Source organism: Anomaloglossus baeobatrachus, chromosome 4 (genome assembly GCF_048569485.1).
Source record: "Anomaloglossus baeobatrachus isolate aAnoBae1 chromosome 4, aAnoBae1.hap1, whole genome shotgun sequence".
Taxonomy (NCBI): Eukaryota; Metazoa; Chordata; class Amphibia; order Anura; family Aromobatidae; genus Anomaloglossus; species Anomaloglossus baeobatrachus.
The window spans coordinates 21,521,787-21,665,965 of NC_134356.1; the positions used below are offsets into that span (position 1 = coordinate 21,521,787).

General features: G+C 49.2%; 4 protein-coding genes across 5 annotated transcripts; 1 reads left to right on the forward strand and 3 right to left on the reverse strand.

Annotated features, from left to right (window-relative positions):
• Positions 1-22,295: 22,295 nt before the first annotated feature.
• On the reverse strand, positions 22,296-24,922 carry CYREN (cell cycle regulator of NHEJ). The gene is made up of 4 exons (XM_075342089.1): positions 24,773-24,922; positions 23,961-24,080; positions 23,680-23,764; positions 22,296-22,530 (listed from the first exon to the last, which is right to left on the reverse strand). The coding sequence occupies exons 2-4, from the start codon at positions 24,074-24,076 to the stop codon at positions 22,327-22,329; spliced, it is 405 nt and encodes a 134-aa protein (XP_075198204.1). The 5' UTR covers positions 24,077-24,080; positions 24,773-24,922; the 3' UTR covers positions 22,296-22,326.
• A 2,463-nt stretch (positions 24,923-27,385) lies between these two features.
• Positions 27,386-37,758, reverse strand: WDR91 (WD repeat domain 91). Of its 2 annotated transcripts, none has more exons than XM_075343809.1 (16): positions 37,626-37,758; positions 36,535-36,666; positions 35,575-35,754; positions 35,159-35,366; positions 33,887-33,969; positions 33,543-33,646; positions 32,677-32,860; positions 32,425-32,574; positions 31,948-32,144; positions 31,634-31,784; positions 31,441-31,535; positions 30,810-30,972; positions 30,140-30,248; positions 29,789-29,901; positions 28,200-28,397; positions 27,386-28,094 (listed from the first exon to the last, which is right to left on the reverse strand). In XM_075343809.1, exons 2-16 carry the CDS (start codon positions 36,655-36,657, stop codon positions 27,933-27,935), a joined length of 2,220 nt encoding a protein of 739 aa, XP_075199924.1. In that variant the 5' UTR covers positions 36,658-36,666; positions 37,626-37,758; the 3' UTR covers positions 27,386-27,932. The 2 variants fall into 2 exon arrangements, with proteins under 2 accessions (XP_075199924.1, XP_075199923.1); XM_075343808.1 differs by having other exon boundaries at positions 33,543-33,661; positions 37,626-37,757.
• Positions 37,759-44,677: 6,919 nt separating this feature from the next.
• On the forward strand, positions 44,678-55,697 carry STRA8 (stimulated by retinoic acid 8). The gene is made up of 9 exons (XM_075342091.1): positions 44,678-44,718; positions 46,720-46,909; positions 47,005-47,080; positions 48,531-48,618; positions 48,892-49,041; positions 49,657-49,942; positions 50,021-50,097; positions 55,169-55,271; positions 55,388-55,697. Exons 2-9 carry the CDS (start codon positions 46,748-46,750, stop codon positions 55,463-55,465), a joined length of 1,020 nt encoding a protein of 339 aa, XP_075198206.1. The 5' UTR covers positions 44,678-44,718; positions 46,720-46,747; the 3' UTR covers positions 55,466-55,697.
• A 3,225-nt stretch (positions 55,698-58,922) lies between these two features.
• LOC142301073 (solute carrier family 23 member 1-like) lies at positions 58,923-94,802 on the reverse strand. The gene is made up of 12 exons (XM_075342092.1): positions 94,583-94,802; positions 79,456-79,617; positions 79,211-79,368; positions 75,709-75,868; positions 73,845-74,026; positions 73,591-73,714; positions 73,352-73,508; positions 71,750-72,003; positions 71,445-71,609; positions 67,784-67,892; positions 62,147-62,242; positions 58,923-60,068 (listed from the first exon to the last, which is right to left on the reverse strand). Exons 1-12 carry the CDS (start codon positions 94,628-94,630, stop codon positions 59,842-59,844), a joined length of 1,842 nt encoding a protein of 613 aa, XP_075198207.1. The 5' UTR covers positions 94,631-94,802; the 3' UTR covers positions 58,923-59,841.
• Positions 94,803-144,179: the final 49,377 nt, after the last annotated feature.

The window sequence follows — 144,179 nt, forward strand, 5'->3', positions numbered from 1 at the left end:
GTGTCTGTGCATGTGCCTGTATTTGCGTTCTGTGTGCATATTTGTACCTACGTGTGTCCACGTACACCCCACATACACTCCGCATACACACACACCACACACAGTGTATGCAGGCTTGTGTGTCTGCTTATGTGTGCGTGCATGTGCCTATTGCTAAATATGTGTGCATGTTTTTGCCTGTCTGCATGTCTACATACAGTTAGGTCCAGAAATATTTGGCCAGTGACACAATTTTGGCGAGTTGGGCTCTGCATGCCACCACATTGGATTTGAAATGAAACCTCTACAACAGAATTCAAGTGCAGATTGTAACGTTTAATTTGAAGGTTTGAACAAAAATATCTGATAGAAATTGTAGGAATTGTCACATTTCTTTACAAACACTCCACATTTTAGGAGGTCAAAAGTAATTGGACAAATAAACCAAACCCAAACAAAATATTTTTATTTTCAATATTTTGTTGCGAATCCTTTGGAGGCAATCACTGCCTTAAGTCTGGAACCCATGGACATCACCAAACGCTGGGTTTCCTCCTTCTTAATGCTTTGCCAGGCCTTTACAGCCGCAGCCTTCAGGTCTTGCTTGTTTGTGGGTCTTTCCGTCTTAAGTCTGGATTTGAGCAAGTGAAATGCATGCTCAATTGGGTTAAGATCTGGTGATTGACTTGGCCATTGCAGAATGTTCCACTTTTTTGCACTCATGAACTCCTGGGTAGCTTTGGCTGTATGCTTGGGGTCATTGTCCATCTGTACTATGAAGCGCCGTCCGATCAACTTTGCGGCATTTGGCTGAATCTGGGCTGAAAGTATATCCCGGTACACTTCAGAATTCATCCGGCTACTCTTGTCTGCTGTTATGTCATCAATAAACACAAGTGACCCAGTGCCATTGAAAGCCATGCATGCCCATGCCATCACGTTGCCTCCACCATGTGTTACAGAGGATGTGGTGTGCCTTGGATCATGTGCCGTTCCCTTTCTTCTCCAAACTTTTTTCTTCCCATCATTCTGGTACAGGTTGATCTTGGTCTCATCTGTCCATAGAATACTTTTCCAGAACTGAGCTGGCTTCATGAGGTGTTTTTCAGCAAATGTAACTCTGGCCTGTCTATTTTTGGAATTGATGAATGGTTTGCATCTAGATGTGAACCCTTTGTATTTACTTTCATGGAGTCTTCTCTTTACTGTTGACTTAGAGACAGATACACCTACTTCACTGAGAGTGTTCTGGACTTCAGTTGATGTTGTGAACGGTTCTTCTTCACCAAAGAAAGTATGCGGCGATCATCCACCACTGTTGTCATCCGTGGACGCCCAGGCCTTTTTGAGTTCCCAAGCTCACCAGTCAATTCCTTTTTTCTCAGAATGTACCCGACTGTTGATTTTGCTACTCCAAGCATGTCTGCTATCTCTCTGATGGATTTTTTCTTTTATTTCAGCCTCAGGATGTTCTGCTTCACCTCAATTGAGAGTTCCTTAGACCGCATATTGTCTGGTCACAGCAACAGCTTCCAAATGCAAAACCACACACCTGTAATCAACCCCAGACCTTTTATCTACTTCATTGATTACAGGTTAACGAGGGAGACGCCTTCAGAGTTAATTGCAGCTATGATTCCTAAACCCTTTCTCCGATTTGGATGTGAAAACTCTCATATTGCAGCTGGGAGTGTGCACTTTCAGCCCATATTATATATAGAATTGTATTTCTGAACATGTTTTTGTAAACAGCTAAAATAACAAAACTTGTTTCACTGTCCAAATATTTCTGGACCTAACTGTATGTGTGCGTGTGTCTGTGTGCATGTGTCGCGGGCGGAGGAGGGGACGCTGCGCTCACCCACTGCTCGGGTCCGGCTGCTGCTGCTCGGTGGTGGCTCAAGCGGTGGGCCGGATCCCGGGGACTCGAGCGGCGTTCCTTGCCCGTGAGTGAAAGGGGGTGGTTTGGGTTTAGGGATATTGTCTGTGACGCCACCCACGGTTGTGGTGAGGTTGTGACACCACCGCTGCTCTGGACGGGGATCCCGGGAGCGGTGACAGGGAGCAGCTTGGATGTTGTTTTCTTCCCTCCGTGGGTAGGGGGGTTGGTTGTCCTGGGGCCCGGTGATGGGGTAGGGATGGATGGCAGGCGGGTTACGGGGCCTGGTGAGGTGCAGGGTCGCGGGGGCAGCGCTGTGCCGCACGGCACGGTGGTACTCACTCAGCCAATGATGAACACAAGGTCTCCGGTAAAACAAACGGCTGGATGGACGGGTCCCACAGACGGCTGCGGTGTTTCTCCTCCCGGCAGGTTGATGGTGACTGCCTTTCCCTGCACCTGTGTAGTGTGTACGGTTCCAATGGGTTCCCACTGGTAACCCGCTCCCCAGCTTGGATGGGTGCTGAAGGAGCCCCTTTTGCCCGCAGGCTCTGGCCCTGGGAACTGTAGCCTTGGCGGTGACTGTGTTTCCCTCTATGGTTTGAGCTGTTGCCTTCAATCGGGACTTCGCTGCTGGGAAACCCCGGAGGTTCCCTTCACTAACGGATTTGACAATTTCCACGGCGACTGCTAGCCTTGTCGGGGTCCGTAAGCCCTGCCGGATGGTGCTGGCTTCTCTTTGCGCACCAGTCCGGTACCGCCGGGCCACCGCCCGTCCACGGTCCTTACGGCTTGCTCCAATAGGCCTCTCCTGCAGACGGTCACCACCGTCTGCCAACCTTGCTGTTCCGTCCGGGCCACACACCCGGACGCTGTCAGACTGCTCAGCTACCACTTCACTCCAAAACTCAACTGAACTGAACTGACTCCTTTTCCCGCCTCCAGGGCTGTGAACTCCTCGGTGGCCGGGACCAACTGCCTGGCCCACCCCCTGGTGTGGACATCAGCCCCTGGAGGGAGGCAACAAGGATTTGTGTTTGACTTCGGTGTGCCTAGCCGGGGTGTGGGGTGTGTTGGTGTAGTACCTGTGACGTCCTGGCTTGTCCAGGGCGCCACACATGCATGTGCCTGGCTGCATTCTTGTACGTGTCTATGTGTGCGTTCATCTGTCTGCGTGGTTATGTGTGTGCGTGTCTGCGTTCACATGCATGTCTGTGAAAATGTACATGTGTCTGTCTTGCACCTGTTTGTATGTGTGTGCATTTTTCTGCGTGTATGCATGTCTATGTGTCTGCCTATGTGTACGTGTGCTTGTCTGTGTGTGTCAGCAAGTCTGTACATTTGTCTCTCTGTCTACGTATGGAAGCGTATGTGTGCATTTCTGTGTCTACATATGTGTGCCTGTTCTCATGTCTGTATACATGTCTTCATGTGTGTTCATGCCTGTGTGCTTACATATGTATGTGTGTGCTTGTCTGCATGAGTGTTCATGATTTTGTGCATTTGTCTGCATTTGTCTGTGTGCATTTATTATGCATGTACCTGTGTGTGTATGTCTGTGTGCATATGTCTGTGTGTGTGTGCCTGTCTGCATGCATTTGTCTGACTGTCTTTGCATATCTCTGTGTCTACGTATGTAAGCATGTGTGCATGTATGTGTGTCTATGTATGTTTGCATGTCAGTGCATCTGCGTATGTATGTGTCTGGTCGTCTGCATGCATGTGTCAGTGTGTGCCTATCTGCATATGTATGTGTGACGCCCCTGACTATATCAGGGTGTCATAAGGTATTGCGTCCTCTCTTTCCTGGTGCAGGACCTACCCCCCATGGTTCCAGGTTCCTGAAAACTGGTATCACTTCCATCAGCACCACAAATCCCAACATGCACCTCACATCATGACCTGTCAGACACACTAGTGGGTTGGTCTAGCTGGAAAAGGGCCACCCTTCTAGGGGTCAGGCAGACTGATGGGAGGGACTTAGTTTAGTTCAGTGTCAGCTCTCAAAGTGAGAGGAGCTGGGGAGTTGTAGCTCCCGGGGAGCTGGACTAGTTGGGTCTCAGACGGTAGTCCAGGACCGGAGGAGTCGGGGACCCGGTCGCAGGGGTTTGGAAAGGGGTGTAGCGGACTTAGTCTTGGAGGACAGTCGACACCAAGAAGTCCAATAACCGGTTTGGTACCGAGCACAACGGGGTACAGTACCCTAGATCAGGAAACGGTTCAACGTCCTGGTAATTAACCTGGGAGGAAGAGTCTCTTTATGAACTACCCCAAGAGCTCAGAGATTGAAGGCGTCAGCACAACGCGGGGGATAGGGTTTTCCAGCTAATGCAACCCACGAGATCCCAAGTGCCAGCCATCAAGAGCAAAGCTCCGCTATACGTAGGGAGCGGGACCCTAACAGCTTCAGGCCAAGGGGTCACAAAGGAACAACTAAATTGTGCACGGAGGCAGGCTCTGGACTATTCAGTGATACCAGTGGGAGCGGGTACCTGGACGGGCTCCCCGCAGTGGCAGAGGTGCACAGAGACTTAGTTAAGCAATGTGTGCGTCGACTGTTATTCCGCCATATCGTGTAACGGACACCGCAGTGAGTAAACCTGCACCCTGCCTCCCATTCCATCCACTCCCATCCTACCTGCAGAGGGATCTGTCATCTAGCTGCTGCACACCATCTGCCCCGATCCTCCCTCCAGCAGCGGCGGTACTCCCTTTACCGCAACCCGCAGATGGCGTCACGAACTATCCCCTGTAAATACCCCCTTTATTGAGTGTCCGGTAAACCCTCTGGGTCCGGGGACCCTTGAGCCACAGTAATCCCGGATCTGAGCAGCTCGTCTGCTTAGGGGCGACACATATGCATGTATATGGGCCTACCTCACATCTTTTAACATCACTGCTCTGATGTCATTGTGCGGCCTCGGATGGGTGGGGTGGCCTTTTAACCCCCTGTTTATGAAGCCGCAAGAGGGTTCCGGGTGAGCGCAGGGAGGTGAGAGAATCTTTTTGTTCCTCCCTCTGTGAATGGACAGAGTAGTGGATATAGGAGCCCAGAATGGGGCAGTTTATGGGCCTGGGATGGAGGAACATAGGGGACCAGGATGGGGCAATTTATGGATCTGGGATGGAGGAACATAGGGGACCAGGATGGGGCAATTTATGGATCTGGGATGGAGGAACATAGGGGACCAGGATGGGGCAATTTATGGATCTGGGATGGAGGAACATAGGAGCCCAGGATGGGGCAGTTTATGGGCCTGGCATGGAGGAACATAGGGGACCAGGATGGGGCAGTTTATGGGCCTGGCATGGAGGAACATAGGGGACCAGGATGGGGCAGTTTATGGGCCTGGCATGGAGGAACATAGGGGACCAGGATGGGGCAATTTATGGATCTGGGATGGAGGAACATAGGGGACCAGGATGGGGCAGTTTATGGGCCTGGCATGGAGGAACATAGGGGACCAGGATGGGGCAGTTTATGTGCCTGGCATTGAGGAACATAGGGAACCAGGATGGGGCAGTTTATGGGCCTGGCATGGAGGAACATAGGGGACCAGGATGGGGCAGTTTATGGATCTGGCATGGAGGAACATAGGGGACCAGGATGGGGCAATTTATGGATCTGGGATGGAGGAACATAGGGGACCAGGATGGGGCAGTTTATGGGCCTGGCATGGAGGAACATAGGGGACCAGGATGGGGCAGTTTATGTGCCTGGCATTGAGGAACATAGGGAACCAGGATGGGGCAGTTTATGGGCCTGGCATGGAGGAACATAGGGGACCAGGATGGGGCAGTTTATGGATCTGGGATGGAGGAACATAGGGGACCAGGATGGGGCAGTTTATGGGCCTGGCATGGAGGAACATAGGGGACCAGGATGGGGCAGTTTATGGGCCTGGGATGGAGGAACATAGGGGCACAGGATGGGGGAACATAGGGGCCTGGGAAGGGAGACATTATTGAATACAGGGGCCTAGGATGGGAGACATTTTTAAATAAATGGGGCTAGGATGGGAGACATTATTAAATACAGGGGCCAGACATTATGGGTTTATGGTGGCAAATAGTGGACATAATTACTGTAGGGGCAAATTAGGGGACATTATTACTGCCGTAATATAATTTAATTTTGAGGATACTGTCTTCTATGGGGGGAATAAAAGTCTGATGTAGTGTAAAAATTGGTGAAAAAGTGTGTAATGTTCTCAGACAGTGATAGACTATAGGTGATTGTGTGTTATTTTCTGCAGTTAAGTCATGGCAGGAAGAAGTGATGGCGGTCAGTGCCGGATGAAGAAAAAAAGCGAAGATGAATAACCTCAGCTAGAGACGTCACTGGTAAGTCAGTGTATTACATGTACAACAACAACTCAAAAATATCTCCCGGATCCGTGCTTTCCTTAACCAAGAATCTGCAAAAACATTAGTGCATGCCCTCATCATCTCCTGCCTCGACTACTGCAACCTCCTGCTCTCTGGCCTCCCTTCCAACACTCTTGCACCCCTCCAATCTATCCTAAACTCTGCGGCCCGCTTAATCCACCTCTCCCCTCGCTACTCCCCAGCCTCGCCACTCTGCCAATCCCTTCACTGGCTTCCCATCGCCCAACGACTCCAGTTCAAAACATTAACCATGACATACAAAGCCATGCACAACCTGTCTCCTCCCTACATCTCTGACCTAGTCTCCCGGTACCTACCTGCACGCAACCTCAGATCCTCACAAGATCTACTTCTCTGCTCCTCTCTTATCTCCTCTTCCCACAATCGCGTACAAGATTTCTCCTGTGCCTCCCCCATACTCTGGAACGCTCTACCTCAGCACATCAGACTTTCCACTACCGTGGAAAGCTTCAAGAGGAACTTCAAGACCCACCTCTTCCAACAAGCCTACAACCTACAATAGCCCTCAGTCCAGTAGACCACTGCGCAACCAGCTCTGTCCTCACCTATTGTACCATCACCCATTCCCTGTAGACTGTGAGCCCTCTCGGGCAGGGTCCTCTCTCCTCCTATACCAGTCTGTCTTGTACTGTTAATGATTGTTGTACGTATACCCTCTTTCACTTGTAAAGCGCCATGGAATAAATGGCGCTATAATAATAAATAATAATAATAATAATAATTACATGTACACACACACTATACACTATATACAGAGCTCCTTTGTATAATGTCAGTGGTGATCCCTATATTTTCTATACACAGATCTCCTGTTTGTTAAATATCTGGTGATCACTGTATTACCTGTACACTATTCACTATTACAGAATCTCTGTCTATAATGTCACCGGTGATCACTGTATTACTACTACACTAACACTATATACTGAGAGCCTGTGTATAATATCATTGGTGATCACTGTATTACTTGTACACTATACACGTACACTATATACAGAGCTCCTGTGTATGTCGTCACTGGTAAGTCAGTGAATTACATGTACACACACACTGTACTTTATATACAGAGCTACTGTGTATAATGGCACTGATGGTAATATTAGTGTTATTAGAATTGTGGTTTTTATTCATAATCATTATTGTAGTATTATTCAGTCACTATATGGTCTGGTCATCGCGTGTTGGTATTTGACCGTTGTATGTGGTTGAATTCGGTCACTATGTCATCGTAATATGTGGTCTTGTGCCGCCCCCGTGCCAGCAGCCGCCGCTGCTTGGATCCGGACCTTCAGGGGTGGTGGCTCAAGAGTCTCCGGATCCGGTGGGTCTCGCGGACACGTCGAATAAAAAGGGGGACGTAGATGTATGGGCTAGGCCGTAATAGGTTTGTGACGCCACCCACGGTGTGTGGTGAGGTGGGACACCACCGCTGCTGTTACGGGGCTCCCGGGGGAGATGTTGTGCAGCAAGATGTTAACCCCTCCATGGGCAGGGCTGGTGGCCCCGGGACCGGGACCCGATGGCTTTGGTGCAGGGGGAATGATGATCGCAGGGCGTGTTGGTGTACCCACTCTGAAGGAAACACACAAGTCTCTGGCAAACCAAGATGGTGGTGGCCAGTGCCGCGGCCGGTTGCGTTCGGGATCCCCCATCCGGCTGGTGGTCTCTATCCTTGTCCTGCACCTTTTTAGTAGAAAAGACTTCCTTGTATGAAACGTAGGAGTCCGCTCCCGGCTGGATGTGGCCTAAGGAGCCGTGCCCGGAGACGCTGGCCCGTAGGATCTATAGGCCTTGGCGGTGACCTCTTATCCCTAATCGGTGGACTGTTGTCTTCTATGAGGGACTTTGGGTGGGACAGGACCTCTAGTCCTGGCCTCAATTGGTTAATTAACCAGTTCCAGTAGGTTCTGGTTCCTGGCTTCAGGGTCTGAGTACCCCCCTTTGTGCTACGGTTTCCGGGTCGGTTCCCCGTGTCGGTACTGGCGGGCTCTAACCCTGGCCTGGTCCACCTCGGTTTCACCGAGCCGTCTTCCCGTCTCCTGTCGATGTAGACCACCGTCTGCCTCCTAGCCAGTGGCACCAGGGCTCCTACCCTGGTACCTGTCAGTCTGCTTCAGGCCTGACACACAGGCCTGACCTCCACTACTGAACTCTCAAACTGAACTGACGCTTTTACCGCCCCGGGCAGTCTAAACCCCTGGATGGGTGTGAACCAACTGCCTGGCCACGCCCACTGGTGTGTCTAACTGTCCCTAAGGGGGGGTGACTAGGGTTTAATGGTTGGCTGTGTGTTTCCTAGTGTGGGAAAGGTGTAATGCGGGGGCCTATTTGTGACTACCTGGTTTTGCCAGGGCGTCACAGTCTGGTCATGGTATGGTGGTATTTCTCTCTTGTATGTGTAGCGCCCCACGGGGCAGGTGGTTAAACCTATTAGTCGCCGGGCCGTTTTGAGGCGGGTCAGGCATTGTCATGGGGTAGCTTTGCCCAGTTCCATTGCTCCGTGGCGTACAGTTAAATGGTGGGTGAAGCGGGATATTGGGAAAAGTTTGTCATGACGCCACCTGTGGTACGCAGCCAAGCAATAGTCGCCGCTGCCGGGTTCCTCTCCGGGGCAGGTGTTAGGGCAGCCGGAATGGTGTCGCTCCCCACAGGCGGAGCGGACCCCGGGTGGATGATGAGGGTAGTAGTGGCCATTGGTGCCTAGGCGCTGGGTGGTGGCGCCGATAAGGACGAGCCAACACAGTCTCTGCGGGTTCAGGGTGTAGTTTACTCCTAACTTCAGCTGCCAGCCCGGTCACACTGGTCACTGCCGTGATGGGCTCAGGTCAATCCCAGATCCGGTAAAGGGGTCACCACCAGTGTTTTGAAAGAGAAGGAGTAAGAGTCCTATTTCTAGGGCGTCCCCCTCCGCAGTTAGGTATCATGACTGAGCTCCCGCTCCAAGCTCCTGGGCCCTGTGAAGTCCAAGTTCTCCAGAAATGTGTCACCAGAACTATGGTCCTGACAGGTCTGACTGGCCATGAAGTGCGTGGGTAGTGCCTATTTATACCCCAAGTGGAACCCGCCCCCCTGGTGGCTGGATTCAGTGACCGGGAAGTCCATGGCTGTATGGCCGCCCTCCTGCCTACCCTGAGCCAACCCACTCTGAGTGAAGGTTCCTAAGCTGTATGTAGTGTGTGAATGTAGAACACCGGTGATTAACCCCCCTTACCTGAGATAGATATTGCTAATTGGGGTGCAGTACCCTGTGGTGACCAGAGCCTCAGGGGTGCCACATATGCGGTATTATTTGGTCGCTATGTGGCCTGATTACAGTATTGCAGTATTTCTCACCTGTTTGTGGTATTATTCGGTCATTATGTGGTCTGGTCATGGAGTTACAGTATTTCTCCCTTGTATGTGGTTGTATTTGGTCACTATGTGGTGGTAATACGTTTTCTGGTCATGGTGTGGCAGTTTTTCTCTCTTTGTAGCTGTAAGGTGGGTCCCTAGATTCAATAATGCCTGTGTGCCCCAAACACCCCAGTCTGACACTATGAGTATGTATTTATTCAGTACACGGTGGGGGCGCATAATGCTATGTGAGGGTGTATAATGCTATATGAGCTGTATAATGCTATGTGGGGGTGCATAATGCTATGTGGGGGTGCATAACGATATGTGCGGCAGCATAACGCTATGTGGGGGTGCATAGTGCTATGTGGGTGGCTGCATAATGCAATTTGGAGTGCATAACTCTATGTGGAGGAATATGGGGAGTGTATTATAGTACATGAAGGACTATGGGGTGCATTAGACAACATGGAGGACTAAGTGGGGCCCATTCTGTATGGAAGACTATGTGGGAGCATTATATTATATGGAGGACTATGTGAGGCCCATTACTATATGGAGGACTATGTGAGGCCCATTACTATATGGAGGACTATGTGAGGCCCATTACTATATGGAGGACTATGTGAGGCCCATTACTATATGGAGGACTATGTGAGGCCCATTACTATATGGAGGACTATGTGAGGCCCATTACTACATGGAGGACTATGTGAGGCCCATTACTATATGGAGAACTATGTGAGACCCATTATACTATATGGAGAACTATGTAAGACCCGTTATACTATATGGAGGACTATGTGAGACCCATTATTATATGGAGGACTATGTGAGACCCATTACTATATGGAGGACTATGTGAGGCCCATTACTATATGGAGGACTATGTGAGACCCATTATACTATATGGAGGACTATGTGAGGCCCATTATACTATATGGAGGACTATGTGAGGCCCATTACTATATGGAGGACTATGTGAGACCCATTATACTATATGGAGGACTATGTGAGGCCCATTACTATATGGAGGACTATGTGAGACCCATTATACTATATGGAGGACTATGTGAGGCCCATTATACTATATGGAGGACTATGTCAGGCCCATTACTATATGGAGGACTATGTGAGACCCATTATACTATATGGAGGACTATGTGAGACCCATTATACTATATGGAAGGCTTTATGGGGCCATTATAATATTTGTATGGTTATGAGTGAGCCTTTATATATTATCTAGAGTTATATGAGGACCATTATACTGTGTGAAAGCAATTACACAGTATGAAGGTTTGTGTGGGGTCCGTGATACTGTGCGGAGGGCGGTGTGGGGGCTATTATACTATATGGAGGATAGTAAGGGCCATTATACTGCATGGAGGGCTGTGTAGGGGGTCACAATTGGGGATCTTACTGTGTTGGGGTCACCATTCATTGCGTGGGTAGTTGAAGAGGGGCACAGCAGGGTCATCATACTGTGTGTGGAGGGTACTGTGGAGGAGTTTACAGTGGGGGATCATACAGTGTTGGGGCACTTTTGTTGCCATCATATTGTATGGCTGCAATAAAAGGGGAATCTAGGGGCTTCAATAGTAGGAAAATGACTTTGTATGTGGACGGAGAGCCAAACTGCCCAATTAGTGACTCCCAATGTACTCGTTACTCCAGTTGAGTCCGTCCGAGCGTCCGACCTGCTCGACTCACGTACCGAGCATTTCATCTCGCGCCCATCATTAACTACGATGCTTGAGTGCTCGTTACTCGAGCCGAGCTGGTCAGACGAAAAAAGGTTTCTCCACCTTCTCCATCATGTCAGCCGGTGATAATCGGTTCTCACTCAGATCTGATCCGAGTGCACTCAGATGTTTCCCACGGACCCATAGACTTGCATTGATAATTTTGATCCGACACTTGAATCAAAATCGGACGTCACCCATTGTTTCCTCAATCCGAGGAACAAAATCGGACTTGTACACAACCCCATAGGATAACATGAGTACACGTGCTCAGACCACGGATCGCACTCGTCCTCTATAATCGAGAATAAAATTAGAGACAAAAATACAGTAAATCACTGTCCTTTTATTTATGATAAAACATAACACATCAGACGCTGGATTCAGTATTACAAATGATTGCCGTGGTCAATTACAGACGTACGATTAAGACAATTAATTTTACAACTACAGTGAATATCTACGTATGATCTATAGAGGCCCCGACATCAGGATGTTGTATACATTGGACCTAGGAATGAAGAGGGAATGAGGATAGGTGAGGACTAGTGATGAGTGAGCATGCGCGGTACTGGTCCGGGTATCACGGGTGCTCGGGTGCGTCATTCATGACACCTCTGACACAAATAGTCACTGATGGGAACCGGCTTCTCAGTGAGAGCCACTTTCAGTCTCTGAATGGCTCTCACTGGGGGTAAAAACAAAGTTTTCCTATATAATGTGTCCAAAAAACCCCACCCCCGGAATTGCTCTGTTTATGGCTGTATGTGGGCCGAGGAGAGCAGAACTGCACAATCCCTGACTCCATGATACTTGTTACTCGAGTTGAGCCCGTCCGGGCGTCTGACCTGCTCAACTCGAGTAACGAGCACTAGAGCACTGTAGTGTTCACTCATCATTACGAGCACTGTAGTGTTCACTCATCATTACGAGCACGGAGCACTGTAGTGTTCACTCATCATTACGAGCACTGTAGTGTTCACTCATCATTACGAGCACTGTAGTGCTCACTCATCATTACGAGCATTGTAGTGTTCACTCATCATTACGAGCACTGTAGTGTTCACTCATCATTACGAGCACTGTAGTGTTCACTCATCATTACAAGCACTGTAGTGCTCACTCATCATTACGAGCACTGTAGTGTTCACTCATCATTACGAGCACTGTAGTGTTCACTCATCATTACGAGCACTGTAGTGCTCACTCATCATTACGAGCACTGTAGTGTTCACTCATCATTACAAGCACTGTAGTGCTCACTCATCATTACGAGCACCGAGCACTCGAGCATTGTACTGCTCGCCCATCACTAGTGAGGACCTGTACATCTGGTCTCTGCTCTGTATAAATGAGGGGCCTGGTCTGGGGTCTTCAATTGTTTAGTATAGATCCTCTAATCTCCACATAGTAGCTAAATTAGACGATGTGCTTGATATTTCTGGCTTTTGCATAATAGAAACCTGTGCCGCAGTGGCGTAACTAGAGTGTGATGGACCCCGTTGCAAAGTTTGGACCTGCCCCCCCCCTCCACTGACACTCGAGGTACAGGATAATGGCACTGACACTCAGGGTACAGGATAATGACGCTGACACTTTGCTCTTTCCCTCAGCACCAAGGTTTCCCATGATCTGAAATCCCTCTTTCTATCAGCATATAGATATCCATCTTGTCCTCAGAAACCAGCTTTCCCATGCTCTGCTACACATCTTTCCCTCAGCACCCAGTTTTCCTATATAAGAGCCTGGGAAAGCTGGGTGCTGAGAGAAGATGTATAGCAGAGCATGGGAAAGGTGGGTGCTGAGAGAAGATTATAGCAGAGCATGGGAAAGCTGGGTGCTGAGAGAAGATTATAGCAGATCATTGGAAAGCTGGGTGCTGAGAGAAGGTGTATAGCAGAGCATGGGAAAGCTGGGTGCTGAGAGAAGATGTATAGCAGAGCATGGGAAAGCTGGGTGCTGAGAGAAGGTGTATAGCAGATAATGGGAAAGCTGGGTGCTGAGAGAAGATGTATAGCAGATCATTGGAAAGCTGGGTGCTGAGAGAAGGTGTATAGCAGAGCATGGGAAAGCTGGGTGCTGAGAGAAGATGTATAGCAGAGCATGGGAAAGCTGGGTGCTGAGAGAAGGTGTATAGCAGATAATGGGAAAGCTGGGTGCTGAGAGAAGATGTATAGCAGATCATTGGAAAGCTGGGTGCTGAGAGAAGGTGTATAGCAGAGCATGGGAAAGCTGGGTGCTGAGAGAAGAGCCTTTTTCCCTCAGCACACAAAATTACCATCCCATGCTTGTGTCTTTGTCCCCCCTCATATATAATTTTCCAAATACAATAATAGCCCCCACATAGCCTTCCATATAGTATAAAGGGTCCAACATAACCCTTCTTATATTAGCATACACCCCCATAATCCTCAATGTATTATAATGTATTTCCCATAGTCCTCCATGTATAAAGTAGCCCTTATAACCCTCCAATTATTATAATGCAACTCTCATAGTCCTCCATGTATTATAATTCAACCCATAGAACTCCATATATTATACTGCACCCCCATAGTCCATGTATAAGGTAGCCCCCATAGTCCTCCATATATTATAATGCAGCCTCCATAGTCCTATATGTATTATAATGCAGCCCCATAGACCTTCATATTGCATTGTGCAGCCCCATAGACCTCCATGTATAATGCTGCCCCATAGGCAGCTGGCTACCCTGTACTCACTGATTAAAAAAACAAACAGTAAGCCTTCCCCCTCTCCTTGTCCCCCTGCAGCTCTGATCAGTGCCCCCCCGCCCTGCGCTCTGCAGTCTCAGCACAGGCTTCAGTGCAGTCGCACAGTGGTGACGTCACCGTCCCCGGCTGCACTGTGACGTCGAGCGCAGGCACAGGGGGAGAATGATGGAGCGGAGCGCTCCACTCCATGCTTTACCATTGGTGTGTGCAATGACTGGTGAGGGGAGGCGAGGGGGGTGATGCCGCCTTCGCGGACATCGGGGCCCCCCTGACTCATATAGAGGCTTCATGGTCTGCCACAGAACAGCACAGCTCCTCTCCCATAGAGAAGAGTTGGCTGCTGGTCGGCAGGCCCGTAAACTTGTGGGTCCTGTGGCGATGGTGACTTCTGCGAACGCGGACGTTACGCCCCTGCTCTGCCGGTTTCACATCATTCGCCTTTTTTTCGACAGCTGAAACCAAAGATAATTGGTCGAAACTTATACTATCATCATTAGTTCCCTTCACATAAAAATTTGACATTGATTCGGTCAAAATACTAAGCAATCCCATATGTAACATATTAGAGATCACAGCCACATCCAGGTCATCTCCATCATGTCCCCCTGTGTCCTCATCACCTCCCTCCTCCTCAGGATCACACAAGTCCCCGGTGTCTGGTTCCTGTAAGACGGTCAGTGGATCAGTCATGTTACACAGCTCCTCAATGTGCCTCATCTTCCTGGACAGCTCGTCCTTCTTTATCTCCAGATGATGGATCAGAGCAGACAGTGACCGTGACTCTTCCTTTTCCTGCCTGGAGATCTCACTCAGGACCTTCTTCTCCAGGTTGTCCAGTTGTCTCCTGATGTCTGTACACAGGGCAGTGACTCTCTCGGCTTCTCCGGCTGCTTTTTCTTGAGCTTTTCTCCAGCGTTCCTCCAGATTCTGGACTCTTTCCTCAGTCTTGTACGTCTTTGTGGTCAGTTTCTGGAGAACATTTCTCAGGTCCTTCTTCTTCTTCTCCGAGGCCTCATCCAGTAGCTCCACCCGATGTCCCCGATGTTCTCCGGCCAAACTGCAGGACACACAGATACAAGTAGCGTCCTCAGTGCAGTAATATTCCAGGATCTTCTTATGGACAGAACATTTCCTTTTCTTCAGAGAGGTTCTTGGAGGAGATAAGACGTGTTCTGGTGATTTGCTGTGAGCCCTCAGGTGTTTCTCACACAGAGAAGCCTCACAGTGTAGACAGGATCTAACAGCAGGTACCGGAGAGTCCACACAGTAAGTGCAGCAGATCCCGGTGATCTCCTGACATGGCTCCACGTGCAGAACATTCTTTATCATCTTGCAGAAAGCTATGCATCTCATCAGCTCCGGACGTACCCAAAACTGTTCTCTGCAGTCAGGACAGGAATAAACTCCAGACTTGTCCTGTGTAGCCAGCGCACGATCAATACAGACCCGGCAGAAGCTGTGTCCACATCTCAGCATTACAGGATCTGTATAAGAGCTCAGACAGATGGAGCAGTCCAGCTCATCTCTCACATCTGCGGACGCCATGGCTGCCTGTACAAAGTGGGATTAAAGAAGAAGTGTTTGTCCTTTGTGCCTCTGGGGGGTTGAGGGGGAGAGAATACGCCCATTAGTCTCCACCCTTGTGTGCCTAGGGTGATGGGCCACTTATCTGTGTTGCTACATTGAGAACTGTCCCATTCTGGTTACTCGGATTACAGCAGCAGTCAGGGGCTGGCAGGCAAATTTTAGCCTGAGGGGGCAAGCACAATGCACTGGCCCATCCCTCGGCTGGCCATACAGATTACATGGCTGTTGGCCGAACCATGCTTCAGCCAATTTGTCAACCATCCCATCTGACCCGTGCTCGCTCGGCCAAGTGCTCCCGTGTTCCCTACGAGAAAGCCACCGACTCACACGTCAGCCAATGCCTCATCTCTGGGAGAACATAGCGGTTGTCAGTATAAAATCGGACATGCACCATTCACATCTCTCCGTCGACCATTAGTCTTCCGGTCACCTCCATACACATTAGACTGTCAGTCAAACCCTTCATCTTTGGTGGGTTCATCTGACATTTGTCTAATGTGTATGGGGTCTCATGTAGCACTATCACTAGTGATGAGCGAACACTAAGATGCTCAAGTGCTCTTTACTCAAGCAGGTTGGACGCTGTGATGAGCACGACCCGAGTAATGATGGGGGAGCGTGCTCAGCACTGCTTGGTACTTGATCGAGCATCGGGGTGCTCGGGTATGCTCGGTCAAGTATTGTGGGTGCACAGATGTGTCTTTCATGAAACATCAAACACTTAGCACAGGCTCGCTTCATTGAATGATGGGAGACGGCACCTCAGTGAGAACCATTTGCAGTCTCTGAATGACTTTGGTGAATCCAGGGGAGCTCATACTAGCCACAAAGCTGGGGCTCCTGCGCTCACCCTAACCCTGTAGCTACTCTCGATGGTAGGGAGGTCCAGGTCACCACCCTAGGCCCTATCTCTTGTCGTCGTCCCTGATGTTATGAACCCCCCTCCACAACCCACCACCCGGGGGGAAAGGACAAGAACAGGAGTCAATACTCCACTAACAAATATGGACGGACAGGGGTAACAACAACAAAACCTACTCGTACACACTGCAACCACACACAAAGGAGCCACAAAAAGTGCACGAGGGGACACAATCTAAAAGGGGGGAATAAACAGACACTGGGGAACTTCCAAACCAGAACAAACACACCTGAAAATGCTGGAGCAAAAACCAATGCTGTAGCCAAAAGCTTAATTGAGAGAGAGTAAATAACAGCTTCTTCCACTTCCTGGTTAAGCTTCCTAATGATATAAAATAACCGGCATCCTCTGGAGGACGTAGAGGGTATTTATAGAACCTTGGCATGGTTCCCACCGGAAACACCTGACTGGCCCGTGGTGCAGTGGGTCGACACCCTCCAGCAGTTTGCTCAGGCCATGGACCCAACTGACTCCAGCTCCCCTACATTTCCAGCGTTGTACCAGAAGATAACACACCACTGGGAACAGTAGGATCAGATGCTAACCTATCTGCGGTCCGTGAACACCCGCTTAAACGCTTTGATGCCAGCTGCCCCAGCCATAAATGTTCAATCCAGAGTTTCGACACAGCCAGTTACTCCTGCACCTAGTGTTGAATCTCGTTTGTGTGCTCCATCTTGGTGTGATGATGACCCTTAGCATAGCCGTGGGTTCATCAACCAGTGATAGCTGTACTTTGAACTACTGGCTCATCAGTTTCTGTCAGACTGGGCTAAAGTGGTATTTATTATGCCCCTCCCGTGATAAGAGGCTCTTGCATGGCTCAACCCCTTATGGGAGAAAGGGGATCTTGTAGTCTCAAACCTGTAAACCTTCCTTGAGGTGTTCCGCAAGGTTTTCGAGGAACAAGGCCGAGTCACATCCGTAGCATCTTCTCTCCTCAGACTGCACCAGGGAAATCTTACAGTAGGGCAGTATGCCGTCCGTTTCTGCACCCTGTCCTCAGAATTTTTTTGGAATAACGAGGCACTGGTAACTGCAGTCTAGGAGGGTCTGTGTGGAAGAATAAAGGACAAATAAGCAGGCCAAGATCTTCCCAACTCCTTAGAGGACATGGTTTCCCTGGCTATCCGGATTGACCTCAGGTTTCAGGAACGCTCCAGGGAGGTGGTCCGTGAGAGCCGAGGTCAATGCGCCTGACCCCAACCTTACAGCAACCTACCATTCCGCAATGTTCTGCTTCCACCGCTCCTCAGGAACCCATGCAAACTGACTGAGTAAAGCTGGCTGAACGCCAACAGGAACGTCATCACACCGAAGTAAACTGCTTCTACTGCAGTAGTTTAGAAAATTTTATCCACTCCTGTCCCAAGAAGCTGGGAAACTATCAAGCCTAGGGTCTGTTGAAGAGGCTACTCCTCTCCACGTCTGACTCTGTCATTTTCCATTTCCTATGGTGACACATCAGTTCAACCAGTTAGCCCCTCTAGACTCCAGTCCTGCAGGAAACTTCATGCCCTATCTGAGGCCGTCCAATGCATTACGGTGGAGCTTCGGGTGGGAGATTGCCTTCTATGTGCTATCAGGTCTGGAACATCCACTGCTTCTGGGACTGCCGTGGCTACAAATTTATCAGCCTGTCTTGGACTGAAGATCTGGTGAGGTTCTTCGATGGGGTCAAGCCTGTCATGTGAAATGTCTTGTTCCTGTCCATCCTGCCGGACTATTGGTGACTCCGTTAAATCTACCAGGTCTGCCACCCACTTATTGGGCCTACATAGACATCTTCGATAAGAAAGAAACAGATGTTACCTCCACACAGGCCGTATTACTGTCCAATAGACCTACAACCGGGTTCCTTTCCTCAAGGCCAAATCTACTCTCTGTCCTAAGCCTCTTTCACACGTCCGTGTCTCCGGTATGTGTTTGGTCCATTTCCTCACGGAGCAGAGACACGGGCACATGTAGAACCATTAAAATCAATGGGTCTGCGCTCACTTGCGTGTTCTGCCATGGTCCGTGTGTCCATGTTTAGCATACGTGTGCCCGTGTGCTCCACACGTAGACATGTCCGTTTTTCTCCGGCATCACGGGTGTCACACGGAACGCAAACGGACCACATGGATGTGTCGCGGGCGGGGAGGACGCCACTGCGCTGCGCTCGCTAACGCTCGGGTCCGGCGCTGCTGCGATGGCTGCTCGGTGGCTCGAGCAGTAGGCCGGATCCGGGGACTCGAGCGGCGCTCCTCGCCCGTGAGTGAAAGGGGTGGTTGGTTTGGGGGATTTAGTCTGTGATGCCACCCACGGGTTGTGGTGAGGTTGGGCACCACCGCTGCTGGTGACGGGGATCCCGGGAGCGATGGTAGGGAGCAGCTGGGATGTTGTTTTCCCCCTCCGTGGGTAGGGGTTGGTGGTCCTGGGGCCCGGTGAGGTGACGGGGAGGCAGGGTTGGATGGGTGCAAGGTTGGCAAGGTGCAGGGTCGCCTGGACTGCGCAGCGCGGTGCCGACTGGCACGGTTGTACTCATTCAGCCACAAATGTCCGCAAAGTCTCTGGTAAACCAAACGGCTGGATGGACGGGTCCCGCAGCCGGCTGCTGTGGTTTCTCCCGGACGGTTGGTGGTGACTGCCTTTCCCTGCACCTTTGTGTATGTTCGGCTTCCCAACGGTAACCCGCTCCCCAGCGTGTATATGTGACGGAAGAGCCCTTTTGCCCGCAGGCTCTGGCCCTTGGAACTCTAGCTGTGGCGGTAGCTGTATTTCCTTCTACTGGTCGGACGGTTGCCTTCTATCGGGTCTTGGCTGTTAGGAAACCCCTTGGGTTCCGGTCACTGACGGATTTGACCTCTTAACGGCGACTCCAAGCCTGGTCGGGGTCCGCAGGACCTGCCGGTGTGTGCTGGCTTCACTTCGCTCCCCGTTCGGTACCGGCGGGCCACCGCCCGACCCCGGTCCTACGGTTCCGCGTTGATTCGCCTCTCCTGCAGACAGTCACCACCATCTGCCAACCTTGCTCTTAGTGCCCGGGCCACACACCCGGACACGGTCAGTTTACTCCTTCCCACTCCTTCACTCCTCTCACTTGCACTTCCCTAACTGAACTCTCTTCCTTTTCCCGCCTCCAGGACAGTGAACTCCTCAGTGGGTGGGGCCAACCGCCTGGCTCCACCCCACCTGGTGCGGACATCAGCCCTTGGAGGGAGGCAACAAGGATTTTGTGTCTGGCTGATGCGCCTGTCTCGGGGTGGGGGGGGTGTGTTGCAGTACCTGTGACGACCTGGCTAGTCCAGGGCGCCACAGATGTGTTCCGTGTGACATGCACCAGAGAAAACACACGTGTCTGAGGAAAAAAAAACAACTTTACTCACGTTCACCAGCCCTCCTGTCTCTGCCGTTGCTGTCACTTGCTTCCGACCCCCGCTCATTATGCTCATTGCATATTCACTTCACTGCGGGCCGGAAGCAGCAGTAGCGGGGAGTGGGCAGAACCGGAGACCGAAGATCAGCACCACGGCCAACACCCAGGGACAGATGAGCAGAAAGTTCCCGTTCTCCGTGTGTTATCACGGATAACACACGGGTGCCATAAACATGGCTCACGGAGGGCAATACACACCTTTAACACATCCGTGAAAAACACGCGTGATTTTCACGGACATGTGAAAGAGGCCCTAGGCAGAGACCCAGGCCTTGTCTAGGTACATCAAGGAGAACCTGGCAAGGGGATTTATCCAAAAATCCTCTTCTCTGGCTGGTGTTGGGTTCTTCTTTCTGAAAAACAAAGATGGCTCTCTACGGCCCTCAATCAAAGCATGATCAAAAACAAATATTCGTTGCCTCTCATTCCGGAATTGTTGGATCGCCTCAGAAAGTCCAAGATTTTCACGAAGCTAGATCTGCGTAGGGATTATAACCTGATCCGTATACGCCAAGGTGACGAGTGGAAGATCCCCTTTAACACTCAGAACGACCACTACGAGTATCGTGTAATGCCCTTTGGGCTTAGCAATGCCCCTGTGGTCTTCAAAGAATTCATAAATGACGTCTTCGGTGGCCTCCTCTACTCTTGCATGGTGGTGTACTTGGATGAATTCCCGGTGTTCCCGCCCGATCTGCCCACTCACAGGAGGAGCATTCGTCTGATCCTGCAGAGACTGAGGGAAAACCGCCTGTATGCCATGTTCAAGAAGTGCATTTGTGAGCAGACCTCTCTTCCTTTCCTGGGTTACATTATTTCGGGTGCAAGGCTGAGGAAGGATCCTGAGACAGTGTCTGCGATTCTGAAATGACCTCGTCCTGACGGTGTAAAAGCTATCCAACATTTTCATTATGGCCAAAATATTCTACATTTCTCGTCCCGAACCGCTCCAATGTCTGCCCTGATCCGCAAGGGGGCTCATCCGAAGAGTGTGACCCCTGAGGCTGAATGTGATGCTAGACACTACGAGCAGTATGAATAGAGGGATAGTCAGACAAGCCGGGATTATAAGCCAGGAGGTAATGTATAAGATTCAGGGAGCAGACAGAGACATGGTCAGGAAGAGGTCCGAGGTCAGAAGCCGGGAGATAATGAATAAGGTTCAGGGAGCAGAGACGTGGTCAGGAAGACAACCAAGGTCAGAAGCCGGGAGGTAACGTATAGGGTTCAGGGAGCAGAGACGTGGTCAGGAAGAGGTCCGAGGTCAGAAGCCGGGAGGTAACGTATAAGGTTCAGGGAGCAGACATGTGGTCAGGAAAAGATCTGAGGTCAGAAGCCAAGATCAGAACAATTACACCAAAAAGGAGCCAAGTGCACACTGAGCAAACAGGAAGTACAACTGGCGAAGTTCAGACAGAGCAAGCCCAGTAAAGAAAGAGCAATCACCAGGAACGAGGCGCATCTGTGAAGTCACCTCCCAAAACTAGCGTGGACCCTGGTGCTGAAAAACGTGTCAGCAAGTGCACAAGACACATCGCAGAGCATTTTCAAATGCAAAATGCTCCGCACAGCGGAGCCGTGACACTGAGAACGCTTTCACATCTCTGAAGCCTTTTCATCAGCTGCAGTGCTGCACAGACCAGAGGTCAATAAATAATGATGAGTGAGTGTGCTCATCAATCGATTGCGCATTGGGGTGCTTGGGTACGCTCGCCGCTCGGCCGACTATCTCAAGTGCTCGGATGAGTCATTCGTGAATGATCCAACACGAGGCCCCGGCTCACTTCAGTGACTGACGAGAGCCACTTGCAGTCTCTGAATGGCTCTCACTGGGGGTAAAAATAATATGTTCGGATGTAGTATGTAAAAAAAAACAAAAACAACCCAAAACCTCAGCTGTATCAGCACAGCTTCATTCCTGGACGGATTTCCCCTTTTACAGCTTTTCATACTGATGCTGAGAAGTGTGTGATTCCTCCATCCTCTCTGCTCCTGTCATGGATGCTTTTTTCTCTTCACCTGCATCATTTTCCCTCCCCTATGGCGCTTTCCTCCCTACCGCTGTGTTATCTGCCCTCTCTGAAGACTTAGATGCTTTCCCCTCACGGTATAAAGACGATCAGGCCCTCCCTGACACCATGCAGCGGTGACACAGATCTTAGGTGCGGTGTTTGGGAGCTTCAGCAATGCAGAGAATACAGGTTGTACCTGGGGGTGCGATGCACTAGGTGTGCACAGGGTCTTAGCAAGTGGAGATACGGAAGAATATCAAGAAGTCAGACAGCCATTCATTAAAACTATAAAAATTTATTTTGTTGTCAGCTGAAGAAAATCTCTCTGACGTATTTTAGGGGGTCGTTGTCGGGGTCGTGAGAGTCATTACATGATGGCGGGGGAGTCCGGGGTCTCTCAGATCCGGGGGAGGTCGGGGGCTTCTTCTCGCTGCCTGTATCGGGGGAGGGGGCCGCCTCTTTATAGTCTTCAGCCTTTGTTTTCTCCTTATCTTTTCTCTCTTCTTTACCCTGGAATAGAAGATAAATAGAAGCCTCCTCCATTACTGATAACGACCAGTTATGTTAAGTGACACTTCCCCCGCGCTATATTCTCCATTGTCTCGCAGGTGTCAGCCGCCCCTGAAATTCTCACATTCTACTAGTTATCCCATCACTTTTTAAGCCCTGCTCTAATGTCACCTCCACATAGCGGGGCGCTGCAGGGCGGGGAACGTAAAAGATGAAGAGAAATGCAAAAGAAACCATAAAGACCATTAGCAAGAAAAGGTGAGAATGGCGGACATGTAGAAGACTCGGGGAGAAGATCTTCAGCTGCAAGATATGTACAAAGGAGGAGCAGAAGACCCAACACAAGGGGGCACGGCGCAAAGGGGGCACGGCGGACCCAACACAAGGGAGCACGGCGGACCCAACACAAGGGAGCACGGCGGACCCAACACAAGGGGGCACGGCGCAAAGGGGGCACGGCGCAAAGGGGGCACGGCGGACCCGGTGCAAGGGGGCACGGTGGACCCAACACAAGAGGGCACGGTGGATCCAACACAAGGGGGCACGGCGCATAGGGGGCACGGCGCAAAGGGGCACGGCGGACCCGGTGCAAGGGGGCACGGTGGACCCAACACAAGGGGGCACGGCGGATCCAACACAAGGGGGCACGGCGGACCCAACACAAGGGGGCACGGCGGACCCAACACAAGGGAGCACGGTGGACCCCCAGCACAATGGGGCATGGCGGACCCCCAGCACAACAGGGCATGGCGGACCCCCAACACAAGGGGGCACGGCGGACCCCCAGCACAACGGGGCATGGCGGACCCCCGGCACAAGGGGACACTGCAGACTCGGCGCGGGGGAGTGGCGCGGCGGACCCAGGGCAAAGGGGGGGGGCGGCTGACCCAACGCAAAGGGGGGGGCAGGAGGGGGCGCGATGGACCCAGCGCAGGGGGGGGGGAACAATAGCTGGGTAATAGATGTGAGAAGTCGCTGGGAAAAAACCTTCATAAAAAGGTCTTGACCAAAGGCTGAGGACCACACTCAGAGGAGCGTAGCCTGTGCCGTGCAGGGGGTGGCGATCTGACCATTATGTGCCCCCTGCTGACAATCCTCGGGATAACCACCGAGCTATCCCGCTCTCCGGCTGCACGCGGCTATACGCACCCGGCTCAGCACCTCCAGCGCGCACTCCACCAGCTCCTTCTCATTCATACAATACACCGTCTTCTTCCTGGAGGAACCGGAAACACTAAAAAAGAAAAAGATAGAGATTAAAAAAAATAAAGCAATGTCTAAAATTGGAAGAAAAAAAAAAAAAAGCAAAATTAAAAGGGGAACTCCATCTCTATTTGTTCTAATGTGTAAGTGTCAGATTGGCTCATGCAGCGGGGGTAGAGGGTCCCTGTAAGTGATGAGACTATAGTCGGAGCCCCCCGATCTCTCACACTGGGGTCTTCCTCCTCCACGGTTCTGCGGTGTGCGGCTTCTTGGCAGCGGAGTGATCATCGGTCATCCAGGCCGGCAGCACGCGCCTCTTCACCGCGGAGTCAGCCACGTCCATGACACTAACAAACAAGTGTTACTGATGCATTAACCGCCCCACAACATGGCAGCCACAGCGCCCCCATAATAATGACAGCGCCCCCATAATAATGACAGTGCCCCCATAATAATGACAGTGCCCCCATAATAATGACAGCGCCCCCATAATAATGACAGTGCCCCCATAATAATGACAGTGCCCCCATAATAATGACAGTGCCCCCATAATAATGACAGCGCCCCATAATAATGACAGCGCCCCCATAATAATGACAGCACCCCCATAATAATGACAGCACCCCCATAATAATGACAGCACCCCCATAGTAATCAGTGCCCCATTACAATGACAGCGCCCCCATAACAATGACAGCGCCCCATAATGAGTGTCCCATAAATGCAGCACCCCCATAATAATGACAGTGTCCCATAACTGACAGCGCCCCATAATAATCAGTGCCTCCATAAAAGTGACAGCACCCCACAATAATTACAGTACCCCCATAATAATGACAGAGCCCCATAATAAATCACAGCGCCCCCATAACAATGAAAGCACCCCATAATTACAGTACCCGCATAACAATGACAGCGCCCCCATTACAATGACAGTGGCGCTTAATTACAGCACCCCCATAATAATTACAGCACCAATGACACTAGCACCCCACAAGTTCCCCATCTTGATCACAGTGCCCCCATTACACCCACGTACCTGCAATTTAACCAATTCCTTGCCACATGCTTATTTTTCCAGGGGTTTCTAGCAGCACAGAGTCAGTGCACGATCTGCACCTCACCGCCGAAGCCCCTCACATTCCCACCCGGCAGGGGTGACTTCCTCATTTTAGCAAAAACTACATTTCCCAAAATGCAGCGCGTCGTTCTTATACCCGCAGTAACGGTGTGTGAACACTGGATGGCGCTGTTTCAGTAGGGATTTATCTCCACAGCTCCTACGATTGCAATATTTCCATTCCCCACCAGGTGGCGCTGCTGCAGTAGAAAAGTACATAATGGCTGAGAACACTACTTGGGGGCAGCAACAGAATTTAGGGGACCAGTAACCAGTGTTTCTCCTGTGCAGCTGCTCAGCTGAGACCTTGGATTCTATTTTACAAAAGGTGGTCACTCTCAGCAGGAGCATAACTACAGCAGGTGCAGTCACACCAGGTCCAAGAGCCTAAAGGAGACTATATGAAAAGTCCCAAACAAACGCCCGAGAGCTGTGACCCTACTGGAGATTCGCATTGAGGTCCACCAGCTGCGCCATTGTAAGGCTATGGTCACACAGGGCATTTTTAGCACGGGTTTTGCTTTGATTTTATGCAAATCCATGCTAATAAAATGCTGCTTTCACAGTCCCAACAAACCCTATGAGATGCCATCAATCTCCTACACAACCTACACACACACACACACCCACACAACCTACACACACCCCTACACACACACACACACACCCACACAACCCTACACACACACACAACCCTACACACACACACAACCTACACACACCCCTACACACACACACACACACCCACACAACCTACACACACACCTACACACACACACACACACCCCTACCCACACACACCCCTACACACACACCCACACAACCTACACACACCTACCCACACACACCTACACACACACACACACACCCCTACCCACACACACCCCTACACACACACACACACCCCTACACACACACCCACACAACCTACACACACCTACCCACACACACCTACACACACACACACACACCCCTACCCACACACACCCCTACACACACACACACACCCCTACACACACACCCACACACCCCTACACACACACACCTGCCGCTTTTCCCTGTTTTGTGCTGTGCTTTAGAATGCGCACGTCTATTCTCTTCAGCGTTTTGCCGCGGTTTTTCACCCTACAAGTCATTGGGGAAATGCAAAAAACAAAAGCACCAGAAGACTTCCTGCCATAAGATAAGATTGCTGCAGAAAAAAACGCCCTCTGTGAACATAGCCTAAGGGAGATGTGGCTTCCCCTTAATAAGCTGCTCACTTTAACACTGGCTAGTCCCTATTTGTTTTTTTATTAGCCCCTCCTCCCAGCAGTGGGCAGCTCCTTTGATAAGCCCCTCCTCCTTACAATGGATAAACTCCTCCCTGCAGGGGGCCAGTCCCTTTAATAAGCCCCGCCTCACCATTGATAAGCTCCTCCCAGCAGGAGCCAATCCCTTTGATAAGCCCCTCCTGCTTACCATGAATAAACTCCAAGCAGGGGGCCAGTCCCTTTGATAAGCCCCTCCTCTTTTGCATTGGATAAACTCCTCCCAGCACCTTACCATGGATAAGCTCCTCCCAGCAGGAGCCAGTCCCTTTGACAAGCTCCTCCCAGCAGGAGGGCCAGTCCCTTTCACAAGCCCCTCCTCCTTACCATGGATAAACTACCAGCAGTGGGACCAGTCCCTTTGACAAGGTCCTCCCAGGAGGGGGCCAGTTCCTTTGATAAGCACCTCCCAGCAAGGGGGGGGGGGGGGAGAAGTCTCTGATAAGCCACACCCCCTTGCAGTAGTAAGCTAGCTCCTTCTTATATTTAGTCTATTTAGTTTGTTTGAAGGGTCCTTGTCCTTACCATGAATAAGCTCCTCCCTGCAGGGGGACAGTCCCTTTGATAAGCCCCTCCTCCTCACCATGGATAAGGTCCTTTCTGCGGGGGGGGGGGGGGGGGGGAAGTCCCTCTGTTAAGACCCTCCTCCTTACCAAGATAAGCTCCTCCCAGGGAGGGGGCAGTCCCATCGATAAGCCCCTCCCAGCAGTGGGCTAGTCCCTTTAATAAGCTCCTCCTCCTTACTATGGTTGAACTCCTCCCAGCAGGGGGCCAGTCCCTTTAATAAGCTCCTCCTCCTTACTATGGTTGAACTCCTCCCAGCAGGGGGCCCGTCCCTTTAATAAGCTCCTCCTCCTTACTATGGTTGAACTCCTCCCAGCAGGGGGCCCGTCCCTTTTCCTCACCAGTATAAGCTCCTCCAGGCAAGGCGGGGGGGGGGGGGGGGGGGGTGAGGGCAGTCCCATTAAGCCCCTCCTCTTCACTGTGGAAAAGCTCCTCCCTGCAGGGGGGCAGTCCCTCTGATAAGGCCCTCCTTCTCACCATTAATAGGCTCCTCCCTTACCTTCTTGTTACAGATATATTTCAGCACTGGTCGCCTGTTGTCGGTGCGTCCTGAACCCCCCCTTCCTGTTGTGATTTTCTATGAGGCGCCATCTTATGGACGTTGTGGCATTAACCCCGCCGCCACCATCCCTTTATAAATAAGAGGCGGAGTCAGGACTACTTTTTTCCCCTGCCGGGGGAGGGGAACGCTACGTTTGGTTTTATTGGAGTAATACAATGATACAGATAATACTGACGGTTTCTCTGGAATGTTCGGTGGTGGCGGCGGTGGCCATGATGGCGTCTGCTCCAGTCCTGAGATGAGTCACTGTCGGACGCTACAATTATGGAGCAGATCTTACGATTGGTCCCAAAAGTCCGTGATCTCCACTAATTAAATATATCTGATCCTGGGAAAGCTGGGTCACCACCGGGTCCACCATCACAGCTCACCCAGCTTTCCCAGTGCCCAGAATGGTAACAATGGCCCAGTATTGGCCCCTAAGAAATCAATAAACAGGACAGGATGGAGACTGCTACGTTATAATAAGTTCTGCAGCTTCCTCAGACGTCAGGTGTCACTTCCTCCGCTTGCGGTCAGTGAATGGGCAGAATAAGACAGAAGCTTCTCCCAGCTCAGGCAGCAAGAGCCGCGCTCCACTGCTGCGGGTTTGTTACAATGTGTCAGAGCAGACCGGAGGCTCGTCCCCTGTGGGGGGCGCCGCTCATTTCTGGGCCAGCAGGGTGGTCAGCCGGATTTTCCCGTCCATGGAGGCGGTCAGGCAGGTGCCACATTCCACGGCCGTGCTCCAGTCCACAGTGACCACGGGCGCCCGGTGCCCGCCCAGCGACAGGCAGGTCTCCAGCGTGCTGCCGTCACCGCTCAGCTGCGGAAACAAAGAGGGAGAAGGTAGAGCAGAAGGACACCGCCGGCTCTGCTACATCAGATGAGTCCGCACCGCCTGCAGCACAGCCGCAGTCACCAATGTCACCTTATATATGACGCCGCCATTACTGGAGCACGTCAGCATGTAGTTTCCCTCCGAGTCGAAGGCGAAAAGTCGTCCGCGAGGAAACTGGACCTGTTTGTACCCGCTGTACCCAGACAGCATGAAGGGGCCCGTGGCGTCAGGGGGCAGCGAGTACTCCGACACCTTCTGCCCGCTCTTGTGGATGTTCCACTGAATAAACTGGAAAGAAAAAAATACACTGACCTGTGAACTGGAAACTGTCAGGAAAAAAAGGTGGGGGGGACGGTCAGAAAGAAAGGTGGGGGGACGGTCAGAAAGAAAGGTGGGGGGGACGGACAGTCAGAAAGAAAGGTGGGGGGACGGACAGTCAGAAAGAAAGGTGGGGGGACGGACAGTCAGAAAGAAAGGTGGGGGGACGGACAGTCAGAAAGAAAGGTGGGGGGGACGGACAGTCAGAAAGAAAGGTGGGGGGGGGGACAGTCAGAAAGAAAGGTGGGGGGGGGGGGGACGGTCAAAAAGAAAGGTGGGGGGGGACAGTCAGAAAGAAAGGTGGGGGGGGACAGTCAGAAAGAAAGGTGGGGGGGGACAGTCAGAAAGAAAGGTGGGGGGGGGACAGTCAGAAAGAAAGGTGGGGGGGGACAGTCAGAAAGAAAGGTGGGGGGGGACAGTCAGAAAGAAAGGTGGGGGGGGACAGTCAGAAAGAAAGGTGGGGGGGGACAGTCAGAAAGAAAGGTGGGGGGGGGGGGACAGTCAGAAAGAAAGGTGGGGGGGGACAGTCAGAAAGAAAGGTGGGGGGGGACAGTCAGAAAGAAAGGTGGGGGGGGACAGTCAGAAAGAAAAGGTGGGGGGGGACAGTCAGAAAGAAAAGGTGGGGGGGGACAGTCAGAAAGAAAAGGTGGGGGGGACAGTCAGAAAGAAAAGGTGGGGGGGACAGTCAGAAAGAAAGGTGGGGGGGACAGTCAGAAAGAAAGGTGGGGGGGGGGACAGTCAGAAAGAAAGGTGGGGGGGACAGTCAGAAAGAAAGGTGGGGGGGACAGTCAGAAAGAAAGGTGGGGGGGACAGTCAGAAAGAAAGGTGGGGGGGGACAGTCAGAAAGAAAGGTGGGGGGGACAGTCAGAAAGAAAGGTGGGGGGGACAGTCAGAAAGAAAGGTGGGGGGGACAGTCAGAAAGAAAGGTGGGGGGGGGGGGACGGTCAGAAAGAAAGGGGGGTGGGAGGGACGGTCAGAAAGAAAGGGGGGGTGGGGGAAATGGTCAGCAAGGAAGGGGGAAGCTGATAATCTTCTGTCTGCTTTCCATATTATACGGTGTATTTAGTGATGTGAATGGACGATGGGCCGCAGACTTTGTGATGATAGCGTATCCTTAGCGTATGGCATCAATATGAGATGAGTGGGGATCAGACTGCCGGAAACCCCCAAACCAGCTGTGGACATTGTTGCAACACCTCGACCTGTAAAGTTGCAACTTTGCGAATGGTCTGCCATTAAAAATATCTACTTGTTTTGTGTATACAGCTTTATGTGTCTCCATGGTAACAGACTACAAACAAACCCTGTGTAGTCAGATCCTGCAGGAGGCGATGACTACGACCCCCGTGATCCGCTCTCACCTTCCCGTCCTCCCCGATGCTGTACACGGCGTTCTCATCGTAGCTGAAGTCCACAGAGTACACCTCGCCCCTGTGCGCCTCCCAGCTCATAGCGCACTGGTGCTGCTGCATGTCTGCGGAAAGGAGACACATTACACAGCCAGCGGGCACAAGGACACGTTATTTAAAGAGGCAGTACGCCAGGAAATATGCGTAAATAAACAGCAAGGGAAGTAAAGACAAAGACGCCGGATCTTGCATCATCTCCTCCAAACACCGTCCACTGCGGCTAAACTGACAAAAGGGCGGGGCTTATTTTAAAGGAAAAATAAACAGATGCCTTCTGGTATGTAAGTACATAGCAGCATTTACCAAAAAGTCTGATGACACCATCCGCGGCTCCGGTCACCAGTAAATTACCATTATGATTGAATGAGGTGCAGTTTACAGCGATGGGAACCGGCTGTAGAGAGAACTGCAGCTGTGGAGGGAGAGAACGCAGACAAGTACAGGAGGTAACTCAGGATCAGTAATGTAATGTATGTACACAGTGACTGCACCAGCAGAATAGTGAGTGCAGCTCTGGAGCATAATACAGGCGGTAACTCAGGATCAGTAATGTAATGTATGTACACAGTGACTGCACCAGCAGAATAGTGAGTGCAGCTCTGGAGTATAATACAGGATGTAACTCAGGATCAGTAATGTAATGTATATCCACAGTGACTGCACCAGCAGAATAGTGAGTGCAGCTCTGGAGTATAATACAGGAGGTAACTCAGGATCAGTAATGTAATGTATATCCACAGTGACTGCACCAGCAGAATAGTGAGTGCAGCTCTGGAGTATAATACTGGAGGTAACTCAGGATCAGTAATGTAATGTATGTACACAGTGACTGCACCAGCAGAATAGTGAGTGCAGCTCTGGAGTATAATACAGGATGTAACTCAGGAGCAGTAATGTAATGTATATACACAGTGAGTGCACCAGCAGAATAGAGAGTTCAGCTCTGGAGTAACACCCTATACACCGCCCTTACTTGTTGCTTCATGGTTTTAGTGTCCCACAGTAGTAGTCGTCCTGGCACTTGGTTGCCCCCATTCTCTCCTGCCCCGGGGTTGGGAGGATCTAGGGCGGATGATGGAGCCGCGGCTGAACACACAAATGAGGTCCCGCTGGGGTTACACGCCAGTGAGAGGATCCTATGAGCAGAGACATCTTTAGGGTCACACGTCGCTCGTCTCTATATCCTGCGCCCCTCGGGCAGCGCTCGCCTCTATACCCTGCGCCCCTCGGGCAGCGCTCGCCTCTATACCCTGCGCCCCTCGGGCAGCGCTCGCCTCTATACCCTGCGCCCCTCGGGCAGCGCTCGCCTCTATACCCTGCGCCCCTCGGGCAGCGCTCGCCTCTATACCCTGCGCCCCTCGGGCAGCGCTCGCCTCTATACCCTGCGCCCCTCGGGCAGCGCTCGCCTCTATACCCTGCGCCCCTCGGGCAGCGCTCGCCTCTATACCCTGCGCCCCTCGGGCAGCGCTCGCCTCTATACCCTGCGCCCCTCGGGCAGCGCTCGCCTCTATACCCTGCGCCCCTCGGGCAGCGCTCGCCTCTATACCCTGCGCCCCTCGGGCAGCGCTCGCCTCTACACCCTGCGCCCCTCGGGCAGTGCTCACCTGGGCATTTCGTCAGAGATCCCGATCTCACAGAGGTTTTTCTTGGCTTCGGTGTCATAAAGGCGAACGGTGCCAACCTCACTGCCCAGCAAGAGCTGCGCCCGGGAAGAACGAGAGCGTGGTCAGACAGGAGCCACGTGTGCCACTATGGAGACACAAGGCGCGCGGTGCCTCGGACCCCCACAGCACTCACCAGTCGGTCCCTCTTCGTCGCCCACTCCAGGGACAGGAGGGCAGATTTGGATATGGCCGACGCCTTGGTCTGCATTATACCGTCGATGGACCAAACCTTGATGACCCCGTCCACGTCCAGGCTGGCGACACGTCGGCCCGAGCAGTCCACCCTGAAAAGCCAAAAACAAGCCATACGTTTGTTACAATGTGTCAGTGCAGGTAAGGACGGATAAAAATACAGAATGTTTCCATTCACTGACAGCAAGCAGAAATATGGTAAACAACATGGAAAGCCATCTTTATGCTCCGGAGCAGGCAGAGGTCGGGGGTTACCGGCAGTGCATGATGGAGGAGTGGTGCTCCCCGTACTCGTCCTGGCTGAGCACGATGAACGGCTGCTCCGCTTTCTCCCCTCCGCCCGACGCGCTCCCCTTCACCCCCTTCATCAGAGCATCCACCGGGTCATGTGGCGTCTCGGGGCGAAGCTCGGACTCTGCGTCCCCCGTTTCCGGCTTCTTCTCCAGGCTTTGCTGTGAGGGACAGGACATCATATACATTAATACCGCCATCTCTTACCAAACGTGGCCCATTATCCTTCCTCCTCCATCTTCTCCTCACCCTACCGTCCACCTTTCCTCTAGTGCGGTCACATTTTCAGGTTTCCTCTCGTGCTGCCCCTATTCTCTCGATTGCTCTTCCTAGCCTCAGACTTGCCCAACTAACCCGACCCATCAATATTATGATTGGGAACATTTTAAGACCCCCCTCCCCCACTCTCTCTGTACACGTCTCCTGTATATGTCTTCTCACCTGTGACTGCGTCTTGGAGAACAGCTCCTTCCTCTCCTGGAGGCGCCGCTGCCTCTGCTGCACCACTCCGACGTCAGGCACGGCCGGGGCGCCGAGCACGCTGGTCACACTCTTCACCTCCTTCGTCACACTGAGGGTCTCTTTTGTTTTCTGAGCATGAAAACAGTAATATTTAATTAGTATTGATAAATCGCTTATGGTATTGTTCTCTGTTATCAGCCACGACACACATTACACTAGAAATATGTATACCTGACTGTTCCCCGGTTCTTTCTTCAGGGGGAGACCAGCGGCGCTCTGTGTGGGAGACGACATGGCGGCCTGAGGAGGTCGGGGGACGACTTTCTTACTCTGCGGCAGCAAAGAAGAGAGGAACCCGGAGGTCTTCTGAGACTGCACCGCGGACCCGGAGCTTCTCTGGCTGGAAATCATCGTACTGGGAATATGAGCAAAACATTACTGTGAGCGCAGTATTATAGCAGTTATATTCCTGTACATAGGGGCAGTATTATAGTAGTTATATTCTTGTACATAAGAGCAGTATTATAGTAGTTATATTCTTGTACATAAGAGCAGTATTATAGTAGTTATATTCTTGCACATAGGGGCAGTATTATAGTAGTTATATTCCTGTACATAGGGGACAGTATTATAGTAGTTATATTCTTGTACATAGGGGCAGTATTATAGTAGTTATATTCTTGTACATAAGAGCAGTATTATAGTAGTTATATTCTTGTACATAGGGGCAGTATTATAGTAGTTATATTCTTGTACATAGGGGACAGTATTATAGTAGTTATATTCTTGTACATAGGGGGCAGTATTATAGTAGTTATATTCTTGTACATAGGGGGCAGTATTATAGTAGTTATATTCTTGTACATAGGGGCAGTATTATAGTAGTTATATTCTTGTACATAGGAGCAGTATTATAGTAGTTATATTCTTGTACATAGGGGGCAGTATTATAGTAGTTATATTCTTGTACATAGGGGGCAGTATTATAGTAGTTATATTCTTGTACATAGGAGCAGTATTATAGTAGTTATATTCTTGTACATAGGGGGCAGTATTATAGTAGTCACATATAATCGTGTTGTCCTGATTTCACTCACAGCTCGGAGTCTCCCAGACGGTCCATGTTGGAGACATAGTGCGGCAGCTTATGGTGCACCATAGGGCCGTCGTCGCCTTCTTTTCTCAGTCGGTGTGCCTCCGCCTGCAGAGCAAAGAGCTAAGAAAACAACAGATGTAAAAGTTATGGTAAAAAGCAACACAATGAAATATATTAATCCCACTGATCCCTCTGAGCGGACGGCCGGGGTCCACTAGAACCTGGATTGTTAGTATCTTTCTGCTTTGGCGCATGGGGGGGTCCCCAATTGCACGTACAGAGAGCAGTTCTGCTGTGATGTAGATAGCGGCACGTCGCTCTCCGTCCTCGCCCGGCTGCACCCACCTTCTGTCTCAGGGCCTCGTTCTCCTCCTGAATATGGAAGATTCGCTGACACTCCGCATCAAAGCTGAGGATGGTTGGAATAGGTGCAGGGATCGTTAAAGAGAAAATCCGCCTCTGATCAATGCATATATTTAGATAATATTTCTAAGCTCAAATTAATGTCCTTTATAAAGACACAAAATATAATCAGTAAAAGCTTCACTTGTCTCGGTTTTAGATTTAGTATTTTTTTTTGTTTTTTTTCCTCTAGTCACCACCAAAGCTAAATTGTGGATTCAGACGGTTCCAGTGATCAAGGAACAAAAAGGCAAAATGGGAGATTATGAGATGAGTGATAACGAGCAGATCTGCTAATGGAGATCACCGCACATAATCATCCAACATCCGCTCACAATCTATATAAAAAAAGAAGTACTTTACCTGTAAACTTACTAAATAGGAGGATATTAAAAGGCACATAATTTCTGTACTGAGCCTGAGTTACCGCCTGTATTATACTCCAGAGCTGCACTCACTATTCTGCTAGTGCAGTCACTGTGTACATACATTACATTACTGATCCTGTTACCTCCTGTATTATACTCCAGAGCTGCACTCACTATTCTGCTGGTGCAGTCACTGTGTACATACATTACATTACTGATCCTGAGTTACCTCCTGTATTATCCTCCAGAGCTGCCCTCACTATTCTGCTGGTGCAGTCACTGTGTACATACATTACATTACTGATCCGGAGTTACCTCCTGTATTATACTCCAGAGCTGCACTCACTATTCTGCTGGTGCAGTCACTGTGTACATACATTACATTACTGATCCTGAGTTACCTCCTGTATTATACTCCAGAGCTGCACTCAATATTCTGCTGGTGCAGTCACTGTGTACATACATTACATTACTGATCCTGAGTTACCTCCTGTATTATACTCCAGAGCTGCACTCACTATTCTACTGGTGGAGTCACTGTGTATATACATTACATTACTGATCCTGAGTTACCTCCTGTATTATACTCCAGAGCTGCACTCAATATTCTGCTGGTGCAGTCATTGTGTACATACATTACATTACTGATCCTGAGTTACCTCCTGTATTATACTCCAGAGCTGCACTCACTATTCTGCTGGTGCAGTCACATTACAGAAGATAACATCCTGAACACACAGGGAATATTGGGAGATTAGCAGAATTGTATCTGCAGCACTAATATTTCGGGGTGAGTTCTCCAGGATTTATCGCCCCCCTGTCTTTTCACTTTTCCCATGAAGGATATGCATGCACTGGAAGAGGACGCTGAGGAAGTTGTGCAGAGACACAGTGAAGGTGTCTGCCCACTGCCGGGAGAAGTACGTGGAGAAGGTCGGGTTAACATCGGGCGCAGGGAGAAAAGGAAGCGCGAACCATTCCTTCCACTCCGCCTGGTTCTGCAGCTCCGGCGCCTGCTTCTGGAAGAAGTCGTGTGCTTTGTCCGTCCGGCTGCTCTGTAATATAATATAATATGTCAATCACCAAAGCAATGGGGAAAATAACAGTTACACGCTGCTGACACCTAGTGGTGAGACTGGCGTCACTACAGACAGGGGGAAAAAAAAATCTCGCTTTACAGTCTACAGCAAACTTTGATTAGGCGGATTAACAAAAGTGTAAAATGACATTAACCCTGCGTGTCTGAAATATACACACTTGTACCTGTATAGTGCAGACCAGATAATAGCGGAACAGGCTGGTCTTCAGCTTGTTAACCGTCGGGCGATAGACGTCCTCCAGTCGGCTGAAGAGGCGCCGCTCCAGGTAACTCCAGTAATCCAGCAGCCCGTTCAGGTCATAGCTCTGGATAAACTGCAGTAATTGATCCACAATCCGATCCACCTTACCAAAAACAATAGCTACAAATAGGAACGTGACCTGATACATTGGCCCTCCACCATGCTTTATACTGCAGCAATTCCACATTATTTTGCAGACTTAATTTAAGATTTTTGAACCTTTGAACCCAGGACTAGTAAGTATTGATTATAACCAGATACGGTAGATTTATGAGCCCAACCACATCAAGGTCCCTTGGCATTATAATCTATGTGGCCTCTTTTGTAGACCAGGTCCGGGTATATGTGGCATTTTTGGGGGAATGAGGACACAATAAAGTCAATATACCAACCTCTGCCTGGATCTTATAATGATCATTTGATTCTGAGGATCATTTTGACTTGATCTCCCCCTTAAAGGGGACCTGTCACTTCCCAAAAATATATATTTGTGTTTACCTGGTGTAAATGCCGCTGTTCTCCTGAATCCGGCGATGTTTTTCTTTAGTTCCTGTGACTTTCCCTTCTTGAGATATGGCCTCCTCTGCCCTGCATATAGATCTAGTCTTATTACCAATGTGGGTGTGGGCCACGGAATAGTCAAGAACCACGCCCACTTGGCTAATAATCCCAGATTTATAAGCAAGGAAACGAGGCCATATCTCAGCAACGGAGAGGAGCAGGAACAAAAGTAAAACATCGCCGGATTCAGGAGAACAGCGGCGTTTACACCAGGTAAACAAACTAACATTTTAAGGCAAAGTGACAGATCGTCTTTAAATAAGAGATTAAAAAGAAGCTGCAGAATGACAATAAGACAAGGAAAACCTGGATTGCGACTTACACGGAAACCCTTCTCCTTGTCCGCTTTAATATCCGCGTCAAAATACTTCAAGGTGTTGGTGAATCCCCTGAAGGTGAGATACTCCCTCACCAGATCATCGGTGCGCTCCACCGCCGACGTCATCCCCAACTTCTAGACATATAAGACAAAAAAAACATGAATTAAAGGATGATTATGGATCGGATGGCAGATCTATCACACCGGAGTCTAACTGCTGAAGTCAAAGTTAGCGCTTGATCGCAGCAGTTTAACCCATTAGATGCCACTGTCAATCACAACAGTGACATTTAAGGGGTTAAACTGCTGTGCTCTGTTTGTAGCTGTGAAGACACCAGTGCCAACCATAGCATACAGCGTCCCACTCCATAGATGCGGTGTGCACATGTAACTGTGAGGCCTGGGCAGAGCTGTCCCCACCACATTGCTGGCGGCCCAGATTACACTGCATGTGCACCGAAGAAGGGCTGCGGACCCTTATAAGAAGGCGACGACTCGCAGGACCCCCGTCCATCGGGCACAGAATACGGACATGACCCTTAAACTCGTGAACTCCTCTCTATATTACGATGCATGACAACCACAAGTACTCGAGCCTGGAGTAAAGGAAGATAGATCCTCCATCTCTTCTCATGGGGCCCCTTGGCAAAAATAACTGGGGGATCCAGGTTCTTGGACCCCCAAATGATCTTTCAAAACACTGTGCAAATGCTCAATGGAAAGCGTATGAGTCCATACATTGCTGTGTGCATGCTGATGCCGGAGCGATTGGTGGGGGGGTCGGGGGGAGCAAATTGACCCCTTCCATATTCTGTGTCCCCCACCATCGGCTGCCCCATATAAATAGGACATAGGGTCCCAGAAATGTTATATATGGGGTTACTCTGTTATATTACTATCTATTATGCCATGTACATTATATAACCCAGGTTCTATTAGAGTATATACGGTAAATTGCATGAACGTTCCATTAGAATGCTCAGGTCCCACCACGTTCCATTCCACCACGTGACCTCTCACAACCTTCCATCAGCAATTCCCCCACTTTCACTTCTGACCCGTCTGCAATGAGCATGCGCCCCCCGAGCTCTTACCTCCCGGGGACCCCCGCTCTGCCGCTGTCACCGTGGATAACGCAGGCGGCCGGGTCACATGACAAAGCAGGAAGCGCCGGTCACGAGGGGGATCTGAAAGTCCCCTATACATCAGCAGACCCTTGTTTGAGATAGAGCCTTCCCACATCCGCCATGTTGGAATGAAAGCGAGGCTCACATTTTCCCCAACCGCCGAGCAGATGTTATCTGTGGCCGTAAACCGCCGCCTGTCGTTAGGAAGTGTTAATAAACCTTGATTATACTGTGTGATGTGTTTATCCAGCAATTACAATAAAAAACTTTATTGAAAATGAAGTCAGACAGTATAATGTCAGATCCCATATATAGTTTTTATTTATTTGTTTTTAGTACTATAGTACTTTTTTTTTCTAGACTATTTTTGTAGATTTTAATTGCCTCATTTTATTTTATCATCCAAAGTACCGAGAAAATGATAAAAAAAATAATAAATATAAAAAAATGCCAGTGTTAGTGACTGGCAGTGGTATCTAAATGGTTAACCAGCAGTGATCTGAGCTAGGTCTGGTCGCTGCTGTTACATGCAACATATACGTAGGCCCCGCCAAACACGTAAAGGCTCCGCCATAGTCGTACAGATCCATCCATCGGATATGGTGACGCTGCGGCCTGTACTGTCATGTTGATACTCTGGCTGGTACTGTCATGGTGACACTGTGGCTGGTACTGTTATGGTGACACTGTGGCTGGTACTGTTATGGTGACACTCTGGCTGGTACTTTCATAGCACCACTCCAGCTGGTACTCTTCTGGTGACACTGTGGCTGGTACTGTCATGGCAACACTCTGGCTGGTACTGTCATGGCGACACTCTGGCTAGTACTGTCATGTTGATACTCTGGCTGGTACGGTCATGGCGACACTCTGCCTGGTACTGTCATGGCGACACTGGATGGTACTGTCATGGCGACACTCTGGCTGGTACTGTCATGGCGACACTCTGGCTGGTACTGTCATGGCGACACTCTGGCTGGTACTGTCATGGTCACACTCTGGCTGGTACTCTCATGGTCACGCTCTGGCTGGTACTGTCATGGTCACACTCTGGCTGGTACTCTCATGGTCACGCTCTGGCTGGTACTGTCATGGCGACATTCTGGCTGGTACTGTCATGGCGACATTCTGGCTGGTACTGTCATGGCGACACTCTGGCTGGTACTGTTATGACGACACTCTGGCTGGTACTGTCATGGTGACACTGTGGCTGGTACTGTCATGGTGACACTGTGGCTGGTACTGTTATGGTGACACTCTGGCTGGTACTGTCATGGTCACGTTCTGGCTGGTACTCTTCTGGTGACACTGTGGCTGGTACTGTCATGGCAACACTCTGGCTGGTACTGTCATGGCGACACTCTGGCTAGTACTGTCATGTTGATACTCTGGCTGGTACGGTCATGGCGACACTCTGCCTGGTACTGTCATGGCGACACTGGATGGTACTGTCATGGCGACACTCTGGCTGGTACTGTCATGGCGACACTCTGGCTGGTACTGTCATGGCGACACTCTGGCTGGTACTGTCATGGCGACACTCTGGCTGGTACTGTCATGGCGACACTCTGGCTGGTACTGTCATGGTCACACTCTGGCTGGTACTCTCATGGTCACGCTCTGGCTGGTACTGTCATGGCGACACTCTGGCTGGTACTGTCATGGCGACACTCTGGCTGGTACTGTCATGGCGACACTCTGGCTGGTACTGTCATGGTCACACTCTGGCTGGTACAGTCATGGTCACACTCTGGCTGGTACAGTCATGGTCACACTCTGGCTGGTACTGTTATGACGACACTCTGGCTGGTACTGTCATGGCAACACTCTGGCTGGTACTGTCATGGCGACACGCTATCTGGTACTGTCATGGTCACGTTCTGGCTGGTACTGTCATGGTCACACTCTGGCTGGTACTGTCATGTTGATACTCTGGCTGGTACGGTCATGGCGACACTCTGCCTGGTACTGTCATGGCGACACTATGGCTGGTACTGTCATGGCGACACTCTGGCTGGTACTGTCATGGTGACACGCTATCTGGTACTGTCATGGTCACGTTCTGGCTGGTACTGTCATGGTCACACTCTGGCTGGTACTGTCATGTTGATACTCTGGCTGGTACGGTCATGGCGACACTCTGGCTGGTACGGTCATGGCGACACTCTGGCTGGTACTGTCATGGCAACACTCTGGCTGGTACTGTCATGGCGACACTCTGGCTGGTACTGTCATGGCAACACTCTGGCTGGTACTCTCATGGTCACGCTCTGGCTGGTACTGTCATGGCGACATTCTGGCTGGTACTGTCATGGCGACACTCTGGCTGGTACTGTCATGGCGACACTCTGGCTGGTACTGTCATGGCGACACTCTGGCTGGTACTGTCATGGTCACACCCTGGCTGGTACAGTCATGGTCACACTCTGGCTGGTACAGTCATGGTCACACTCTGGCTGGTACTGCTATGACGACACTCTGGCTGGTACTGTTATGACGACACTCTGGCTGGTACTGTCATGGCAACACTCTGGCTGGTACTGTCATGGTGACACGCTATCTGGTACTGTCATGGTCACACTCTGGCTGGTACTGTCATGGCAACACTCTGGCTGGTACTGTCATGGCAACACTCTGGCTGGTACTGTCATGGCAACACTCTGGCTGGTACTGTCATGGTGACACCTCGTCTGGTACAGTCATGGTCACACTCTGGGTGGTACAGTCATGGTCACACTCTGGCTGGTACTGTTATAATGACACTCCGGTTGGGCTTATTATGGTTCCATTATAGCTTTCATGGTAATATCAGTATGACTGGCAGCATTACAGGACCCGAGATGTCGGCACTGTGGTTGTCACTGGCTTACTTTCTCACAGGATTGCCCCTGGTTGGGGAATATGGCGCACAACACACTACAGCGCCCCCCAGTGTCTCCTCGGGCCCGCCCAGTGCACTCATTCTGGGGGTTCAGGGCCTAATTCAGCCATTCTGCCCCTGTTCTTCTCTTAAGTGACGTTGTGCTCCTCCCCACAGGGCATTAGATATAAGGGGGTTGTGAATAGTGAGGTGGGTACTTTATTGGGGTCACTTATAGGACTTATTTGACCTCTTCTGGGACAATGGCTGCCGCTTCTGGGCCCTGTGTGGGGAGGTGACTGCACCCTCCTGTGTGTGGGGAGGTGACTGCGCTCTCCTGTGTGGGGAGGTGACTGCACTCTCCTGTGTGGGGGGAGGTGACTGCGCCCTCCTGTGTGTGGGGAGGTGACTGCGCCCTCCTGTGTGTGGGGAGGTGACTGCACTCTCCTGTATGTGGGGAGGTGACTGCGCTCTCCTGTGTGTGGGGAGGTGACTGCACTCTCCTGTGTGTGTGGGGAGGTGACTGCACTCTCCTGTGTGTGGGGAGGTGACTGCGCCCTCCTGTGTGTGTGGGGAGGTGACTGCGCCCTCCTGTGTGTGTGGGGAGGTGACTGCGCCCTCCTGTGTGTGTGGGGAGGTGACTGCGCCCTCCTGTGTGTGGGGAGGTGACTGCGCTCTCCTGTGTGTGGGGAGGTGACTGCGCTCTCCTGTGTGTGGGGAGGTGACTGCGCTCTCCTGTGTGTGGGGAGGTGACTGCGCCCTCCTGTGTGTGTGGGGAGGTGACTGCGCTCTCCTGTGTGTGGGGAGGTGACTGCGCTCTCCTGTGTGTGTGGGGAGGTGACTGCGCTCTCCTGTGTGTGGGGAGGTGACTGCGCTCTCCTGTGTGTGTGGGGAGGTGACTGCGCCCTCCTGTGTGTGGGGAAGTGACTGCGCCCTCCTGTGTGTGTGGGGAGGAGACTGCGCCCTCCTGTGTGTGGGGAGGTGACTGCACCCTCCTGTGTGTGGGGAGGTGACTGCACCCTCCTGTGTGTGGGGAGGTAACTGCGCCCTCCTGTGTGTGTGAGGAGGAGACTGCGCCCTCCTGTGTGTGTGGGGAGGTGACTGCGCCCTCCTGTGTGTGTGGGGAGGTGACTGCGCCCTCCTGTGTGTGTGGGGAGGTGACTGCGCCCTCCTGTGTGTGTGGGGAGGTGACTGCGCCCTCCTGTGTGTGGGGAGGTGACTGCGCTCTCCTGTGTGTGTGGGGAGGTGACTGCGCCCTCCTGTGTGTGGGGAGGTGACTGCGCCCTCCTGTGTGTGTGGGGAGGAGACTGCGCTCTCCTGTGTGTGGGGAGGTGACTGCGCCCTCCTGTGTGTGTGGGGAGGTGACTGCGCCCTCCTGTGTGTGGGGAGGTGACTGCGCTCTCCTGTGTGTGTGGGGAGGTGACTGCGCCCTCCTGTGTGTGGGGAGGTGACTGCGCTCTCCTGTGTGTGTGGGGAGGTGACTGCGCCCTCCTGTGTGTGGGGAGGTGACTGCGCTCTCCTGTGTGTGGGGAGGTGACTGCGCTCTCCTGTGTGTGTGGGGAGGTGACTGCGCCCTCCTGTGTGTGGGGAGGTGACTGCGCCCTCCTGTGTGTGGGGAAGTGACTGCGCCCTCCTGTGTGTGTGGGGAGGTGACTGCGCTCTCCTGTGTGTGTGGGGAGGTGACTGCGCTCTCCTGTGTGTGTGGGGAGGTGACTGCGCCCTCCTGTGTGTGGGGAGGTGACTGCGCCCTCCTGTGTGTGTGGGGAGGTGACTGCGCCCTCCTGTGTGTGTGGGGAGGTGACTGCGCCCTCCTGTGTGTGGGGAGGTGACTGCGCCCTCCTGTGTGTGGGGAGGTGACTGCGCCCTCCTGTGTGTGGGGAGGTGACTGCGCCCTCCTGTGTGTGGGGAGGTGACTGCGCCCTCCTGTGTGTGGGGAGGTGACTGCGCTCTCCTGTGTGTGGGGAGGTGACTGCGCCCTCCTGTGTGTGTGGGGAGGTGACTGCGCCCTCCTGTGTGTGTGGGGAGGTGACTGCGCCCTCCTGTGTGTGTGGGGAGGTGACTGCGCCCTCCTGTGTGTGTGGGGAGGTGACTGCGCCCTCCTGTGTGTGTGGGGAGGTGACTGCGCCCTCCTGTGTGTGTGGGGAGGTGACTGCGCCCTCCTGTGTGTGGGGAGGTGACTGCGCTCTCCTGTGTGTGGGGAGGTGACTGCGCTCTCCTGTGTGTGGGGAGGTGACTGCGCCCTCCTGTGTGTGTGGGGAGGTGACTGCGCCCTCCTGTGTGTGGGGAGGTGACTGCGCTCTCCTGTGTGTGGGGAGGTGACTGCGCTCTCCTGTGTGTGGGGAGGTGACTGCGCCCTCCTGTGTGTGTGGGGAGGTGACTGCGCCCTCCTGTGTGTGTGGGGAGGTGACTGCGCCCTCCTGTGTGTGTGGGGAGGTGACTGCGCCCTCCTGTGTGTGTGGGGAGGTGACTGCGCCCTCCTGTGTGTGTGGGGAGGTGACTGCGCCCTCCTGTGTGTGTGGGGAGGTGACTGCGCCCTCCTGTGTGTGTGGGGAGGTGACTGCGCCCTCCTGTGTGTGTGGGGAGGTGACTGCGCCCTCCTGTGTGTGTGGGGAGGTGACTGCGCCCTCCTGTGTGTGTGGGGAGGTGACTGCGCCCTCCTGTGTGTGGGGAGGTGACTGCGCTCTCCTGTGTGTGTGGGGAGGTGACTGCGCCCTCCTGTGTGTGGGGAGGTGACTGCGCTCTCCTGTGTGTGTGGGGAGGTGACTGCGCCCTCCTGTGTGTGGGGAGGTGACTGCGCTCTCCTGTGTGTGGGGAGGTGACTGCGCTCTCCTGTGTGTGTGGGGAGGTGACTGCGCCCTCCTGTGTGTGGGGAGGTGACTGCGCCCTCCTGTGTGTGGGGAAGTGACTGCGCCCTCCTGTGTGTGTGGGGAGGTGACTGCGCTCTCCTGTGTGTGTGGGGAGGTGACTGCGCTCTCCTATGTGTGGGGAGGTGACTGCGCTCTCCTGTGTGTGTGGGGAGGTGACTGCGCCCTCCTGTGTGTGGGGAGGTGACTGCGCCCTCCTGTGTGTGTGGGGAGGTGACTGCGCCCTCCTGTGTGTGTGGGGAGGTGACTGCGCCCTCCTGTGTGTGGGGAGGTGACTGCGCCCTCCTGTGTGTGGGGAGGTGACTGCGCCCTCCTGTGTGTGGGGAGGTGACTGCGCCCTCCTGTGTGTGGGGAGGTGACTGCGCCCTCCTGTGTGTGGGGAGGTGACTGCGCTCTCCTGTGTGTGGGGAGGTGACTGCGCCCTCCTGTGTGTGTGGGGAGGTGACTGCGCCCTCCTGTGTGTGTGGGGAGGTGACTGCGCCCTCCTGTGTGTGTGGGGAGGTGACTGCGCCCTCCTGTGTGTGTGGGGAGGTGACTGCGCCCTCCTGTGTGTGTGGGGAGGTGACTGCGCCCTCCTGTGTGTGTGGGGAGGTGACTGCGCCCTCCTGTGTGTGGGGAGGTGACTGCGCTCTCCTGTGTGTGGGGAGGTGACTGCGCTCTCCTGTGTGTGGGGAGGTGACTGCGCCCTCCTGTGTGTGTGGGGAGGTGACTGCGCCCTCCTGTGTGTGGGGAGGTGACTGCGCTCTCCTGTGTGTGGGGAGGTGACTGCGCTCTCCTGTGTGTGGGGAGGTGACTGCGCCCTCCTGTGTGTGTGGGGAGGTGACTGCGCCCTCCTGTGTGTGTGGGGAGGTGACTGCGCCCTCCTGTGTGTGTGGGGAGGTGACTGCGCCCTCCTGTGTGTGTGGGGAGGTGACTGCGCCCTCCTGTGTGTGTGGGGAGGTGACTGCGCCCTCCTGTGTGTGTGGGGAGGTGACTGCGCCCTCCTGTGTGTGTGGGGAGGTGACTGCGCTCTCCTATGTGTGGGGAGGGGGCTCCTATTGTTTTACTTCATAACTGAGCCAATGTCTTGTGTCCAGTCACGTGCGCACGTTCTCCCGCCTTTTTTCCCCTCCTCTTTAGAATTCTGCCCTTCTGGCCTCCGCAGTACGTGATACATTTAGCCTTTCCTCTCATCTGATTGGTTCCTGAGAACGCCGGTAGGGTTCTACTTCCTTCTGATTGGTTAGTGTGTTGCTCCCCGGAGCTGGAAGCTAACGTGATTGGCCGCCGTTACAGCAGCTGCTGGCGTCAGCTGTGGATGGATTTCCGCGGGTCGGGTAGTCAGAAGAACACCCCGGTGAGGCGGGCAGGTCCTAGTGCAGTCAGCTGTGGTGAGGCCCCGCCATGTCACCCCGATGTGCGGGCCCTGGGCTGTCAGGAATATCCCTTTATTTAGGGGTACACTCTTATGAAAGTATCCTTAAAGGGGAAGCTCCCCAGGCTCAGGAGAGTGGGGACCTGAAGTGTTATCAGTTTCCCATAAAACATGGAGAAACAACAAGCACAGGAAGTAGGGACCTTAACCCCTCAGAGCACAGCAATTTTTTTTAATTTTTTTTTTTATTTTCAAACCAACAGAGACAGACTTTTTTTCAGAATTTTATTTTTAATTTTCTTAAGGATTTTATTCCAGTTTTTTTTGTTTTTTGAGGGGGACTAGGGGTTTTGAAAAAAACGAAAATCTTTTTTTTTGTTTTCTCAAACCACCAATAAAGACGCAGAATTTTTTTTTCTTTGCATTTTTTTTTTCAGATTTTTTTTGTTTATTATTATTTTATTTTTTGAGATAAGGAATTTTGAACAAAAACAAAACAACTTTTTTTTATTCCCAAACCACCGACAAAAAGGCAGAATTTTTTTGTTTGCGTTTTTTTCAGAATTTTTTAAATAATTTTATTTTTTGAGAGGGAGATAAGGAATTTTAAAAAAAAAACAAACACTTTCTTTTTTATTTTTCAAACCACCAACAAAAAGGCCGAATTTGTTTTTGTTTGCATTATTTTCAGAATTTATTTATAATTTATTTAGGGGGATAAGGAATTTTGAAAAAAAATATATATATTTTTTTCAAATTACTGACAAAGGCAGACATTTTTTTGTTAGCATTTTTTTAGAATTGTTTTATTGTTATTAATGATATTATTATTTTATTTTTTCAGAGGGGGATAAGGGGTTTTGAGAAAAAAACATTTTTTTTTAAAACCACCGACAAAGAAACAGATTTTTTTTTTTTTTCATTTTTTTTTTTCCAGAATTTTATTTTTATTTATATATTTTATTTTCTTCTGGATTTTTTTTATTTTTTTGGGGGGGTATAAGGGGTTTTGAAAAAAAAAAACCAGACATTTTTCTCGTGGGTTTTTTTCTTTTTTTTCTTCAAGGTTGCTTCTCTTTAGACTTTTATTTTTTAATTTTTCATCTGTAGAGATGACATTTTTTTACTAGTGTAATGTTTAGGGTAAGTTTGATTTTTATTTTTTTTTATTTTGGTTTTGGAAATGAATATTTTTTTTTGGGGGTGGGGGGGGTTAAGTGTTTAAAAAAAAAAAACAATTGTCTTTTTCCACTTCCATTCTGCTTCCCCTTGTGTAGACATTTTATGGGGTTTTTTTTTCGTCTGTGGAGGCGACATTTTTATCTGGTGTAATTTTTGGGGTAAACAACTTTTTATATTATTTTTTATTTTATTATTTGTTTTTTGCTTTAGGAAAATTGGCATAAATTATATAAAATAAAAAAAAACCTACCAATTCTGGCTTCTATTTTTTTTCCCATTTTCTTTTTCTTGTGTGGGTGAATTACTGTCATCATGTTATCCATGGAGTTGTTGAGAGTACTGAACTGAAAATTCAATTTTTTTACTGTTTTATTAGTTTTTTTTTTCTATAATATTTGTGTCTTGCAAGAGGCATAATATAGTATAGGTGTCAGTTACGGTGGCAGATATAGTCATTATTAGGTCCCCAATGGCCAAAGCGACGATCCGCACCCTGATGGGGGAATATTTTGATACAGAGGATACTTTTCCACCGTTCAACCGCTTAGATGCTGCGGTTGGCATTCACAGCAGCATCTTCAGGGGTTAAATTGCCAGAATTGGGGTTATTTCAGATCCTGGCCGGTGAAGCAGGATTGCAGCTCTAACATATGCCGTATATGTGTTTCACTAAGGGGTTAAAGGAATGCTCTTAATAAATAAACTGTGATGCTGACTAAGGGGGTGGGGCATGACAAGCTCCGCCCCTTCAGGAGGAAATGGAAGGCGGTATACTATGCTGTGTGTTACCATTTCATGAAGGCATACATGAGGAACGTTCAGAGCCCGTATGGACGCGGCCGGTGAAGGAAGCAGCAAAAAGGGGCTAGACGGCAGCAAGAAACCAGCGAGGAAGCGGAAAGCGAGAACCCAGAGCTCCGCCTCCGTCCCGCAGCTCATCCAGAAACTGCGGGAAACCGTGTTTCCTGAACCTGATACACCAGCCACCAAGGTAGGGGGCTCATATTCCACGCCCACCAGCGCTTTCTGACCCCTTCCCCTCCGAAACGGTGACGTGTCACCTTATTAATATTTCTCGTAATCCAGAAAGAGGTTCTGCAGCAGGCGAAATTCTACATCCTGCAGCTGGAGAACACTCTGGACACTCTGCTGAAAATGAAAGGTGAGCGAGCGTATAATAGAAAAAATAAAGCAAAAAAAAAAATTTAAAAAAAAAAAAGATCTGGGGCACCAAAAAAGTGAAAAATAATAAAAATGACAGTTTTTAAAATATTTTTTAAAATTAATGGAAGAAGATAAAAATTGAAATCACCCACTGGAAAAGAAATAAAGAAAAAACAACCAAACAAAAATGTAGGTGCACAAATAAGTGAAAAATAAAATGAAACATAGTTCTAAAAAGTACAAAAAAAATTTGGAATCGTAAAAAAAAAAGAAATAAAGTAAAAAAATAAATAAAAATCAAACAAAGAAAGTGAAAAAATAGAGATAATTTTAGTTTTTAAAATATTTAAAAAATGGACAAATCTAAACTAGAAGAGGTGGGGCGGGGAGTTAATATTTGTAAATTAGTAGCTTATCAGAGCTATACTGTTTCGAGAGAATAATTATCGGTTATTGTTATTAAAATCTAATAAAAAGATTATTTAAAAAAAAAAATCAAAAAACAAAACAAACTAGAAATTGAAATTTTCCAAATTAAAAAGAAATAAAGAAAAAATAATCTAGGAGCAAAAAAAATGTGAAAAATAATAAAAATGGGAAAAAGTTTTAAAAAGACTTTAAAAATGAACAAATAAACTGAAACTTTAATTACCTGCTTGTAAAAAAAAAAAAAAAGTGAAAAATAAAAATGAAAACTATTTTAAAAATTAACCCAAAAAAATTGGATTCACCCGCTTTTCCATTTAAAAAGAAATAAAGTAAAAAACATAACACAAAAAAAAATCTAGGCACAAAAAAGTGAAAAATAATCATAAAAAGAAAACAAATCGTTTAAAAAAAATAAATAAAAATCTGTATATTGGAATTATTCACTTCGCACTTGAAAAGAAATAAGAAAAAAAACCCCAAACAAATAGCGATCTAGGGGCACAAAAAAAGTGAAAATAAAAATGATAAATAGTTCTAAAAATATTTTAAAAATGAACAAAAAAAGAAAAAATTGGAATCACCCACTTTGCACTTGAAAGGAAATAAAGTAAATAAAACAAACAACGATTTAGGGGCACAAAAAAGTGAAAAATAATAAAACTAATTTTAGTTTTAAAAATTGGCAAAACAATAAAAATTTTGAATGATCCACTTGAAAAGAAATAATGTACAATAAATGATCTAGGGGTACAAAAAAAGTGAAAAATAATTAAAAAAAAATTGTTTGAAAAATATATTTTTAAAAAATTATCAAAAATCTTAATTGGAAAAATAAATAAAGGAATATGGTATTTCCAAATAAAGGAAAAATAAATATAAATAAAATATAAAAAAGTTCTTCGTCTTTTCCCGGAAGAAGAGGAAAAAACGGAAAAAAAAAAAAATTAGATTAGATCTTAGATATGAAGGGTTAATATTCTGCTTGTATGGAGGCCGTGACCAGTTGTCTTGTCCCCCAGCTAAAATTCTGATGGAGGACAGCGCCCCCTGCACCCTGGAGGACGTCAGGGAGGAATACTTGCAGCTCATCAGTAACGAGGAGGAGGGGTGAGTCACAGACCGATCCTTCGGGGCTCTTCACCTTTTCACTTTCTTTACATTGAGCCCCTTTGAGCACCAATGTCAGGCGGACACAAGGCGACTTTTTTTTTTTTTAATGAACCTCCATTCTTGATGACAAAGGGGCATCTTTAATACATCTCATAGGACAAATAAACTGAAGGCCTCATTGAGTACAACACACTATTAAGTTTTTATTTTTGCCACTGAGTTTACTGTGTTTATATAAAAAATTTAAAAAAAAAATGTTTTCGATATTAGAGGCCCCCCTGCTGACCCTGTGGGACTCGGTGACGTGGACCCTGTGCTCCTGTACATGTGTCCAAGAGACCTCGATGAATCGGTGGAGGAACTGAAATTAGAAAATACTGCAGAGTCTTTATCCTCCCCAGATCTTATGGAATTTGAGAAGTAAGTATAATTTTTTATTATTATTATATACTATATTATACTCCAGAGCTGCACTCACTATTCTGGTGGTGTAGTCACTGTGCACATACATTACTGATCCTGCATTACCTCCTGTATTATACTCCAGAGTTGCGCTCACTATTCTGCTGGTGCAGTCACTGTGCACATGCATTACGTTGCTGTATTATAATCCAGAGCTGCGCTCACTATTCTGCTGGTGCAGTCACTGTGTACATACATTACATTACTGATCCTGTGTTACCTCCTGTATTATACTCCAGAGCTGCACTCACTATTCTGCTGGTGCAGTCACTGTACATACATTACATTACTGATCCTGAGTTACCTCCTGTATTATACTCCAGAGCTGCACTCACTATTCTGCTGGTGCAGTCACTGTGCACATACATTACATTGCTTTATTATACTCCAGAGCTGCACTCACTATTCTGCTGGTGCAGTCACTGGGTACATACATTACTGATCCTGAGTTACCTCCTGTATTATTCTCCAGAGCTGCACTCACTATTCTGCTGGTGCAGTCACTGTGCACATGCATTACATTGCTGTATTATACTCCAGAGCTGCACTCTCACATATATATTTCCCCTGCAGGTATCTCCGCTTCTACAAGCAGACGGTGGATTTGCTGGTGGAGGACAGTGTGGTGTCACCGCTGCAGGTCACTCATCCGGTGGTGTCTAAAGCCATCTCCAGTCTGTGGCAGGAGCTTCTGCAGAGCGGGAGGACCAGCAGTTACCAGAGCTGCTTGTCCCGGAGCGCGGCCTCCTGCTCCTTCTCGTCCCCCCCGGACGCTGGCGGCACCAGCGGGGGCATAAGAGACAGCGGTGCAGAGAGTCAGGAGGCCTCCAGCTCCTTCCTGTCCTCCACTCCTGAGGAGGTCAGTGATGGCAGTGGTCGGCTTCTCGGGGAGACTCCGCTCCCGGCACTCAGCATATTTTGCTTTCTCTCTTCTTAGATCCTTATAGAAGATGCTTTCGAATTGGCGGCCGGATTTCTAGATCAAAGTGGAAAGCAGACGATGTCCAGCCCAAGGTAAGACGCCGCAGATATGGAGGCGAAACCTCTGTACAGAGCAGCCGGCATCACTGCAGATATGGAGGCGAAACCTCTGTACAGAGCAGCCGGCATCACTGCAGATATGAAGGCAAAACCTCTATACAGAGCAGCCGGCATCACTGCAGATATGGAGGCAAGACGTCTGTACAGAGCAGCCGGCGTCACTGCAGATATGGAGGAGAAACCTCTGTACAGAGCAGCCGGCATCACTGCAGATATGGAGGCAAAACCTCTGTACAGAGCAGCCGGCGTCACTGCAGATATGGAGGAGAAACCTCTGTACAGAGCAGCCGGCATCACTGCAGATATGGAGGCAAAACCTCTGTACAGAGCAGCCGGCGTCACTGCAGATATGGAGGAGAAACCTCTGTACAGAGCAGCCGGCATCACTGCAGATATGGAGGCAAAACCTCTGTACAGAGCAGCCGGCGTCACTGCAGATATGGAGGAGAAACCTCTGTACAGAGCAGCCGGCATCACTGCAGATATGGAGGCAAAACCTCTGTACAGAGCAGCCGGCGTCACTGCAGATATGGAGGAGAAACCTCTGTACAGAGCAGCCGGCATCACTTCAGATATGGAGGCAAGACGTCTGTACAGAGCAGCCGGCATCACTGCAGATATGGAGGCAAAACCTCTGTACAGAGCAGCCGGCATCACTGCAGATATGAAGGCAGAACCTCTGTACAGAGCAGCCGGCATCACTGCAGATATGAAGGCAAAACCTCTGTACAGAGCAGCCGGCATCACTGCAGATATGAAGGCAGAACCTCTGTACAGAGCAGCCGGTGTCACTGCAGATATGGAGGGAGAACCTCTGTACAGAGCAGCCGGCATCACTGCAGATATGAAGGCAGAACCTCTGTACAGAGCAGCCGGCATCACTGCAGATATGGAGGCAAAACCTCTGTACAGAGCAGCCAGCATCACTACAGATATGGAGGCGAAACCTCTGTACAGAGCAGCTGGCGTCACTGCAGATATGGAGGAGAAACCTCTGTACAGAGCAGCCGGCGTCACTGCAGATATGGAGGCGAAACCTCTGTGCAGAGCAGCCGGCGTCACTGCAGATATGGAGGCGAAACCTCTGTACAGAGCAGCTGGCGTCACTGCAGATATGGAGGCAAAACCTCTGTACAGAGCAGCCGCCGTCACTGCAGATATGGAGGCGAAACCTCTGTACAGAGCAGCCGGCATCACTGCAGATATGGAGGAGAAACCTCTGTACAGAGCAGCCGGCATCACTGCAGATATGGAGGCAAAACCTCTGTACAGAGCAGCCGGCGTCACTGCAGATATGGAGGAGAAACCTCTGTACAGAGCAGCCGGCATCACTGCAGATATGGAGGCAAAACCTCTGTACAGAGCAGCCGGCGTCACTGCAGATATGGAGGAGAAACCTCTGTACAGAGCAGCCGGCATCACTGCAGATATGGAGGCAAAACCTCTGTACAGAGCAGCCGGCGTCACTGCAGATATGGAGGAGAAACCTCTGTACAGAGCAGCCGGCATCACTGCAGATATGGAGGCAAAACCTCTGTACAGAGCAGCCGGCGTCACTGCAGATATGGAGGAGAAACCTCTGTACAGAGCAGCCGGCATCACTTCAGATATGGAGGCGAAACGTCTGTACAGAGCAGCCGGCATCACTGCAGATATGGAGGCAAAACCTCTGTACAGAGCAGCCGGCATCACTGCAGATATGAAGGCAGAACCTCTGTACAGAGCAGCCGGCATCACTGCAGATATGAAGGCAAAACCTCTGTACAGAGCAGCCGGCGTCACTGCAGATATGGAGGGAGAACCTCTGTACAGAGCAGCCGGCATCACTGCAGATATGAAGGCAGAACCTCTGTACAGAGCAGCCGGCATCACTGCAGATATGAAGGCAAAACCTCTGTACAGAGCAGCCGGCATCACTGCAGATATGAAGGCAAAACCTCTGTACAGAGCAGCCGGTGTCACTGCAGATATGGAGGGAGAACCTCTGTACAGAGCAGCCGGCATCACTGCAGATATGAAGGCAGAACCTCTGTACAGAGCAGCCGGCATCACTGCAGATATGGAGGCGAAACCTCTGTACAGAGCAGCTGGCGTCACTGCAGATATGGAGGCAAAACCTCTGTACAGAGCAGCCGCCGTCACTGCAGATATGGAGGCGAAACCTCTGTACAGAGCAGCCGGCATCACTGCAGATATGGAGGCAAAACCTCTGTACAGAGCAGCTGCCATCACTGCAGATATGGAGGAGAAACCTCTGTACAGAGCAGCCGGCATCACTGCAGATATGGAGGCAAAACCTCTGTACAGAGCAGCCGGCGTCACTGCAGATATGGAGGAGAAACCTCTGTACAGAGCAGCCGGCATCACTGCAGATATGGAGGCAAAACCTCTGTACAGAGCAGCCGGCGTCACTGCAGATATGGAGGAGAAACCTCTGTACAGAGCAGCCGGCATCACTGCAGATATGGAGGCAAAACCTCTGTACAGAGCAGCCGGCGTCACTGCAGATATGGAGGAGAAACCTCTGTACAGAGCAGCCGGCATCACTGCAGATATGGAGGCAAAACCTCTGTACAGAGCAGCCGGCGTCACTGCAGATATGGAGGAGAAACCTCTGTACAGAGCAGCCGGCATCACTTCAGATATGGAGGCAAGACGTCTGTACAGAGCAGCCGGCATCACTGCAGATATGGAGGCAAAACCTCTGTACAGAGCAGCCGGCATCACTGCAGATATGAAGGCAGAACCTCTGTACAGAGCAGCCGGCATCACTGCAGATATGAAGGCAAAACCTCTGTACAGAGCAGCCGGCGTCACTGCAGATATGGAGGGAGAACCTCTGTACAGAGCAGCCGGCGTCACTGCAGATATGAAGGCAGAACCTCTGTACAGAGCAGCCGGCATCACTGCAGATATGAAGGCAAAACCTCTGTACAGAGCAGCCGGCATCACTGCAGATATGAAGGCAAAACCTCTGTACAGAGCAGCCGGCATCACTGCAGATATGAAGGCAAAACCTCTGTACAGAGCAGCCGGTGTCACTGCAGATATGGAGGAGAAACCTCTGTACAGAGCAGCCGGCATCACTGCAGATATGGAGGCAAAACCTCTGTACAGAGCAGCCGGCATCACTGCAGATATGAAGGCAAAACCTCTGTACAGAGCAGCCGGCATCACTGCAGATATGAAGGCAAAACCTCTGTACAGAGCAGCCGGTGTCACTGCAGATATGGAGGGAGAACCTCTGTACAGAGCAGCCGGCATCACTGCAGATATGAAGGCAGAACCTCTGTACAGAGCAGCCGGCATCACTGCAGATATGGAGGCAAAACCTCTGTACAGAGCAGCCAGCATCACTACAGATATGGAGGCAAAACCTCTGTACAGAGCAGCCGGCATCACTGCAGATATGGAGGCAAAACCTCTGTACAGAGCAGCTGGCGTCACTGCAGATATGGAGGAGAAACCTCTGTACAGAGCAGCCGGCGTCACTGCAGATATGGAGGCGAAACCTCTGTGCAGAGCAGCCGGCGTCACTGCAGATATGGAGGCGAAACCTCTGTACAGAGCAGCCGGCGTCACTGCAGATATGGAGGCAAAACCTCTGTACAGAGCAGCCGGCGTCACTGCACGGGGTCTGTACAGACCCTCCAGTCACACCCAGGGGTTATTCTTTCATTAACCCCTTAAAAAAGGTTTCTAAAAAATGTAAAAAAAACAAAAATTTAAATTCCTTCTTTTTCTCACTTAAAAAATGAACTCCAATATATCAAAATGTAAAAAATGCAATAACATTCATTATATGAGCCCTGAAAGGGTTATCATTAAAAAAAAACTACAATTTGCACCAGCAGAATAGTAAGTGCAGCTCTGGAGTATAATGCAGGAGGTAACTCAGGATCAGTAATGTAATGTATGTACACAGTGACTGCACCAGCAGAATAGTGAGTGCAGCTCTGGAGCATAATACAGGAGGTAACTCAGGATCAGTAATGTAATGTATATACACAGTGACTGCACCAGCAGAATAGTGAGTGCAGCTCTGGTGTATAATACAGGAGGTAACTCAGGATCAGTAATGTAATGTATGTACACAGTGACTGCACCAGCAGAATAGTGAGTGCAGCTCTGGAGTATAATACAGGAGGTAACTCAGGATCAGTAATGTAATGTATATACACAGTGACTGCAGCAGCAGAATAGTGAGTGCAGCTCTGGAGTATAATACAGGAGGTAACTCAGGATCAGTAATGTAATGTATATACACAGTGACTGCACCAGCAGAATAGTGAGTGCAGCTCTGGAGTATAATACAGGAGGTAACTCAGGATCAGTAATGTAATGTATATACACAGTGACTGCACCAGCAGAATAGTGAGTGCAGCTCTGGAGTATAACACAGGAGGTAACTCAGGATCAGTAATGTAATGTATGTACACAGTGACTGCACCAGCAGAATAGTGAGTGCAGCTCTGGAGCATAATACAGGAGGTAACTCAGGATCAGTAATGTAATGTATGTACACAGTGACTGCACCAGCAGAATAGTGAGTACAGCTCTGGAGTATAATACAGGAGGTAACTCAGGATCAGTAATGTAATGTATATACACAGTGACTGCACCAGCAGAATAGTGAGTGCAGCTCTGGAGTATAATACAGGAGGTAACTCAGGATCAGTAATGTAATGTATGTACACAGTGACTGCACCAGCAGAATAGTGAGTGCAGCTCTGGAGCATAATACAGGAGGTAACTCAGGATCAGTAATGTAATGTATGTACACAGTGACTGCACCAGCAGAATAGTGAGTACAGCTCTGGAGTATAATACAGGAGGTAACTCAGGATCAGTAATGTAATGTATATACACAGTGACTGCACCAGCAGAATAGTGAGTGCAGCTCTGGAGTATAATACAGGAGGTAACTCAGGATCAGTAATGTAATGTATGTACACAGTGACTGCACCAGCAGAATAGTGACTGCAGCTCTGGAGTATAATACAGGTGGTACCCTACGATACACTATTTCTTTGCTTCCCCGTAGTCCTACGTATGACGTTTCCCCATGGGAGATTCCTGAGGATGAGGAGCAGTTTCACCGATACATCTCCAATTTCTTGAGAAGCAAGTTCTCTTTGTGCACCCAGGTCAGTTTCTCCGCTCCTGTGGGGGGAGGGGGGGTGTCCGTGTGTCCGGGACTGTGGCGTGTAGAAGCCGTGTCCATGGCATGTCAGGAATATAACCTGTCCTCTCTATGATTAAGGCTCCGGCCCCGCAGTACGATTTCGAGTCGCTGATGCTGAGATGTACAGAAAACTTTGACGATTTTGACGACCTCTGAGGGACGGGCTCCGGCGGCAACAAGCTACTGTGGAAATAAAAGATTTAAAAGGACATAATCCGGTCACATGACCTCCGACAACCGTCCGTCAGATACGTCCTTAGTTGTCAGTTAGAGTATTTATTATTACTATTATTATTATTATTATTATTAAAAATGGGAAATTTTGGGTGGGTTTATGCGAAAAAAGTTCCAAGAAACATATTTATAGAAAGTTTATAAAAGTTTATATTTGTTGCAATGTTATTAAAGTTAAGTATTTTAATCTCTTCTACCTCTTAAAAAAATTCTTGTAAGGTTTTTTTGTTTGTGGTGTTTTTTTTTGTTTTTGTTTTTTGGCCACTTTTTGGGAAATATGGATGAGGATGACTACCTTCTTGACTGTTGTTATAGCCCCCATCTTTCACTGCTTTTCCGGACTACTGAATTACAATGTCTAGTTCGGAGGATTTGATATTCCAGCATCCGAAAAATCTACCTTTTGTGGCTCCTTTTAAAGCCCCCATTGAGTACGTGGCTCTACCTTCCACAATATTTTCTCTTCCCCCCTTTGATTTGACTGCGGCACTAGGTAAATCAGACTTTCAGAGTCTGGAAAAGCTGGGTACAAAGGCCATATCAGTCATTCAGCTTTTCAAAAAACTATAAAAAAAAAATAATTTTTGAAATGACTTTTAAGATTTGATATTTTTCATGTTGTCTTATTTGATCTGTTTGTTAAATTGTTATAATAAAACTTATTTATTGAATAAATTTGGTGAGATTTTATTTTCCTCCTAAAATAAGACTTGGCTGCACTGAGGAAAAAAACGTTCCATTTTGGTAAATTTGTGCATTTGCGCCAAAACCAGGAGAAAAAAAAAAATTGCAATTTTGATAAAGAATTAAGTTTAGTATTTTTCGTTTTATAAGACGCACTTTTCCTCCCAAAAATTTGGGAGCAAAATGAGGGGTGCATTTTATAATGTGAATGTAGCTTATCAGAAGGTGGAGAATGGGCACTGTGCTGGCTGTGGTGGGGCTGTGTGGAGCAGGGAGGTGCGGCGGATGAGATGCTCTGTCGGCGGGGCGATGCTGGCTGCGGTGGGGGCTTTGTGGAGCAGGGAGGTGTGGCGGATGGGATGATGCTCTGTTGGCGGTGCGGGGCTGTGTGAAGCAGGGCAGTGCAGCAGGTGAGATGTTCTGTCAGCGGTGCGGGGCTGTGTTGACTGCGGTGGAGCAGGGCGCTGCAGCGGATGAGATGCTCTGTTGGCTGTGCTGGCTGCGGCAGGGGCTGTGTGGAGCAGGGAGGTGTGGCAGATAAGATGCTCTGTCGGCGGGGTGATGCTGGCTGCGGTGGGGGCTGTGTGGAGCAGGGAGGTGTGGCGGATGAGATGCTCTGTTGGTGGGGCTGTGCTGGCTGTGGTAAGGGCTGTGTAGAGCAGGGCGCTGCGGCCGATGAGATGCTCTGTTGGCGGGGCTGTGCTGGCTGCGGTGGGGACTGTATGAAGCAGGGTGGTGCACTAGGTGAGATGCTCTGTCGGCGGTGCGGGGCTGTGGTGGGGGCTTTGTGGAGCAGGGCGATGCAGTGGGTGAGATGCTCTGTTGGCGGTGCGGGGCTGTGTGAAGCAGGGCGCTGCGGCCAATGAGATGCTCTGTTAGCGGGGCTGTACTGGCTGCGGTGGGGACTGTATGAAGCAGGGTGGTGCACTAGGTGAGATGCTCTGTTGGCGGGGCTGTGCTGGCTGCGGTGGGGACTGTATGAAGCAGGGTGGTGCACTAGGTGAGATGCTCTGTTGGCAGGGCTGTGCTGGCTGCGGTGGGGACTGTATGAAGCAGGGTGGTGCACTAGGTGAGATGCTCTGTTGGCGGGGCTGTGCTGGCTGCGGTGGGGACTGTATGAAGCAGGGTGGTGCACTAGGTGAGATGCTCTGTTGGCGAGGCTGTGCTGGCTGCGGTGGGGACTGTATGAAGCAGGGTGGTGCACTAGGTGAGATGCTCTGTTGGCAGGGCTGTGCTGGCTGCGGTGGGGACTGTATGAAGCAGGGTGGTGCACTAGGTGAGATGCTCTGTTGGCGGGGCTGTGCTGGCTGCGGTGGGGACTGTATGAAGCAGGGTGGTGCACTAGGTGAGATGCTCTGTTGGCAGGGCTGTGCTGGCTGCGGTGGGGACTGTATGAAGCAGGGTGGTGCACTAGGTGAGATGCTCTGTTGGCGAGGCTGTGCTGGCTGCGGTGGGGACTGTATGAAGCAGGGTGGTGCACTAGGTGAGATGCTCTGTTGGCAGGGCTGTGCTGGCTGCGGTGGGGACTGTATGAAGCAGGGTGGTGCACTAGGTGAGATGCTCTGTTGGCGGGGCTGTGCTGGCTGCGGTGGGGACTGTATGAAGCAGGGTGGTGCACTAGGTGAGATGCTCTGTTGGCAGGGCTGTGCTGGCTGCGGTGGGGACTGTATGAAGCAGGGTGGTGCACTAGGTGAGATGCTCTGTTGGCAGGGCTGTGCTGGCTGCGGTGGGGACTGTATGAAGCAGGGTGGTGCACTAGGTGAGATGCTCTGTTGGCGGGGCTGTGCTGGCTGCGGTGGGGACTGTATGAAGCAGGGTGGTGCACTAGGTGAGATGCTCTGTTGGCGGTGCGGGGCTGTGTGAAGCAGGGCAGTGCAGCATGTGAGATGTTCTGTCAGCAGTGCGGGGCTGTGCTGGCTGTGGTGGGGGCTGTGTGGAGCAGGGTGCTGCTCTGTCAGTGGGGTGCAAATAATGGCGCCCAGAGTTTGGTGCGTGCCCTGATGGAGCTCTCTGCTCAAGATCTCCAGCCCATTGATCTCCCAGCAGCGGACTTAAGGAAAATAGCGCTCGTCTGGAGGTGACTCATGCGCAGCTCAACTTGTCATTGAGCCGAGAGGTCAATCTGCGCACGCGCCGACTCCGGGCGCCATTTCTTTGAAGCCCGCACCGCTGACAGAGCATCTGTGACACCCACCACCCACCGCACTTCCCTGCTCCACACAAACAGCACAGCCTCTGCTGCCAGCACATCCCCCACCGCTGTCAGAAAAGCCCCGCACCGCCGACAGAGCATCTGGGACACCCATTGCACCGCCCTCCTCCACACTACCACCACCAGAGCCAGCACAGCCCCCACCGCAGCCTTCTCAGCATGGCGCTACTCCAGCACCACCCCTGCCTAATGACTCCGCTCCACCACCGCTGCCGCCCTCCGGTAAGACACCACCGGAATATAACACTGCCCCCCCCCCCTTTTTTTTTTTTTTAGTACCTTTTTTTTATCTCTAAATTTGGGGGGCGTCTTATAAAACGAAAAATACGGTAGATTACAGGAAGACGTGAGCCATCGGAATGGACAGATGCGGCTAAACTTTGGCATCCCTCCCTTTTGCCATAGCATCCTTTAAGACGTGAATGACTCTCAGATCTTGGACTGTGAAAAAGTCAAGAAATCTGTATTAAAAACTGTTACACTTGAAGTTTTTTTTCGGGCCTGCTTTCCAGTACATCATATGATAAAATGGATGGTGTCATTCAAAAGTACAATTCTTCCAGGAAAATAAAAAAAAAGCTTCATAAAACTATGTTGATACAGTTATGGCTCTTTTAATAGAAGGGGAGGAAAAATCGAAAGTTCAAAAAGACAGAAAATTGCCATGTCAGGAAGGGCATATAAGGACTTGGAGGCCTTTTACTGGTGACTTCAAAGAAACCCTAGGGTTTTGGAACCAAAGTCTTTCATTCAAGGACGGACTTTCTGGTCTAAACTACAAAACAACTTTCATTAATCTGGACAATAAAAATGGCAGAAGAGACTTTGATCTGGAGGTTTTTCCAGTAAAGATGGTTTAATAAACTCCTTACAAGAAGTGTTGTAATTACAGTTATCAAGATCATATGTAACGTGAAGAGAGATCATGGCTTTCGCATGGAAAAGAGTAGACAACGGTCGGTGACGAATCAAGAACGACTTTGGTTTTGCATTATCTGGATGTCTTCCGAGCTGTGGACCCGAGGCTCCTCCAGTGATTGGCATTTAGACATTTGCTGACGAATATGTCCTCCTTCGGTTTTCCTCGTAAAACGTCTGAGACATAAAAGAAAAGTTATGGAATTCACAAGTTATTTTGTTGTCATTCGCACCTCTACATGGAAACCTTCGATCTTAAAGGGGGTCTTCAGTGTAAACTACTCCTTGTAGGCCATTCTCTTGGAAGCGGAGACTCGGAGGTCCATCCCGTAGGGATCCCCTTTCGGTTAGAAGAGGAATTAGGTTTTTGAAAACCGTGATAAGACGTCCATCGCCATCCAATCTTTACAAAGCAATCCTCGAGTCATGGTGAAAGAGGTCCTGGACATACTCGCACTTTGTGTAAAAGGCTCCGTGATAATATTCAGTGGTTTGTTTCTATGAAGCTATTACGATGGTTGTTCTCCTGATCGACGAAGGACAGTTTTCTGGGTTTCGGACAGAATGGAATGTATTGGAGCCAAGAACAAGTGCAGAATTTTGTGCCGATGCCGAACGGAAGGTCATAGACGTCTTCAACGTCGCAGCATTTCTCATCAGCCTCTCCGTTGACCTCGTTCCATGCCGCTATTCCCCTTTCTTCTTTTGTGCCTATCAAGTCATAAACAAAAGGAGGATATTTCAGTCAACACTTCATTCTCAAGCCTCGTTTTTTACGTGAGGACTATCTGATTGATAATGCAGTTGGAGGGTCTAGATAAGAAGAAAAAGAACACCGAACTCCCTCATGAAAAGCTCTCAGATACGAGGAGCAGGTGGCATCTTGCTGTTAAATATCAGGAAAAACATTGGTAATGGCATGTAGAGAATGTTAGGAGAGGCTCTTTTGGCTCGATAGCACTTGTATAGCTGTCATAGAGAGGATGAGAGATGGAATTAAAATTTACTCGTAGGAGTCGCGGCACAGTCTACGATTCTAGAATTAGGTGATGGTGCAATCGGTCTCTTACCAAACTCTCCCCTTTCTCATTCTTTCCTGAATGCTTCAGCCAGGATCATATTTCTGTCCAACCACTACATTAATGCCACCATCTTGTGCCAGTGTCACGCTAGGTACAGGGAAGTACCAAGTGAATGGCGAAAGGGAAGGGAAAACCTGTGTCTAGGGTAGGGGAAGATGGTGACCCCTGACCAAGCCACCACTGGGCCCTGGCTTCCCTCAACACCCTAGATAGGTTCCGCACCTATGCACCGAGCTGGATACCTGACCCTGGCTGACCATAACATAGGTCCTAGGTAGGGAACGGATGGGATGAGTGCTTAGTCAACCTCACTAAACTCTAAAGAAGATACAGGAGGCAAGTAAACAAGTAACTTATCTCCATGTGACTCCAGGAGATAATCTGCAAACAACGACAAAGTTTCTGCAGGAGAATACAAGCCGACTGCTTGCACTGAAGACTTAAGAGTATTCGACTTATCACCAGCACAGAGTAACGGGAAAGGAGGGTATATAAAGACAGCAAGGGAAGAGCTGATGAAAAACAGCTGAAAGGGTGAGGAACTTTGCAGGATCCTAAAGGGAAAGGGCTGAAAACCACGCAGGAATAATCGTAGGTCAGGGAGCAGTTTGAGGTTATATAAAGACACCAATGAAAGAGATGATGAAAAACAGCTGAAAAGGTGAAGAACTCTGCAGGGTTCTAAAGGGAAAAGGATGAAAACTAAGCAGGAATAATAATAAGTCATGGAGCAGTTTTAGGTTATATAAAGACACCAATGGAAGAGCTGATGAAAAACAGCTGAAAGGGTGAGGAGCTGCGCAGGGTTCTAAAGGGAAAGGGATGAAAACCAAGCAGGAATAATAGTAGGTCAGGGAGCAGTTTGCGCACCTAAACGCTATGACCTTCTATAGCTGGACACCACAGGACTGTTTGTCACCGGTGAGACACCCATGACAGCCAGTCATTGAACTGGTTGTCCACTCCCTATGGAGTACACTATAAGCTTAACACTTTTATACACAAAGCTCTCCACCATCCGACACCGCCCTACATCTACTTCCTCTTCTGTCTACCACCCTATCATGCTCTTTGTTCCACTAATGACCCAAGAGTTCTATAATCCGAACCTCTCACTCCTGTCTCCAGAACTTCTCTCGTGCTGCGCCAATTCTCTGGAATGCACTACCCCAGAAAATCCACTCAGTTCCCAGCATCCACAGTTTTCTACAACTATTCCTTATTGATGGCTGGACCATAAACAGCAAGTATTTTTTTCTTGCCCCTCCCCAATTTCCTCAAAGCTTATCAGTTTGCAAGCAGGGTCTTGTCTTGGTATGTATTGTCTGCACATGTCCACCCTTATCGAAAAGTATTGCGGAATATGTTGGCACTATAGAAATTATTCTCTAAAGTTCCTTTAACTGTGGTTTTGATGCCAGAACGTTGCCATGGCCGTATGACAACACCGTCCTGGCATGTCGCCAATATGTTAATATTGTGTTGACAACCAACATCTTGGACTCTTGTTTTTTCACCGCCCGATATCTCCAATCGTTGTAAGGAGAAAAGAAGGAGAATATTTATGAAAGAAGAACCAAAAGTAGAATATGTATTAAAGGACAGAAGAAAACAGAATGAATCTCTCGGGGAGAGGTTGTCCATGTTCTACAGTAGATGGACCATCTTCTCTTCTGGAGATCATCTACCGTTGATGACCATAATTACCTGGTATAGTGTTGTCCAGGAAGAAACCTAGGGACCCGCCGACGAACATTCCTGTGGTCAACAGCACCAGGATGATTTGGTCTAGTTGAACAATACCTATAGAAATGGAAAATGTAAGAAATAATCCACAGAATCTATCAGACTCCACTTGACGTAAGAACGAAATGCCCGGGAACCTCAACAGAAGAGCAAAATAACAGCTCCATTCTGGATTAAATCAGTAGGATTTAATCCAATAACCCAAACCCAAAAATGTTATGGCACTAATACACCTAAGGTCAGATTCAGATTACGTCCATGATCTCAAATCCGGCTTTGTCAGGGTCTTCCACTTGATTTTCCGAAAGATGGGGTTTAGAGTTCAATTCCGAAACTGGATGAGATGAGACATTACGCTCCCTTTGCTCTTCTTTGCGAAAGTGTCTTTCTTTTTAGAAATACATAGTAACATAGTCTACCATGGAATTAAGACCATATTCCCAACAAAAAGTCACAAAGAAGGGCACTGACATGGGCTGAACCCGTAGCCAAGATGTCTTTTCAACCCCAGCCATACTTCAGCACTCAGGTCATCATGTTCTCAATGGAAAGAAAGGAGTACAACGCTGCCAGACACCAATGACGATGACTTACCCCCTGTAAGAACATAAGGATTGAGCATGTTGAAATCCAGCATGCTCAACCCTCCTTTCTTCTCAACCAGGCTGTTAGGAGGGAAGGGACAGCCCTATATACATTAAATCAAGAGTGAGGAAAGTGCGGCCCACAGGCCACACCTGGCCCTCTGACTGCTCCAGTTTGGCCTGCAGACCGAGACAGCCAAACGGCTGAAACCAGTTCCCCACGGGCTGCACCGTGCAATCCAGCGCCTGCCGCACGTGTCACATTATTACCACAAGCTGCATCTGTACCGCCCCCGTGGAAGCAGCTGAGCTGCTCGGATCCGGGTTCACTGTGGCTCGAGGATCTCCGGACCCGAGGGTCGTGCGGCAACTCAAATCAAAAGGGGGGAGTATTTACAGGGGAGTTATAGTTCGTGATGCCACCCGTGGTGTGTGGTAATTAGGAGTACCACCGCTGCTGTTGGGAGTATCCGGGGATGATGGAACGGGGCAGCAAGGTGTTGAAACCCTCCACGGGTAGGGGGATGCCCCGGGACTCGGTGAAAGGAGGGAAGTGCTGTGGGGATGAAGGGGTCACTCTCGTACTCAGTTCATAAGCAGACACCGGCAACCGGGTAAACCAAGTCTCTGGGTACCGCTGCCGCTGAGGGGAGCTCATCCGGGTCCCGTCCCCAAGTAGTGCTGCCTGGTGCTCCGTGACCTGCCTCCTGGCACTTGGTTTAGACTTCAACTTGATGGCCCGGTAGCTTGGAACTAGCCGGGGCCCACTCCCTACTATGGCTAAGTAAGGGAGCTTGCTCTCAGGGCTCACGCTTGGGATTTTCTGGACCGTTTTTGGTTGGAAAGTCTTATCCCCCTCGTTTCGCTAATGCCCCGATTCTGGAGCGGGTGGGAACGGATCGTGAAGGCTCCGTTCTCTTTTGGTGAATTGTTGGGTTGCTTGAAGCTACTCCCCGACCTAGAGTCCGTGTACCCTGTCGTGCCTTCGATCCCGGACCGGTGATAGGGCCAGGCTGCCGACCGTCCTCCTCGACGGGTCCGAGCACCTTGCCACGATCCCCTGCAACCGGGGATCCGACTCGTCTAGGCCCAGACCACCGTCTGCAACCTAGGCAGTTACTTTGGGAGTCCCACTCTCCACTTCCTCTGAGCTTCTCTCAGCTCGAGGGCTACTTCCAACCTCCTCCACTCACTGACTCTACTCGACTCCCTACACACCTCACCTCCCCTCCCTGATTCCCCGCCCAGGTGGGAAACTATTCCTCTCAAGCTGTCCACTGGTGTGTCTGGTGGGTGTGGTGCAGGATGTCTCTAGGATTTTGATTTGCTGATGGAGGCAACACCACTTAAGTAGGGACCCAGAACCAAGAGGGAGGCGGAATACTGCACGGAAGGGCAGCGTATGCAGTACCTTGTGACGACCTGATAGTCCAGGGGCGTCACAGATCCTTAGACAAATACATTGATGGAGGATGGAGCCGTCAGCTCCGTCTTCCACCAATCATGTGTTGGACTGACACATCATTGTGTCTGCACATCATATAGAGGTGTTGTGGTGGCTCATACTGAATATAGGGGGCTATGTGGGGGCTCATTCTGTTTACATGGAGATTGTTTGGGAACTCATACTGTGTATAAGGAAGATGTGTGGGGGCTCATACTGTGTATAAGGAGATTATTTGGGGGTTCACACTTTATATAGCGGCTCATGTTGTGTATAAGGAAGGTATGTGGCGTCTCATATTGGATTTTGGGAGACTATTTGAGGGTTCATACTGTCTATAGGGGCTATTTGGGGGCTCAATCTGTGTATAAGGAAGCTATGTGGGGGCTCATACTGTATGTACAGGGGCTATGTGGGGGCTCAAACTGTGCATAAGGAGATTATGTGAGGGCTCATAGCGTATTTAGTTGCTCATACTGTATGTAAGGAGACTATTTGGGGGCTCATTCTGTATACAGGGGGCTATGTGGGGCCTTATTCTGTGTATAAGAAGATTATTTGGGGGCTCATACTGTAAATAGGGGCAATGTGGGGGCTCAAACTGTATATTGGAGGTCTGTATAGGGGTGCATACTGCATATTGGGGCCTAATATTGTATATAGGGGCTATGTGAGGGCTCATACTGCAGTTAGGGGGCTATATCATAGTCGACTATGACTAAGGACTACCTGTCTGAAACGCGTAAAATGTATGTCATCATGTTTTTTGCACTCATTTCCTTTTAATGGATCTTCAGTAAACATTGGTTTTAAGAAATAATTTTTTGGATGTTGATGCTGGATGTAGATTCTTTTTCTTCTTGTGTATAAGGAATATATGTGGGGGCTCATAGTATATATAAAGAGGCTATGTGAGGGCTCATACTGTATACAGGGGGTTGTGTGGGACCTTATACTGTATTATGGGGCTGTGTGGGGGCTCATACTGTATATAGAGGGGCTCATACTGTATATAAGCGGGCTGTGTGGAACTGATGCTGTATGTATATATGGGGACTGTGTTGGTTCATACTGTATTCAGTGGCTTGTGGGGGCTCATACTGTATATAGGGAACGGTGTGGGGGCTCATACTGTGTATAGGGGGCTGTGTGGGGGCTCATACTGTATATAGGGGGCTGTGTAGGGGCTCATACTGTATACAGGGGGCTGTGTGGGAGCTCATACTGTATATAGAGCAGCTCATACTGTATATAAGCGGGCTGTGTAGAGCTGATGCTGTATATATGGGGCCTTTTTCAGTTTATACTTTATGTAGGGGTTGTGTGGGGGCTCATACTGTATATAGGGGGCTCATACTGTATATAAGCGGGCTGTGTAGGGTTGATTCTGTATATATAGTGTATGTAGAAGGCTGTGTGGGGGCTTATAAAATATATAGGGGGCTGTGTGTGGGCTCATAGGGGGTTCATACTGTATATAAGCGGGCTGTGTATGGGCAGATGCTGTATATATATGGGGCCTGTATGGGCTCATAGAGTATATAGGGGGCTATGTGGGGACTCATTCTGTATATAGAGGGCTCATACTGTATATTAGCGGGCTGTGTAGGGCTGCTGCTGTATATATAGTGCATGTGTGGGCTCATACTGTATGTAGGGGGCTGTGTGGGGGCTCATACTATATATAGAGGGGCTCATACTGTATATACTGTAAGTGGGCTGTGTGGAACTGATGCTGTGTACATGGGGCCTATGTTGGTTCATACTTTATTTAGGGGCCTGTGGGGGGCCCATACTGTACATAAATGGGCTGTGCATGGGCAGATGCTGTATATATAGTGCATGTGTGGGCTCATACTGTATGTAGGGGACTGTGTGGGGGCTCATGCTAAATATATAGGGGGCTCATACTGTATATAAGCGGACTGTGTGGGGTTGATGCTGTATATATGGGGCCTGTGTGGGCTCATACTTTATGTAGGGGCCTGTGTGGTGGCTTATTCTGTATATAGGGGCCTGTGTGGTGGCTTATTCTGTATATAGGGGCCTGTGTGGTGGCTTATTCTGTATATAGGGGCCTGTGTGGTGGCTTATTCTGTATATAGGGGCCTGTGTGGTGGCTTATTCTGTATATAGGGGCCTGTGTGGTGGCTTATTCTGTATATAGGGGCCTGTGTGGTGGCTTATTCTGTATATAAGGGCCTGTGTGGTGGCTTATTCTGTATATAGGGGCCTGTGTGGTGGCTTATTCTGTATATAGGGGCCTGTGTGGTGGCTTATTCTGTATATAAGGGCCTGTGTGGTGGCTTATTCTGTATATAGGGGCCTGTGTGGTGGCTTATTCTGTATATAGGGGCCTGTGTGGTGGCTTATTCTGTATATAGGGGCCTGTGTGGTGGCTTATTCTGTATATAGGGGCCTGTGTGGTGGCTTATTCTGTATATAGGGGCCTGTGTGGTGGCTTATTCTGTATATAGGGGCCTGTCTGGTGGCTTATTCTGTATATAGGGGCCTGTGTGGTGGCTTATTCTGTATATAGGGGCCTGTGTGGTGGCTTATTCTGTATATAGGGGCCTGTGTGGTGGCTTATTCTGTATATAGGGGCCTGTGTGGTGGCTTATTCTGTATATAGGGGCCTGTGTGGTGGCTTATTCTGTATATAAGGGCCTGTGTGGTGGCTTATTCTGTATATAGGGGCCTGTGTGGTGGCTTATTCTGTATATAGGGGCCTGTGTGGTGGCTTATTCTGTATATAAGGGCCTGTGTGGTGGCTTATTCTGTATATAGGGGCCTGTGTGGTGGCTTATTCTGTATATAGGGGCCTGTGTGGTGGCTTATTCTGTATATAGGGGCCTGTGTGGTGGCTTATTCTGTATATAGGGGCCTGTGTGGTGGCTTATTCTGTATATAAGGGCCTGTGTGGTGGCTTATTCTGTATATAGGGGCCTGTGTGGTGGCTTATTCTGTATATAGGGGCCTGTGTGGTGACTTATTCTGTATATAGGGGCCTGTGTGGTGGCTTATTCTGTATATAAGGGCCTGTGTGGTGGCTTATTCTGTATATAGGGGCCTGTGTGGTGGCTTATTCTGTATATAGGGGCCTGTGTGGTGGCTTATTCTGTATATAGGGGCCTGTGTGGTGGCTTATTCTGTATATAAGGGCCTGTGTGGTGGCTTATTCTGTATATAGGGGCCTGTGTGGTGGCTTATTCTGTATATAAGGGCCTGTGTGGGGTTGATGCTGTATATAGGGACCTGTGTGGGCTTATTCTGTATATAGGGGCCTGTGTGGTGGCTTATTCTGTATATAGGGGGCTGTCAGCATAACTCATTCTGCTCATTATTAAGTGATACAATTAATATCAATATAAAATATAATTAATATATTAATATTGAGCAAAATTAATTTCAGCCTATTGGTTTGGCCATCCAAAGCAGTCACGGTCTCTCATGTGGCCCCTCAGGGAAATTATTTGCCCACCCCTGCATTAAATGGTCAGTAGATCCTATCAATCCACTATTCATGGCCACCTTAAAAACAGATTGCGATTGTCGGCTTTTGCTTCTTACCCGTCTCGAGACGTTGTGCATTATTGTTCACCCAGTTTGGGATGGAAAGTCCACAGAATATTGAGAATCCAACAATGAATATGTTCCTGGAGGAATTCATGTCGGCGTACTGCAAGTATAAAACACAAAAAACTATTAATTACCAATGTTCAAAACATTAACTAAATATACGAGGTCAGAAATCTTCTACCGTTTAGTGTATACAGTTTCAAATGAAGACCTATGTGTTTCCACGGTGACAGACTACAAACCTTGTGCGTAGTCTGATTCTGCACTCGGGTATCTCAAAGACGGAGTAGACGGAGTAGACTAACAGAACTGCAGGATCGAACTCTATGACTTCCAGACTATTGGACAACTCTAGGACTATTTCCTGTAGATGACGCAACATTTGGTTTACCAGACCGTACACTAAAGATGCACCGCATTCCAAATTTTTTTGGACCCCTACTTTGATATCACCTTCACAATTCTTGCATGTGTTGAACATGTGAGTTTTCGGGTAGTTTCTGCTTGACTTTCTTTGCAGGATGTGAGATCTCTTGGTGGTGGATACTCCAAAGGTTCTCAATAGGGTTGAGGTCAGGGGAAGATGGTGGCCACACCATGAGTTTCTCTCCTTTTATGCCCATAGCAGCCAATGACTCAGCATGGGACGGCGCATTGTCAGCATGAAGATGATTTTGCTATAGATGGCACCGTTCTTCTTGTTGTACCATGGAAGAAAGTGGTCAATAAGAAACTCTATCTACTTTGCCGAGGTCAATATCACACCTTCAGTCACCCTACCTGCTCTTTCCCATGATTCTGGTCCAAAACATAACTCTACCACCTCTTTGCTGAGATTGCGACCCTTTTGGGACATGGTGGCCATCCACCAACCATCCACTACTCCGTCCATATGGAACTTCCAGAGTTGGACAACGCTCATCAGTAAAGAAGACGGTTTTAAAATTAGTCTTCATGTATGTCTGGGCCCACTGCAACCGTTCCTGCTTGTGAGCATTGTTTAGGGGCGGCCGAACAGTAGGTTTATGCACACCTGCAACCTCCTTTACCGTGAGGTTCCCACAAGATCAGATGGACCAGCAACTTCATATACAAATTTGCTGCTTTGTGATGGTATTTCAGCAGCTGCTCTGATAATCCGATGTATTTGTCTGGCAGAAACCTTCCTTATTATGTCTTTATCTGCACCAACCTGTCTGTGCTGTGTATCAGCCATAGATGTCTTCACAGTATGAGGTTTATGCACAACTGCAACCTCCTACACCTTGAGGTCCGCACAATTCCAGATGGACCAGCAACTTCACATATCAGTTTGCTGCTTTGTGATATTTAGCAGCACATGTATTTGTCTGGCAGAAACCTTCTTAATTATGCCTTTATCTGCACCAACCCATCTGTGCTGTGTATCGGCCACAGATGTCTTCACAGTATGAGGTTTATCCACAACTGCAACCTCCTACACCTTGAGGTTTGCATGACTCCAGATGGACCAGCAACTTCACATATCAGTTTGCTGCTTTGTGATGGTATTTCAGCAGCTGCTCTGATAATCCGATGTATTTGTCTGATAGAAACCTTCTTTATTATGCCTTTATCTGCACCAACCTGTCTGTGCTGTGTATCGGCCACTAATGCCTTCACAGTATAGCGGGCTTTACACGCTACGATATCATTAATGAATTATCGTCGTGGTCATGTTGTTTGTGAAGCACATCCGGCGTCATTAACGATATCGCAGTGTGTGACACTTATGAGCGACCTTAAACGATCGCAAAAGCGGGAAAAATCGTTTGCCGCGGAGAGGTCGTCCTGAATCAAAAAATCATTTTCAGTTAAGTAGCGATGTTGTTCGTCGTTCCTGCGGCATCACACATCGCTATGTGTGACTCCGCAGGAGCGACGAACATCTCCTTACCTGCCTCCACCGTCAATGTGGAAGGAAGGAGGTGGGCGGCATGTTACGTCCCACTCATCTCTGCCCCTCCGCTTCTATTGGCCGGCCACTTAGTGACGTCGCGGTGACGCCGCACGCACCTCCCCCTTGAGGGAGGGATTGTTCGTCAGTCACAGCGACGTCGCCGACCAGGTATGTGCGTGTGACGCTGCCGTAGCGATAATGTTCGCTACGGCAGCAATCACCACATATCGAACACACGACGGGGGCGGGTGCTATCGCGCTCGACATCGCTAGCCGATGCTAGCGATGTCGCAGCGTGTAAACCCCGCTTATGAGGTTTATGCACAACTTCAACCTCCTACACCTTGAGGTTCACTTGACTTCAGAGGGACCAGCAACTTCAAATACCTTGTTTCTTTGTGATGGTATTTCAGCAGCTGCTCTCTTAGGGGTGCTTCACACATAGCGAGATCGCTACCGAAATCGCTGCTACGGCATGGTTTTGGTGACGCAGCAGTGACCTCATTAGCGATCTCGCTGTGTGTGACACTGAGCAGCGATCTGGCCCCTGCTGCGAGATCGCTGCTCGTTACACACAGCCCTGGTTCGTTTTCTTCAAAGGCGCTCTCCCACTGTGACGCACAGATCGCTGTGTGTGACAGCGAGAGAGCGACGAAATGAAGCGAGCAGGGAGCAGGAGCCGGCATCTGGCAGCTGTGGTAAGCTGTAACCAGGGTAAACATCTGGTAACCAAGGTGGTTACCCGATATTTACCTTAGTTACCAGCCTCCGCAGCTCTCACGCTGCCTGTGCTGCCGGCTCCGGCTCTCTGCACATGTAGCTGCAGTACACATCGGGTTAATTAACCCGATGTGTACTGTAGCTAGGAGAGCAAGGAGCCAGCGCTAAGCAGTGTGCGCGGCTCCCTGCTCTCTGCACATGTAGCTGCAGTACACATCGGGTTAATTAACCCGATGTGTACTGTAGCTAGGAGAGCAAGGAGCCAGCGCTAAGCAGTGTGCGCGGCTCCCTGCTCTCTGCACATGTAGCTGCAGTACACATTGGGTTAATTAACCCGATGTGTACTGTAGCTAGGAGAGCAAGGAGCCAGCGCTAAGCAGTGTGCGCGGCTCCCTGCTCTCGCGGTTATGATCGCTGCTTCGGCTGCTGTGTTTGACAGCTAAGCAGCGATCATAACAGCGACTTACAAGGTCGCTGTTACGTCACAGAAAATGGTGACGTAACAGCGACCTCGTTGTCGCTGTCGCTTAGTGTGAACCAGCCCTTAATCTGATGCTTTTGTCTGGCAGAAACCTTCCTCATTATGCCTTTATCTGCACCAACCCATCTGTACTGTGTACCAGCCGCAAATGCCTTCACAGTATGAGGATCATGCTTAAGTTTTTTTCAACTGTTTCATACCTTGTCCAAGGCATTGAACTATTTGACGCTTTTCGGCAGCACAGATCCTTTTCTTTCCCATATTGCTTGAAACCTGTGGCTGCGTAATAATATGGAACTTCTTTCTTTAGTAGTTTTCTTTTAATAGGACTCACCTGGAACTAATATTCACAGGAGCCGGAGATTGATTTCAGTGATCCAAAGAACTCTGAGACTGAAGACTACCCATACGTTTATGTGAAAAACATAAAACTTCCATGCAAATTGCATAATAATTTGGAACGCGGTGTGGGAACAAACCAGTTGACCTCAATAAGTGAAAGCTATATTTTAATTCATCTGCCTTCCACTTACCTGCAAATTAGACATCCCGACAGCGGCTATTACTCCAAACATCACCAGAAACATGCCACCGATCACCGGCGTTGGGATAGTAGCAAAAACAGCACCAATTTTACTGAAGACGCCCAAAAGGAGCATCAGCACCCCACCGGTAATGATCACCATCCGACTCCCAACCTGGAACACAATGAGAAATATCAAATTGGCTGCTCCACCGCCGCTCCATCCAATCTCCTCTTGGCTTCAGTCTTCTGGCAATCGGACCCCCAGAGATGATGGATGAAATACCCCTTAAAGTTCCATGCGAGAACACTTACCCTGGTGATTCCCAGAGCGCCGACATTTTCACTGTATGATGTGGTCCCATTCCCGGTGCCCCATGCTCCGGCCAATAGGCAACCGATCCCTTCAATCCCAATCCCTCTGTTTATGGCGTGCTTCGGTGGCGGAGGTGCCCCAGAAAGTCGTGCGCATGCGTGGTAATCACCCACCGACTCCACCATGGATGAGATGACTCCAGCCAGGATCCCAAACACGCCCTCCAGACTGACGGTAGGCAGACCCCATTGGCCTAAAAGACAGACAGACTGCCAAAGCTTAATGTCATATATTGAGTAGGAGTATGTACTCTGAATAGTCTGTGAGATCAGGGTGCCGCCCTTTAATTAGGCCCCCAAAAAAAGCTTCCACCCAAGAAAGCTACTAAATATGGTCCAGGAAGAACTCGATCAGTGGGCATCAGAATGCGGAGACCCTCATTGATTGTAAGAATTGGGCATTTAGCTGTTGAACCCCATTGTTCTAGATGTTATCTTAAGGGTTGAGCGAGCACTACCATGCTTAGGTGCTCAGTACTCTTTTAGATCCATGGTTTTCATATCTTGTACTGATGAGGTATAACAAGCCTGGAACAGGCATCCTCCTCTACTTCTTATATATATGAAAAATGCTTAAATTTCCCTTTGATTCCCAATATACTCGGTACTTGAGTCACGCCAATCCAAGTATGCAATTGCTCATTACGAGCACCTGAGCACGGTAGTTCCCGCTCATCACTAGTTACGAGTACCGAGCACCCGAGCATGGTAGTGCCCGCTCATCACTAGTTACCAGTACCAAGCACCTGAGCATGGTAGTGACTGCTCATCACTAGTTAGTTACAAGTACTGAGCACCCGAGCATGGTAGTGCCCGCTCATCACTAGTTACGCGTACCGAGCACCCGAGCATAGTAGTGCCCGCTCATCACTATTTACGAGTACTCAGCACCCGAGCATGGTAGTGCCCGCTCATCACTAGTTAGCAGTACTGAGCACCTGAGCATGGTAGTGCCCACTCATCACTAGTTACAAGTACAGAGCACCCGAGCATGGTAGTGCTCACTCATCACTAGTTACAAGTACAGAGCACCTGAGCATGGTAGTGACCTCTCATCACTAGTGATCGTCATCTATCCTGTCAATAGGTGATCATTTCTTATCAGAATATACCTTTAATTTAGGGTCTTAATATTTATGTCCACTATTTACATATAAATATATAAGTAGAGGAGGAGGTCTGTTCCAGGCTTGTTACACCTCATCAGTGCAAGATATCAAAACAATAGGTCTAAAAAGAAAAACCTGGCAAGAAACCAAATTCATTAACTAATCATGTTATGATATACAGTACTAGGATGAAAAGAACAAAAAAACAACCCATCCCAATGAGTGGTGACTCCATGTAGCAATTTTCCTTATCTTGCCCTCATGAGGAGTAAAAAGACAGGAGCATGTAAACTGGAATACAAAGCACTAAGATTTCTGCGCTGCATCCTTACGAGGCTAATACATCCCTACCTGACGATGGGAGTCGGAAATGGATAGGTTATATAAAGTGTATGCATCTGCTGCAGAACTTCATAATACACAGACGTGATACCTGGATAAGGAAAGCGAAACCACGGAGCACGAGCCAAGACATCGCCTTTGACGTCAGTACGGGCGAAATACCCGTAAGTCTCAGGTTTGGATGGGAAGACGTTGGTGATGGTGAGAATGTAACAGATTAACCAAGAAATGGAGATGCCAAGAAGAACCTAAACCAGAGAAGGAGCATGAGTCAGGAGTAATGCTAAGGAGTAACGACCAATCCGTAATATCCGGAACAAGTGGCATTACCGGGAAGATCTGGAAGACGTATGTTCTGGAGTACTGCCACTTTCTGCTACTTTTTGAGTAGTACGGGATCAGGAGAGGAATGTTCCTTAGGTATTGGGAGAACAATATGATGAAGAAAGTCGTCCTGGAGGACAACAAATGAAGAAGTCAAAATTTAAAGGGGAACTCCACAATAAAATATCCCGACCAAAGGAGAAAACTCAAGGAGTGCAAAATTCTTAAATATTTAGTATAAGGTTTTTAGATTTACTTACATGATTGATATCCCCCAATGGGTCCCTGCGTCGTTACCAGCAGAATGAAAGAGGGGAAGAGCGATGAGAGTAATGGTAGGAGCGATCGTCAAAGGACCAATGAACCTCATAAGGAAACCGATCAATCCGGAAAATCCAACCAGGATCTGAAAGCAGGAAGCGACCATAATGGCTCCCTGAACCTGGAAAAATATATAGAAAAGAGAGGTTTGAAATGGTGCAGTTTTCATATTGGCCACTAGATGTCAGTAGAGCAGCTGTAGACTCCAGGAAGCATCTCACTTTACACTATGCTGTGAAGCTGCGCGGTATCACTTTATTTTGCCTATTATATGGAGGTTTAGTGGCAAAATGCCCCAGGAGGGCCAGCGATGATATTCTTTCCCTTTCTCTTCCCTCCAGGGAAAAAAAAAATTAGTATGCAGAGAATAAAAGAAAACTGTCTCACTAGCGCCACCTACTGGACGCAGAACCCAATAGCGCTGCAGGTAATAGCAATACTTGTTTTTACAGACAAGGAAATACACAATAAATTCGTGTGATGACGCGACTGACGGAAACACAAAGATCATTCATGATGTTTTTGTATTTGAAAGCCAAACTTTGGACTTTGTCACAAGTTTCCTTTAGTTCTAATGACCGAATTCCATTAGTGCACGGCATGTATAGAGCATTGTTCACACTTTATATATAACTGGGGGAGGCGTGATCCATCCCATAATGGTTATAGATGGGTAAATGTATAGAAAACTGGGAATTAACTATTGTAACTGGAAGTCGCTGTAGAAGCTAAAAAGCATAAAGCAATAAGTAATGTATGTGCACAGTGACTGCACCAGCAGACTAGTGAGTGCAGCTCTGGAGTATTATACAGGAGGTAACTCCGGATCAGTAATGTATGTACACAGTGACTGCACCAGCAGAATAGTGAGTGCAGCTCTGGAGTATAATGCAGGAGGTAACTCAGGATCAGTAATGTAATGTATGTACACAGTGACTGCACCAGCAGAATAGTGAGTGCAGCTCTGGAATATAATACAGGAGGTAACTCCGGATCAGTAATGTAATGTATGTACACAGTGACTGAACCAGCAGAATAGTGAGTGCAGCTCTGGAGTATAATACAGGAGGTAACTCAGGATCAGTAATGTAATGTATGTACACAGTGACTGCACCAGCAGAATAATGAGTGCAGCTCTGGAGTATAATGCAGGATGTAACTCAGGATCAGTAATGTAATGTACGTACACAGTGACTGCGCCAGCAGAATAGTGAGTGCAGCTCTGAAGTATAACACAGGATGCAACTCAGGATCAGTAATGTAATGTATGTACACAGTGACTGCACCAGCAGAATACTGAGTGCAGCTCTGGAATATAATACAGGATGTAACTCAGGATCAGTAATGTAATGTATGTACACAGTGACTGCACCAGCAGAATAGTGAGTGCAGCTCTGGAGTATAATACAGGAGGTAACTCAGGATCAGTAATATAATGTATGTTCACAGTGACTGCACCAGCAGAATAGTGAGTGCAGCTCTGGAGAATAATTCAGGAGGTAACTCAGGATCAGTAATGTCTGTACACAGTGACTGCACCAGCAGAATAGTGAGTGCAGCTCTGGAGTATAATACAGGAGGTAACTCAGGATCAGTAATATAATGTATGTACACAGTGACTGCATCAGCAGAATAGTGAGTGCAGCTCTGGAGTATAATACAGGAGGTAACTCAGGATCAGTAATATAATGTATGTACACAGTGACCGTACCAGCAGAATAGTGAGTGCAGCTCTGGAGTATAATATATGATATACAGTAATGCATGACATTTATGCATCGTCAGATTATTTTTCCACATTACCTCACGTAACCGTGACTGCCAAACATTCACAAATTCTGGTGATGTGGCATTCACAAGGTTGGCGTTTTGGGTCCATTCTGGGCATCTCCACTTGGGAAGCGAGAGCATGGCAAGGGTTGGGGTCAAGAAGGTGAATGTTCCTCCTTGTAAGATCGGTAACCTGCAAGCGACACACAATGTCTTATCATTTTCTTAAAGGGATGTTACATGGATATTCTGACTGCAGACATTAATTATAATTATATTCGCCATCAATTTGTCCATAGCAACCAGAGCAACAAGTGGTTGCTGTGGGTAATGGGAGCTGTTTCCCAGCACATCTAAGGCCATGGGCTCATAATATTGTTCATAGCAACCAGAGCGAGAAGCGGTTGCTATGGGCAATGGGAGCTGTTTCCCAGCACGTCTGAGGACAGGGGCTTATAATATAGTCCATAGCAACCAGAGCGACAAGTGGTTGCTATGGGCAATGGGAGCTGTTTCCCAGCACGTCTGAGGATGGGGGCTTATAATATAGTCCATAGCAACCAGAGCGACAAGTGGTTGCTATGAGCAATGGGAGCTGTTTCCCAGCACGTCTGAGGATGGGGGCTTATAATATAGTCCATAGCAACCAGAGCGACAAGTGGTTGCTATGGGCAATGGGAGCTGTTTCCCAGCACGTCTGAGGATGGGGGCTTATAATATAGTCCATAGCAACCAGAGTGACAAGTGGTTGCTATGGGCAATGGGAGCTGTTTCCCAGCACGTCTGAGGATGGGGGCTTATAATATAGTCCATAGCAACCAGAGCGACAAGTGGTTGCTATGGGCAATGGGAGCTGTTTCCCAGCACGTCTGAGGCCGTGGGCTTATAATATAGTCCATAGCAACCAGAGCGACAAGTGGTTGCTATGGGCAATGGGAGCTGTTTCCCAGCACGTCTGAGGACAGGGGCTTATAATATAGTCCATAGCAACCAGAGCGACAAGTGGTTGCTATGGGCAATGGGAGCTGTTTCCCAGCACGTCTGAGGCCGTGGGCTTATAATATAGTCCATAGCAACCAGAGCGACAAGTGGTTGCTATGGGCAATGGGAGCTGTTTCCCAGCACGTCTGAGGATGGGGGCTTATAATATAGTCCATAGCAACCAGAGCGACAAGTGGTTGCTATGGGCAATGGGAGCTGTTTCCCAGCACGTCTGAGGCCGTGGGCTTATAATATAGTCCATAGCAACCAGAGCGACAAGTGGTTGCTATGGGCAATGGGAGCTGTTTCCCAGCACGTCTGAGGACAGGGTCTTATAATATAGTCCATAGCAACCAGAGCGACAAGTGGTTGCTATGGGCAATGGGAGCTGTTTCCCAGCACGTTTGAGGCCGTGGGCTTATAATATAGTCCATAGCAACCAGAGCGACAAGTGGTTGCTATGGGCAATGGGAGCTGTTTCCCAGCACGTCTGAGGACAGGGGCTAATAATATAGTCCATAGCAACCAGAGCGACAAGTGGTTACTATGGGCAATGGGAGCTGTTTCCCAGTACGTCTGAGGCTGTGGGCTTATAATATAGTCCATAGCAACCAGAGCGACAAGTGGTTGCTATGGGCAATGGGAGCTGTTTCCCAGTACGTCTGTGGCCGTGGGCTTATAATATAGTCCATAGCAACCAGAGCGACAAGTGGTTGCTATGGGCAATGGGAGCTGTTTCCCAGCACGTCTGAGGACAGGGGCTTATAATATAGTCCATAGCAACCAGAGCGACAAGTGGTTGCTATGGGCAATGGGAGCTGTTTCCCAGCACGTTTGAGGCCGTGGGCTTATAATATAGTCCATAGCAACCAGAGCGACAAGTGGTTGCTATGGGCAATGGGAGCTGTTTCCCAGTACGTCTGTGGCCGTGGGCTTATAATATAGTCCATAGCAACCAGAGCGACAAGTGGTTGCTATGGGCAATGGGAGCTGTTTCCCAGCACGTCTGAGGACAGGGGCTTATAATATAGTCCATAGCAACCAGAGCGACAAGTGGTTGCTATGGGCAATGGGAGCTGTTTCCCAGCACGTTTGAGGCCGTGGGCTTATAATATAGTCCATAGCAACCAGAGCGACAAGTGGTTGCTATGGGCAATGGGAGCTGTTTCCCAGCACGTCTGAGGACAGGGGCTTATAATATAGTCCATAGCAACCAGAGCGACAAGTGGTTGCTATGGGCAATGGGAGCTGTTTCCCAGTACGTCTGAGGCTGTGGGCTTATAATATAGTCCATAGCAACCAGAGCGACAAGTGGTTGCTATGGGCAATGGGAGCTGTTTCCCAGTACGTCTGTGGCCGTGGGCTTATAATATAGTCCATAGCAACCAGAGCGACAAGTGGTTGCTATGGGCAATGGGAGCTGTTTCCCAGCACGTCTGAGGACAGGGGCTTATAATATAGTCCATAGCGACCAGAGCGACAAGTGGTTGCTATGGGCAATGGGAGCTGTTTCCCAGTACGTCTGAGGCTGTGGGCTTATAATATAGTCCATAGCAACCAGAGCGACAAGTGGTTGCTATGGGCAATGGGAGCTGTTTCCCAGCACGTCTGAGGACAGGGGCTTATAATATAGTCCATAGCAACCAGAGCGACAAGTGGTTGCTATGGGCAATGGGAGCGGTTTACCAGCACGTCTGAGGTCGGGGGCTTATAATATGTCATCCAGTAACTTCTCTTTATCCTTATCGGATTTCCTTCCATCAGTTATTGACCTCGCAGTGAAACATTAAATGGCTGCTGTCAGAGGGACGAGTCTCTCCTAGACACAATACATGACAGGAGATAGGAGGACGCACTGTCGACCTCCATTTTGTTATTTTTCAGTGTTAGATATCTGTCATTTATCTACTTTTATGACTTGTTGAGTAAGAGGCAGAAAAAAATAATATTTACGGTTGTAAAACAGTAAAAGGCTAAACTGCCTGACTGAGCACCAAAACATGGCGGTACATTTAAGACATTATCCATAGCAACCAATCACGGCGCAGCTTTCATCTCTGATGGGGCTCATGAGAAATGAAAGCTGCATTGTGATTGGTTGATATGAGCATCAACAAAAAAAGGTTCCTTAAAAGGCTGTTTTCCTACTCAAAACCATTGAGGGGGATAAAAAATAATGGCCGCCAATAATCGGATTAAGGTTTATTTGATTCTCAAATGGCAAATCTGGCAATGATTGCTGAAATCTCCCACATAATGGCACCAAAATGAAGTCCCATTGCGTTTTCTTCCCCTTGGAAACAGGCGTAATGTAAAAAGGGGTACACAGTAGCTGTGCAAAACAATTTCTCATAAAACATTCACGATCACTTGGAATTAAAGGGATTGTCCAGTATTAGAAACAACATGGCTTCTTTCTTGCAGGAACAGCACCCCCCTAGTGACAGGTTGTTTCTGGTGTTACAAATCAGTCCTATTAAAGTGAATGGAGCCGAGCTGCAATACCGCACACAACCTATTGACTAGGATGGCGCTGTTTCTCCCGTGAGCTTACCTGACCCCGAAGAGAACCTGCAGGAGGGTGCAAATCCCGGAGACGAAAAAGATGGTGCTAATAAGGTGACTTTGGGTCAAAGGGTCGTAGGTCAAACACAAGTCTTTGGATAGGATCAATGGAATAGCAACAATACCCCCGAGGGCGGTCAGGTAATGCTAGAGGGGGCGAAAGCAGGGACATATAAGGCAATGGACCAAAAACAATATGGCCGCCAATTAATGGGTAATGTCAACCCCCATTACCTGAATGCCCAAGAAGATGCACAAGTACCAGGGGGGCACGTCCGTCACCGTATACGCCAGCTTGTTCCCGTTGTTGTCCCTCTGACTGATTTTTGACTTTTCTTGGCCAATGGGTTTTATATCAGATGAAGACGTGATGTTATAATGATTAACATCTTCTATCTGTCAAAGAAAAGGAACTTTGATTAGAGGTCATCGGGCTGCTGGCACCGGAAAGAACCTCGTTACATTTCCGGTAGCGCTTTAATGGATTCCCAAACAGCGTGTTACATGTTTCGGCTGCAGTTTGTGCTCCAGAGCTGCTCTTCCTGCTTCTAAATGGCAACAGGAAAGACAAATTCAATGACAACAGACATTGGCTATTAAAAGAAGGGTAGGAGATAGTGTTGAGCGGACCCGGACCGGCAAAATCCTGATCCGCGCGGTTTGAGCGGCACAGATCCGAGTCCGACCCGGACGCGGGATTCCGGGTGCACAATCCGGATTTGGCAATTTTTTTTATTTTTATTTTTTCTCCCCTCTCCCCTCTCCCCTCTCCCCTCTCCCCTCTCCCCTCTCCCCTCTCCCCTCTCCCCTCTCCCCTCTCCCCTCTCCCCTCTCCCCTCTCCCCTCTCCCCTCTTTGTCCACCTTTGCAGCATCTCTTTTCTACATCGTCTTCAGGCTGTGTTCACACTTTGCACATGTTTAACTTGTTTGTGACTTTTTGGGAAAGTCTGAAGAATCTACAGCTGTGGACAAAAGTTTTGACACTGCCAAAATTTAGGTTTGCTGCTTCGCTGGTTTTCGATTTTTTTCGGTCGGATGTTTCTATGGTTACAGAAGTACAATTGCAAACATTTTAGAGGTTTTTAAACTTTTATTGACAAACACATCAAGTTTATGCCAAGATTCAGAAAGGGTGTTGACTCTTCTCTCTGTAGACTTCTGCCCTTTGCCCGGCAGCTGGATATCGGCAGCTGGATATCGGCAGCTGGATATCGGCAGCTGGATATCGGCTTCTGGCAGATCACCCATTCTTGTCTAATCAGTTCTTGGGGTTTATCGCAATCAATGTGTTTTCGTTTGTCCTCTGCATTTTGAGGATTGCTAACATTGGATTGAGATCTGGGGAGTTTCTTAGCCATTGACCCAAAATTTCAATGTTTTGCTCACCAAGTTGCTTACAGTCAGGGCCGAGAAAGTGTTGGCACCCTTGAAATTGTTCCACAAAATGAAGTACTGTATTTTTTGTTTTATAAGATACACCGGATTATAAGACACACCCCAAATTTAGAGGGAAAAAAAGCGGGTCAGTTTTATAATCCGGTGTTGTCTTACCAGCAGGGGCGGCTGCGGTGGTGGAGAGGGGTCACATGAGGCAGGGGCGATGCTGGAGTAGGGCGATGCTGCAGACGGTGCGGCAGGTGTCCCAGATGCTGTGAGGCAGGGGCCATCCTATCTTGATACTGTCGGCGGTGTGGGCTTCAAAGAAATGGCGCCCGGACTTAAGCGAGCTTTACACGAGGCGATAGATTGTGCGATATGTCGTCGGGGTCACAGTTTTCGTGACGCACATCCGGCATACCGCACAAAGTCGTCTCGTGTGACACTGTGAAGCCCTGGCACAGCCAGGTTGTCACAGAAAGAGTTAATCCTCCTTGGTAATCTGATCTCACACCGGTGCAGCCAGACAAAGCACAGCCCCCAGTGTAAGGGAAAAGCAGAGGAGAGGGGAGGGGCTGGAGCAGAGAGTGTGTGGAGAGCAGACAGGACAGAGGTCTGGAGTTTAGCTCCCAGGCTGGGAGTGAAGCGTTCTCCAAAAGGGCCGGGGCAGGCCGTAGTGAGGAAGGGGCCAGAACAGGTAGCCGGAGCCGGGCGGTGGCCCCTCGGTACCTGGGTGACCCGGATCACTACAGGGGAGAGGATTCCCCGTTCCCGGCTGAGGAGAAAGAGGAGGAGAGTGGAGAGAAAGGCACTTTGCTGCAGGGAAGGAACAACAAGGGCTGCTGCACCGTGTGTGGGACACTAACACCCCCGTACTGGAGGCCGCGGACACCGGCAATTCTTAGTTCACCAGTGACTCCGTGTGACTTTCTTGTGAGTACACCCGTGCCCTCGGGCACCGCACTGCAGCACTGCGCCCTGTTCCCTGCTTACCCCATCACAGGGCCCCGGGACAACCAACCCCCCTACCCACGGAGGGGAGAGATAACATCTAGCTGCTCCATATCATCGCTCCCGGGATCCCCGTCCAGAGCAGCGGTGGTGTTCCACAATCACCACAACCGTGGGTGGCGTCACGGACAATCTCCCTTAACAAAACCCCTTTTACTGTGGAGCCTGGGATCACAGACCGGGTCACGCTACCGTGATACCCACAGAAGTGACTCTGTGGCCCGGATCTGAGTACCCCCTGGTCCCCGGGCGACACATTTGGCGTCACGAACAGGATCGAACCCATCCAGTTACCTGGAGGAAGTGCGCCTTATTCTGGACTGTCAGCGGTGATCCGCTGCAAAATTTTTAAAGTCGCCATCTTTGCCACCATTTTTGGGCGCGAAAATCTCCCGCCCAGCACCTTCTTCCCCAAGCGTTGGGCGCGAAAAAGAGGCTCCGCCCCCTGAGAACGCGGGCAGAAGTGAAGCTCCTGAGGACCGGAAGCGAAAGGGAAACTTTAAAAGTTGCTGGAAGGACTGCTCCCGAGTACCAAGGGGGAGCAGGAAGAAGGAACCGCAGCTTATGTGACAAGGACTGTAAAGGCAGGGACGCCAGGACTCTGCCAACATTTGGTTCCTGGAGAGGCCGCCGCAGCGATGCACCGACCCGTTACCCCTGTTACCGGTAGCGGAGCCCGCAGCGCCTGTTGGGGAGGACCCAGACCTGGGGTCCCCAGGCCTCACCTTTGTCATCACCCTGCCACCGGCCCCGGCAGTCCGCCCGGCCGCGACGGAGATGACGACGGCCCCGGCAGTCCGCCCGGCCGCAACGGCAGCAAAGTACCGGTCCCGTTGACCAATCTGGAACCGTTTCTGGACTGGGGTCAAGGGGTGCTGCCCACTTCCTAGGGGCAGCACCAAGGCTAGGTTGTTTTGGTGGGTGACTAAAGGACCCGTCACGTTGACATTATTAAAAGTGTTATTTGTTGTTGCAACGTTGAAGCAATGTGCATCCCGCTGTGGGAAGATTGAAAATGTTTAAAATGTTTTATCCTTTTTCCAGTTTTAATAAATGTTGGTGCCTAGACGGCCCGAGGACGGGCCGTGTTTTACCAAGGGGGTGTGTGACGCCCTGGCACAGCCAGGTTGTCACAGAAAGAGTTAATCCTCCTTGGTAATCTGATCTCACACCGGTGCAGCCAGACAAAGCACAGCCCCCAGTGTAAGGGAAAAGCAGAGGAGAGGGGAGGGGCTGGAGCAGAGAGTGTGTGGAGGGCAGACAGGACAGAGGTCTGGAGTTTAGCTCCCAGGCTGGGAGTGAAGCGTTCTCCAAAGGGGCCGGGGCAGGCCGTAGTGAGGAAGGGGCCAGAACAGGTAGCCGGAGCTGGGCGGTGGCCCCTCGGTACCTGGGTACCCGGATCACTACAGGGGAGAGGATTCCCCGTTCCCGGCTGAGGAGAAAGAGGAGGAGAGTGGAGAGAAAGGCACTTTGCTGCAGGGAAGGAACAACAAGGGCTGCTGCACCGTGTGTGGGACACTAACACCCCCGTACCGGAGGCCGCGGACACCGGCAATTCTTAGTTCACCAGTGACTCCGTGTGACTTTCTTGTGAGTACACCCGTGCCCTCGGGCACCGCACTGCAGCACTGCGCCCTGTTCCCTGCTTACCCCATCACAGGGCCCCGGGACAACCAACCCCCCTACCCACGGAGGGGAGAGATAACATCTAGCTGCTCCATATCATCGCTCCTGGGATCCCCGTCCAGAGCAGCGGTGGTGTTCCACAATCACCACAACCGTGGGTGGCGTCACGGACAATCTCCCTTAACAAAACCCCTTTTACTGTGGAGCCTGGGATCACAGACCGGGTCACGCTACCGTGATACCCACAGAAGTGACTCTGTGGCCCGGATCTGAGTACCCCCTGGTCCCCGGGCGACACAACACCTCCTAGCGACGCAGTAACGCTCACAAATCGTGAGTCGTGTACTCGTCGCTAGGTTTCATAAAATTGTTTAATTAAAATGGCGGCGGTTGTTCATCGTTTCCGTGGCATCACACGTTGCTCCGTGTGACACCACGGGAACGATGAACAGCAGCTTTACCTGCCTCCCGCGGCACCCGCCGGCTATGTGGAAGGAAGGAGGTGGGCGGGATGTTTACATCCCGCTCATCTCCGCCCCTCCGCTTCTATTGGCCGCCTGCCGTGTGACGTCGCTGTGACGCCAAACGTCCCGCCCACTCCAGGAAGTGGACGTTCGTCGCCCACAGCGAGGTCGTCCGGAAGGTAAGTACGTGTGACGGGGGGTAAACGAGTTTGTGCGCCATGGGCAACTAATTGACCGTGACGCAAAAACGACGGGGGAGGGTACGATCGATTGTGCTATCGCACAATCTATCGTCTCGTGTGAAGCAGGCTTTAGCGTGTGTTCTGATTGAGCAATCGGCTCAATGACAAGCCAATATCTAAACTGCGCACACTCCACCTCTGGGCGCCATTTTCCTTAAGTCTTAATGGGCCGGAGGAGGCGTGTGCGCAGATGAGATCTTGAGCCGAGATCTCTATCTGAGCACGCTCCAAGTCCAAGCACGCGCCAAGTCCACTGCTGGGAGATCAATGAGCCAGAGGCGGCACGTGAGCAGTTGAGTTCTTGAGCCGAGAGCTCTATCTGCGCACACACCGACTCCGGGCTCCATTATTTGAAGTCCGCATCGCCAACGTTTTCAGGAAGGGATGTCCCCTGCCTCACCGCCCACAGCCAGCACAGCCCCCACAGCTCCCGCAGCCAGCCCGCCCCCACAGCCAGCACAGCCCCCGCAGCCAGCCCGCCCCCACAGCCAGCACAGCCCCCGCAGCCAGCACAGCCCCCACAGCCCCCGCAGCCAGCACAGCCCCCACAGCCAGCACAGCCCCCGCAGCCAGCACAGCACCCGCAGCCAGCAAAGCACCCGCAGCCAGCCTGCCCCCACAACCAGCACAGCCCCCGCAGCCAGCACAGCACCCGCAGCCAGCCTGCCCCCACAGCCAGCACAGCGCCCGCAGCCAGCACAGCCCCCGCAGCCAGCACAGCACCCGCAGCCAGCACAGCCCAAAGCACGCACAGCCCCCGCAGCCAGCCCTCCCCCACAACCAGCACAGCCCCCGCAGCCAGCACAGCACCCGCAGCCAGCCTGCCCCCACAGCCAGCACAGCGCCTGCAGCCAGCACAGCCCCCGCAGCCAGCACAACCCCCGCAGCCAGCACAGCACCCGCAGCCAGCACAGCACCCGCAGCCAGCCTGTCCCCACAACCAGCACAGCCCCCGCAGCCAGCACAGCCCCCGCAGCCAGCCTGCCCCCACAGCCAGCACAGCGCCCGCAGCCAGCACAGCCCCCGCAGCCAGCACAGCACCCACAGCCAGCACAGCCCTCACAGCCAGCACAGCCCCCATAGCCCCCGCAGCCAGCACAGCCCCCGCAGCCAGCACAGCACCCGGAGCCTTGCCCCTGCCTCCTGTGACCAATACCTGTAATCAATAAGACCCTAGTCAGACTAGAAGAATAACTAAACCTGACCCTGATTTGTACCCCCAAATCCAAAATGTAAAAGAAAGGAAAGAATAATGGGAAGGGAAACGCACAAACAAACCACAGGGCAAAGCAAAAGTGATTATCCAGCAAGATTATCCATAACTGTAGAGCTGCGACTCCAAATATCCATCTATCCAGGAATATAGCCAGTAATGAAGGCAAGTGCATGGGGAGGATAAATAGCCCCTCCCAAAATGTGATAGGGCAAATACAAAACTAGAAAGTGAACACTCCTGAATAGAAATAATAAGGAAAGACAAGAGAACCATCAGCAATAAGATGCAGACCAACCAGTCTGTGGTCAAACAGAGAAGGAAACAGACCACACAACCAGAGATCACTGGATTGAGCCCTAGAGTCAAGCCATGACACGAACAACACACACAAAAAAAAGAGAAAAGAAGGCAAATTGGACATCATTTCACACAAACCCCCCAAAATGGGCCAGACAAAAATTTTGGCAACTTTCCAAAATTGTGGGTGAATATGTTTTCTTCAAGCATGTGATACTCGGTCAAACTCACCTTTGGCAAATAACAGGTGTGGGCAATATGGAAAACACCTGAAATCAGATAAAAAGGGGAGAAGTTGACTTATTCTTTGCATTGTGTTTCTGTGTGTGCCACACTACACCATGTTCCAAATTATTATGCAAATTGGTTTTAAGTGTCATAGCGATTATTTTTTTTTTTTAATGAAACTCATGGATGATATTGTGTCTCAGGGTTCTTTGGATCACTGAAATCAATCTCACATACCTGTGCTAATTAGTTTGCCAGGTGAGCCCAATAAAAGGAAAACTGGATGTTCCACAATATTAAGCAGGCCACAGTTTTCAAGTAACATGGGAAAGAAAATGGATCTCTCTGCTGCCGAAAAGCATCAAATAGTGCAATGCCTTGGACAGGGGATGAAAACATTAGATATTTCACGAAAACTTAAGCGTGATCATCGTACTGTGAAGAGATTTGTGGCTGATTCTGAGCACATACGTGTTCATGCTGATAGAAGCAGAATGAGGAAGGTTTCTGCCAGGCGAATCCATCGAATTAAGAGAGCAGCTGCTAAAAAGCCATTACAAACCAGCAAAAAGATATTTGAAGCTGCTGGTGCCTCTGGAGTCCCTCGAACCTCAAAGTGTAGGATCCTTTCACACCTTGCTGTGGTGCATATGTGCCGCCCCGACGCCTGTAGCAGCCAGGCTGCTCGGATCCGGACCCGCTGTGTGGCTCGAGGGACCTCCGGACATGCCAAATTAAAAGGGGACGTAGTTGTACGGCCTTGGCCGTATTCGGTTCGTGACGCCACCCACAGTGTGTGGTGAAGTGGGACACCACCGCTGCTGTTGTGGGACACCCGGGGGCGATGTAGTGGCAGCTGGATGTTAACCCCTCCGTGGGCATTGATGGTTGCCCCGGGACCCAGTATCTTTTTGCAGGGCATGGCGATGGCAGGGGCTTGCGCGCCCGGATGTACCAGGGGATGTTTGGTTACTCACAATTAAATGAATCACACAAGTCTTTTGGTAAACCATTGTGCTGGTGGCCGGCCGCCGCGGCTGGTTGTACTCTGGTCCCTCCCCGGGGCTGGTGGTCGCCGTCTTTTCCCTCTGCACTGTGTTTGCTTGTGATGGACTTCCCGGTATGGAACACGGGAGTCTGCTCCCGGTTTGTTGTGTGCCTGAGGAGCCATGCCCGCTGACGCTGACCCTGGCGGTTGCCATATCCCTCTCTGTGGGTGGTTGTCTGCTTTTGGGACTTTGGTTGGGACAGGACCTATAATCCTGCCCGCAATCAGTTGATTAGCTAGGCCGTTGGTTCCGGTCCTGGCTTCAGGGTCCGAGTACCCCCTCTGTGCACGGTTTCCGGGTCGGGTCTCTGGTGTCGGTACCGGCGGGCTCCAACCCTGTCCCGGTCCACTTCGGATCTCCAGCTGCCATCTTCCCGTCGCCTGCCGACAGAGACCACCGTCTGCCACCTAGCCAAGGTACCAAGGCTCTAAACCTGGCACCGTTCAACTTGAGCTTTGCCTCCGCTGGAGCTACACCTAGCCCCAGCCTCCACTCCTCTCAACTTAAACTACAAACATAATCTGCTTGTTTTCCCACCCCGGGCTGTCTAGACCCCTAGGTGGGCGTTTCCCAACCGCCTTGTCCCACCCACTGGTGTGCCTGTCTTGCCCTGAGGGGGATGACTAGGGTTTAAGGCTGGCTGTATGTAACCCTGTGGGGGAAGGTGTTATGCGGGGGCCTAATGTGTGACTACCTGGTTTTGCCAGGGTGTCACACATAAACCTACTATTTGGCCACCCCTAACCAGTGCCCACAAGCAGAAACGGTTGCAGTGGGCCCAGACATACATGAAGACTAATTTTCAAACAGTCTTGTTTACTGATGAGTGTCGAGCAACACTGGATGGTCCAGATGGATGGAGTAGTGGATGGTTGGTGGATGGCCATCATGTCCCAACAAGGCTGCGACGTCAGCAAGGAGGTGGAGGAGTCATGTTTTGGGCTGGAACCATGGGGAGACAGCTGGTAGGCTCCTTTAGGGTTCCTGAAGGTGTGAAAATGACCTCTGCTAAGTATATAGAGTTTCTGACTGACAATTTTCTTCCATGGTACAAAAATCAGAAACATGCCTTCAGGAGCAAAATCATCTTCATGCATGACAATGCACCATCTCATGCTGCAAATGTACCGCCTCCGTGTCAGCAGCCGAGCTGCTCGGATCCGGATCCGCGGTGGCTTGAGGGGCGTCCGGACCCGGAGGTCTCGTGGCCACTCGAATGAAGGGGGGGTATTTACAGGGGTTATGGTGTATTGAAAGTTTGTGATGCCACCCGTGGTGTGTGGTAAGGTAGAGTACCACCGCTGCGGCTGGAAGTAGCCGGTGGCGATGGAGCGGGCAGCCAGGTGTTTAACCCCTCCACGGGTAGGGGAAATTGCCCCGGGACTCAGTGGTGGTGACAGGGAAGTGCCATTGGGGAGGTAAGGGTCACTTGCGTACTTGTGTCGCCCTGGGCAAGCCAGGGGACACAGGTCACACACCACCACACCCTACATCCCAGTTAGGAACACCAAAGCTAACCAAAAATCCTTGTTGCCTTCCTCCAGAGGCTGATGATTCACACCAGGGGGTGGGCCAGGCAGTTGGCTCCGCCCACCGAGGAGTTCACAGCTCTGGAGGCGGAAGAAACCAGGCAGTTAGAGCTCAGGGAGAGCTTGAGTAAACAGCTAAGATGAGTTAAGGAAGTGAAAGTAGAAGGAAGTAAAGTGGTAAAGGAGGAAATCAAGAGTGGTGACAAAGAGAAAGCCTGAAGTAGTCCAGCTGTGTGCAGGACAGGTCAGCAAGGTCAGCAACGGTGGTGACTGTCTGGAGGGGGACCGTTTGGAAGTTCCTGGAAGGACCGCGGACGGGTAGTGACCCGGCGGTCTGGAGCAGTGTTCCGAAGGACAGTCAGCACCAGGGCAGGGGCCTCTCGGACCCCGGCAAGGCTTGGAGTCGCCATAATTTGCCGAATCCGTCAGTGAAGGGGACATAGATCCCCCAACAACCAAGTCCCGATTGAAGGCAACAGCCCAACCAGAGTAGGAGAGACACCGCCACCGCCAAGGCACCAGTTTCTCAGGGTCAGCGCCTGCGGGCAAAGAGTAGAGCTCCTCCGGTCCAGCTTGAAGCCGGGGAGCGGGTTACCGGTGGGGACCCATCGCAACCAACAAGTACACAAAGGTGCAAGGAAAAGGGACATCACCGTCACCTACTGGGAGAGCAAGTGCAGCCGTCCGTGGGACCGTCTTACCAGCCGTTTGGTTTACCGTAAAAACTGTGTCAACGTCTCAGGCTGAGTGAGTACCACAGTGCCGCAAGGCACAGCGCTGCCCCCGCGTCCCTGCGTCCACCAGGCCCTGCACCTCCCAAACCATCACCGGGCCCCGGGATCACCAACCCCTACCCACGGAGGGGCAACACAACACCTGGCTGCTCCGCATCACCATCCCCGGGATTCCCATATTGAGCAGCGGTGGTGAAATCACCACAACCGTGGGTGGCGTCACGGACAATAAACTATTCCCACACCCAACAAACCCCTTTCACTCACGGGCGAGGAGTGCCGCTCGAGAACCCCCGGGATCCAGCCTACAGCTCGAGCCACCACTGAGCAGCGGCCGCCGGACCCGAGCAGAAGGGGGTGAGCGTAGTGTGCTGACACGCTCCTCCCCGCCCGCGACATACTCACTCAGTCAAATAACGCTGACACTGACAACTGAAGTAAACCAAAGTTCTGGACACTGCTGCCGCTGAGGGGGAGCACGCCTGGGTCCCGTTTCTATTGGTGTTGCCTGTTGATCTGTGACCTTTTCCTGTGGCACCTTGTTTCTCTCTGGTTGGTCCCTGTAGCCGGAAACTAGTCGTGTCCCGCTCCACAGTGTGGCTAACTGAGGGAGTTTTCTCTCAGGGTTCACTCTTGGGATTTCTTGGACCGAATTTGTGGAAAGTCCTATCCCCCTCGTTGCGCTAGTACCCCGATTTTGGAGCGGGTGGAGAGCGGATCTTGAAGGCTCCGTTCTCGTCGGGTAAATTGTCAGGTTGCCTGAAGCTTCTCCCTGACCCAGGGTCCACGTACCGCGTCGTGCTCTGGTCCCAGCCCGGTGATGATACAAGGCCGCCGGCTGTCCTCCACGACAATGCCGTGCCCCTTGTCACGATCCCCTGCGACCGGGGGTCCAGCTCCTACCAGGCCCAGACCAACGTCTGCTACCTAGTAGTTCCAAGGAGCCCAGCTCCTGACCTCCTCTCACTTTCACTTCCAACTCCAACACTACACTCTCCTCAACTCAACTGACTCTCTGACACTCCTGACCTCCCCTTAACCAACCCCCCCCCCCACGTGGGCGACCCTATTCCACTCAGGCCGTCCACTGGTGTGTCTGGTAGGTGTGGTGCAGAGTGTACCTAGGATTTTGATTAGCTGGTCTTGGCAACACAAATTGTCAGGGACCCGTGACCAAGGAGGAGGTGGATATTGCACAGCAGGGCAGGTTGCACAATACCCTGTGATGACCTGATAGGCCAGGGCGTCACACAAAGAATACCTCTGTGTCATTGGCTGCTATGGGCATAAAAGGAGATAAACTCATGGTGTGGCCACCATCGTCCCCTGACCTCAACCCTATAGAGAACCTTGGGAGTATCATCAAGCAAAAGATCTATGAGGGTGGGAGGCAGTCCACATCAAAACAGCAGCTCTGGGAGGCGATTCTGACATCATGCAAAGAAATTAAAGCAAAAACACTCCAAAAACTCACAAGGTCAATGGATGCAAGAATTGTGAAGGTGATATCAAAGAAGGGTTCCTATGTTACCATGTAACTTGGCCTGTCAGGATGTTGTCGGGTGATGACTTTAATTAGTCTGACTGTCATCTGCACCGACCATTTAGGAAAATCAGAGAAAAGTATAATTTGCATAATAATTTGGAACATGGTGTAATCATGGAGAACAGAAAGAGGAGAAAGAACTGTCTGAGGACTTGAGAGCCAAAATTGTCGAAAAATATCCACAATCTCAAGGTTTTAAGTCCATCTTGTTCCTTTCTCCACGGTGCACAACATAATCAACAAGTTTACAACCCATGGCACTGTGGCTAATCTCCCTGGACGTGAATGGCACTGTAGCTAATCTCCCTGGACGTGAATGGCACTGTGGCTAATCTCCCTGGACGTGAATGGCAGGGAAAAATTGGGGAAAGGTTGCAACCTAGGATAGCCCATGTGAACAGGTTACGAGAATGTATTGACACAGTAAAGGCAACTCAGTGGTGACTCAACAACAGAGATTTATTTTAAAGAAAACTGATAGCAGTGGTAGGGTTTGATAAAGGAATAGCACAAATTACTATTGAAAGACAGATTGTTATACAGAAAGAGTTATGTATGAAGGAGATAACCCTTTACACTTATAATACTTCATAAGAGATCATGTAACCGCAGTACGTCTGGACGGGAAGCAGCTCTTTGGGATCTTCTGGAAACAATGCTATGTCTTCAGTCTTCCACTAGCGTTGGTCACGGATATTCCTGTCAGCTCAGGTCTTCTTTGGGGTCAGGTATCTCAGAAGCATGTCTATGGTAATGGCGCACTCTGCTGCTCGCAAGTATTCTCCCATCAAAGTCTTGGCGCCAACTGCTCCCCTCCTTGACCACCTGGGGCTTTTATATTAATCATCTGAGCCATAACTGTCACATTACACAGCGTCTCTTCCAAATTATTCCCTCGAGGAAACACACACTTCACTGCTTAGTTCCAACTTGCCTCCTCTGACCATCAGATGGCGATGTTCTCCTACAGACACTGTGAGATGTCTTCTGCTGTCCTGCTCCCTTATATCCGGATGGTGGATAAGCAGCCTCAATCAAGTTCTAATTAAATTCAAGCTGTCCTGTAGGCTCAAGAGGCATCAGTGCCAACATGAACTATCCATCTACATGTGAATGAAAGGAAACACTATAAAGGAGACACAGGAGGACCGCACCACTGACACAGAGACATAAAAAAGCCAAAATGTACATGAGTAACCAAAATTCTTCTGCGAAAGCGTCTTGTGGACAGATGAGACCAAGATAGAGCTTTTTGGTAAATCACATCATTCTATTGTTTACCGAAAACAGAATGAGGTCCATAAAGAAAAGAACAAAGGACCTACAGTCAGGTATGGTGGAGTCTCATAGATTTTTGGCAATTGTTTTGTGTGCAAAACATTATGAAATCTGAAAATTACCAAAGGATTTTGGGTGGGAATGTGTTAGAAAGTTGGTCATGGGTCATCCAGCAGGACTATGACCCCAAACACGTCAAGAAGCCCCCAGAAATGGATGGAAACAAAGCGCTGGAGAGTTGTGAAGTGGCAGCAACGAGTCCAGATCTAAATCCCATTGACATCTGTGGAGAGCTCTTAAGATTAGTGTTGGGAGAAGAGAAGACGCCCTCACATATGAGAGACCTGGAGCAGTTTATAAAGAAGAGTCCGAAATTTCAGGTGAGAGGAGGAAGAAGCTTGAGGACGGATATAAGTACAATAATTTTCTGAAACAATTTCAAGGGTGCCAACACTTTCGGCCTCACTGTCGTTATGACTTTTTCCTTGTGACATGGCCTCCATCATGCTGCATCATCACCAAATTGCTCCTGGATGGTCGGGAGAAATTCTTGGAGGACATTTAGATCCCATTCTCTATTGATGGCTGTGTTCTTAAGTGAACCCCTCCATGGATGTGAAGCCCCCCTCACGAGTGGTCTCAGGGGCTTTACTGTTGGCAGACAGGACTCACCTTTATCAGAGAAAGTAACTTTGCAGGAAGTGCAGGGATCGGACTGCAGAGGACGGGGGCAAAGTTTTTTTCTCTGATGCAGCATAGTGCCAAGATAATACAGCCATATAGTGAACACACAGCAGACCAAACAGTGCACAAATAATGCCGCTATTGAGTGCCATGAAAAAAGTGCTATATAGTAAACACATAAGAGACCAAACAGTGCCCAAATAATACAGCCATATAGTGCCCTTAAAAAGTGCCAGATGGTGGAAATAACTATTATACTACTGTATAAAGTACTCAAAGAATACAGCAATGCAGTGCTTTATACAAAAGTTTCCCACAGTGAGCACATAACAGACCATACTGTGCCCACATAATACAGCTGTATAGTGCCTTTATAAAAGTGCCATACAGTGAGCACAAAACAGACTATACAGTGCCCAAATAATGCAGCAGTATAGTGCCATTATAAAAGCACCATACAGTGAGCACATAGCAGACCATACAGTGCCCACATAATGCAATAGTATAGTGCCTTTATAAAAGTGCCATACAGTGAGCACAAAATAGACTATACAGTGCCCAAATAATGCAGCTGTATAGTGCCATTATAAAACCGCCATACAGTGAGCACAGAATAGACCATACAGTGCCCAAATAATGCAGCTGTATAGTGCCATTATAAAACCGCCATACAGTGAGCACAGAACAGACCATACAGTGCCCACATAATGCAATAGTATAGTGCCTTTATAAAGCGCCATACAGTGAGCACATAACATACCATACAGTGCCCAAATAATGCAACAGTATTGTGCCATTATAAAACCGCCATACAGTGAGCACAGAACAGACCATACCGTGCCTAAATAATGCAGCAGTATAGTGCCTTTATAAAAGCACCATACAGTGAGCACAGAACAGACTATACAGTGCCCAAATAATGCACCTGTTTAGTGCCTTTATAAAAGCGCCATACAGTGAGCACATAGCAGACCATACAGTGCCCACATAATGCAACAGTATTGTGCCTTTATAAAAGCCCCATACAGTGATCACAGAACAGACCATACCGTGCCTAAATAATGCAGCAGTATAGTGCCTTTATAAAAGCACCATACAGCGAGCACAGAACAGACCATACAGTGCCCAAATAATGCAGCTGTATAGTGCCATTATAAAACCGCCATACAGTGAGCACAGAACAGACCATACCGAGCCTAAATAATGCAGCAGTATAGTGCCTTTATAAAACCGCCATACAGTGAGCACAGAACAGACCATACCGTGCCTAAATAATGCAGCTGTATAGTGCCTTTATAAAAGCACCATACAGTGAGCACAGAACATACCATACAGTGCCCAAATAATGCAGCTGTATAGTGCCTTTATAAAAGTCACATACAGTGAATACATAACAGACCATACAGTGCCCACATAATGCAACAGTATAGTGCCTTTATAAAAGCACCATACAGCGAGCACAGAACAGTGCCCAAATAACACAGCTGTATAGTGCCCTTACAAAAGCACCATACTGTAAGCCCATAACCGACCAAACAGTGCCCAAATGATACAGCCATATCATGCCTTTATAAAAGCGCCATGCAGTGGGCACAAAACAGACCATACAGTGCCCATATAATACAGCTGAATAGTGCCTTTATAAAAGCGCCATACAGTGAGCACATAGCAGACAATACAGTGCCCAAATAATACAGCCATATCATGCCTTTATTAAACTGCCATACAGTGAGCACATAACAGACCATACTGTGCCCAAATAATGCAGCTGTATAGTGCCTTTATAAAAGCGCCATACAGTGAGCACATAGACTGTACTCAGCTGTCTCCAGCAGTCCCATAGACAATGAATGGAGTGATCAGTTGAGCACATGCACCTCCGCTGCTGCCCCCCTAACCCCAATCTTGGGATCGCTGGGGGTCCAGGCAGTTGAAAGTGCAACTCAAAGGAAAAAGGATAACTGTTCTTTTTGGAATATCCCTTTAAATAAATGTGTGTAAGGAGACAATGAGCCCAATTTCCCAGTGATATCTATAGGGTCCCCACTTCCATATGTCATACTGATGACGCGTTCTGACCTGAAACGCAGGGTTATCCACCCCGGCACCGCCGCCGCTCTCCTCCATCGCTCCGGTGCTGGTCTGCGGAGTTACCTGCCCCCCCGGGTGTACGAGGCACCGGCTCCCTGACGCCTCACTGAGGTCCACAGGTTTCCCAACGACGTAACAAGTCAATGAGTAATGAAGGAAGGAGAATAGTGACTATGAGCTGCAGCCTGCGGCAGATCCTCCGCGTGTCCTCGCCCGGGCACAGAATGGTACTCCGTATTGTACCTGGCACAGAGCAGTCAGGATACACAGGTCATGTAGGGAGCGGTGAGAACACTTGGCAGGCACTTAAAGGAGTTCTGTGTTGGAAAGCGCATGATGGCGGTATTATAGGTAAATTATGGCGATACATAGGAATATATTATGGATCCATCCTCTCTTAAAGGAGACCTGTTAGGGCAGGTGCTCGCGGTGCAGATTTGGTGCAGAAATTAAATCTGCACCTTCTGGCTGAAAAACGCATGGAAAAACCCATGCATTTTTGGTGCGTTTTCAGTGAATTTTTGGTGCAGTTTTTTTTCCATGCGTTTTTTTTTATAAAGTCTATGACTGGAAGGGTTAAAAAATGCCCCAAAAAGCAGCGTGCACACAGAACTTCCAGATTTTGGTGTTGATTTCTCAAAAAGCGCACAGCCTTTAAGCCAAATCTACAATCAGACCCCAAATACAATGCACCATTTATAATACTGGGGTCTGCTTATGTGGCGGAGGAGCTCCTAGGTTCCTGCGGACCCATGGCTGCACCCCAAATGTGACCCGCACTCCTGTGAGCCCACACACTACTCATTATCCCGATCGGGGGGAGCGGGGTCACTTCCACTTTCCCAGAATTGATGTCTCTGAGATTTATAATCTAATCCACAAGGAAATAATAAACATGACGCCGTCCCTTTAAGGGATGATCAAATTAGGAAAAGCCTAATATAGAGCAGCCAATGTGGAAAAAATGCCTGAAAATGCACCGTAACGCCTCTAGGGGGGTCACAGAGGACTTGGGAAGAGTCATGGGGTCTACAATGCCAAGGGGGATGGGGTTAAGGCAAAAGTGGCCATTCCTACAAGTCCTGGGGGCTTTCTGAAGCCGGAGATAAGCGGCTGCTGGATAAAACATGGCGCCGCTGATCTCTATTTAGGCAAATGGGTGCAGCAGGAACATTCTTATTCCATAGTTAAAGGGCCGGTACCATAGAATAAGCATCTAGAAAGGATCTGACCAATGATCTGTGGTTATATATGCACACATATAGCGCTACAATGCTGCCACCTGCTGGCACAAGAGCTCACACTTCAATTCAAGGTAGAAAGCAGAGAGGAACAAATCTGAGTAAAAAAAAACACTGGAAAAATAATAACCTGGCATCTAAAATACCTGTTCATCACTGTCCTTTCTTACCTGCACCGACACAGTGTAACAAACCCTCAGCTTTGCAGGAGGACTCATCAGCATTCTAGATTAGGTAACTATATGAGGTTTTTTTTATTTTTTTATTGAAATTTGTGGTGCGATTGTGGGGGCTTCATAAAGTATTGGACCCCTCAGACATTGTAGGACTACTGTGGGGTCGCTATTGTGGCGCCCTGGACAAGCCAGGTCATCACAGAACTACACCCCACACCCCGGTTAGGCACACCGAAGTCAAACACAAAATCCTTGTTGCCTCCCTCCAGGGGCTGATGTCCACACCAGGGGGTGGGCCAGGCAGTTGGCCCCGCCCACCGAGGAGTACACAGTCCTGGAGGCGGGAAAAGGAGCCAGTTTGGAGGAGAGTTGAGTTTTGAGAGGAGTGGAGTGAAGTGGTAGTGGAGCAGACTGACCATGTCCGGGTGCGTGGCCCGGGCACATACAGCAAGGTTGGCAGACGGTGGAGACCGTCTGCAGGAGAGGCTGATTAGAGCGAACCGTAAGGACCGTGGACGGGCGGTGGCCCGACAGTACCGGATCAGAGAGCAAAGAGAAGCCAGCACCATCTGGCAGGGCTATGGACCCCGACCAGGCTAGGAGTCGCCGTAAAACTGGTCAAATCCGTTAGCGAAGGGAACCTCCGGGGTTTCCCAGATGTCAAGACCCGATTGAAGGCAACAGCTCAAACCGTAAAGGGAAACACAGTCACCGCCAAGGCTACAGTTCCCAGGGCCAGAGCCTGCGGGCAAAAGGGGCTCCTCCAGCATCCATCCAAGCTGGGGAGCGGGTTACCGGTGGGAACCCATTGGAACCATAAACACAACACAGGTGCAGGGAAAGGCAGTCACCATCAACCTACCGGGAGAACTACCGCAGCCGTCTGTGGGACCCGTCCATCCAGCCGTTTGTTTTACCGGAGACTTTGCATTCATCATTGGCTGAGTGAGTACCACCATGCCGTGCTGCACAGCACTGCCCCCGCGACCCTGCACCTCACCAGACCCCGTAACCCGCCTGCCATCCATCCCTACCCCTCACCGGACCCCGGGACAACCAACCCCCTACCCACGGAGGGGAGAACCAACATCCAAGCTGCTCCCTGTCATCGCTCCCGGGATCCCCGTCCAGAGCAGCGGTGGTGTCACAACCTCACCACAACCGTGGGTGGCATCACGGACAATATCAATCCCCAAAACCATTCCCCTTTTCACTCACGGGCAAGGAACGCCGCTCGAGTCCCCGGGACCCAGCCCACCGTTCGAGCCACCACCGAGCAGCAGCAGCCGGACCCGAGCAGTGGGTGAGCGCAGCGTCCCCTCCTCCGCCCGCGACAACTTGGCGTCACGAACAGGATCTTACCGCTCTGCCGTCTGGTAGAGGTGCGCCTTGTGACTGCCGGAGGTGTCCGGCCGAAAATTTGGAGAAGCCGCCATTTTAGGCGCGAAAAGTCCCGCTCGAGCGTCTTCCCGAGCAGTGGAGGCGCGAAAGCCGAAACCCCGCCTCTGTAGAGGAGGAGCCGGAAAAAGACTAAGAGGGACGGAAACAAGATGTCTGCGTCCGACGGAGCCGCTGGAGGAGCGGTGGTCGCAGCCGCAGTGGTACCCGCTGACGGGAATGGGCCCGCCCAGGTCCCGGCTGCACTGGCGGGAGGTGCCGTGCCCCCAGCTCTCGCTCAGGTGATGCCGTTCTCCTTGCCCTATGTGCCCGGAGCTACCTGGCTGCCGCAGTACGATGGGAAACCTGACGCGTTGCAGGTCTTCCGGAAGAAGCTTAGCCCGCTACTGGAATTGTACCCCCTAACTGATAAGCAACGTGCAGCGGTAGTGCTGGGGCAGCTAACCGGCGCAGCTGAGCAGGAGGCGGAGACCTGGGCCGAGGGGGACCGGTCCTCTGTAGCCACCATCTTTGAGAAGCTACAGACTGCCTTTGAGACCCGTACCGAAGCCGAGCTGCGGATGCAGTTTTACCAATGCCGGCAACGGCCCGCGGATAGCATTCGGGACTACGCCTTGCGTCTGCAAACCGCCCTTCGCACACTGAAGCGGGTAGACACCATCAACGATGCGGACAGCAACAAAATGCTAGTGGAGCAGTTTGTACAGGGGATGAGGTCCTCGGAGGACCGCAAGCAACTCCGGCTACGGGCCCTAGAACACCCTGATGTGGGCTTTGCCGTGTTAAAGGAACAGGCCATTAAGGCTCTGCAGCCTCCAGCATCGGAAGTCCCGGAGGCAGCCCCATGGCCAGCTGAGACGGCCCCCGTCGTGGTGGCCCCTGTCCTCCCAACACCTCCGGTACCTGCAGCCCCAAGCGTAATGATGGAGGAACTGGCTGCCCAAGTCCGCCGCATGGAAGGGGACCTCGCCAAGATCCTCGCCGCACTCCAGCCTCCGACCAGGTCCCAGCCCCCGGGGAAGATGCAGCTCGCCGACAGCCCCGAGGACGTCCCCTGGATGCAGCGGAGAAGGGCCAATGACTCACGGTATGGACCTCCGATTTGTTACAGGTGCAGCAAGCCCGGCCACTACTCCCGACAGTGTCCGTTAAACGAGCAACCCCTGGGGCCACGGGCCAATCCTCAGGAGTAGAAAGTAGTGGCCCCCCCGACTGGCGGGACTGGTACATCGGAGCCCGGCCCATCATCCCCGTGGCAGTGGACGGTATCCCGCTGATGGCTCTCCTGGACACTGGATCGCAGGTAACCACAATACCATACACACTGTATCAGCGGTATTGGGGAAAGGATGAACTAGCCCCCCCAGATGCCAGTATGACACTAATTGCCGCTGATGGACTCCCATTGACCCAAGTGGGGTATAAACAAGTGGCCATGACTGTGGGACGAGCTGAACTGCAACACCAGGGTATGATTGTGATAATGAATGAACCCAGTGATCATAACCCGAAGATAGTGCTAGGAACCAATGTGATGGAGCACTGTATGGGTGATGTGCTGACCCTACTGCAGCAGCTGGCCGCCACGGCGGCGGGGAGCCGACAGAGATCTGTGCAGCGTGAGATCCGGGCCCTGATGTATCGCCAGCATGTGAATTTAACAGGGGGACAGATTGGGGGAGTGAGAGTGATGGATGCGGCCCCTTTGATTGTGCCTCCCAGGAGCGAGATGATGATTTGGTGTAGGGCAGCGGTAGGGCCCCAAGGGTGAGACTACCCTGCCATGATAGAGCCCATGTCCTCCGAACACTGGCCCACAGTAATGGCCGCCCAAGGGGTGGTAGATGTCAAAAAAGGGAGAGTGCCCGTGCGAGTACTGAACTGTGGGGAGGAAGAGGTTAGGCTTCCCCGGTACGCTACCCTTGCCAAATTGCTCACCCTAGATCCCCACACCATCCATGAGGCCGTTCCCCCGATCTCACCGCCTACTGCCAGTTCTCACCCATCCCTGGGGGAGTCAGATGAGTGGTGTCGAGAACTACACGTCGGCACTGATGCTACCCCCACACACCACAAGGAAGGGGTATACCGGGTGGTGCGGGAGTATGAGCGAGTTTTTAGCAAGCACCCCCTAGATTTTGGGCAGATTAAAGGGGTCCAACACCACATCCCTACCGGTACCCACCCCCCTATCAAAGAGAGATACAGACCTATTCCGCCTGCGCACTACCAATGCGCCAAAGACATGTTGAGGAACATGAAGGAGGCAGGGGTTATTAGGGACAGTTGAAGTCCCTTGGCCGCCCCGTTGGTGCTGGTTAAGAAGAAGGATGGCACCATGCGGATATGTGTGGATTACCGGAAGATTAACCAGATAACGCATAAGGATGCTTACCCTCTGCCCCGCATTGAAGAGTCCCTGGCTGCGCTGAGAACTGCTAACTACTTCTCCACCCTTGACCTCACCAGCGGGTACTGGCAAGTGGCCGTGGCGCCAGAAGACTGAGAGAAGACTGCCTTCGCCACTCCTATGGGACTCTGCGAGTTCAACACCATGCCGTTCGGGCTGTGCAATGCCCCCGGAACCTTCCAACGGCTGATGGAATGCTGTCTGGGACACCTAAATTTCGAGACTGTCTTGCTGTACTTGGATGATGTGATTGTGTACTCACAGACGTATGAAGCCCACCTGGAGCACCTAGCCGAGGTGTTCGCATCCCTTGCTAAGTATGGGATGAAGTTGAAGCCCTCCAAGTGTCATCTGCTGAAGCCCAGAGTGCAGTACCTTGGACATGTGGTGGGTGCGGAGGGTGTCGTCCCCGACCCCGAGAAGATCACTGCCATCCAAGACTGGCCGAGACCGACCACGGTGAAGGAAGTGAGGCAGTTCCTGGGCCAGGTGGTGTATTACCGTCGCTTCATCAAGGGGTACACGAAGCAAGACCTCCTCGTGGGACAGACCAAGGGTGGTAGACCCCTTGGAGCCCCACTGGTGTGGGAAGAAAAGCATGAGGAATCCTTCCGCCAGCTGAGAGCGGCCCTGACCGGAGAGGAAATCCTAGCATACCCTGATTACAGCCACCCATTCCTCCTCTACACCGATGCCAGCAATGTGGGCTTGGGGGCTGTCCTATCCCAGGTCCAAGACGGAAGGGAGAAGGTGATTGCTTATGCTAGCCGAAAACTCCGACCGACTGAGAGGAACCCTGAGAACTACAGCTCTTTCAAGCTTGAGCTCCTGGCACTGGTGTGGGCTATCACCGAGCGGTTCCGCCATTACCTGGAAGCAGCCAAATTCACCGCTTTCACGGACAATAACCCGCTGACCCACCTGGACACAGCCAATCTGGGCACGTTGGAGCAGCGGTGGGTGGCCAGGCTAGCCAACTACGACTTCACCATTAAGTACCGGGCCGGCCGCGCCAACGTTAATGCCGATGCACTCTCTCGGATGCCCCAGCTGTCGGAAGAAGGGCCCGAGGATGACGACCTCGAAGAGATTGAGTTGCCTGCGTTTCACCGGCCGTCAACTGGGAAGGTGCATGTCCATCAACAACGGGTGAACCTGGACCCGCTGCCCAGTCAGGAGTGGCAGGAAGCTCAGGACCAGGCACCTGCTGTCCGCCTGGTCAAGATCCTGGTGGAACAGGGCTCTGCTGGGATAGACCCTGCCGCCCCTGCCGAAGCCCAACGCCTGTGGCGAGAACGGAACCGGCTACAACTACACCAGGGGAAGTTGTATTGTGAGCTGATTAATCCGAAGACCCACGAGAAGATCCGCCAGCTGGTGATTCCCCAGGCTAACGTGCCCACTGTCCTGCAAGCATACCATGATGGTGCTGGGCACTTTGGGTGGAAGAAGCTGGAGATGTTGTTGAGAGAGCGGTTCTATTGGAGTGGGATGCGGGAATCTGTGGAGGCCTGGTGCCGAGAATGTGGCCCCTGCGCGTTGAGAAGGAAGGACGAGGCTAGCCAAAAGGCACCCCTACACCCGATCATTACGCATCAACTGCTGGAGCTGGTTGCCCTTGACCATGTAAAGCTCACCCGCAGCCGAAGTGGGTACACCTACACTCTAACCATTGTCGACCACTATTCAAGGTTCATGGTGGTTGTCCCAGTTAAAGACCTAACCGGCCGTACCACCGCTAGAGCGTTCCAGGCTTATTTCTGCCGACCACATGGGTACCCTGAAAAGGTGCTTACCGACCAAGGTCCGGCCTTCGAAGCGGAGGTATTCCAGGAATTCTGCCAGTTGTACGGCTGCAAGAAAATCCGGACCACAGCTTACCATGCCCAAACCAACGGCATGTGTGAAAAGATGAACCACCTGGTCCTGGGCCTCCTTAAGACGTTGCCGCTAGAAGAGCGGAACCTGTGGCCGGAGAAACTACCTGACTTGGTCGATATGTATAACAACATCCCTTCCAGCTCCACGAAATGCACTCCCGCATACCTGATGGCTCGTCCCGGCCGGTTACCAGTGGATTTGGAAATGGGCTTGGAAGCCCCAGAAGCACTCCCTTCGACAGCAGAATGGGACACTCGGCGGACAGCGCAGTACCGACAGGTCCAGGAATATGTTGAAAAGAACTTGTGCCGGAGTCGGGGACAACAGGAGCAGTGCTTCAACAAGAAGGCGTCTGCTGGTCCCTTCCAGCCTGGAGATGTAGTGCTGAAGCGAAAAAAAAGGACCAACAAGCTGGATGATCAATGGGAACAAACCCCGTATGTAATACAGCCCACAGGATGGGAGAATGGGAAGGCTTACCAGATCAGCCGTGACCAAGGAGGAACTTTGGCCACGGTTTCCCGAGACCATCTAAAGAGGTGCCCACCAGCATTGAGGGTAGTGGTTGAAGCTCCAGTTCCCAGACCGGCGGAGAAAGAAAAGGAGGTAATCCATACAATGATGGGTGATTTTCCGGCAGACTGGCCTACGCAGAACAGCGCGGTGATTCTTCCAGTGATACTGTTCCCACAACCCGTGGATGAGGAAGTGATGGAAGTGAACAACCATGAGCCAGTGCCCAGGGATGTACCTGTACCCAGCTCCCCTACGCCTCCGCCTGCCCCACATGATAGCAGGGAGGAGGAACTGGTTGTTCCCCCTGCCCCACTGCCTGCTACCACTGACACTGGGCCCTGAAGGTCCACTCGTCCCAACCTAGGTAGACCCCCACTTAGGTACAGGGAAACTACTCTTTAAAGGGGGCTTTGTGTGTTGAGTGTACAGATAAAAGTTTTGAATGATAAGTGAAGAATAATTAACCGAAAAAGTTTACCTGATTGAACAGTGATTAAACCGGCCGTTGCCGGCAACTGATGTCCCCGTAGGGACTGTCTACATTCCATTGCGTAGAAACTGCTACGGACAAGCCCGAGAACTTGCAGGGCAACCACAAACTAGTGGGATGTAAATAAAAAATGTTGTTGGCTTGATTCCGTTACCGCCTCCGGAGAGGCAGATTTGGGAGGATGGGCCTGGAGGAAAGTGATGGCCCAGGCCCGCCACTACCGTAACCGGTGGCGATCCTCCGGGGGTTCAGGGGTCCCCATGGACGTGGGTCCCCTGAAAGGGACCGTACCCGCTCGGGCAACTTGGTTCTGGACTGGGGTCAAGGGGTGCTGCCCATTTGCTTAGGGGCAGCATCAGGGCCAGGTTGCTTGGGTGGGAGAAGAGCGGAAGCCGTACCGTTAATAAAGACAACCGTTTAGTAACGTTTAAGTAATGTACCTCCCGATGTGGGAAGAATGAAAAATGCTTATGTTTTACATGTTTTTACCGTTTTTACTCTTTTTTCAGTTAAACAAAAAAATAATAAGGATAACGTTTGGAACACCATTCTAAGTCTGAACTGGGTACAAAAACCTAAAAAAACATCACTATGGGGAGATAAGGTATGCACACCAGTGACTATGTAAGGGGAATACATGAAATAGCAGAAACTGCTGTGTGAATACTGACTTGAAAAATCCAATAGCTATATGTAAAGTGAAAATGTGAAAAATGGAATCTGCATTACTGCCATGAACATATGAATCAAGAGAAATTTAGCTACTGAATTGATCAATGCAATAGAGCCCCAACACTACGCCAAAGTATTTCTCTACGTTGAGACTTAGAATGGTGTTCCAAACGTTATCCTTATTGTTAGTAGTTTTTCGTTTGTGAACCCTCCCCAACCACACCTATTGCCAATCCATATCATACGCATAAATAGCCTGGGTCTCAGCTTCCCATACACGGTAAGTTTTTTAACTGCATGAGAGGACACACACAAGCTAGGGACCCCAACGTAGAGAAATACTTTGGCGTAGTGTTGGGGCTCTATTGCATTGATCAATTCAGTAGCTAAATTTCTCTTGATTCATATGTTCATGGCAGTAATGCAGATTCCATTTTTCACATTTTCACTCTTGCATATAGCTATTGGATTTTTCAAGTCAGTATTCACACAGCAGTTTCTGCTATTTCATGTATTCCCCTTACATAGTCACTGGTGTGCATACCTTATCTCCCCATATAAACAAAAAAATAAAACCGGTTATGGACGGGCAGCCCGCGGACAGTCTGCATTTTACTAAGGGGGAATGTGGCGCCCTGGACAAGCCAGGTCGTCACAGAACTACACCAACACACCCCACACCCCGGTTAGGCACACCAAAGTCAAAAACAAAATCCTTGTTGCCTCCCTCCAGGGGCTGATGTCCACACCAGGGGGTGGGCAAGGCGGTTGGCCCCGCCCACCGAGGAGTTCACAGTCCTGGAGGCGGGAAAAGGAGCCAGTTTGGAGGAGAGTTGAGTTTTGAGAGGAGTGGAGTGAAGTGGTAGTGGAGCAGACTGACCGTGTCTGGGTGCGTGGCCCGGGCACATACAGCAAGGTTGGCAGACGGTGGTGACCGTCTGCAGGAGAGGCTGATTAGAGCGAACCGTAAGGACCGTGGACGGGCGGTGGCCCGACGGTACCGGATCGGAGAGCAAAGAGAAGCCAGCACCATCCGGCAGGGCTATGGACCCCGACCAGGCTAGGAGTTGCCGTAAAACTGGTCAAATCCGTTAGCGAAGGGAACCTCCAGGGTTTCCCAGCAGTCAAGACCCGATTGAAGGCAACAGCTCAAACCGAGGAGGGAAACACAGTCACCGCCAAGGCTACAGTTCCCAGGGCCAGAGCCTGCGGGCAAAAGGGGCTCCTCCAGCATCCATCCAAGCTGGGGAGCGGGTTACCGGTGGGAACCCATTGGAACCGTAAACACAACACAGGTGCAGGGAAAGGCAGTCACCATCAACCTACCGGGAGAACTACCGCAGCCGTCTGTGGGACCCGTCCATCCAGCCGTTTGTTTTACCGGAGACTTTGCATTCATCATTGGCTGAGTGAGTACCACCATGCCGTGTGGCACCGCGCTGCCCCCGCGACCCTGCACCTCACCAGACCCCGTAACCCGCCTGCCATCCATCCCTACCCCTCACCGGGCCCCGGGACCACCAACCCCCTACCCACGGAGGGGAGAACCAACATCCAAGCTGCTCCCTGTCATCGCTCCCGGGATCCCCGTCCAGAGCAGCGGTGGTGTCACAACCTCACCACAATCGTGGGTGGCGTCACGGACAATATCAATCCCCAAAACCATTCCCCTTTTCACTCACGGGCGTTCATTCACGGGCGAGGAACGCTGCTCGAGTCCCCGGGATCTGGCCCACCGCTCGAGCCACCACCGAGCAGCAGCAGCCGGACCCGAGCAGTGGGTGAGCGCAGCGTCCCCTCCTTCGCCCACGACACTATAAATTGTGGGGGCTGTTATAAAGTTTGGGGTCTACCATGAACGCCATCACAGTTTGGGAGGTAATGTGAGGGCAATAATATAGTTTGAGAGCTACTGTTGTAAGCCTCCATAAAGTGTGGGAACCATCAAAGTTTGGGGACTGTTGTGGGGGGCCATTATACAATGTGGGGGCTAATCTGGGAGCATTATACTGTGCATAGTGGAACTGTGGGCCCATCATACTGTGTATAGAGGAGCTGTGGGGCTATCATACTGTGTATAGGGAGCTGTGGGCCTATCATACTGTGTATAGGGGAGCTGTGGGCCTATCATACTGTGTATAGAGGAGCTGTGGGCCCATCATACTGTGTATAGAGGAGCTGTGGGCCCATCATACTGTGTATAGAGGAGCTGTGTGTCCATCATACTGTGTATAGAGGAGCTGTGGGCCCATCATACTGTGTATAGAGGAGCTGTGGGCCCATCATACTGTGTATAGAGGAGCTGTGGGCCCATCATACTGTGTATAGGGAGCTGTGGGCCCATCATACTGTGTATAGAGGAGCTGTGTGTCCATCATACTGTGTATAGAGGAGCTGTGGGCCCATCATACTGTGTATAGGGGAGCTGTGGATCCATCATACTGTGTATAGAGGAGCTGTGTGTCCATCATACTGTGTATAGAGGAGCTGTGGGGCTATCATACTGTGTATAGGGAGCTGTGGGCCTATCATACTGTGTATAGGGGAACTGTGGGCCTATCATACTGTGTATAGAGGAGCTGTGGGCCTATCATACTGTGTATAGGGAGCTGTGGGCCCATCATACTGTGTATAGAGGAGCTGTGTGTCCATCATACTGTGTATAGAGGAGCTGTGGGCCCATCATACTGTGTATAGAGGAGCTGTGGGGCTATCATACTGTGTATAGGGAGCTGTGGGCCTATCATACTGTGTATAGGGGAGCTGTGGGCCTATCATACTGTGTATAGGGGAGCTGTGGGCCCATCATACTGTGTATAGGGGAGCTGTGGACCCATTATACTGTGTATAGAGGAGCTGTGGACCCATTATACTGTGTATAGAGGAGCTGTGGACCCTTCATACTGTGTATAGAGGAGCTGTGGACCCATCATACTGTGTATAGAGGAGCTGTGGGCCCATCATACTGTGTATAGAGGAGCTGTGGGGCTATCATACTGTGTATAGGGAGCTGTGGGCCTATCATACTGTGTATAGGGGAGCTGTGGGCCTATCATACTGTGTATAGAGGAGCTGTGGGCCCATCATACTGTGTATAGAGGAGCTGTGGGCCCATCATACTGTGTATAGAGGAGCTGTGGGCCCATCATACTGTGTATAGGGGAGCTGTGGGTCCATCATACTGTGTATAGAGGAGCTGTGTGTCCATCATACTGTGTATAGAGGAGCTGTGGGCCCATCATACTGTGTATAGAGGAGCTGTGGGCCCATCATACTGTGTATAGAGGAGCTGTGGGCCTATCATACTGTGTATAGAGGAGCTGTGGGCCCATCATACTGTGTATAGAGGAGCTGTGTGTCCATCATACTGTGTATAGAGGAGCTGTGGGCCCATCATACTGTGTATAGAGGAGCTGTGGATCCATCATACTGTGTATAGAGGAGCTGTGGACCCATCATACTGTGTATAGAGGAGCTGTGGGCCCATCATACTGTGTATAGAGGAGCTGTGGGCCTATCATACTGTGTAGAGGGGAGCTGTGGACCCATCATACTGTGTATTAGGAGCTGTGGGCCTATCATACTGTGTATAGAGGAGCTGTGGATCCATCATACTGTGTATAGAGGAGCTGTGGACCCATCATACTGTGTATAGAGGAGCTGTGGGCCCATCATACTGTGTATAGAGGAGCTGTGGGCCTATCATACTGTGTAGAGGGGAGCTGTGGACCCATCATACTGTGTATTGGGAGCTGTGGGCCTATCATACTGTGTATAGGGGAGCTGTGGACCTATCATACTGTGTATAGAGGAGCTGTGGGCCTATCATACTGTGTATAGAGGAGCTGTGGGCCTATCATACTGTGTATAGGGGAGCTGTGGACCCATCATACTGTGTATAGGGGAGCTGTGGGCCCATTATACTGAGTATAGGGAGATGTGGATCCATCATACTGTGTATAGAGGAGATGTGGGCCCATTATACTGTGTATAGGGGAGCTGTGGGCCCATCATACTGTGTATAGGGGAGCTGTGGGCCCATCATACTGTGTATAGAGGAGCTGTGTGTCCATCATACTGTGTATAGAGGAGCTGTGGGCCCATCATACTGTGTATAGAGGAGCTGTGGGCCCATCATACTGTGTATAGAGGAGCTGTGGGCCTATCATACTGTGTAGAGGGGAGCTGTGGACCCATCATACTGTGTATTGGGAGCTGTGGGCCTATCATACTGTGTATAGGGGAGCTGTGGACCTATCATACTGTGTATAGAGGAGCTGTGGGCCTATCATACTGTGTATAGAGGAGCTGTGGGCCTATCATACTGTGTATAGGGGAGCTGTGGACCCATCATACTGTGTATAGGGGAGCTGTGGGCCCATTATACTGAGTATAGGGAGATGTGGGCCCATCATACTGTGTATAGGGAGCTGTGGACCCATCATACTGTGTATAGGGAGCTGTGGGCCCATCATACTGTGTATAGGGAGCTGTGGGCCCATCATACTGTGTATAGGGAGCTGTGGGCCCATCATACTGTGTATAGGGGAGCTGTGGGCCCATCATACTGTGTATAGGGAGCTGTGGGCCTATCATACTGTGTATAGGGGAGCTGTGGGCCCATTATACTGTGTATAGGGGAGATGTGGGCCCATTATACTGTGTATAGGAGGGCTGTGGGCCCATCATACTGTGTATAGGGGAGCTGTGGACCCATCATACTGTGTATAGGGAGCTGTGGTCCTATCATACTGTGTATAGGGGAGCTGTGGGCCCATCATACTGTATATAGAGGAGCTGTGGGGACATCATGTTGTGTATATGGAGCTGTGGGGGCATTATACTGTGTATAGGGAGCTGTGGGCCCATTATACTGTGTATAGGGAGCTGTGGGCCTTTCATACTGTGTATAGGGGAGCTGTGGGCCCATTATACTGTGTATAGGGGAGATGTGGGCCCATTATACTGTGTATAGGAGGGCTGTGGGCCCATCATACTGTGTATTGGGAGCTGTGGTCCCATTATACTATGTATAGAGGAGCTGTGGGCCCATCATACTGTGTATAGAGGAGCTGTGGGCCCATCATACTGTGTATAGAGGAGCTGTGGGGACATCATGTTGTGTATATGGCGCTGTGGGGGCATTATACTGTGTATAGGGAGCTGTGGGCCCATCATACTGTGTATAGGGGAGCTGTGGGGGCATTATACTGTGTATAGGGAGCTGTGGGCCCATCTTACTGTGTATAGAGGAGCTGTGGGTCCATCATACTGTGTATAGAGGAGCTGTGGGCCTATCATACTGTGTATAGAGGAGCTGTGGGGACATCATGTTGTGTATATGGCGCTGTGGGGGCATTATACTGTGTATAGGGAGCTGTGGGCCCATCATACTGTGTATAGGGGAGCTGTGGGCCCATCATACTGTGTATAGGGGAGCTGTGGGCCCATCATACTGTGTATAGGGGAGCTGTGGGCCAATCATACTGTGTATAGGGAGCTGTGGGCCCATCATACTGTGTATAGGAGAGCTGTGGACCCATCATACTGTGTATAGGAGAGCTGTGGACCCATCATACTGTGTATAGGGGAGCTGTGGGTCCATCATACTGTGTATAGGAGAGCTGTGGGCCCACAGAGTATATTGGAGCTGTGGGCCCATCATACTGTGTATATTGGAGCTGTGGGCCCATCATACAGAGTATATTGGAGCTGCGGGCCCATCATACTGTGTATAGAGGAGCTGTGGGCCCATCATACTGTGTATAGGGAGCTGTGGGCCCATCATACTGTGTATAGAGGAGCTGTGGGCCCATCATACTGTGTATAGAGGAGCTGTGGACCCATCATACTGTGTATAGGGGAGCTGTGGGCCCATCATACTGTGTATAGGAGAGCTGTGGATCCATCATACTGTGTATAGGGGAGCTGTGGGCCCATCATACTGTGTATAGGGGAGCTGTGGGCCCATCATTCTGTGTATAGAGGAGCTGTGGGCCCATCATACTGTGTATAGGAGAGCTGTGGATCCATCATACTGTGTATAGGGGAGCTGTGGGCCCATCATACTGTGTATAGGGGAGCTGTGGGCCCATCATTCTGTGTATAGAGGAGCTGTGGGCCCATCATACTGTGTATAGAGGAGCTGTGGACCCCTCATACTGTGTATAGGGGAGCTGTGGGCCCATCATACTGTGTATAGGGGAGCTGTGGGCCCATCATTCTTTGTATAGAGGAGCTGTGGGCCCATCATACTGTGTATAGAGGAGCTGTGGACCCCTCATACTGTGTATAGGAGAGCTGTGGGCCCATCATACTGTGTATATTGGAGCTGTGGGCCCATCATACTGAGTATATTGGAGCTGTGGGCCCATCATACAGAGTATATTGGAGCTGTGGGCCCATCATACTGAGTATATTGGAGCTGTGTGCCCATCATACTGTGTATAGAGGAGCTGTGGACCCCTCATACTGTGTATAGGGGAGCTGTGGACCCATCATACTGTGTATATTGGAGCTGTGGGCCCATCATACTGAGTATATTGGAGCTGTGGGCCCATCATACAGAGTATATTGGAGCTGTGGGCCCATCATACAGAGTATATTGGAGCTGTGGGCCCATCATACTGAGTATATTGGAGCTGTGTGCCCATCATACAGAGTATATTGGAGCTGTGGGCCCATCATACAGAGTATATTGGAGCTGTGGGCCCATCATACAGAGTATATTGGAGCTGTGGGCTTGTCAAACTCTGTACGGTTGAAACCCTGCCGTTTCCCTCCGCTCTCTATACAGACACATCTGCAGGTTTTTCTCCCGTTTTAAGTCAATTAGGAACCAAAATTATTTCTATTTGCCAAATGCCAGAATAATGAGAGAGAAAGAATGTTTCCGGCATTTTCATTCCTTTCTGCACAGTGACGTCTCCTCCATGTCATTAGTATTTGGTGGCGTTGCCCTTACACTGTGTGAGTTGGGTAAAACGTTTTGGATCCTTCCACAGCTTCTCACAATAGTTGGCAGAATTTGGGCCGATTCCTCCTGACAGAACTGGTGTAACTGAGCCATGTTTGGAGGTTGCTGCTCGCTCCGACCTTTTCAGCTTTGCCCATAAATTTTCAATAGAATTGAGATCAGGGCTTTATGATGGCCACTCCAAAACATTGACTTTGTTCTCCTTAACTCACTTTGTAACCAGTTTGGCAGTAGTTTTGGGTCATTGTCCGCTTGGAAGACCCATTTTCACCCAAGCTTTAAGTTCCTGGCTGATGTCTTGAGATGTTGCTTCAGTATTTCCACATAATCTTTCCTCATGATGCCTCTATTTTGTAAAGTGCACCAGTCCCTCCTGCAGCAAGACAGGTGCACTTTACAAAATAGATGGCATTGTGAAACGTCTGGTTTCAACTGTAGATAGGGAAGCTGTGGGCCCATCAAGTATGTAATGACAGGTCAGGTGCCCCTAGGGTGGCCCTCAGACTTGAGACCCTGCGCTGTCCTTTATCTTGGAGGTAGGCTTGATGGTAGCCAGGTCCGAGCCTCCAGCGTGACTCTGACTCCTGTCCAAGCCCTGATCTTACTCCCTCTCTACCCTACCCTCTGGGCGGGCCAGGAAACCCAAAACAAAACATCACAAAATGACACAGACAAGGGAGAACAGAAGTTCGTGCACACTGCACTAAAAACACAGAGGAGAGACAATAAGTGTACGGGAAAGCAAAGAAAAAGGGAGCAAAGTAACACGCAACAGGGGAACGTTCACACCAGTCAATATTGCAACAAAGATCCCCATCAACAGGTTAAACAACAAGACCGGTATCGCTTGGAGCAAAAGCTGAAGCTATAATTGGCACTGAGTAGTGAGATCCAGGATCTTTTATAGGAAGTGGATGACTGATTGTCAATTGGCAAACTGAGCTCCGAGCAGAGCTCTTCAGGAATTAACTCCTGCAGGACTGAGGAACAGAGCGCATTAAACAGCCGACATCCGGCTCTGGCTGAACAACTAGGAGACATCAGGTTGCCTGCCGGGCTCTGCAGTGTGAACAGATCCTGACACTGCCGTGTCACGTAATGAGTCTACATGACAGTAGCATTCCCTCCACGAGGGGCCTCAGGACTGTAAAGCCCCTCAGACCTGGGTCTCTCTGGATGTCTGCGATGAAAGACCCTGACCAGGCAAACAGAGCCTGATGACACCATGACACCTAATGAGTCTGGACCTGAACACCGCATGATACATACTGTCTATAGGGGAGACATCATACTGTGTATAGGGAGCTGTGGGCCCATCATACTGTGTATAGAGGAGCTCATCATACTGTGTATAGGGGAGCTGTGGGCCCATTATACTGTGTAAGGAGGAGCTGTGGGCCCATCATACTGTGTATAGAGGAGCTGTGTGCCCATCATACTGTGTATAGGGAGCTGTGGGCCGATCATACTGTGTATAGGGAAGCTGTGGGCTCATCATACTGTGTATAGAGGAGCTGTGGGCCCATTATACTGTGTAAGGAGGAGCTGTGGGCTCATCATACTGTGTATAGAGGAGCTGTGTGCCCATCATACTGTGTATAGGGGAGCTGTGGGCTCATCATACTGTGTATAGAGGAGCTGTGGGCCCATTATACTGTGTAAGGAGGAGCTGTGTGTCCATCATACTGTGTATAGAGGAGCTGTGTGTCCATCATACTGTGTATAGAGGAGCTGTGGGCCCATCATACTGTGTATAGAGGAGCTGTGGGCCCATTATACTGTGTAAGGAGGAGCTGTGTGTCCATCATACTGTGTATAGAGGAGCTGTGTGCCCATCATGCTGTGTATAGGGGAGCTGTGGACCCATCATACTGTGTATAGGGGAGCTGTGGGCCCATCATACTGTGTATAGAGGAGCTGTGTGCCCATCATACTGTGTATAGGGAAGCTGTGGGCTCATCATACTGTGTATAGGGAACTGTGTGCCCATCATACTGTGTATAGGGGAGCTATGGGCCCATCATACTGTGTATAGGGGAGCTATGGGCCCATCATACTGTGTATAGAGGAGCTGTGTGCCCATCATACTGTGTATAGGGGAGCTATGGGCCCATCATACTGTGTATAGGGGAGCTATGGGCCCATCATACTGTGTATAGGGGAGCTGTGGACCCATCATACTGTGTATAGGGAGCTGTGGGCCGATCATACTGTGTATAGGGAGCTGTGGTCCCATCATACTGTGTAAGGAGGAGCTGTGGGCCCATCATACTGTATATAGAGGAGCTGTGGGCCCATCATACTGTGTATAGGGAGCTGTGTGCCCATCATACTGTGTATAGGGGAGCTGTGGGCCCATCATACTGTGTATAGGGGAGCTGTGTGCCCATCATAATGTGTATAGAGGAACTGTGGGCCCATCATACTGTGTATAGAGGAGCTGTGGGCCCATCATAATGTGTATAGAGGAGCTGTGGGCCCATTATACTGTGTATAGGGGAGCTGTGGGCCCATCATACTGTGTATAGGGGAGCTGTGGACCCATCATACTGTGTATAGAGGAGCTGTGGGCCCATCATACTGTGTAAGGAGGAGCTGTGGGCCCATCATAGTGTGTATAGAGGAGCTGTGGGCCCATCATACTGTGTATAGAGGAGCTGTGGACCCATCATACTGTGTATAGAGGAGCTGTGTGCCCATCATAGTGTGTATAGGGGAGCTGTGGGCTCATCATACTGTGCATAGGGGAGCTGTGGGCCCATCATACTGTGTATAGAGGAGCTGTGGGCCCATCATACTGTGTATAGAGAAGCTGTGTGCCCATCATAGTGTGTATAGGGGAGCTGTGGGCCCATCATACTGTGCATAGGGGAGCTGTGTGGCCATCATACTGTGTATAGGGGAGCTGTGTGCCCATCATACTGTGTATAGAGGAGCTGTGGGCCCATCATACTGTGTATAGAGGAGCTGTGGGCCCATCATACTGAGTATAGAGGAGCTGTGGGCCCATCATACTGTGTATAGGGGAGCTGTGGGCCCATCATACTGTGTATAGGGGAGCTGTGGGCCTATCATACTGTGTATAGGGGAGCTGTGGGCCTATCATACTGTGCATAGGGGAGCTGTGGGCCTATCATACTGTGTATAGGGGAGCTGTGGGCTCATCATACTGTGTATAGGGGAGCTGTGGACCCATCATACTGTGTATAGAGGAGCTATGGGCCCATCATACTGTGTATAGAGGAGCTGTGGGCCCATCATACTGTGTATAGAGGAGCTGTGGGCCCATCATACTGTGTATAGAGAAGCTGTGTGCCTATCATACTGTGTATAGAGGAGCTGTGGGCCTATCATACTGTGTATAGAGGAGCTGTGGTCCCATTATACTGTGTATAGAGGAGCTGTGGGCCCATCATACTGTGTATAGAGGAGCTGTGGGCCCATCATACTGTGTATAGGGAGCTGTGGGCCCATCATACTGTGTATAGAGGAGCTGTGGGTTCATTATACTGTGTATAGGGGAGCTGTGGATCCATCATACTGTGTATAGAGGAGCTGTGGGTCCATCATACTGTGTATAGAGGAGCTGTGGGCCCATCATACTGTGTATAGAGGAGCTGTGGGCCCATCATACTGTGTATAGGGGAGCTGTGGGCCCATCATACTGTGTATAGGGGAGCTGTGGGCCCATCATACTGTGTATAGGGGAGCTGTGGATCCATCATACTGTGTATAGGGAAGCTGTGGGCTCATCATACTGTGTATAGGGGAGCTGTGGTCCCATTATACTGTGTATAGAGGAGCTGTGGGCCCATCATACTGTGTATAGAGGAGCTGTGGGCCCATCATACTGTGTATAGAGGAGCTGTGGGCCCATCATACTGTGTATAGAGGAGCTGTGGGCCCATCATACTGTGTATAGGGAGCTGTGGGCCCATCATACTGTGTATAAAGGAGCTGTGGGCCTATCATACTGTGTATAGGGGAGCTGTGGGCCTATCATACTGTGTATAGGGGAGCTGTGGGCCTATCATACTGTGCATAGGGGAGCTGTGGGCCTATCATACTGTGTATAGGGGAGCTGTGGGCTCATCATACTGTGTATAGGGGAGCTGTGGACCCATCATACTGTGTATAGAGGAGCTGTGTGCCCATCATACTGTGTAAAAAGGAGCTGTGGGCCCATCATACTGTGTATAGGGAGCTGTGGGCCCATCATACTGTGTAAAAAGGAGCTGTGGGCCCATCATACTGTGTATAGAGGAGCTGTGTGCCCATCATACTGTGTATAGGGAGCTGTGGGCCCATCATACTGTGTATAGAGGAGCTGTGTGCCCATCATACTGTGTATAGGGAGCTGTGGGCCCATCATACTGTGTATAGAGGAGCTGTGGGCCCATCATACTGTGTATAGAGGAGCTGTGGGCCCATCATACTGTGTATAAAGGAGCTGTGGGCCTATCATACTGTGTATAGGGGAGCTGTGGGCCTATCATACTGTGTATAGGGGAGCTGTGGGCCTATCATACTGTGCATAGGGAAGCTGTGGGCCTATCACACTGTGTATAGGGGAGCTGTGGGCTCATCATACTGTGTATAGGGGAGCTGTGGACCCATCATACTGTGTATAGAGGAGCTGTGGGCCCATCATACTGTGTATAGAGGAGCTGTGGGCCAATCATACTGTGTATAGGGAGCTGTGGGCCCATTATACTGTGTATAGAGAAGCTATGGGCCCATTATACTGTGTATAGGGGAGCTGTGGATCCATCATACTGTGTATAGGGAGATGTGGGCCCATCATACTGTGTATAGAGGAGCTGTGGGCCCATCATACTGGGTATAGAGGAGCTGTGGGTCCATCATACTGTGTATAGAGGAGCTGTGGGCCCATCATACTGTGTATAGGGGAGCTGTGGGCCCATCATACTGTGTATAGGGGAGCTGTGGGCCCATCATACTGTGTATAGGGAGCTGTGGGCCCATCTTACTGTGTATAGGGGAGCTGTGTGCCCATCATACTGTGCATAGGGGAGCTGTGGGCCCATTATACTGTGTAAGGAGGAGCTGTGGACCCATCATACTGTGTATAGGGGAGCTGTGTGCCCATCATACTGTGTATCCCTATCCCTATCCCTATCCCTGTGGGCCCATCATACTGTGTAAAAAGGAGCTGTGGGACCATCATACTGTGTATAGAGGAGCTGTGTGCCCATCATACTGTGTATAGGGAGCTGTGGGCCCATCATACTGTGTATAGAGGAGCTGTGTGCCCATCATACTGTGTATAGGGAGCTGTGGGCCCATCATACTGTGTATAGAGGAGCTGTGGGCCCATCATACTGTGTATAGAGGAGCTGTGGGCCCATCATACTGTGTAAGGAGGAGCTGTGTGCCCATCATACTGTGTATAGGGGAGCTGTGGACCCATCATACTGTGTATAGGGGAGCTGTGGACCCATCATACTGTGTATAGGGGAGGTGTGGGCCCATCATACTGTGTATAGGGGAGCTGTGGGCCCATCATACTGTGTATAGAGGAGCTGTGGGCCCATCATACTGTGCATAGGGGAGCTGTGGGCCTATCATACTGTGTATAGGGGAGCTGTGGGCTCATCATACTGTGTATAGGGGAGCTGTGGACCCATCATACTGTGTATAGAGGAGCTATGGGCCCATCATACTGTGTATAGAGGAGCTGTGGGCCCATCATACTGTGTATAGAGGAGCTGTGGGCCCATCATACTGTGTATAGAGAAGCTGTGTGCCTATCATACTGTGTATAGAGGAGCTGTGGGCCTATCATACTGTGTATAGAGGAGCTGTGGTCCCATTATACTGTGTATAGAGGAGCTGTGGGCCCATCATACTGTGTATAGAGGAGCTGTGGGCCCATCATACTGTGTATAGGGAGCTGTGGGCCCATCATACTGTGTATAGAGGAGCTGTGGGTTCATTATACTGTGTATAGGGGAGCTGTGGATCCATCATACTGTGTATAGAGGAGCTGTGGGTCCATCATATTGTGTATAGAGGAGCTGTGGGCCCATCATACTGTGTATAGAGGAGCTGTGGGCCCATCATACTGTGTATAGGGGAGCTGTGGGCCCATCATACTGTGTATAGGGGAGCTGTGGGCCCATCATACTGTGTATAGGGGAGCTGTGGATCCATCATACTGTGTATAGGGAAGCTGTGGGCTCATCATACTGTGTATAGGGGAGCTGTGGTCCCATTATACTGTGTATAGAGGAGCTGTGGGCCCATCATACTGTGTATAGAGGAGCTGTGGGCCCATCATACTGTGTATAGAGGAGCTGTGGGCCCATCATACTGTGTATAGAGGAGCTGTGTGCCCATCATACTGTGTATAGGGAGCTGTGGGCCCATCATACTGTGTATAGGGGAGCTGTGTGCCCATCATACTGTGTATAGGGAGCTGTGGGCCCATCTTACTGTGTATAGGGGAGCTGTGGGCCCATTATACTGTGTAAGGAGGAGCTGTGGGCCCATCATACTGTGTATAGGGGAGCTGTGTGCCCATCATACTGTGTATAGGGAGCTGTGGGCCCATCATACTGTGTAAAAAGGAGCTGTGGGCCCATCATACTGTGTATAGAGGAGCTGTGTGCCCATTATACTGTGTATAGGGAGCTGTGGGCCCATCATACTGTGTATAGAGGAGCTGTGTGCCCATCATACTGTGTATAGGGAGCTGTGGGCCCATCATACTGTGTATAGAGGAGCTGTGGGCCCATCATACTGTGTATAGAGGAGCTGTGGGCCCATCATACTGTGTATAGGGGAGCTGTGGGCCCATCATACTGTGTATAGGGAGCTGTGGGCCCATCATACTGTGTATAAAGGAGCTGTGGGCCTATCATACTGTGTATAGGGGAGCTGTGGGCCTATCATACTGTGTATAGGGGAGCTGTGGGCCTATCATACTGTGCATAGGGGAGCTGTGGGCCTATCATACTGTGTATAGGGGAGCTGTGGGCTCATCATACTGTGTATAGGGGAGCTGTGGACCCATCATACTGTGTATAGAGGAGCTGTGTGCCCATCATACTGTGTAAAAAGGAGCTGTGGGCCCATCATACTGTGTATAGGGAGCTGTGGGCCCATCATACTGTGTAAAAAGGAGCTGTGGGCCCATCATACTGTGTATAGAGGAGCTGTGTGCCCATCATACTGTGTATAGGGAGCTGTGGGCCCATCATACTGTGTATAGAGGAGCTGTGTGCCCATCATACTGTGTATAGGGAGCTGTGGGCCCATCATACTGTGTATAGAGGAGCTGTGGGCCCATCATACTGTGTATAGAGGAGCTGTGGGCCCATCATACTGTGTATAAAGGAGCTGTGGGCCTATCATACTGTGTATAGGGGAGCTGTGGGCCTATCATACTGTGTATAGGGGAGCTGTGGGCCTATCATACTGTGCATAGGGGAGCTGTGGGCCTATCACACTGTGTATAGGGGAGCTGTGGGCTCATCATACTGTGTATAGGGGAGCTGTGGACCCATCATACTGTGTATAGAGGAGCTGTGGGCCCATCATACTGTGTATAGAGGAGCTGTGGGCCAATCATACTGTGTATAGGGAGCTGTGGGCCCATTATACTGTGTATAGAGAAGCTATGGGCCCATTATACTGTGTATAGGGGAGCTGTGGATCCATCATACTGTGTATAGGGAGATGTGGGCCCATCATACTGTGTATAGAGGAGCTGTGGGCCCATCATACTGGGTATAGAGGAGCTGTGGGTCCATCATACTGTGTATAGAGGAGCTGTGGGCCCATCATACTGTGTATAGGGGAGCTGTGGGCCCATCATACTGTGTATAGGGGAGCTGTGGGCCCATCATACTGTGTATAGGGAGCTGTGGGCCCATCTTACTGTGTATAGGGGAGCTGTGTGCCCATCATACTGTGCATAGGGGAGCTGTGGGCCCATTATACTGTGTAAGGAGGAGCTGTGGACCCATCATACTGTGTATAGGGGAGCTGTGTGCCCATCATACTGTGTATCCCTATCCCTATCCCTATCCCTGTGGGCCCATCATACTGTGTAAAAAGGAGCTGTGGGACCATCATACTGTGTATAGAGGAGCTGTGTGCCCATCATACTGTGTATAGGGAGCTGTGGGCCCATCATACTGTGTATAGAGGAGCTGTGTGCCCATCATACTGTGTATAGGGAGCTGTGGGCCCATCATACTGTGTATAGAGGAGCTGTGGGCCCATCATACTGTGTATAGAGGAGCTGTGGGCCCATCATACTGTGTAAGGAGGAGCTGTGTGCCCATCATACTGTGTATAGGGGAGCTGTGGACCCATCATACTGTGTATAGGGGAGCTGTGGACCCATCATACTGTGTATAGGGGAGGTGTGGGCCCATCATACTGTGTATAGGGGAGCTGTGGGCCCATCATACTGTGTATAGAGGAGCTGTGGGCCCATCATACTGTGTATAGAGGAGCTGTGGGCCTATCATACTGTGTATAGGGGAGCTGTGGGCCCATCATACTGTGTATAGAGGAGCTGTGGGCCTATCATACTGTGTATAGGGGAGCTGTGGTCCCATTATACTGTGAATAGGGGAGCTGTGGGCCTATCATACTGTGTATAGGGGAGCTGTGGGCCTATCATACTGTGTATAGGGGAGCTGTGGGCCTATCATACTGTGTATAGAGGAGCTGTGGGCCCATCATACTGTGTATAGGGGAGCTGTGGGCCTATCATACTGTGTATAGGGGAGCTGTGGGCCCATCATACTGTGTATAGGGGAGCTGTGTGTCCATCATACTGTGTATAGAGGAGCTGTGGTCCCATTATACTGTGTATAGGGGAGCTGTGGGCCCATCATACTGTGTATAGGGGAGCTGTGGATCCATCATACTGTGTATAGGGAAGCTGTGGGCTCATCATACTGTGTATAGGGGAGCTGTGGGCCCATCATACTGTGTATAGGGGAGCTGTGGGCCCATCATACTGTGTATAGAGGAGATGTGGGCCCATCATTCTGTGTATAGAGGAGCTGTGGGCCCATCATACTGTGTATAGAGGAGCTGTGGGCCCATCATACTGTGTATAGAGGAGATGTGGGCCCATCATTCTGTGTATAGAGGAGCTGTGGGCCCATCATACTGTGTATAGAGGAGCTGTGTGCCCATCATACTGTGTATAGGGAAGCTGTGGGCTCATCATACTGTGTATAGGGAGCTGTGGGCCCATCATAATGTGTATAGAGGATCTGTGGGCCCATCATACTGTGTATAGGGAGCTGTGGACCCATTATACTGTGTATAGGGGGCTATAGGCCCTTCACACTGTGTATAGGGGGCTATAGGCCCATCATATTGTGTATAGGGGACTTTAGACCCTTCATACTGTTAATAGGGGGCTATGCGCCCATTATACTATGTTTAGGGGAGCAGTGGGTCCATTATATTGCAATTTTAGAGGGTATACAGCAGATTCTCGGTCGGTATTGTCTAATCATCGAATAATGGAAAGTTCCACAACTTTCTGTTATAATTCCTATAGATGACGCAGACCTCTGCTTGCTGTCACTGAATGAGGACATTCTCGTTTCCTCCAGGACTGAACTAATCCTTCCCAAAGTTGAAAGTTTGTGACAATTGTATGAAGGCTAATGACAATCTGGACTCCAGACTGATACATTGTACCAAACTATCAGCCCAGAGACAGATCTACACTGGATACAACAGTAACAAACCCTCAGCTTTGAGCAACATCTAGTCTGTAGAGGTCTTGGATGGAAAGGAGAATGGTTTTCTATTCACTGACAGCAAGCAGAGGTGTTGAAAAAAAAATACAAAAAATAGATTAGAAAGTTTAGTCTGTGATTTGTGTGAATGGAAGGTGACCCCCAATATTCTGACATTTGAGAAGATAGGGTTCCCCTTTAAGCTTGCCTACGGGAGGACCAGTTGGACCCAGTGGGACTTGCCTTGAATGGTGTCTTGTCCAGGCCGTTGCAGCCCTTCAGCCCCTCAGTCATCATCATCCTCCTCCTGCGGGCAGCTGACAGGCACAGGGTGAAGCCTCCGCTGCGCTGTATCCTGCTCCTGCTCCGGCTCCTGAGAAGTGAGACTCATGTGAGCGGAATTATCACAATCTCATCCTAATTTGCTTAGGGACCGTCTCTTCCTGGTAATAAGGAGAAGGGGCGACGAAGGGCGAAGATAATCGAGCGCCTGAAAACTGCCACCTAGTGGTCTGGAAATGCAGAAAAAATGGACAGTATAGAACTGGAAGACGACAATTGATGCGAACCCTCACTATGTGCATTACCCCTGTACTGTGACATCACTGTGTGGTGTATTACCCCTGTACTGTGACATCACTGTGTGTATTATCCCTGTACTGTGACATCACAGTGTGTATTACCCCTGTACTGTGACAACACTGTGTGTATTACCCCTGTACTGTGACATCACTGTGTGCATTACCCCTGTACTGTGACATCACTGTATGTATTATCCCTGTACTGTGACATCACAGTGTGTATTACCCCTGTACTGTGACATCACTGTGTGTATTATCCCTGTACTGTAACATCACTGTGTGTATTATCCCTGTACTGTGACATCACTGTGTGCATTACCCCTGTACTGTGACATCGCTGTGTATTATCCCTGTACTGTGACATCACTGTGTGTATTACCCCTGTACTGTGACATCACTGTGTGTATTATCCCTGTACTGTAACATCACTGTGTGCATTACCCCTGTACTGTGACATCGCTATGTATTATCCCTGTACTGTGACATCACTGTGTGTATTATCCCTGTACTGTGACATCGCTGTGTGTATTATCCCTGTACTGTGACATCACTGTGTGTATTACCCCTGTACTGTGACATCACTGTGTGCATTACCCATGTACTGTGACATCACTGTGTGTATTATCCCTGTACTGTGACATCACAGTGTGTATTACCCCTGTACTGTGACATCACTTTGTGTATTATCCCTGTACTGTGACATCACTGTGTGCATTACCCCTGTTCTGTGACATCACTGTGTGTATTACCCCTGTACTGTGACATCACTGTGTGTATTATCCATGTACTGTGACATCACTGTGTGTATTATCCCTGTACTTTGACATCACTGTGTGTATTATCCCTGTACTGTGACATCACTGTGTGCATTACCCCTGTTCTGTGACATCACTGTGTGTATTACCCCTGTACTGTGACATCACTGTGTGTATTATCCCTGTACTGTGACATCACTGTGTGCATTACCCCTGTACTTTGACATCACTGTGTGTATTATCCCTGTACTGTGACATCACTGTGTGTATTATCCCTGTACTGTGACATCACTGTGTGTATTACCCCTGTACTGTGACATCACTGTGTGCATTACCCATGTACTGTGACATCACTGTGTGTATTATCCCTGTACTGTGACATCACAGTGTGTATTACCCCTGTACTGTGACATCACTGTGTGTATTATCCCTGTACTGTGACATCACTGTGTGCATTACCCCTGTTCTGTGACATCACTGTGTGTATTACCCCTGTACTGTGACATCACTGTGTGTATTATCCCTGTACTGTGACATCACTGTGTGCATTACCCCTGTACTGTGACATCGCTGTGTATTATCCCTGTACTGTGACATCACTGTGTGTATTATCCCTGTACTGTGACATCACTGTGTGTATTATCCCTGTACTGTAACATCACTGTGTGCATTACCCCTGTACTGTGACATCGCTGTGTATTATCCCTGTACTGTGACATCACTGTGTGTATTATCCCTGTACTGTGACATCGCTGTGTGTATTATCCCTGTACTGTGACATCACTGTGTGTATTACCCCTGTACTGTGACATCACTGTGTGCATTACCCATGTACTGTGACATCACTGTGTGTATTATCCCTGTACTGTGACATCACAGTGTGTATTACCCCTGTACTGTGACATCACTGTGTGTATTATCCCTGTACTGTGACATCACTGTGTGCATTACCCCTGTTCTGTGACATCACTGTGTGTATTACCCCTGTACTGTGACATCACTGTGTGTATTATCCCTGTACTGTGACATCACTGTGTGTATTACCCCTGTACTTTGACATCACTGTGTGTATTATCCCTGTACTGTGACATCACTGTGTGTATTATCCCTGTACTGTGACATCACTGTGTGTATTACCCCTGTACTGTGACATCACTGTGTGCATTACCCATGTACTGTGACATCACTGTGTGTATTATCCCTGTACTGTGACATCACAGTGTGTATTACCCCTGTACTGTGACATCACTGTGTGTATTATCCCTGTACTGTGACATCACTGTGTGCATTACCCCTGTTCTGTGACATCACTGTGTGTATTACCCCTGTACTGTGACATCACTGTGTGTATTATCCCTGTACTGTGACATCACTGTGTGTATTACCCCTGTACTTTGACATCACTGTGTGTATTACCCCTGTACTGTGACATCACTGTGTGTATTATCCCTGTACTGTGACATCACTGTGTGTATTATCCCTGTACTGTGACATCACTGTGTGTATTATCCCTGTACTGTGACATCATCACAGTGTGTATTATCCCTGTACTGTGACATCACTGTGTGCATTACCCCTGTACTGTGACATCACTGTGTGTATTATCCCTGTACTGTGACATCATCACAGTGTGTATTATCCCTGTACTGTGACATCACTGTGTGTATTATCCCTGTACTGTGACATCACTGTGTGTATTATCCCTGTACTGTGACATCACTGTGTGTATTACCCCTGTACTGTGACATCACTGTGTGTAGTATCCCTGTACTGTAACATCACTGTGTGCATTATCCCTGTACTGTGACATCACTGTGTGTATTACCCCTGTACTGTGACATCACTGTGTGTATTATCCCTGTACTGTGACATCACTGTGTGTATTATCCCTGTACTGTGACATCACTGTGTGTAGTATCCCTGTACTGTAACATCACTGTGTGCATTATCCCTGTACTGTGACATCACTGTGTGTATTACCTCTGTACTGTGACATCACTGTGTGTATTATCCCTGTACTGTGACATCACTGTGTGTATTATCCCTGTACTGTGACATCACTGTGTGTATTATCCCTGTACTGTGACATCACTGTGTGTATTATCCCTGTACTGTGACATCCCAGTGTGTATTACCCCTGTACTGTGACATCACTGTGTGTATTATCCCTGTACTGTGACATTACTGTGTGCATTATCCCTGTACTGTGACATTACTGTGTGTATTACCCCTGTACTGTGACATCGCTGTGTGTATTACCCCTGTACTGTGACATCGCTGTGTGTATTATCCCTGTACTGTGACATCACTGTGTGTATTATCCCTGTACTGTGACATCACTGTGTGTATTACCCCTGTACTGTGACATCACTGTGTGTATTATCCCTGTACTGTGACATCACTGTGTGTATTATCTCTGTACTGTGACATCACTGTGTGTATTATCCCTGTACTGTGACATCACTATGTGTATTACCCCTGTACTGTGACATCACTGTGTGTATTATCCCTGTACTGTGACATCACTGTGTGCATTATCCCTGTACTGTGACATCTCTGTGTGTATTATCCCTGTACTGTGACATCACTGTGTGTATTATCCCTGTACTGTGACATCACTGTGTGTATTATCCCTGTACTGTGACATCACTGTGTGTATTATCCCTGTACTGTGACATCACTGTGTGTATTACCCCTGTACTGTGACATCACTGTGTGTATTATCCCTGTACTGTGACATCACTGTGTGTATTATCCCTGTACTGTGACATCACTGTGTGTATTATCCCTGTACTGTGACATCACTGTGTGTATTATCCCTGTACTGTGACATCACTGTGTGCATTATCCCTGTACTGTGACATCACTGTGTGTATTATCCCTGTACTGTGACATCACTGTGTGTATTATCCCTGTACTGTGACATCACTGTGTGTATTATCCCTGTACTGTGACATCACTGTGTGTATTATCCCTGTACTGTGACATCACTGTGTGTATTATCCCTGTACTGTGACATCACTGTGTGTATTATCCCTGTACTGTGACATCACTGTGTGCATTATCCCTGTACTGTGACATCACTGTGTGTATTATCCCTGTACTGTGACATCACTGTGTGTATTATCCCTGTACTGTGACATCACTGTGTGCATTATCCCTGTACTGTGACATCACTGTGTATTATCCCTGTACTGTGACATCACTGTGTGTATTATCCCTGTACTGTGACATCACTGTATTATCCCTGTACTGTGACATCACTGTATTATCCCTGTACTGTGACATCACTGTGTGCATTATCCCTGTACTGTGACATCACTGTGTGTATTATCCCTGTACTGTGACATCACTGTGTGTATTATCCCTGTACTGTGACATCACTGTGTGTATTATCCCTGTACTGTGACATCACTGTGTGCATTATCCCTGTACTGTGACATCACTGTGTGCATTATCCCTGTACTGTGACATCACTGTGTGTATTATCCCTGTACTGTGACATCACTGTGTGTATTATCCTTGTACTGTGACATCACTGTGTGTATTATCCCTGTACTGTGACATCACTGTGTGTATTATCCCTGTACTGTGACATCACTGTGTGTATTATCCCTGTACTGTGACATCACTGTGTGCATTATCCCTGTACTGTGACATCACTGTGTGTATTATCCCTGTACTGTGACATCACTGTGTGTATTATCCCTGTACTGTGACATCACTGTGTGTATTATCTCTGTACTGTGACATCACTGTGTGCATTACCCCTGTACTGTGACATCACTGTGTGTTATCCCTGTACTGTGACATCACTGTGTGCATTACCCCTGTACTGTGACATCACTGTGTGTGTTACCCCTGTACTGTGACATCACTGTGTGCATTATCCCTGTACTGTGACATCACTGTGTGTATTACCCCTGTACAGTGACATCACTGTGTGCATTACCCCTGTACTGTGACATCACTGTGTGTTATCCCTGTACTGTGACATCACTGTGTGCATTACCCATGTACTGTGACATCACTGTGTGTATTATCCCTGTACTGTGACATCACAGTGTGTATTACCCCTGTACTGTGACATCACAGTGTGTATTACCCCTGTACTGTGATATCACTGTGTGTATTATCCCTGTTCTGTGACATCACTGTGTGTATTACCCCTGTACTGTGACATCACTGTGTGTATTATCCCTGTACTGTGACATCACTGTGTGTATTACCCCTGTACTTTGACATCACTGTGTGTATTACCCCTGTACTGTGACATCACTGTGTGTATTATCCCTGTACTGTGACATCACTGTGTGTATTATCCCTGTACTGTGACATCACTGTGCGTATTATCCCTGTACTGTGACATCACTGTGTGTATTATCCCTGTACTGTGACATCACTGTGTGCATTACCCCTGTACTGTGACATCACTGTGTGTATTATCCCTGTACTGTGACATCATCACAGTGTGTATTATCCCTGTACTGTGACATCACTGTGTGTATTACCCCTGTACTGTGACATCACTGTGTGTATTATCCCTGTACTGTGACATCACTGTGTGTATTACCCCTGTACTGTGACATCACTGTGTGTAGTATCCCTGTACTGTAACATCACTGTGTGCATTATCCCTGTACTGTGACATCACTGTGTGTATTACCCCTGTACTGTGACATCACTGTGTGTAGTATCCCTGTACTGTAACATCACTGTGTGCATTATCCCTGTACTGTGACATCACTGTGTGTATTACCCCTGTACTGTGACATCACTGTGTGTAGTATCCCTGTACTGTAACATCACTGTGTGTATTATCCCTGTACTGTGACATCACTGTGTGTATTATCCCCTGTACTGTGACATCACTGTGTGTAGTATCCCTGTACTGTAACATCACTGTGTGCATTATCCCTGTACTGTGACATCACTGTGTGTATTACCTCTGTACTGTGACATCACTGTGTGTATTATCCCTGTACTGTGACATCACTGTGTGTATTATCCCTGTACTGTGACATCACTGTGTGTATTATCCCTGTACTGTGACATCACTGTGTGTATTATCCTTGTACTGTGACATCACTGTGTGTATTATCCCTGTACTGTGACATCACTGTGTGCATTACCCTGTACTGTGACATCACTGTGTGCATTATCCCTGTACTGTAACATCACTGTGTGTATTATCTCTGTACTGTGACATCACTGTGTGTATTATCCTTGTACTGTGACATCACTGTGTGCATTACCCTGTACTGTGACATCACTGTGTGCATTATCCCTGTACTGTGACATCACTGTGTGCATTATCCCTGTACTGTAACATCACTGTGTGTATTATCCCTGTACTGTGACATCACTGTGTGTATTATCCCTGTACTGTGACATCACTGTGTGTATTATCCTTGTACTGTGACATCACTGTGTGTATTACCCCTGTACTGTGACATCACTGTGTGTATTATCCCTGTACTGTGACATCACTGTGTGCATTATCCCTGTACTGTAACATCACTGTGTGTATTATCCCTGTACTGTGACATCACTGTGTGTATTATCCCTGTACTGTGACATCACTGTGTGCATTATCCCTGTACTGTGACATCACTGTGTGCATTATCCCTGTACTGTGACATCACTGTGTGTATTATCCCTGTACTGTGACATCACTGTGTGTATTATCCCTGTACTGTGACATCACTGTGTGTATTATCCCTGTACTGTGACATCACTGTGTGTAGTATCCCTGTACTGTAACATCACTGTGTGCATTATCCCTGTACTGTGACATCACTGTGTGTATTACCTCTGTACTGTGACATCACTGTGTGTATTATCCCTGTACTGTGACATCACTGTGTGTATTATCCCTGTACTGTGACATCACTGTGTGTATTATCCCCTGTACTGTGACATCACTGTGTGTATTATCCTTGTACTGTGACATCACTGTGTGTATTATCCCTGTACTGTGACATCACTGTGTGCATTACCCCTGTACTGTGACATCACTGTGTGCATTATCCTGTACTGTGACATCACTGTGTGTATTACCCCTGTACTGTACATCACTGTGTGCATTATCCCTGTACTGTGACATCACTGTGTGTATTATCCCTGTACTGTGACATCACTGTGTGTATTACCCCTGTACTGTGACATCACTGTGTGTATTATCCCTGTACTGTGACATCACTGTGTGTATTATCCCTGTACTGTGACATCACTGTGTGTATTATCCCTGTACTGTGACATCACTGTGTGTATTACCCCTGTACTGTGACATCACTGTGTGTATTATCCCTGTACTGTGACATCACTGTGTGTATTATCCCTGTACTGTGACATCACTGTGTGCATTATCCCTGTACTGTGACATCACTGTGTGCATTATCCCTGTACTGTGACATCACTGTGTGTATTATCCCTGTACTGTGACATCACTGTGTGTATTATCCCTGTACTGTGACATCACTGTGTGTATTATCTCTGTACTGTGACATCACTGTGTGTATTATCCCTGTACTGTGACATCACTGTGTGTATTATCCCTGTACTGTGACATCACTGTGTGCATTATCCCTGTACTGTGACATCACTGTGTGTATTATCCCTGTACTGTGACATCACTGTGTGTATTATCCCTGTACTGTGACATCACTGTGTGTATTATCCTGTACTGTGACATCACTGTGTGTATTATCCCTGTACTGTGACATCACTGTGTGTATTATCCCTGTACTGTGACATCACTGTGTGTATTATCCTTGTACTGTGACATCACTGTGTGTATTATCCCTGTACTGTGACATCACTGTGTGTATTATCCCTGTACTGTGACATCACTGTGTGTATTATCCCTGTACTGTGACATCACTGTGTGTATTATCCCTGTACTGTGACATCACTGTGTGTATTATCCCTGTACTGTGACATCACTGTGTGTATTATCCCTGTACTGTGACATCACTGTGTGTATTATCCTTGTACTGTGACATCACTGTGTGTATTATCCCTGTACTGTGACATCACTGTGTGCATTATCCCTTACTGTAACTGGTCTGTACATCACTGTGTGTATTATCCCTTGTACTGTGACATCACTGTGTGTATTATCCCTGTACTGTGACATCACTGTGTGATTACCCTTACTGTGACATCACTGTGTGTATTATCCCTGTACTGTGACATCACTGTGTGTATTATCCCCTGTACTGTGACATCACTGTGTGTAGTATCCCTGTACTGTACATCACTGTGTGCATTATCCCTGTACTGTGACATCACTGTGTGTATTATCCTCTGTACTGTGACATCACTGTGTGTATTATCCCTGTACTGTGACATCACTGTGTGTATTATCCCTGTACTGTGACATCACTGTGTGTATTATCCCTGTACTGTGACATCACTGTGTGTATTATCCTTGTACTGTGACATCACTGTGTGTATTATCCCTGTACTGTGACATCACTGTGTGCATTACCCCTGTACTGTGACATCACTGTGTGCATTATCCTTGTACTGTGACATCACTGTGTGTATTACCCCTGTCCTGTGACATCACTGTGTGTATTATCCCTGTACTGTGACATCACTGTGTGTATTATCCCTGTACTGTGACATCACTGTGTGTATTACCCCTGTCCTGTGACATCACTGTGTGCATTATCCCTGTACTGTGACATCACTGTGTGTATTACCTCTGTACTGTGACATCACTGTGTGTATTATCCCTGTACTGTGACATCACTGTGTGTATTATCCCTGTACTGTGACATCACTGTGTGTATTATCCCTGTACTGTGACATCACTGTGTGTATTATCCTTGTACTGTGACATCACTGTGTGTATTATCCCTGTACTGTGACATCACTGTGTGCATTACCCCTGTACTGTGACATCACTGTGTGCATTATCCTTGTACTGTGACATCACTGTGTGTATTACCCCTGTCCTGTGACATCACTGTGTGTATTATCCCTGTACTGTGACATCACTGTGTGTATTACCCCTGTACTGTGACATCACTGTGTGCATTATCCCTGTACTGTGACATCACTGTGTGTATTATCCCTGTACTGTGACATCACTGTGTGTATTACCCCTGTACTGTGACATCACTGTGTGTATTATCCCTGTACTGTGACATCACTGTGTGTATTATCCCTGTACTGTGACATCACTGTGTGTATTATCCCTGTACTGTGACATCACTGTGTGTATTACCCCTGTACTGTGACATCACTGTGTGTATTATCCCTGTACTGTGACATCACTGTGTGTATTATCCCTGTACTGTGACATCACTGTGTGCATTATCCCTGTACTGTGACATCACTGTGTGCATTATCCCTGTACTGTGACATCTCTGTGTGTATTATCCCTGTACTGTGACATCACTGTGTGTATTATCCCTGTACTGTGACATCACTGTGTGTATTATCTCTGTACTGTGACATCACTGTGTGCATTATCCCTGTACTGTGACATCTCTGTGTGTATTATCCCTGTACTGTGACATCACTGTGTGTATTATCCCTGTACTGTGACATCACTGTGTGTATTATCCCTGTACTGTGACATCACTGTGTGCATTATCCCTGTACTGTGACATCTCTGTGTGTATTATCCCTGTACTGTGACATCACTGTGTGTATTATCCCTGTACTGTGACATCACTGTGTGCATTATCCCTGTACTGTGACATCTCTGTGTGTATTATCCCTGTACTGTGACATCACTGTGTGTATTATCCCTGTACTGTGACATCACTGTGTGTATTATCCCTGTACTGTGACATCACTGTGTGCATTATCCCTGTACTGTGACATCTCTGTGTGTATTATCCCTGTACTGTGACATCACTGTGTGTATTATCCCTGTACTGTGACATCACTGTGTGTATTATCTCTGTACTGTGACATCACTGTGTGTATTACCCCTGTACTGTGACATCACTGTGTGTGTGTATTATCCCTGTACTGTGACATCACTGTGTGTATTATCCCTGTACTGTGACATCACTGTGTGTATTATCCCTGTACTGTGACATCACTGTGCGTATTATCCCTGTACTGTGACATCACTGTGTGTATTATCCCTGTACTGTGACATCACTGTGTGCATTACCCCTGTACTGTGACATCACTGTGTGTATTATCCCTGTACTGTGACATCATCACAGTGTGTATTATCCCTGTACTGTGACATCACTGTGTGTATTACCCCTGTACTGTGACATCACTGTGTGTATTACCCCTGTACTGTGACATCACTGTGTGTATTATCCCTGTACTGTGACATCACTGTGTGTATTACCCCTGTACTGTGACATCACTGTGTGTAGTATCCCTGTACTGTAACATCACTGTGTGCATTATCCCTGTACTGTGACATCACTGTGTGTATTACCCCTGTACTGTGACATCACTGTGTGTATTATCCCTGTACTGTGACATCACTGTGTGTATTATCCCTGTACTGTGACATCACTGTGTGTATTATCCCTGTACTGTGACATCACTGTGTGTAGTATCCCTGTACTGTAACATCACTGTGTGCATTATCCCTGTACTGTGACATCACTGTGTGTATTACCTCTGTACTGTGACATCACTGTGTGTATTATCCCTGTACTGTGACATCACTGTGTGTATTATCCCTGTACTGTGACATCACTGTGTGTATTATCCCTGTACTGTAACATCACTGTGTGTATTATCCCTGTACTGTGACATCACTGTGTGTATTACCCCTGTACTGTGACATCACTGTGTGTATTATCCCTGTACTGTGACATCACTGTGTGTATTACCCCTGTACTGTGACATCACTGTGTGTATTATCCCTGTACTGTGACATCACTGTGTGTATTATCCCTGTACTGTGACATCACTGTGTGTATTATCCCTGTACTGTGACATCACTGTGTGTATTATCCCTGTACTGTGACATCACTATGTGCATTATCCCTGTACTGTGACATCACTGTGTGTATTATCCCTGTACTGTGACATCACTGTGTGCATTATCCCTGTACTGTGACATCACTGTGTGCATTATCCCTGTACTGTGACATCTCTGTGTGTATTATCCCTGTACTGTGACATCACTGTGTGTATTATCCCTGTACTGTGACATCACTGTGTGTATTATCTCTGTACTGTGACATCACTGTGTGTATTACCCCTGTACTGTGACATCACTGTGTGTGTGTATTATCCCTGTACTGTGACATCACTGTGTGTATTATCCCTGTACTGTGACATCACTGTGTGTATTATCCCTGTACTGTGACATCACTGTGTGTATTTTCCCTGTACTGTGACATCACTGTGTGTATTATCCCTGTACTGTGACATCACTGTGTGCATTATCCCTGTACTGTGACATCTCTGTGTGTATTATCCCTGTACTGTGACATCACTGTGTGTATTATCCCTGTACTGTGACATCACTGTGTGTATTATCCCTGTACTGTGACATCACTGTGTGTATTATCCCTGTACTGTGACATCACTGTGTGTATTATCCCTGTACTGTGACATCACTGTGTGCATTATCCCTGTACTGTGACATCACTGTGTGTATTATCCCTGTACTGTGACATCACTGTGTGTATTATCCCTGTACTGTGACATCACTGTGTGCATTATCCCTTTACTGTGACATCACTGTGTGTATTATCTCTGTACTGTGACATCACTGTGTGCATTACCCCTGTACTGTGACATCACTGTGTGTTATCCCTGTACTGTGACATCACTGTGTGCATTACCCCTGTACTGTGACATCACTGTGTGTGTTACCCCTGTACTGTGACATCACTGTGTGCATTATCCCTGTACTGTGACATCACTGTGTGTATTACCCCTGTACAGTGACATCACTGTGTGTATTATCCCTGTACTGTGACATCACTGTGTGTATTACCCCTGTACAGTGACATCACTGTGTATATTATCCCTGTACTGTGACATCACTGTGTGCATTATCCCTGTACAGTGACATCACTGTGTGTATTACCCCTGTACTGTGACATCACTGTGTGTGTTACCCCTGTACAGTGACATCACTGTGTATATTATCCCTGTACTGTGACATCACTGTGTGCATTATCCCTGTACAGTGACATCACTGTGTTTATTACCCCTGTACTGTGACATCACTGTGTGTGTTACCCCTGTACTGTGACATCACTGTGTGTGTTACCCCTGTATTGTGACATCACTGTGTGTATTATCCCTGTGCTGTGACATCACTGTGTGCATTATCCTTGTACTGTGACATCACTGTGTGTATTACCCCTGTACTGTGACATCACTGTGTGTATTACCCCTGTACTGTGACATCACTGTGTGTGTTACCCCTTTACTGTGACATCACTGCGTGTATTATCCCTGTTCTGTGACATCACTGTGTTTATTATCCCTGTACTGTGACATCACTGTGTGTATTACCCCTGTACTGTGACATCACTGTGTGTATTATCCCTATACTGTGACATTATTGTGATCTAGTCTTCCAAATAAATATTAGTATGAATCAGGTCAGGAGAGAAACAAGTTTCATAAGTGTGAGACACAAGAAGCTGGAGGCGGTTGCAGCCCCTCCCTGTTACATATATACAGGACCTCAGCCTGTTGTAAAACCAATTTCGGATGAATTCCAGGAGATGCGCCCGTCTATAGTCACGCGGCTCCTCTACTGATTATATGGTGATGTATGAGGGAGAGGTAAAAAGTTAAAAAAAAAAAAGTTTTAGGACCCTTTAAATTGTTTCAGAAGATGAATTTTTTCTCCCAGTAAATTATTGCAATTACTCGTTTTGTTATACACGTTCATTTCCTTTCCAAAAGAAAGAAAAAAGTCAAATTGGACATAATTTCACACAAAACTCCAAAAATTAGCCGGATAAAATTGTTGGCACCTTTCCAAAACTGTGAGTAAATAACTTTGTTTCAAGCCTGTGATGCTCGTTCACACTCACCTGTGACAAATAACAGGTGTGGGCAATATGGAAATCACACCCGATAGCTGATAAAAAGGGGAGAAGTTGGCTCAATCTTTGCATTGTGTGTCTGTGTGTGCTGCACTAAGCATGGAGAACAGAAAGAGAAAAAGAGAACTGTCTGAGGACTTCAGAACCAAAATTTGTGAAAAATATCAACAGTCTCAAGATTGTAAGTCCACCTCCAGAGATCTTGGTGTTCATTTGTCCATGGTGGACAACATAATGAAGATGTTTACAACCCAAGGCGCTGTAGCTAATCTCCCTGGATGTGGACAGCAGAGAAAAATTGATGAAAGGATATAACAAAGGATAGTCCGGATGGTAGATAAGCCCCAATCAAATAAATTCAAGCTGTCCTGCAGGTTCAGGGGCCATCAGAGTCAATGAAAACTATCTGTCCACATCTGAATGAAATAAAATCCTATGATGGAGACCCAGGAGGACCCCACTGCTGACACAGAAACAGAAATAAAGCCAAAATGTACGTGAGTAACCAAAATCCATCTGGGAAAGCGTCTTGTGGACAGATGAGACGAAGATAAAGCTTTCTGGTAAAGCACATCATTATACTGTTTACCGAAAACAGAATGAGGCCTACACAGAAAAGAGCACAGCATCTACAGTCAGGTATGGTGGAGGTCAGAGATGTTTTGGGGTTGTTTTGCTGCCTGATGTGAAAGATATTATCAAATCTGAAGATTACTAAAAGATTTTGGGTGGCAATGTAGTGCCCAGTGTCAGAAAGCTGGGTGTACATCCTAGGTCATGGGTCTTCCAGCAGGACAATGACCCCAAACACTTCAAGAAGCCCCAGAAATGGATGGAAACAAAGCACTAGAGAGATCTGAAGAGGCTGCAATGAGTCCGGATCTAAACCCCATTGACACCTGTGGAGAGATCTTATAATTGTTATTGGTAGAAAAGAGAAGAGAAGAGAAAAGAAAAGAGAAAAGAGAAGAGAAAAGAGAAAAGAGAAGAGAGAAAAGAGAAAAGAGAAGAGAAAAGAGAAGCGAAAAGAGAAGGGAAGAAAAGAGAAGAGAAAAGAGAAGAGAAAAGAGAAGAGAAGTGAAAAGAGAAGAGAAAAGAGAAGAGAAGAGAAGAGAAAAGAGAAGAGAAAAGAAAAGAGAAGAGAAAAGAGAAGGGAAAAGAGAAGAGAAGGGAAAAGACAAGGGAAGAGAAAAGAGAAGAGAAAAGAGAAGAGAAGAGAAAAGAGAAGAGAAGGGAAAAGAGAAGAGAAGGGAAAAGAGAAGAGAAAAGAGAAGAGAAAAGAGAAGGGAAAAGAGAAGAGAGAAGAGAAGGGAAGAGAAAAGAGAAGAGAAAAGAGAAGGGAAAAGAGAAGGGAAAAGAGAAGAGAAAAGAGAAGGGAAGAGAAAAGAGAAGAGAAAAAAGAAGAGAAAAGAGAAGGGAAAAGAGAAGAGAAAAGAAAAGACAAGAGAGAGGAGAAAAGAGAAGAGAAAAGAGAAGAGAAAAGAAAAGAGAAGAGAAGGGAAAAGAGAAGGGAAAAGAAAAGAGAAAAGAGAAGAGAAAAGAGAACAGAAGAGAAAAGAGAAAAGAGAAGAGAAAAGAGAAGAGAAGGGAAAAGAGAAGGGAAAAGAAAAGAGAAAAGAGAAGAGAGAAGAGAAAAGAGAAGGGAAAAGAGAAGAGAGAAGAGAAAAGAGAAGAGAGAAGAGAAGAGAAGGGAAAAGAGAAGAGAAAAGAAAAGAGAAAAGAAAAGAGAAGAGAAAAGAGAAGAGAAGGGAAAAGAGAAGAGAAAAGAGAAGAGAGAAAAGAGAAGAGAAAAGAGAAGGGAAAAGAGAAAAGAAAAGAGAAGAGAAGAGAAAAGAGAAGAGAAGGGAAAAGAGAAAAGAGAAGAGAAGGGAAAAGAGAAGAGAAAAGAAAAGAGAAAAGAAAAGAGAAGAGAAGGGAAAAGAGAAGAGAAAAGAGAAGAGAAAAGAGAAGGGAAAAGAGAAGAGAAAAGAGAAAAGAGAAGAGAAAAGAGAAGAGAAAAGAGAAGGGAAAAGAGAAGAGAAGAGAAAAGAGAAGAGAAAAGAGAAAAGAGAAGAGAAGAGAAAAGAGAAAAGAGAAGAGAAGGGAAAAGAGAAGGGAAAAGAGAAGAGAAAAGAGAAGAGAAAAGAGAAGAGAGAAGAGAAAAGAGAAAAAAGAAGAGAAGAGAAAAGAGAAGAGAAGAGAAAAGAAAAGACAAGAGAAAAGAGAAGAGAGGAGAAGACGCTTCTAGATATGAGAGACCTGGAAACGTTTATAAAGAAGAGTCTGAGATTCCAGGTGAGAGGAGGAAGGAGCTGTGGACGGTTCTAGGAGACGACTGTTGGCAGATATTTATTCCAAAGGGTAAAGGGCGAGAACCAAATATTAAGAGGAAGGGACAACAATTGTGTCCGGTCCATTTTTGATTTTTTTGTGTGAAATTCTGTCCAATTTGACTTTTCTTTTTCAGTTTTTTTTTTTGTGCTGTTTCAGTACTCCTGATATAAAATAAACAATAAACGTGTAATTGTAATAATATTCTGGGAGAGATACTTCATTTTCTGGAAAAATTTATGCCGACACTGCCGCCCATGCCTGTGTGTCTCTATACATATTCACATGGAGTCATTGAGCCCCTCTTATATAAGTCCAGGATTTCCGGCTTCTCGTGAACAAATGTGTCTTTATTCCAATAATTAAATCATCCAGAAAGTTGGGATGAAAGCGAAAGATAATATATCAGAAGCAAGTGTAAAGTCTGGACTTCTCCTCTTCAGCTGCTATAACCTGGGCATCCCCTGTATATAATTATATATGTACAGCTGGTATAACCTGGGTATCTCCTGTATATAATTATATATGTACAGCTGGTATAACCTGGGCATCCCCTGTATATAATTATATATGTACAGCTGGTATAACCTGGGTATCTCCTGTATATAATTATATATGTACAGCCGGTATAACCTGGGCATCTCCTGTATATAATTATATATGTACAGCCGGTATAACCTAGGTATCTCCTGTATATAATTATATATGTACAGCTGGTATAACCTGGGCATCCCCTGTATATAATTATATATGTACAGCTGGTATAACCTGGGTATCTCCTGTATATAATTATATATGTACAGCCGGTATAACCTGGGCATCTCCTGTATATAATTATATATGTACAGCTGGTATAACCCGGGCATCTCCTGTATATAATTATATATGTACAGCTGGTATAACCTGGGTATATCCTGTATATAATTATATATGTACAGCCGGTATAACCTGGGCATCTCCTGTATATAATTATATATGTACAGCTGGTATAACCCGGGCATCTCCTGTATATAATTATATATGTACAGCTGGTATAACCTGGGTATATCCTGTATATAATTATATATGTACAGCCGGTACAACCTGGACATCTCCTGTATATAATTATATATGTACAGCTGGTATAACCTGGGCATCTCCTGTATATAATTATATATGTACAGCTGGTATAACCTGGGTATCTCCTGTATATAATTATATATGTACAGCCGGTATAACCTGGGCATCTCCTGTATATAATTATATATGTACAGCTGGTATAACCCGGGCATCTCCTGTATATAATTATATATGTACAGCCGGTACAACCTGGACATCTCCTGTATATAATTATATATGTACAGCTGGTATAACCTGGGCATCTCCTGTATATAATTATATATGTACAGCTGGTATAACCTGGGCATCCCCTGTATATAATTATATATGTACAGCAGGTATAACCCGGGCATCTCCTGTATATAATTATATATGTACAGCTGGTATAACCCGGGCATCTCCTGTATATAATTATATATGTACAGCCGGTATAACCTGGGCATCTCCTGTATATAATTATATATGTACAGCTGGTATAACCCGGGCATCTCCTGTATATAATTATATATGTACAGCTGGTATAACCCGGGCATCTCCTGTATATAATTATATATGTACAGCCGGTATAACCTGGCATCTCCTGTATATAATTATATATGTACAGCTGGTATAACCTGGGCATCTCCTATATATAATTATATATGTACAGCCGGTATAACCCGGGCATCTCCTGTATATAATTATATATGTTCAGCCGGTATAACCCGGGCATCTCCTGTTATAATTATATATGTACAGCTGGTATAACCCGGGCATCTCCTGTATATAATTATATATGTACAGCCGGTATAACCCGGGCATCTCCTGTATATAATTATATATCTACAGCTGGTATAACCCGGGCATCTCCTGTATATAATTATATATGTACAGCTGGTATAACCTGGGCATCTCCTGTATATAATTATATATGTACAGCTGCTATAACCTGGGCATCCCCTGTATATAATTATATATGTACGGCTGGTATAACCCGGGCATCTCCTGTATATAATTATATATGTACAGCTGGTATAACCCGGGCATCTCCTGTATATAATTATATATGTACAGCCGGTATAACCTGGACATCTCCTGTATATAATTATATATGTACAGCTGGTATAACCTGGGCATCTCCTGTATATAATTATATATGTACAGCTGGTATAACCCGGGCATCTCCTGTATATAATTATATATGTACAGCCGGTATAACCTGGACATCTCCTGTATATAATTATATATGTACAGCTGGTATAACCTGGGCATCTCCTGTATATAATTATATATGTACAGCTGGTATAACCTGGGCATCCCCTGTATATAATTATATATGTACAGTTGGTATAACCCGGGCATCTCCTATATATAATTATATATGTACAGCCGGTATAACCTGGACATCTCCTGTATATAATTATAAATGTACAGCTGGTATAACCTGGGCATCTCCTGTATATAATTATATATGTACAGCTGCTATAACCTGGGTATCTCCTGTATATAATTATATATGTACATCCGGTATAACCTGGGCATCTCCTGTATATAATTATATATGTACAGCTGGTATAACCTGGACATCTCCTGTATATAATTATATATGTACAGCTGGTATAACCTGGGCATCTCCTGTATATAATTATATATGTACAGCTGCTATAACCTGGGTGTCTCCTGTATATAATTATATATGTACAGCCGGTATAACCTGGGTATTTCCTGTATATAATTATATATGTACAGCTGGTATAACCTGGGCATCTCCTGTATATAATTATATATGTACAGCTGGTATAACCTGGACATCTCCTGTATATAATTATATATGTACAGCTGGTATAACCTGGGTATCTCCTGTATATAATTATATATGTACAGCTGGTATAACCTGGGTATCTACTGTATATAATTATATATGTACATCCGGTATAACCTGGGCATCTCCTGTATATAATTATATATGTACAGCTGGTATAACCTGGACATCTCCTGTATATAATTATATATGTACAGCTGGTATAACCTGGGCATCTCCTGTATATAATTATATATGTACAGCTGGTATAACCTGGGCATCTCCTGTATATAATTATATATGTACAGCTGGTATAACCTGGGCATCTCCTGTATATAATTATATATGTACAGCCGGTATAACCTGGGTATCTCCTGTATATAATTATATATGTACAGCTGGTATAACCTGGGCATCTCCTGTATATAATTATATATGTACAGCTGGTATAACCTGGACATCTCCTGTATATAATTATATATGTACAGCCGGTATAACCTGGGCATCTCCTGTATATAATTATATATGTACAGCTGGTATAACCTGGCATCTCCTGTATATAATTATATATGTACAGCTGGTATAACCTGGGCATCTCCTGTATATAATTATATATGTACAGCTGCTATAACCTGGACATCTCCTGTATATAATTATATATGTGCAGCTGGTATAACCTGGGCATCTCCTGTATATAATTATATATGTACAGCTGGTATAACCTGGCATCTCCTGTATATAATTATATATGTACAGCTGGTATAACCTGGACATCTCCTGTATATAATTATATATGTACAGCCGGTATAACCTGGGCATCTCCTGTATATAATTATATATGTACAGCTGGTATAACCTGGCATCTCCTGTATATAATTATATATGTACAGCTGGTATAACCTGGGCATCTCCTGTATATAATTATATATGTACAGCTGCTATAACCTGGACATCTCCTGTATATAATTATATATGTGCAGCTGGTATAACCTGGGCATCTCCTGTATATAATTATATATGTGCAGCTGGAATAACCTGGACATCTCCTGTATATAATTATATATGTACAGCCGGTATAACCTGGGCATCTCCTGTATATAATTATATATTGTCACGCTCCCCGGGTCCCCTGCGCTGCCCTCCGGCTCACCTGTCACGCTCCCCGGGTCCCCTGCCTTGCTTCCCGGTTCCTTGGTCCGGTCACCGCCGCTCCCCGCTCTCCTGCATCCATTGCCAGCGCGTCCCCGGCGTCCTGGTACCCGCTCCCGGCGCCCGTCGGCTTCTCAGCCCCAGCCCAGCCCTGCTGCTTCCTCCTCGCAGCTTCCTGATCTGGCTTCTGGCACTCGGGCCGCGCGCATGCGCATTAGGGCGCGCGCGCGGTCATTGACCCTTTCTTAAAGGGCCAGCGTCCATTAACAGGAAATGATGCAAACAGGTACAGGGTATAAAGGGGTTTAATGTCCAAGGGGGCGGGGCCTGATCTTCGTGTTTCTTAAGCTAGGAGTCAGGTCTCCTGGTGGCTCTATGATATACTCACCTATCTCTCTTGTAGAGCCGTGCCTGCCTCGCCATCCGTCCTGCCGAATCCCGAACCCCGAACGCTGTCCATCTGCCATCCTGACAGTCCGTACCATCTCAGATCCCTGCGGTGACCCGTCATCTCGCTCCGAATGTTCCGGACCCCGCCTGACATCTTCTCGGCTTCCGAACCTGAGCTACGTCACCTGGACTACCATCAGTGACTCCGTGGTCCCAGGGACTTCTCCGTTATACTCGTATGCACGGACTGTTCTGCTGCCTATAGTGCTCCAGCTACCGGACCCCTTACCACCATCTAGGAGTTCGGCCCAGTGGATCCACCTCCTGGGTCTGCCCGTCCACCTGGCCCTGACAGTAAGATCAGGCCATGGATCCCGCTGCAGCACTAGCAGCCGTACAGGAGGAACTCCAACGCCAGCGTGAGACTCAGACCCGCATGCTGCAGTTCATGTCTTCTGTGGACGCCCGCCTGAACACGCTACAAGCAGCAGTTGCGTCTTCAACATCCCGGGCTTCCACTAGTCAAGCCACGGCTCCAGCTCCCGTGGCGACGTCTTCAGATACTTCCAGACTTCGTTTGGCCTCACCACCCCGGTACGCCGGAGACCCCAAGACCTGCAGGGGATTCTTAAACCAATGCTCCCTCCATTTCACGCAACTGCCGCATTTGTTTGCCTCCGACCAAGCCAAGGTCGCCTTCATCATGTCCCATCTAGAGGGTGAGGCACTGGCGTGGATGAACCCCTTGTGGGAGAAGGGGGATCCTGTGACCACGAACATCCAAGAGTTCCTGCAGGCATTCCGTGGCACCTTTGATGAGCCCGGACGCGCCTCCGCGTCTGCTTCGTCTCTTCTCCGGTTACGTCAGGGGACTCTGACGGTGGGTCAGTATGCAGTCCGGTTTCGCACCCTGGCTTCGGAACTCGGCTGGAACAACGAGGCCCTAACCGCCGCCTTCTGGGAAGGACTCTCGGGGCGAATTAAAGATGAGCTGGCGGGTCGTGACGTACCGACCACCCTGGATGCCCTGATTGCCCTAGCGACACGAGTAGACATTCGCTTTCAGGAGCGATCCAAGGAAGTGTCCCGTGAGAGACGTCCGGTACGGCATTCCTCTCCTCCGCAGAAGCCCTCCGTACTTCAGTCATCGACAGCTGGGGCCTCCGTCCACGAGCCCATGCAGATCGACCGAGTGCGGCAGTCTGAACAACGTCGAGCAGAGCGGCTCGCCAAGGGTCTCTGCTTTTACTGCGGAGAGGGCACACACCTGCTACACTCCTGTCCAGAGAGGCCGGGAAACTCCAAAGCCTAGGGTTGGTAGGAGAGGCCACCCTAGGTGCTGGGACTTTCTCAGACCCGGTTACGTGGACTGTGCAAGTGACAACGGGAGAGACGCGGTTCACGGCTGAAGCATACCTCGATTCCGGGGCAGCAGGCAATTTCATCCAGCAGGCCACGGTGGACAAGTACCAAGTGCCTGTTACTCCACTCGACAAGCCCCTAGTGATTGCCTCTGTGGATGGGAGACCCCTCTCTGACACCATCTCCTGGATCACCAGGCCGGTCGAACTGCGTATCGGTGCCCTGCACACCGAGAACATCGCTCTCTATGTCCTTCCACACATGTCCCATCAAATCCTGCTGGGACTTCCCTGGTTGCGGACACACGAACCATCAGTCAGCTGGGGCACTGGCGAAATCACCCGATGGGGCTCTTCGTGCCATGAGAAGTGTCTGAAGACCATACAACCCATCCGACGACCTCCGGTTCCAGAGAACCTACCGGGACTGCCCTCGGCCTATTGGTCCTTCGCAGACGTCTTTGATAAAAAGGAATCTGAGGTACTTCCGCCACATCGTCCTTACGATTGTGCCATTGACTTGCTCCCAGGAACAACACCACCTCGAGGACGGATATATCCATTGTCTCCAGCCGAAACAAGGGCCATGTCTACTTACATCACAGAGAGCCTGGCAAGGGGATTCATTCGGAGATCCTCCTCTCCTGCTGGAGCAGGCTTCTTCTTCGTGAAGAAGAAAGAGGGCGACCTACGCCCATGTGTAGACTACCGGGGATTGAACCAGATCACCGTGAAAAACAAGTACCCTCTGCCGCTCATCCCCGAATTGTTTGACCGGCTTAGAGGAGCTCGTGTGTTCACCAAGCTGGATCTTCGGGTGCTTACAATCTGGTACGCATCCGCTCTGGGGACGAATGGAAGACTGCGTTCAATACTCGCGATGGGCACTATGAATACTGCGTGATGCCCTTCGGCCTGTGTAACGCCCCAGCCGTCTTCCAAGAACTGGTGAACGACGTTTTCCGGGACCTTCTCTACGTCTGTGTGGTAGTGTATCTGGATGACATCCTTGTCTTCTCTCCGGACCTCCAGACCCACAGAGAGAACGTACAGCTGGTTCTACAAAGACTGAGAGAGAATCGTCTGTACGCCAAGTACGAGAAGTGTGTCTTTGAGCAGTCCTCTCTCCCCTTCCTGGGGTACATCATCTCTGATACCGGACTGCAGATGGATCCAAAGAAGGTCTCCTCCATTCTCAACTGGCCTCCTCCTTCTGGACTGAAGGCAATCCAACGTTTCCTGGGATTCGCCAACTACTACCGCCAGTTTATCCCTCACTTCTCTGCTCTGACTGCTCCTCTCTCCGCTTTGACCAAGAAGGAGGCTAATCCAAAGGACTGGTCACCTGCGGCCGACGCCGCGTTTGGCTCTCTGAAGCGGGCATTTGCCTCCTCTCCTGTACTCCACCGTCCGGAGTTAAACCGCCAGTTCACCTTGGAGGTGGATGCCTCCTCTTCGGGAGCCGGAGCAGTGCTCATGCAGAAGTCCTCCTCCGGGAAGATGGTGACTTGCGGTTTCTTCTCCAAGAGCTTCTCAGCGCCTGAACGCAACTACACCATCGGTGACCGAGAGCTATTGGCAGTCAAACTGGCTCTGGAGGAATGGCGCTACCTTCTGGAAGGAGCAGTGTACACCGTGATTATTTACACGGACCACAAGAACCTGGAATACCTGCGGTCCGCTCAGCGACTGAACCCACGGCAAGCCAGGTGGTCCTTATTCTTTGCCAGGTTTGATTTCCAGCTCCATTTCCGACCTGCGGACAAGAATGTACGCGCTGATGCCTTGTCCAGGTCTTTCATGCCCATGGAGCAGGAGGAGGAGACTACCCAACCCATCATCTGTCCTAGCAAAATCATTCCGGTGGCTCCTGTCACCCTGGCCCAGATACCGCCCGGGAAGACCTATGTCTCTGAGACTGACAGGCAAAAAGTGTTACACTGGGGCCATGCCTCGAAAACAGCCGGTCATGCTGGTCAGAAGAGAACATGGAGCACGATTGTACGTCACTACTGGTGGCCATCTCTTCGCACGGACGTCGCTGCTTTTGTCTCTGCCTGCTCCTCTTGTGCCAGGAACAAGATGCCCAAACACCTGCCATATGGCCGTCTTCTGCCTCTACCGATACCCTCAGTTCCGTGGCAACACATAGCGATGGACTTTATTACGGACTTGCCATTGTCCTCCGGACACACAGTCATATGGGTCGTGGTGGATCGATTCTCTAAAATGGCTCATTTCGTCCCTATGACTGGACTGCCCTCTGCTCAGGAACTCGCGGATGCCTATATACATCACATTTTCCGCCTGCATGGCTTTCCATCACACATTGTGTCCGACAGAGGAACTCAGTTCACCTCCCGCTTCTGGAGGGCGCTCTGCAAACATCTGGGAGTGACTCTGGACTTTTCTTCTGCCTACCATCCTCAGTCTAATGGCCAAGTGGAGAGGGTCAATCAAATCTTGACCTCCTTCTTACGTCACTATGTCAACGCCCATTACGACGACTGGTCCACGCTTCTTCCTTGGGCTGAATTCTCCCATAACCACCACATCAGTGAGTCGTCCTCCAGCTCTCCCTTCCATGTCGTTTACGGACTCCAGCCCTCCGTCCCATTGCCTGTATCCCCTTCTTCGGATGTCCCTGCTGCTG

Bases quoted from the DNA above. Each gene is read 5' to 3' on its own strand.
- CYREN (XM_075342089.1), bottom strand. From the start codon at position 24,076: ATGGACGTGGCTGACTCCGCGGTGAAGAGGCGCGTGCTGCCGGCCTGG. The intron at 23,765-23,960 runs GTGAGAGATCGG...TTTCTTTTTTAG, and splicing joins TGGAGGAGGAAGACCCCAGT to TGTTTCCGGTTCCTCCAGGA. The intron at 22,531-23,679 runs GTGCGTATAGCC...CTTCTATTCCAG, and splicing joins CGCTGGAGGTGCTGAGCCGG to GGTAAAGAAGAGAGAAAAGA.
- WDR91 (XM_075343808.1), bottom strand. From the start codon at position 36,657: ATGACGTCGGCGGTGGAGCGCACCGATGATCTGGTGAGGGAGTATCTC. The intron at 28,398-29,788 runs GTGAGAGCGGAT...TTTTCTTTCCAG, and splicing joins GCATCGGGGAGGACGGGAAG to TTTATTCAGTGGAACATCCA. The intron at 28,095-28,199 runs GTGACATTGGTG...TTGTTTCCGCAG, and splicing joins ATGGCGGCGTCATATATAAG to CTGAGCGGTGACGGCAGCAC.
- STRA8 (XM_075342091.1), top strand. From the start codon at position 46,748: ATGGACGCGGCCGGTGAAGGAAGCAGCAAAAAGGGGCTAGACGGCAGC. The intron at 50,098-55,168 runs GTAAGACGCCGC...GCTTCCCCGTAG, and splicing joins CAGACGATGTCCAGCCCAAG to TCCTACGTATGACGTTTCCC. The intron at 55,272-55,387 runs GTCAGTTTCTCC...TCTATGATTAAG, and splicing joins AGTTCTCTTTGTGCACCCAG to GCTCCGGCCCCGCAGTACGA.
- LOC142301073 (XM_075342092.1), bottom strand. From the start codon at position 94,630: ATGGAGGAGAGCGGCGGCGGTGCCGGGGTGGATAACCCTGCGTTTCAG. The intron at 75,869-79,210 runs GTAAGCTCACGG...TGTCGCTTGCAG, and splicing joins CAGGTTCTCTTCGGGGTCAG to GTTACCGATCTTACAAGGAG. The intron at 71,610-71,749 runs GTAAGTGTTCTC...ATTGTGTTCCAG, and splicing joins GCGCTCTGGGAATCACCAGG to GTTGGGAGTCGGATGGTGAT.